Source organism: Hyperoodon ampullatus (assembly GCF_949752795.1).
Source record: "Hyperoodon ampullatus genome assembly, chromosome: 17".
In the NCBI taxonomy this organism is placed as follows: domain Eukaryota; kingdom Metazoa; phylum Chordata; class Mammalia; order Artiodactyla; family Ziphiidae; genus Hyperoodon; species Hyperoodon ampullatus.
In genome coordinates, this window is record NC_136930.1 from 62198175 (window position 1) to 62342353 (window position 144179).

At 44.3% G+C, this 144179-nt stretch overlaps 3 protein-coding genes across 5 annotated transcripts in view; 2 read left to right on the forward strand and 1 right to left on the reverse strand.

Annotated features, from left to right (window-relative positions):
• Window positions 1-8039: 8039 nt before the first annotated feature.
• TBC1D31 (TBC1 domain family member 31) lies at window positions 8040-70212 on the forward strand (the record flags this gene model as incomplete). 2 transcript variants are annotated; one of them, XM_079722648.1, is made up of 23 exons in its annotated part: window positions 8040-8116; window positions 12261-12407; window positions 16203-16318; window positions 19804-19982; window positions 27174-27325; window positions 30115-30274; window positions 32981-33181; window positions 37971-38147; window positions 43029-43108; window positions 43187-43333; window positions 43674-43807; window positions 47766-47899; window positions 48213-48392; window positions 49375-49607; window positions 49868-50020; window positions 51037-51172; window positions 55863-55955; window positions 57993-58055; window positions 58577-58717; window positions 59801-59995; window positions 60831-60954; window positions 68028-68120; window positions 69867-70212. In XM_079722648.1, the coding sequence occupies 23 exons, from the start codon at window positions 8040-8042 to the stop codon at window positions 69998-70000; spliced, it is 3249 nt and encodes a 1082-aa protein (XP_079578774.1). In that variant the 3' UTR covers window positions 70001-70212. The 2 variants fall into 2 exon arrangements, with proteins under 2 accessions (XP_079578774.1, XP_079578775.1); XM_079722649.1 differs by lacking the exon at window positions 57993-58055.
• A 33211-nt stretch (window positions 70213-103423) lies between these two features.
• FAM83A (family with sequence similarity 83 member A) lies at window positions 103424-123508 on the forward strand (the record flags this gene model as incomplete). Of its 2 annotated transcripts, XM_079722589.1 has the most annotated exons (4): window positions 103424-103903; window positions 112243-112410; window positions 114018-114142; window positions 122907-123508. In XM_079722589.1, the coding sequence occupies 4 exons, from the start codon at window positions 103424-103426 to the stop codon at window positions 123439-123441; spliced, it is 1308 nt and encodes a 435-aa protein (XP_079578715.1). In that variant the 3' UTR covers window positions 123442-123508. The 2 variants fall into 2 exon arrangements, with proteins under 2 accessions (XP_079578715.1, XP_079578716.1); XM_079722590.1 differs by lacking the exon at window positions 112243-112410.
• Window positions 123509-137751: 14243 nt separating this feature from the next.
• Window positions 137752-144179, reverse strand: part of LOC307065508 (uncharacterized protein C8orf76-like) — a gene marked incomplete at its 5' end in the record, with an annotated part of 24113 nt that continues 17685 nt past the window's right edge. Inside the window, 2 exons of the mRNA XM_079722346.1 lie at window positions 137752-138064; window positions 142217-142349. Coding sequence (XP_079578472.1) covers window positions 137867-138064; window positions 142217-142349 — 331 coding nt within the window. The 3' untranslated portion in view covers window positions 137752-137866. The remainder of the gene's footprint in view (window positions 138065-142216; window positions 142350-144179) is intronic.

The following is a 144179-nucleotide window of genomic DNA, read 5'->3' on the forward strand; positions in this document are numbered from 1 at the left end:
AAAAGATATATTAATGTCCTAACCTTCAGTACCTGTGACCATGTCCTTATTTGACAATAGAGTCTTTGCAGATGTAATTAAGTTAAAATGAGGTTACACTGGGTTAGGGCGAGCTAAACTACTGGTTTAGCAATGACTTGGTGTCCTTATAAAAAGAGAAAACAGACACACACACACACAGGGGAGAAGGCCATGTGAAGACAAGGGCAGAGATTGGAGTAATGCATCTACAAGGCGAGGGACACCAAGGATTGCCAGCCACCCCCAGGAGCTAGGAGAGAGGCAGGGAACAGATGCTCCAGAGAGCCTCCAGAAGGAACCAAGCCTGCCAGTACCTTGATTGCAGACCTCTGGCCTCTGGAGACATAAGAGGATACATCTGGGTTGTTTTAAGCCACCCAATTTGTGATACTTGGTGACAGCAGCCCTAGGAACCAAATACTAAGCTCCCACACAGTGCAATGAGTACACAGTGGGGAACCTGTCATTGTGTCTCCCTCCTGCTCAGCGTCCAGTTCCCTGCTCAGACAGCATCCCTCAACAGTGCCTTCCCTAAACCCCTTAATCAAAGTATCACCCCACCCCCATTGTTCTCGTCCCTTTACCCTGCTTAAAATTTTCTTCACTTTTCATTACCTAACATGATATCATTTATTTATTCCCTTAGTTGTTGTCTGTCTCCCCAACTAGAACGGCAAGCTCCATGCAAAGGCAGCTGTGTCTCATTGCCTGCTGCACCCCAGCACCCAGGACAGCCCTGGCCAGCAATACGCGTTCCATTGACATTTACTGAACTAATGAGTGAGGATTCCTTTGCGCAGATAGGGCAAATGTAACCTTGGCATGATGAGGAATAGGACAGACTAGCTTCCCTGGAGAAGTGAGCAAAGAGAGGTATCAAGAGCTTCTGAGAGCCGGAAGACTTGGGGGAAAAGTCATTGGAGATATTTTCCTGGAAGTTGGAGGTGTGACCTCTTTCAGTCACGGAATTTTGCAGACGTGATGTGCAAACATGCATATGCTTGCCTGGCAAGGCACTGGATCCAGAAAGGCTACATCTGTCACATTTGTTTGAAGCCAATCCAAGTAGGCTAAACATGCATTTGGAGAGCTGTGAAAGAATTTTATATCTTGCACGTGCTGTCAGAGGCAGTAGGGAAAACGTGTTGGGAAGATAGAGCACATACTAAACAGCCAAATTCATGCTGTGGGGTTACACACAGGGTTTCGTAGCCTCGGCACTGTTGACACTTTGGGTTAGACAGTTATTTGTCGGTGAGGGGCTTCCCTGTGCAAAGGGTGATTGGCAGCAAATGACAACCTCATCAGTTATGACAACCAAGAACGTCTGCAGATGTGGCCAACTGTCCTCTGGGGTTCTGGGGGCAAACTCACCCCGGTTGAGAACCACTGAGTTATATGTGGTGCTTGTCCACTCCCCCTCTTCCATTTTCAACTCCCCATACATCCTACACATACGCACACACATGCGCGCACGCGCACACACCCCACACATGTATGGTAGGACAACACTCTCAACTCCCCTCAAAGGAAGCTTTATTCCTATGTGTACTCCCTCTGAACGTGCCCTGGGATTTCCTGATGTCATCCGTGGTCAACCATTATATTAGTAGCCTCTGACAAAATACACCTCTCGGGATTCCTGCACATATGTAATTCCCATCTACATTGAGTCTAGACTTGACCATGTGACCTCCTTTAGCCAATGGGACATTAGCGAGCATGGTGATACAAACAGGCTTGTTAAACACTGACACATTCAGGCTTGTCCTATTGGAACATTCCTTTCTTGGGAGCCAGTACCATGTAAAGAAGATCAGGCTAGACTCCTGAAGGCCCAGAGGCCACATGGAGAGAAGCACTGGTAGATGAGAAGCCATCCTGGATGTTCCAGTTCAAGATGAACTTGGGCTGAATGCAACCGTGAGTGAACTTGGCTACACCATGTGGAACAGAAGAACTGTGCAGCTGGGCCCAGTCAACTCACAGGACTGGAAAACAGGAAGTCAGTTTTGTTTTAAGCCAATAAGTTTTGAGGTACTGTGTTACATAGCAAGTCAACTGAAACATTAGCAAATGTCTAAGTTGATGAAAGTAAGAAACAGTGCAGAGCTGGAGCAGGCTCATGTTAGCTCACAAGAGCAAACTGTTAAATTTTCAGGAATTTTCTGAGTCAATTATTAAATATTAAATTATATTAACTTAGGTAGAAATAAATTATATTTTTTAAAAGGTAATACTCAAAACATATCATTTTTTAAATTATTTTAATCCATTTTACCATTATCCATGCTCTTGGGGTTGTGTCTGTTGTATCTGTATGGCGACCATACTATATAATAGTGTGCTACTGCTCATCTCTCTCCAATTCTGCATTCAATGACATCACATTCACAGCTTGAAACTGGCCATAGTAGGAGTATTTATACCACAGAAATTGCCAAATTCTACAAGCCAGAGTTTTTTGTCCAGACAGCCAGTTGTTAAATGTATCTGCATATCACTGGCACTTTCCCTAGAAGGGCTTAAATAATAATAACGAGGAGACGACTTCTATGTGTCAGCTGCTGTTCTAAATTCTTCACAACTCTATGGGGTTGGCACTATTATTATCCTGATTTTACAGATGAAGAAATCAAGGCACAGAGAAGTTAAATACTTTGCCCAAGGTTATAGTACTAGTAAGCTTTAGAGCCAATGTACTTAGGCATTGTGGGTAGCATGCCTTTACACATAGGCTGCCCACATTTTCCAAACCACTAGTCGGGGTACAAGATCTAATAAGTGTAATGTACTTGGGGGGAGTACAGGGCAGAATATTTGAAATTAGGACTCTATGTTCACAGTACTTATGACTTAGAGGTTTTAATTTTATGCGAAATTTTAATTTTATGCAAACTTCAAATAGGAGCTTCTATAGGATTAAACAATAAAAGCAAGCAAGACCAAAGAAGAAACTGTGTAATAACGAAGTGAAAAGTGGTTCCCTATGCCAACCTGCACCTGTCCACATCTGCTTCCTCACATAGAATTCTCTGAAGGGTCAAGCAGATGGAACCAGCTTCCAGGCCACTACTTCACTAACAAAGACAAGACCCTTCTAAGGTCTGTAGGTGAAAGAGCCCGCCCCACTGTGCATCTCTATCTCATCTTTCTCTTTCCTCCCGTGGATAGCTGCTTGCAGTAGTTTTCAAAGCCATCTATATAATGAAAGTAACAAAAATACTTAGGGAGACGGAAGGGATGAGTTGGTGGAGCACATAGGATTTTTAGGGCAATGAAGATGTTACCAAATCAGGTCGGGCTGCTCGCTGCTTGAAAAAAAGCAATACTCGCAGAATTTGGTAGAAAGGAGAGTTGCCTGTAATCAGAATGCTGGCAATCTGGGGAGACGGTGGACTTGGTGTCCCCCAAAAACCATCTCCAAAGATATTGCTCTGCCATGAAAGTGGTCATCCTCACTCGGCTCTGTGGCCTCTCTCCACACACTGCCCAGGGCGGGCAGGAAGGATGCCACGCTGCCCTAGAATACTTTAGTGGACAATAAATGCTTAGCCCAATCAGTTTGCCTTCCACCCTTACAGCACTTAGAGGCATTTTACTCATGGTTTACTGGCATCCTGTCACACACCTGTCCTCTGAGACCGCAAATGTTATCAGGAACCTGTGAATCAAGAATAGCTATCCAGTCCTATGGGAGATATTCCCAGCAATCTCTGACTCCACAGCCCTCTGCCCAGGGAGGCCTTTGGAATAGGCCACTACCTGCAGAGCATAATTTGGAAGGTTTAAGCTTCCCTATAGAAGCTTCCTGAGCTGGCTTATACCAGTGCCTACAATTGCACACTTAGATATTAATTTCTCTGGCATAATGTTTGCATATAATTTTTTAAAACCCAACTGCAAAAATAGGGGAATTATTAAATTATGTTGCATCCATAAGATGGGATAGTATGCAGTTGCAGCTAAGGCAGAGGTGGCTCTAGGCTGTCCTTGCTTCTTAGGACAGCTTTGGATGAGATAGAGATCAAGAATTCTAAGTCCTCCTCCTCTCCTGGCCACGCGTAAGGGCTGTAAAGATGAGAAACTTGCAACCACTGCCCACTCTGCCATGGAAGAGGGAGCTTTGCCCTCTGGTCTCCTCCTTCCTTTAGTCTGGAGGAGGCCTTTTAGAAACCCTAGTTTATGTGAGTTGTTTCTCACTGTATGTGGGACTGATCTTGCTGCCTGTCAAGATCAACATCACACTTTCCCCTCTGCTTTGATACTGTACCATTTCAACTGTAGGTGCCAAATCCTTTTTTGACTCCACATGAAATACTACCCTTGGTTGCTTTCATGTATGTTTTATGAGAACCCCTAGGCATGAATATTTATTTAAGCACCTTGGAGCACAACCCTTTGATTTTCCTTTTCCGTTCTGATTCATGTTTAAAGGGTGGGGGACGTGCACTATGCCATAGTTCACCTGTAATGGCTTTGGCCTCCTCACCCCTTTCCTTACAGGGCCAAATAGTTGTCTAGGAAACGGAAAACATTGCCTGGGTTCGTGTCAGTTAGCAGCATGACACACGTTTCTGTTTTACTGATGAAGCAGAACTCTTTCCTGTGCAATGTCAGCTTTCCTACACAATATGTCAACGGACCCTTGTCATCCAACTGTTGCCTGTTTGGTTTCCTTCCACAGTGACTGACTTGGTCAACCCTTCATCCATATTAATAGCTTCTATGCATTCAAAGACATGGTCAAGAGAATGAAAAAGCAAGACAAAGACTAGGAGAAAATATTTGCAGAACATAAACATGATAAAAGGCCTATATCCAGAACATATACAGAATCCTCAAAACTCAATAATAAGAAAACAACCCAATTATAAATCAGGCAAAAGATCTGAGCAGATATATGCAGAAGGCAAAAAGTCCCATGAAAAGATACTGAACATCATTTGTCATTCCAGAAATGGAAATTAAAATCACCATGAAAGGGACTTCCCTGGTGGTCCAGTGGTTAAGACTCCGAGCTTCCACTGCAGGGGGTGTGGGTTCGATCCCTGGTCGGGGAACTAGGATCCCACACAACATAAACTCACCATGAAGTACCACAACACTCCTAGAATGGCTATAATGACAAAGACTCATCATAGATATGGAGTATCTGAAACTATCCTACACTATCCAGTATCGGTGGGTATGTAAAATGACAACTACTTTGAAAATGACTGATACTGTCTTAAAAAGTTAAACCTACACTTATCATATGGCCCAGCCATTCCACATCTAGGAATTTACTCATCAGAAATGAAAACATATATTTATACAAAGACTTGAACAGGAATGTCCATAACAGCTTTCTTTGTAATAGCCAAACACTGGAAAAAATCCCAATGTTCATCAACAGCTGAATACACCACTAATTGTGGTATATCAATACCATGGAATACTACTCAGCAATAAAAACATATGCACCACTGATATACCCAACAACATAGTTGACTCTCAAAATAATTATGCTGAATGAAAGAAACCGGATCAAAAAAAAAAGAGTACCTAGTTTAACACCCATTTGTATACATTTCTAGAAAATATTAACTAATGTAAGAGACAGAAAGCAGATCAGTGGTTGCCCATGGACAAGGTGGGGTAGGGATAAAAAGAGATTGCAAAAAGGCAGAAGGAAAATTTTGGAGGTGATGGATATATTCATTATCTTGATTATGGTCATGGTTTCACAGGAATATATTTATGTCAAAACTTATTAAATTATACACTTTAAATATGTACAGTTTATTAAATGCAAATTATATCTCAATAAAGCTGAAAAATATCTATGTATAGTATGCATCAGTTATTGACTACATAATGATTCAAGAAGGAACTAGAAAATGGTCTACCAACTTGGGTTACTAAATTGGGAGATTAGGGACTTCCCTGGTGGTCCAGGGGTTAAGACTCTGCGCTTCAAATGCAGGGGGTGCAGATTCGATCCCTGATTGGGGAACTAAGATCCCACATGTCACATGGTGCGGCCAAAAAAAAAAAGAAAAGAGAAAAAATTGGGAGGTTGGCAGCCATGGGTGCACATCTCTTCAGTTGCCAGCCTGACCTTCAGATCTGGCCCAACTAAATCCAAAGATAAGTGAAAAGTGGGTGTCCAGAAGATCTGTAATATGGAAACCTCTTTACCAATGTATCTGAAATTGAATAGGATGGTCACATAGGCTGTGACCACCCATACAAGCTGAGCTGCAGGCAGGTTAAACCAGAGTAGTTAAGGAAATCATTCAGCAGATTTGTCTCTGCTACTGATAAAAAGTTACCTGTGTGAGACACAGATGTGGGAAATAACCTGTTTCAAGTTAGGTGCCCTTAAGCTTAACACCTTAAATTTCCTGAATAATAATGCAAACATTCATACATACAGTTTATTACCATCTCAAATCCAATAAATAAAAATAAAATAAAAATATAAAAAATAAAAATAAATTAAAAAATAAAAATCTCCTCTGCAAAGGGTTACTAAGAGTTGTCTCTCAGGGCCACCCCTTGATAACAATATAAAAAGTTTTAAAATCCACACTGCTAAATTTTTGTGAGCATTTTGTATTTCTGCTAGAGTTTGAGCTTTTTAAATATCACGGTCATATAATTTTGTAAAATGCCATTTTTCTACCTGTAGTGGGTTGAATGGTGGACCCCGGAAATATATACCCAGGGAGTAATGCCCAGAACGTGTGAATGTTATCTTATTTGGAAAATGGGTCTTCACAGGTGTAAGTAAGTTAAGGATCTTAAAATGAGGAGATTATCCTAAATTATCCAGGTGGGCCCTAAATCCAAGGACAGGTGTTCTTATAAGAGAAAAGCAAAGGGAGATTTGAGACAGAGATTAGAGGAAAAGACAAGGCTTGGTGAAGATGCAGGCAGAGAATGGAGTGATGTGGTCCCATGCCAAGGAAGCCAGCAACCACCAGAAGGTGGGAGAGGCAAAGTAATCTTCCCTAGGGCCTCTGGAGGGAGTGACCTGCCAACACTTTGATTCAGACTCTGGCCTCCAGAACTATGAGAGAATAAATTTCTGTTGTTTTAGCCACCAAGTTTGTGGCACAAAGCCTCAGCAAACCAATACACTACCTCATAAAGCACTAAAGATGAAGATGACAGTATTACCAATGTTGTAGGTTTGTTATGAGGATTAAAAAACTTAAATGAGTTAATAGTCCTAAAGCACTTAGAAGAGTGTTTGATACCTAGTAAGCACTATACAAGTTTGAAGTAAATATTTACCAAAAAGAATTTCTCTGGCGTCAACGCAACAGGTTGTTGATGACGTTACTTTACTGGTGCATGACTGGGGGATCCGACGCCATAATACTGGAGCCTCTTGTTAGACTACGGAATTAAAACAACATTCATGACGATGATGAAAAGGTAAAAAAAAAGAAAAAAGAAAAAAGAAAATGTCAAGAAGAGTGGACTCCATCAAGGTTCTTTTTTGAACCCGAATGTTCTATAAAAGGAACCCTTCAATTCTCAATGCATTTGGGTCCTTGCTTCTCTATTAGTTGTCTGTAAAACTCCTCAATCCCTAAACGCAACGTGAAACGGGATCTGGGGGCCCTGGGGGAAAATCACTTTTATTGCTTCCGTTGAAAGCCTAAAACCCAGCGAGGGCCCCAGAAAGCAGAATTCCCAAGCCGATTCCGCGCGCCAGGTTACACCTGCAGAAAACTACGATTCCCAGAAGGTTTTGGGCGGTGGGGTGGGGAGAAGGGACGCGAAAGGGGGCGGAGTCTAAGGGAGACGGTCGTAGGCTGATTCCATTGTCCAGAGCGGGAGGGGTCGCCTGGGCGGGGTTTAGCGCCGTCCGATCGGCGGCCTGCGCGCGCTTGGTGCGGTCGGCGGGGATCCGGCAGCCGCAGCCGGCGCTCAAGTTTCCCGGGCAGGAAGCGCGGGGCGTGCCGGAAAGGCGCCGGGACCGTTGTCCGCTGGACTGGCGGCGGTCGCGCGTGGACTGCGACATGCAGAGCATAAACCTGGGCAACAAGGAGAGCGGCAAGATATGGCACCGCAAACCATCCCCGGCCACTCGGGACGGGTAAAGGCCGCGGCGGGAGGCGCGCGCTGTGGAGGGGGATGGCCGCCGGCGAGGGGCGGGTCCGCGGCTTTGGCGAGGCGTTGGAGGGGCTGTTGGGGAGGACCTCTGGAAGGGGTGAGGGAGGCTGGATGGAGGTTCGGGTCCTGGCTCTGATCCTGCCCCGGATACCTGGGTTGGGTGACCTCCAGAAACCCAGGTGCCCTGAGTTTCATGATCCTTAGAGACCCCCGGCCCAGTCCTGGGGACGGGGTCTCATTAGGATCAACGTGGAGCGGGAGGTCCTGATTTATGCCAGGGAATTTGAGTTTCTGATGAGTACCAGGACTGCCTGCCTTAATTAACACAGAATCCCTGTAGTATTCCTGCCACGCAGTAGATGCTCAGTAAATATTCGTTAGTTATTCCAGCTGGGAAAGAACTCAGGAGGAGGAACTGATGCGGGAGGAGGAGAACAATGCACTGCTCCCCCTTCCAAATGCCGCAGTTTATCCATCCTTGAATCATTGTTTGTATTCAGGCAAGCATTCGCTCATCGACTATTTGATGAGCACTTACCATGTGCCAAGCTTCTAAGCGCTGAGGGACAGCTGTGGACCAAAACAAACTTCTGGGTCTCTTGGAGTTTACGTATTAACGTGTATGGTGGTGATAGTGGTGGAGGAAGGGGTTACGGTTTACAAGGTAGGACACTCTTTTTAGTAAGGGTAGCCGTTGCTGCTGCTTTTTTTTTTTTTTTTTTTGATAAACTTTATTTCTTTAGGACAGTTTTTTAGGTTCACAGCAAAATTGAGAGGAAGGTACAGAGATTTCCCTTATACCCCCTGCTCCCGCACATGCCTAGCCTGCCCCTTATTAATATTCTCCACCAGATATTTGTTGCAATTGATGAACCTGCATGAAGACATCATTATTACCCAAATTCCACAGTTAACATTAGGATTCAGTCTCGGTGTTCTACATTCTGTAGGTTTGGACAAATGTATAATGACTCATCCACCATTACGGTCTCATACAAAGTATTTTCACTGCCCTAAAAATTGCTGTTGCCCTGCGCATTCATCCCTCCCTCCCCAACTCTTCTTTTCATTCAGTTCCCAGGTATCTGTCCTGTTTGAGGCTCCTGGGTGACTTTAATGGAAGCCTTTGTCCCAAAATGGTGCCATCTTGGTTCCAGTTGCTGCACACAGATTAATCTTATTGCTTCTAATTCCTTAGGATTCCGTGGACCTTGCTGCCTCACTTGCACTCATATTGCAGTGTGTTTCTTGTTCTCGTAATTTTTCTGTTGATCCTTTGCTTGCTCCTCAACAAATCAGTAGACTTCGAGTGCCAACTACACATGCCCAAAGCACACTGCTGCACATTGTACCATTAGTTTCTTTGGTTTCTGGTTGCTATCGGTCCCCTAACAATACTGCTGTCCATCAACTCCATTGAATAAACATGTTATCTAGAATAGGGGTACTTCAGTAGAGATTTTCATTTCCAAATTTGGAGTTTATGTAAATAGCACCCTTCTCATGTTCTCTAAATGTTGTAAAAGTTATGCCAACCCACAATAATTCTCTTTCTTGCTGTTATAAAATATCTAGATACACATGCAAGATTCAAAAAATGAAAGAAACAAGTTTGTGTGCAAATATCCTCATTTGTTTCTTCCACTAAAACATAGCTTTCTTTCTGTTCAGTAAAACCCGTTGTTACGGTGTTGAGAGAAGCATGGAGCCCTGACTGTGGAGTCAGAGGGACTTTAGTTGAAGTAAATGTCCACTCACTAGCTCTGTGACCTTGGGCAAGTTAATCTCTTAGGCTGTAAGTGAAGATAATCATACTTAACAGCAAGATTGTCTTAGGGAATTAGTGTCTCATGCATCTTGGTGTTCTGTAAATATTTGATGTTTTTACTATGTTTAAAGACTGAGGAACTCTGTCAGGCGAATTGTGAGCAATTGAAAAGCCGGGTTTTGTTTTGTTTTGTTTTGCGGTACGCAGGCCTCTCACTGTTGTGGCCTCTCCCTTTGCGGAGCACAGACTCCGGACGCGCAGGCTCAGTGGCCATGGCTCCGCGGCATGTAGGATCTTACCAGACTGGGGCACGAACCCATGTCCCCTGCATCGGCAGGCGGACTCTCAACCACTGCGCCACCAGGGAAGCCCCGAAAAGCCGTTTTAAAATAAATATTTGCATGTGTGATTTATATGAAAAATCAGAAGGACAGAATTTTACTATTAAATGTGATTATATCATGATGGTAGGGTTATAATCAAATTATTAGTGTTTTTCTGTATTTTCCGTATTTTGAACAGTGATCGTGTAATCCAGACACATGATAAATGTTACAGAAAAAAGACTGGAGGAAAAAGTCGTTTGCTTGGTCTGAGCTTAATTGCCCGGGAACATTTCGATGTTGTTACTTACTATTTCAATACATTTATTCCCCCCATCCCCCTTTGGGAATGTCAGACACAAACCAGAGCTGGGGGCTTCCCTGGTGGCACAGTGGTTGAGAGTCCGCCTGCCGATGCAGGGGACACGGGTTCGTGCCCCGGTCCGGGAAGATCCCACATGCCGCGGAGCGGCTGGGCCTGTGAGCCATGGCCGCGGAGCCTGCGCGTCCGGAGCCTGTGCTCCGCAACCGGAGAGGCCACAACAGTGAGAGGCCCGCATACCGCAAAAAAAAAAAAAAAAAAAAAACCAGAGCTGGACAGTAGTTAAAGTAAAAACAGACTGTATTCAGGACTGTTGCGATAGAGGAAACAAGACCTCAGGGTAGAACTGGGCTCAGTCCTGAATACAGCCTGGGCGAGTGGGAAGCTATAGCCAAGGAGAAGGGTGGGGGTCGGTGGATGGAAAATCACTAAGAGAAAACATCTGGGGTTAAGGGAGCTCTGGCTAAATCTACCTCACAGGATTCCTGCTGAAGACAGGCCAAGGTGATCAGACATCACTTGGGAGATGGTGGAGGATGAGGAACCCATCGGATGTCAAGGACAGTAGTATTGAGGGTAGGGGGTTCTGATTAAACTGACTAAGCAGCATTCTTGCTAAAAGTAGATTTTATAAGGGAGCGCACAGAAGGGCCTAGGAGAAGGTTTGCGAGCCTGACTAGAGTTTGGTCAAGCCAAGAATCTTTGTCAGGGACTAGATAAAAATAATTTTACTGTTTTACCCAATGAGTCTGAAAGCCTTACTTTTAGATAAACTATAGAAAATGTTTGATGTACTTAATTCAATGTAGTGTTTTTTTAAATGAAGTGATAATGAGGCAGATGTTTCTAATATTAAAATTCAAATTTGTAGAAAGTCAATTAAGATAAAAAATTTCGTGATTTGGAAACTTGTTGCAGGAGAAAATGGGACTCTTCTGGTCTTCGTGACCCAAATGTAAACATACATTATTTTAAAGAGTTAGTTAATTTGTGCTACAAGTTTTATAACAGTTTTCTTTTCAGCAGATACATGGTACATGATCTTCCTCTCAAAAAATAATAGCTTTAGACAAATATACCTGAAAATAAAACTCATGTACACTTGGAACGTTCTGTAATCACAAAAACAAAATCTCATTAGGATATCTTAAAATTAGGATATTGAATTGAAATTTTTCTCACATGTGGTAGCTTGTGATTTATATAAAACTACTTTTCCCTTATTACTACATTGTTTTTATCATGGGTCTGTTGCTTGATGTAACAATTCAACTACTCAAATCAGAAATACATTTTCTTATCATATCCTGTTGTCTATGACTTAATCACAGTTTATAAATCTCTTCATGTGTGTGTTTATGTTTTTTAGTGTCTGTCTTTACTACTAAACTGAAAGCTTCCTGAGGGCAGGGCCCCTGTCTATCAACTACTCTTAGCTCCTGGCTTGTTCAGTGTCTGACACCCTGGGTTTTCAGGTATTTGATAAATAAACGAACGGTAGCTACTTTGACAATAACTTCCGGGACAGTTTTCAGAAATCCTTGTAGGGTTGCTTCTAGGAGAGACAGAGGAGCTGCAGCAGTAGGAGAAGGAAGGACGGGGTAGGCAGAAAACTTCAGAATTAGTGAGGCATACTACAAAATCCATAGTTTTCATGACAACAAGTAACGCTTGACATAGAATTTAATGGTTTTTGTTTTTGTTTTCTTGACAGAATTATAGTGAACATCATTCACAACACTTCTGACTACCTGCCCAAAGTTTTACGATTTTTGAATGTGGCTTTTGATAGCTCAGGTGATTCTTTAATTGCTGGGGACCATCAAGGAAATATCTATGTTTTTGACTTGTATGGAAACAGGTGAGCAGATACTTTGGATGTTTACCAAGTAATTAATTCCTTGACTATTTTAGCACCTGCTATTAATTATTCATTCAGAAAGATTTATTCAGTTCTTACTGTATTTCAGGCACTTTGTAAAACTGTCATAAGTGTTGGTGGAATAACGTGAGAAAGAATAGAAAGATAAAATGGTTGGATTTTTTTTTCAGAGAATTAAAGTTCTGGTTTTAACAGCATCTCTAGTAGCTTTTTTTCCCTTAAATTTAAAATTGTATTATTGCTAATTTATCAGTTAATGTCTGTTAATTGTTTAGAAAGAACACAGTTTCCTTTATACATTATTGTCAGTATACTAGATCTGGAGTTTTAGAGAATTGATCCTTACTCTTCCTCGTCTTCTCTTCCTTTGCCGAACAATTAGTGAAAAAGCAATTAGGTGGGATTGATTAAGGCAGGCATCTGTGCAGTGAGGGTGGGTGGATGGGAGGGAAAACTGTGTTAGCCCAGCCAGAGAGTCAGAACGTGTCTGCCTGGGGGCAGGGCAGTCACGGGAAAGAGGGGAGGTTTGGTCAAATGAGTAAATAGACTGAGGATGATGGGGTCCAGATTCCTCACTATTGGAAAGGGGAGTTACAAACATGGAAAGGGAGGAAACGCGACTGAACCCTGTGGAACTGGATTGTAATTGGGTATATCTGTGTGAACTCCTGGTTTTGAGCATATATAGACAGACATAGAAATGAACAGAGGTGTGTGTATGAGAAAGTGAATGAATTATATATGTACATATATTTCCTAGCTTTGTCCATGCATAGGACCTGGGAGCAATAACACCGCAGTAGTAATGAATATACCTAGTGCCCAGTTCTTTTCTAAATATCACTCTCTGGTACAAGAAATCAGGGATCCTTTCAGAAATAGCCAGTTTCAGGATGGAGGCAGGGAGAGAACAAGATGAGCCTGGAACACTTTGTAGCCAAAAGAAGGACTTGTTCAGAGAGTGATGGGGATGTGTCAAAAAGACATAAACGTCAGCTTGAAGGAGCTCTCTCTGGGCAGATTGGAGACAATTTGCATTTCAAAATAATTGATAGTGATGGGTCATAATCCACTGAGTAAAATAGAAATTCGTGAATTCATGCTGTAATCAACAAACATAGTTTAATGAGAATGGATATTTGCATAGTCGCAAAGTACCTCCCCACAAAATATTTATTAATTAAAGAGGAAAAAAAGAGTAATTTTACAGTGAAGAAACCTGGCAAACACCACCTTATCAAATGATTAAAATTAAATTAACCAGTAGTGGGACAAATCAAAGTTTGTGTGCAGTGATGAGAACACAGTGTTGCTTCTCTGATAGTCCTATCTACCAAAGACAGGAAACCTGAGTCTAATCAGTAGAATCAGCAGGCAAAGCTGAATTAAGGGCATTGTAGAACAAGACTGGCCTGTGATCTTCGTAAGGGTCAAGGTCATGAAAGTTGTGGAAAGACTGAAGACCGTTCCAGACAGAGGGAGCCTAGACACATGGCAAGTCAAGGCTTGGACCTGGACTGGTCCCTTTGCTGTAAAGGACATTATTAGGACGATGGGCAAAACTGGGGTCTGGGGATTAGATGGTAGTAATACATAAATGTAATTTTCTAATTGTGATGGTTATATTATGATTAAATAGGAGAATTTCCTTGTCTGTGGGAAACGTGATCTCAGTAACTTATTCTCAAATAGTTCAGGGAAAGAAGAGGTCATATATGATTTATCTATCTGTGATTTACTAGGTAGACATCTGTTAATCATTGTTTCTACTCCTTACCAAAAACGTAATAGTCACAGTTTTCCCACCCTTTATTCTTGCTAACCTACCCAGCCAGTTCCCAATCTTTTTTTTTTTTTTTTTTTTTTTTTTTTGCGGTACACGGGCCTCTCACTGTTGTGGCCTCTCCCGCTGCGGAGCACAGGTTCCGGATGCACAGGCTCAGCGGCCATGGCTCACGGGCCCTGCCGCTCCGCTGCATGTGGGATCTTCCCGGACCGGGGCACGAACCCGTGCCCCCTGCATCGGCAGGCGGACTCTCAACCACTGCGCCACCAGGGAAGCCCTAGTTCCCAATCTTAAATCAATACACCTGTCTCTTCTTTGCTCCCACTAAAGAAAATAACAGACCAAACAAAATAAAAATAATTGTTGATTGACTCCATTGCAGAGTAATGAACTTCAGCATCGGTGATGCTAGTACTTCATTTGCTTGTATCTATTGTCATTTACTTTTCCCATTCTTCTCTGAATATTCCAAACTTTTACCAATTTCCGTGATTCCCTATGTTCAGACTCTACTCTTATTCTGACTGCCTAGCCTCCTAATTCATGAGGAAATAGACGCCCTCAAGCTTCCCTTTCTTCTCAAGGGAACCTCAACTATATCTGTAAGTTCAACCATCCATAACTCTTTGCCACCTCCTTTGTAGAAACAGGTGATCCTAATTTCTTCCAGCACTAAACTTTATCTTCTATGGCCGCCCTCGGGACTTTGCACCATGAGTAGTCCTCTCTTTTATTCTGTCCACTGTCCCTTTTCTCTCTGTAAATGTTCACATCTGGGCAGAGGTGTAAGTGGCGTAGCTGTGACTTGAAACCAGGCCTGTCTGATTCTGAAGCCCACTGCAATGGGCTGCCTCTTGCTAATCGCCTAACCCAGTGGTCGCTTTTCATTTCTATTTGGGCATCTGTCCCTGGCCTGCTTCCTTCCATGTTCTAGGTATTCTCAGACCTGCTTCTGCCACCCACTGAGGAGCTTCTAGGTTGGACTAATGCGGTGGGTACTAACTTGTATGGAGCTCTTTAGCCCTTGAGAGGCGGCTGGTCCAAATTGAGATGGGTTTTGAAGACTTACTATGAAAAAAAAATGTAAAATATCTCTAACAGTTTTTTATTACTGAAATGTTAAAACGGTAATATTAAAAAAAATTTTTAAAAAGGTAATATTTTAGATACACAATGAATTAAGTTAAATATGTTAAGATTAATTTCATATGTTTCTTTTTACTTTTTTTATGTGGCTCCTAGAAATTTTTAAATTATGCATGTGGCCTGCCTTCCATTTCTTTTGGGCAGCACGGCTCTAAATGCTTTTCAAGGCCCTTAAACTCTACATGTTTAAAACCAGAATGGTTGTTTCCTACCCCCACGTGGGTTCCTTTTTTGCCTAAGCTTGAAACCTTCATTTTTTTGGTAAATGAAACTCTGGCTAGGTGCCAAGTACTCTGCTAAGTACTTAACATACATTATTTCATTTAATCATCAGATATTATTTCATTTAACTGTCACGACAACCTTATGAGACATCTTTTCTTATCTTCATTTCACGTGTGAGGAATTCCTGATTCCTCCTTCTTCACCCCATGTTCCATGCGTCACCAGGCCTTTCTCCACTTGACTTCTGACACCTCTCCTATTCGTCATTTCCATTTTATACCCGTAACGCTGGTTGAGAGTCTCTGTAGTAGCTTTCTTAATAATCTCTTCTTGTCCCCCTGTCCATTTGCCATCTCTGCCAGAATCCTCTTCCTGAAAGACATGCCTGACTTTGATTCTGCTGTGCTCAAAAATTCTTGATGGCTTCCCATTCTGTGTAAGTAAAATCCAAACTCCTTTACATAACAGGTAGCACTCTTCGTAATCTGTTTTTGTTCTGCCAAAATGGGAGCTCATTTTTCTGGGTTTCATTTTCTTCATCTCTAAGGACTCCTCCAATGTGAAATTTTACAATTATTGGAAGAATTTCTGATACTAACGCAGTAATCTCTTCATAGGTTTAATCTTGTTCAGCGAACATCGCAAGCTTGCACAGCTCTGGCCTTTAATCTTCATAGGAAGTCTGAATTCCTTGTGGCGTTAGCTGATTATTCTATTAAATGTTTCGATACAGGTAAGAAGTCCTATTTCTCTTCTGAAGCAGAGTGAAATGCAGACAGAGATACTGCAGGGAGTTGGCTGATTTGTATAGTCTGAGGGATCAGACGCCACCCGATGACCCTCACTTCAGACACTAGCCACAGGTTTGGGGGTCCCAAGGCCATCCTCACATCCAATCAACAGACTACAAACTCAGGGTTCCCCACAACTACCCTCAGGTTTGGGAGTTCACTAGAATGACTCACAGAATTCAGGGAAGCACTATGCTTATGGTTATAGTTTTGATGTAGCAGAAGGATACAAATTAAAACTAGCCAAAGGAAGAGACGCATAGGGTGGAATCTGGGAGGCTCACAAAATAGAAGCTTCCATTGTCCCCAGGGACACATAACCCTCCCGGCATCCATGTGTGGCCATCCGCACCGAGTATTCCCACACCGGGAAATTCACACAGGCTCTGACTTCCAGAGTTTTTATTGAGGCTCCATAACATAGGCATGATTGGATTATTGCCCACTTGATTTTAAACTCCGTGTCCAGCCCTCCTCTTCTCTGGAGGTTGGGCTGACATCATGTGGCCGAAAGCCCCAACCTTCCAGTCACTTGCATGGTTGGTCTTTCTGGTGTGGCCAGTCCCCACTCTGAGGTTCTCTCCTTAGCATAAACCATCTGCTGTTGTGCAGGGACCTACCACAAATAACAAAGACACTCCTACCACTGGAGTAATTCCAAGGGTTTAGAGGTTGCCTCCTTGGAGCCTGGACAAAGGCCATACCTCTCTTTGAAGGCCAAATTCCTTACTATACAGGTACAAGAATAAACACTTTTTAAATATAACCTATGTATTTTGTACCACATTATATTTTTTTTGTTCGTTTGTTTGTTTTGTTTTTTTTGTGGTACGCGGGCCTCTCACTGCTGTGGCCTCTCCCGTCGCGGAGCACAGGCTCCGGACGTGCAGGCTCAGCGGCCATGGCTCACGGGCGCAGCCGCTCCACAGCATGTGGGATCTTCCCAGACCAGGGCACGAACCTGTGTCCCCTGCATCAGCAGGCGGACTCTCAACCACTGCGCCACCAGGGAAGCCCCCACATTATATTTTTTAACAGAGAACTTAGAGTTCTGTAAACTGAACTTATTATTAAGAAAAAAAAATCTCAACTGCATTGTTTTTTCTTGTTATTAATGTAAGCTATGTATTATAATATTTAGAAAAATTATAAACAATAATAAGAATGGTAGTAATAGCGATAGCTAACACTTATATAGTGTTTACTCCTTGCCAGGTACTGTTCTATGATTTTATACATATTAATTAATTTTACTTATAATAACCCACAGAGATGGATACTCTTGTTATGCCCATTTTGCAGATGAGGAAATTGAGGCACAGAAGTAACTTGACTAAGTTCCCACAGCTTGGTAAGCGGTGGAGCCAGGATTCCTAATCTGGGAGTCAAGCTTCAGGGTCCCTGTTCTTAATCACTAGTACCCTCTCACCGCACATGCAGGAAGAAAAGGCAGTCATCCTGCAGTAATGCCCAGAGACACAGTCAGTGTTTTTATAACAGGGACTGATCTTTCCAATCTGTGTTCTATGCATATACCTTTTTTATACTTGAACAAATGTATGATCATCCTATTTATATTGTTTGGTGGAATCACTCCCTTACCTCATGAAAATTTTATATATTTAAGATCAGTACTTAGTATTCATACTCTATAAATGTTTGCAATACCATAATTATTTAGCCTATTACCTATTGATGGACTTTAAACTGTTTCCAATTTTTGATATTACAAACACTGCTGTCACTGAAGTTCTGAAAAACTAAGTCTTTAAACTCCTGTGTGATTGCTTTCCTTAGATTTTATCCATTCTCTCCTCCTCTCATCTTAGTTTTATCTTTTTATAGTGTCTTCTGTCTTATGGAAACCCCTCTTAACCAAGCCCCTTCCTCAGGTACCGTCTCTACTTCCCCAACTACCTCCCTTTCTTTGCTGCCAAATCCTGCTTCTTCACAGCATCCATCGATGGATTCTGACTCTTAGGCCCCCCATCCAGGCTTCCAAGACTCCTATCTCCAAGGTCTTTAGTAACCTCTGATTGTGTAAATCCTCTTTATCCTTTTCATTTTGTTTCTCCATAGCTTTTAACACTTTGGGTTACTTCAAGAGTCTTAGTTTTCTACTGTTACCTCTCTTGGTTCTACTTTTCCGACTCTTTCTTTTCTGGGTTCTTTTAGTGGTTCCTAGACTTCTGGGTATTTGACCCAATTAAAAAGAAAAAGTAGAGGAACCAACATAGGTTGTCAACTTTTAATTTTGCTGATTGACATTGGAAAAAAACAATGTAACTTCATTTCATAAAACAAGGGATTTTTTTTAAAACATAAAACTTAGAAGGATACAACAGATTAAAAGGTATTACTTTAAATTTAGCTTTATGAAAAACTCATTACGTTATCCTTTTCTCATTTCACTGAAGGCCAATGAAAAATTGAGCATTAAGTAATGCCAGACTTCAGACTGGTGTTTCGAAACCACTCCTCCCTTCCCAAGGGTTTATCTGTTCCTCTATCTTCAGTTTTGACCTACTTTGTGTCTTAATGCTTCCCAGATTTACATCTTGCTTTCTGACTGTTCTCCCCACTTCCATCTTTCTGGAGGAAAAAAATCTGACCATAAAAGTATACCATGCCTATTACAGAAAACTTGGGAGACACAGAAAAACGTAAAGAGAAAGTAAAAATCACTGTAATTTTATTACTCATTGATAATTATTATGAAGAGCTTTTGGTGTTTTCTCTACCAGACTGTTTTCTCTGCTTGTGTGTCACACACACATGTACACACACCAAATCAATGTAAAAAATCAAATTTCTTACCTCTTCTCACACTGCTAAGTCTGTCCCTCCTTGTGTATTTATGTCAGGTAGTAGAATCACCACCTGCTTATGTAACTAAACCAGAGCCACTGGAGTCTCAACTCCTCTTTTGTCTCAACACATCCATTTAATCACTGAGTCCTTTGATATTTCTTTTGTAGCTCTTGAGTTTGTTCCTTTCTCCACTGCCACATTCTTAGTATAGACCCTCCTTATCTCCTGCCTGGGTTATTACAGCAACAGATAAACTAGTCATTTTGTAATCTCTTCCTCCTTTCTAGTATATCCACCATATCTTCAAAGTGCTTTCTGAAGCAGACCAGATATGGTATTCTTCTGCATAAAACTATTTCAAGAGAAAGCCCAGACTCCATCACGTCACGTTCAAGCTGTTCTTAAACCCTCTTTCGGCCTCCTCTCCTCCAACCTCGGTGTTACACATGTTACTAACATGTCCTACGGTGCACTTCATCAACCAACCACCGGCTTCCATTCTTTTTAGATGTTAATGGAGGTGGAGGGACCTCATTAATCCCTAGCCATCAACTGAATCAGTTCTCAGATGAAATATAGGGTTTGACCTGTATAACTGTTTTCCTTTTTCCCACAGTCACCAAAGAGCTAGTTAGCTGGATGAGAGGACATGAATCATCGGTGTTCTCGATCTCTGTGCATGCATCCGGGAGATACGCCATCACTACTTCTTCTGATACAGCACAGCTATGGGACTTGGATACCTTTCAAAGAAAAAGAAAGCTGAATATTCTTCAGTCTGTGGGTATACAGAAGGTCAGTGAAGGGGGCCACATCTTGGTCTGTTGTGCTTCTCAGGCTAGTTTCTTGATCAGCAGAATATAGATATTATAAGTAATGGTTGACTTTGTCCCACTTAGCTATGCCTTCATAACTCAGCAACAAGCGAACCTTTTTTTTTTTTAATTATTATTATAGTGTGTAACTTCAACTTTAGTTAGGTGTTAGTTTTTACTTAGCTGGTTGATTTCGTTTTGTTTCTTAACCCAATTATGAAATATTTCAAATATATAGCAGATTTGTAAGAATTTCACAGTGAACACATGTACACCCATGGTCTAGATCCTACTATACTATACTTTACTGTACTTACATGTTAGTAAACTGTATTATGGATCTATCCATCTTTCTGTCCCTCTGTTTATTAACTCATCTTTTTTTTTTGCATTTTAAAGTAAATTGCAGACATCAGTGCTTGCCCATCAATGCTTTAAGCCTGCATTTAATTAACTACATTTAATTGGGTTCAGTATTTGTTGATGTAAAATTTGTGTATAATGCACAAATCTTTAAGTATTCATCTATTACGTTTTGGCAAATACATACACTTTTGTAACATGTGCAGACCTATTATTACCATCATCCCAGAAAGTTACATTATATCCCTTGCCAGGTAAGCACTCCTCTGATGTTTTCCCACCATAGGTTAGTTGTATCTGTTCTAAAATTTCACATAAGTAGAGCTGGTCAGTAATGGTATGTGTAAAAGCTTTTCTCATTCAGCATCATGGGTTTTTGTTTTGTTTGTTTTTTTGCGGTATGCGGGCCTCTCACTGCTGTGGCCTCTCCCGTTGCGGAGCACAGCCTACGGACTCGCAGGCTCAGCGGCCGTGGCTCACGGGCCCAGCCGCTCCGCGGCATGTGGGATCTTCCCAGACCGGGGCACAAACCCGTGTCCCCTGCATCGGCAGGCGGACTCAACCACTACGCCACCAGGGAAGCCCCCAGCATCATGTTTTTGAGATTCATCCATGCTGTTGTATGTATCAGTAGTTTGTTCCTTTTTATTGCTGATCAGTATTCCATTGTACACATATATCACTTTTTAAAAAATCCATTTCTTTTGCTTTTTAAGGTTTTTTTTTTTCTTCTATTTGATTAGCTAAATGCTATTTTCAGGATTGTCTGCATCTCCCATTTAATTATTTTGCTTCAGGTTATATTATACATGCAGTATTGCTTTTAATTTCTTGGTTATTAACATGAACAGCTAGCAGTGCATGTCAACCAAAAATTTATTTTGTAGTCTCTATGAAATCTCAGAGATCTTAATAATTTAAAAAAGATGAAAGCTATAGCCAGCTTACTCATCAGGTATTTAGGCCAAATGCCTTGGTAGGTCTTTTATTCTTTAACTGCTTTAATACTTAAATTGAATTTTAAATTCTAAGGTATAGAATATTGAAAGTTGAACCCACAGTGGAAACAGTCATGAAACAATGACACAAAAACCATCTGTTCTTTTCACCATGAAATTAGAATTAGTATACATGGAATAGTTGCCAGTTTTAGCCTTGCCTTGGTCATTCAGACATTTTAGTTTAAAAAATAGGATTCCAAATGGTTGTGATAAGAGAATAAAATTAAATGTAGTAAATGTGAATACAGTATGCAGTATACATTTAAGTATATTCTAAAATAATAGAACATCATAGTCTATAAGTTACCAGCAAACTTTTCCTCAAAACACCAAATAGTAAACATTTTTGGTTTTGCTGGCCAGGAGCAAAATTGAGGATATTATGTGTGTACTTACATAACCATCTGAAATGAAATAATTTTAAAATGTAAAAGCCATTCTCTCCTGGACCATACAAGGACTGGAGATGAATCAGGTGGTTGTCCCTCCTGGCTTATTCTGTTGAAAATAGGAAATAGTTATAAACTAATCTTAAAGTAAAAGTTTTATTCTTATCAAGTTTTTATTACACTTATATTTTTATTGCAGTTTCTGCTTTTATACTTTATTTTTTTATATAAATTTATTTATTTTATTTATTTATTTTTGTCTGTCCTCAGTCGTTGTTGCTGTGAGGGGGGGCTACTCTTTCATTGCGGTGCACAGGCTTCTCATTGTGATGGCTTCTCTTGTTGCGGAGCACGGGCTCGAGGCAAGCAGGCTTCAATAGTTGTGGCACGCAGGCTCAGTAGTTGTGGCACACGGGCTTAGTTGCTCCGTGGCATGTGAGATCTTCCTGGACTAGGGATCGAACCCATGTCCCCTGCATTGGCAGGTGGATTCTTAACCACTGTGCCACCAGGGAAGTCCCTGGTTTTATATTTTAAATAAAAGTTTTGTGATTTTTTTTCCCTTGATGACACCTGGTGACACATGATTCTGTGGGTTTCATTTTATGATGGCTCTTTTAATCTAAAACGGTCTCCTACCTTTCTCTTTTTTTCCCATAACATGAATTTTTCTTTTTTTTTTTTTGAGAGACTAGGCCAGTTAGTTGTGTTGGAAAATGCCCCACATTCTGGATTTGTCTTGCTGTTTCCTCATTATGTCATTTAACTTGTTCTCTCACCTGTATTTCTTGTAAACTTGAATTTAGGTCTAAAGTCTTGAGTAGATTCACGTTAAACATTTTTGACAAGCTGTTTACCTTGTGTGTAAGATGAAAATTGTAGTAGTGCTTACCTCAGGGTTACTTTCAGGACTGAATGTGATAATCTATGCAAAGCACTTAGCACGATGCTTGTTTATAGTAAGTGCTTAGTACAAGTTAGCTGCAGCTGCTATTTCTATATTGTCGTTAATGTTATTATTTATTATTGTTATCTATTATCTAGCTTTATTATGGGATTATCTCAGTGCAATTACATATCTTAAAAAGCTATAAGGGAACTGAATTCTTTTTCTTTTGAACTATATTAAATAGATGCACAATCCCTTATTAGCAACTCAAAAACCCAGATGTTTTTTAATAACTCATTTTCTGGCAAAATCTGATTGGAATTCATCTAGCAGCAAAATCTGAACTAAATTGACATGAGGCTGAAATATTAATATGTTTGAATATGGAATGTTGCTCCAGGTCACTGGGGGTTCTACATAATATTACAGAATATGCATTGTATTACCTTTCTCAAATTGGAAGTAATTCTGAATTCTGGAACACATCTGTCCCTAAAGGTTTCAGATAAGGAGCTACAGACCTTTGATTTCAAAATGTTTTTAGAGAACTTACCACTCCGTCCTTTTTCCACTGATTTTTGTACCTAGCAATAGCGGTAATTAACACTAATGGTAATAGATACCAATTGTTGAGTCCTTACTATGTACTTAACACTTTGTTTTGTTATTTTTAAGCTTAAATAATCCTAAAAGGTAGATACTATTATTCTCATTTTACAATTGGGGAAACCGCACTTCAGAAAGTGTCACATAGTTTATGAAAGAGTTGCAGTTCTGAACGGAAGCTTGTTTCACTCTGAAGTCATTCCGTTACGCCATACTGCCTCTCAGGTAGACCAATTACATTTCTCCAAATTAGGAAATTTTGATTCTTTTTTTGATACTTGGAGGTAAGATACTTAGCTCCTTAGTTAAAGATTTTAGAACAAATCCTGAGATTTCTAATTACTGTCGTTCAGTATGTATCAGAAAAGGTTTTGTGATGGGTGTCAGAAAACATTGAATAGTGTGTTACCGAACTTACTCAGTCTCTGTATACAATGGGCGCTCACTAAATTTTTGCTGAATTGTACATTTGACCTTAACTTTCTCTTATTACTATCGTCAACTCTTTCAACTTTGGAAAGAACTCACATACCTCTCAAAAGTGAATTGGGAAGGCTAGGATTTTCATATTTTGTAAGGAAAAACTTCAGCCAGCCCTCCAAAGAGTATATTTTATTAGTGCTTTTGAAGTTTTTTCTAAGCATTTTATGTTTGTCAGGAGATGACACTATATAAATAATGACATGATTCATTAGGAACAATTTTATAATCATTAAAATCTGGCAGTTAAAATCACAAATCTAGTAATGAATAATCATGTTGGCAACAATCTATATCACAGCTGTGCCTCAAAATAGCAGCTGATGTTCATTAACTTTTAAGCTTTTGCTTCTCCCAGTAGGAATAAACTTTATTACTTTTCTAGAAAAATATTGCTAATTATAATAAAAATTTCAAGTCACTTTTTTTTTTTTTTTTTTTTTTTTTTTTTTGCGGTACGCGGGCCTCTCACTGTTGTGGCCTCTCCTGTTGCGGAGCACAGGCTCCGGACGCGCAGGCTCAGCGGCCATGGCTCACAGGCTGAGCCGCTCCGTGGCATGTAGGATCCTCCTGGACCGGGGCACGAACCCGTGTCCCCTGCATCGGCAGGCGGACCCTCAACCACTGCGCCACCAGGGGAGCTCCCTCAAGTCACTTTTTTTGACCTCAGATTTGAAACAGTGTTTTAGGGCATTCATTATAGATTATAATGTATTCACTGCAAATTCTTTCTGTAAGACCTTCATATTACAAATCTTCTTAACATAATGAAACTGGCAAAAGACCTACCAGACTGTGTTTGACAGAGTGAGCTCAGGACAAAAGTGAGGAGGAGTTGGATCAGTCAAGGGCATCAGCACCTGATGTAGTTGAGTTACCATTTTTTATTGTCTTATTAGCTTTAGTCCTTAGTAGATTGTTCTAATTAACCAGTATGTTCCATAGTATATTTTATATGTGTGTATGTATGTTTTTTTAGCACTATTATCAAAAAACAGATACTGGTATATATGTGTAATATATATGTAAATATATATATATTTACAATTCCCTAAAATTCTTATAGTAATGTTGTTACCTATTAGAATCATTTCCTAATTATATGTATGAAATAGGATGGGTGACAATAACACAAATTCGTTGCAAGGCTATGGTATTTCATGTAGATGCCTTATTGACCCGTTATTTTTGTAACACTGGGGAAAGCCATGGTAGATGCAGTGTTGATGCTGCTTTTCCCCAGGACAGCTCTCTGTCATTACTGTGATGACGGTTATATCCAGATTCTGAATATTCAGAGACACTCCAATCCAGTGCTATAGACACTGAACACTTCATCCCCAAGGAATGTAGCACTCCCTCTGACGCCAGTAAAATTGTGAAGGTGTGTGATAGGTCAGGGGTCGGAATAAAAGGTAACAAATCCTTAAAGGTGCCCTGCCTCCTCTGTGAGTCCCTGCCCCGCTCTCTCGCCAACACAGAAAGTCACATATTTTAAAAATAATAAAGCTGGGGCTTCCCTGGTGGCGCAGTGGTTGAGAGTCCGCCTGCCGATGCAGGGGACACAGGTTCGTGCCCCAGTCTGGGAAGATCCCACATGCCACAGAGCGGCTGGGCCCGTGAGCCATGGCCGCTGAGCCTGCGCGTCCGGAGCCTGTGCTCCGCAACAGGAGAGGCCACAACAGTAAGAGGCCCGCGTACCGCAAAAAAAAATATAATAATAATAATAATAATAAAGCTTGTAAAGACACACCAGTAGAAGCAACAAGATACATTCAAATGTAAAGTGTTACAATAAGCTATAATGCAGTTAAGAAGGCTGGTCTGGATGGGAAAGAATAAATACCTGGAACTCAGCATTAACTGTTAAAGATGGACATACATATACTGTACAACTCAGGAAAAGGTTCATTCATTCATTTATTCAACAAATACTGTTGAGCACCTTTACTACATTCTTGTCATTGTGCTCAGCACTGACTACACAAAAATAAACAAGATAGACAAGACCTCTGCCCTCTCAGAAACCAACCAAGGGTCTTCATCCCAAGGCAGCTGTGAAGGATGACACCTCTCACTCAATTTTGTCCACAGTGTTTGGGGTCCCATGCATAGAGTCTCTGGGTCGATCTCCTGTGGGCAGACATATGTATAAAGAAATCATAATTATTCTGTAATTCAAAAGAGGAGTGAAATGTAAGACCAAAGCTATATTGAGGAAAAAATAAGGGAAAAAAAGAATAAATAGCTAGAGCTGTAACTAATGATCAAACCGTGTGAAATGTCGCAAGCTCTTTCTGGGGTTTTATTGGGTTGGCCAGAAAGTTCGTTTGGTTAATGCATATGTTGTTCAACAAAGTTCTTGGTGAAAATGAAAAATGTGTCTTTTATTTTTACTTAAAACCGAACGAACTTTTTGGCCAACCCAGTATTTTGCGAGGATAGGTAGGAATATTTGTCCTTAGGACACTGAATTTTTTTCATTTTCTTTTTTTCTTTGCTTCCTTTCCTACCCCACTTTGTGTGTTTTACACAAAGGACACGCAAAATTATATTTGAGGCCATTGAAACTCTTATGAGAGAATATTGGTCAACTTTAATAAAAATTTTATATTATCGAAAGTAAGCATTGCTTACTGCTTATACAATAGAAAAATAGAAATTAGGAGAATAAAATGGTATTTTCAACTTGACTACCAATTTCAGTCTCATCTGTCCATTAAATAAATTGAATCTAATAAAATATCATGTATTTGTTTTCAACTTTTTACTTTTACAAATAATGCTTAGCAAACATTTATACACATTTATCTTAAAGCATCTTGCTGATTTTTTCCCCAAAGGATTAACTCTTAGAAGCAGATTGACTAGTTCAGAAGAGAGAGATTTTTAAGGTTGTTGAGCTGTTAGACAGTATCTTTAACCAGTTTTTACTATCAGCAGCAGTGTATGACAGTGCCTTTATCTATACTTTCACCAACATTTAATATTTTTAACACTTATCTATAGTTAGTACTCAATATAGTATTTATATTAGTAAATAGCTTATAAATATAATACGTATGTTAGTATATGTATAGTTTGTGTATATGTATATGTGTGTGCATTATTTTAAAATAAATTTGATACACATAAAATGGTATCTTATTTTCATTTGAATCTTTTATAAGGTTAAATATTTTAAATTGTTACCTAGTATTTTATGAATGGCCTAGTCATTATAGTCACCTGTTTTTTGTTTAAAGGAGTTTACCTTTTCTTTTTAGTTTATAATAGTATGTAAAAATATCAGTTTTCTCCCCTGTCATATGTTGTAAATGTATTTTTCTCCAGTTTAAGAAAAAATAATTTTAAGACAGAAAAATTAACTACTTGTAAATTTTAAATTTAAAGAGGATTATATGATCCTTATATGAACAATAACTTTTTTTCTTCCTCTTTAGGTTTTCTTTCTACCATTAAGTAATACCATCCTCAGTTGTTTTAAAGACAATTCCATCTTCGCCTGGGAATGTGATACTCTTGTTTGCAAATATCAATTGCCAGCTCCACCTGAAAGCTCTAGCATATTATACAAAGTGTTTGCTGTGACCAGGTAATGTCCTCTTTAAGACACTAAGGATTTTTATGAAATTTAACTTCCAGGGAAATTTTATAAATTTTCATTCAGTATTTTATTGTCCTATGAGCAAAAGTTTCCTTCAAACTTAGATATGATCTAAGATATGGTAATAAGTTTTTTACTTATTGTGGAAAATGTACACAAAAATATAAAAGTACATGAAATCTCAAGGCTAGTACTCTCATTAGCCATAATAAGCATTAACTAATAGCCACTCCTATTTTGTCTATTACTCTACCTACCATTTCTCTACTGCACTGTCATAAAGCAAAGCCCAAGTGTATCATTTCATGCATAAGTATTTCAGCATGTATCTCTAAAGGATAGGACCCTTTTTGAAACATAACCATGGTACTATCATCAGACTTTTAAAAATTCATAATATAATATCATATATCTAGTTATTCATATTTCCCTGATTTGTCTAATAATTATTTTTTATGGTTGGTTTGTTCAAGTCAGGAACAAAATAAGGTTCACACATTGCCTCGGTTGGTATATCTCTTTATATTTTCCTTGCAGTTTATTTGTTAAAGAACTGGTCATTTGTCCTGTGGTTTTCTACATTCTGGATTGTGCTCTTTGCATCCCTGTGATGCTGTTTAATATGATCTTCTCTCATCTATATTTACTATAAACTTGTTACACCTATATTTCCTATAAATTGGAGGCTTGATCTTGATCTGGTTTGATTTGGGGGCAAGAAGACATTGTAGGCGGTTTGTGTACCTTCATCAAGAGGAACACAGAACTCTTTCTCTTATGATATTAGTGGCCACTGATGATCATTACCTAGATATCGTGTGTTGCATTAGAGGTTAGCAAATGGTGCTATTCTAATTCTGTCTTTCCTTCTCCCTTACTAACCAAAACCTTCTATAGAAAGAAACTTCATCTCATCAACTATACTCCAATAAAAATTTAAAAAAAAAAAAAAAAAGGAAGAAACTGCCTCTCAACTCTTTGGTTACTTTACTGTACAGTTTGTAAAGGAAAGGCAGGATAAATGCTGGATTTCTTCCTATTTTTTAAAAAAAATTTTTTTCACCAAAATAATGGATTGGTTTATTGGCATCTTCAAAGGTGGCCGATGAAGTTTTTTGTCTTTAATCTTTGTAAGCTCGTGGACTTAAACACAGTTGACATGATTTGACCCATTAAAGTTATTATTCTTAGTGATGCTCCAGTACTCTCAACTTTGACCAGTGGGATCCTCTTCAGGTCGGCTTTGAATGAACCCTTTTGATACAACCCCGGTTGTCTGTGATAGTTCTCATTCTTTTTGGTCCAACAAGATGTTCCAGTCTTATCTTGTATATTTCCTGTCCCAAACCTGGAATCAGCCATTTCTCTAAAGGGCGTGGGTTTATTTTTGTGGGAAATGATATATTGACACTTAATCTGGATGCTAGGTTCTCGCTGTGGGTGGGCTGGTCATTGTTTCCAGATATTAATGGATGTTATTTCCTCTCTTTCTCTCACCCTCTTCTTCTGAGTTATCAGTAAATCCCATCAACTCTACCAAACTGTATCTTGAATTGGTCTACTTTCCTTTGTCCATTGCTACAGCTATTACCCAGTCCCAGCTATCATAGTCTTTTTCAGGCTACTGTAATAGCTCCCTTATTTGGTCTACCTGTTTTCAGTCTCATTTCCTAAAGTCAGTGTCTAAAAAGCAGATAGAGTGGTCTTCTCAAATCATTACGTCAGATCATGTCATTTCCCTAGTGAACTCCCGTAAAAGGCTTTCCACTGCTCTTAGAAAATCCAGCTCCCTGCCATGTCCCTGAGATCTTTTATCCTCTGGTCTAGGCCTCCCTCCCTTTTTTCATCTTATTTCCCCTTAGTGAGTTCCAGCCACACTTGAGTGTGGCTTCTCTTTGTTATTTACACCTATCTCAACATTTTTGTTCTGGCCAGTCAGGAATACTGACCAGCATGGAATTCTTTCTCCAAGTCACCCTATGACTGGCCCATTCGCATCATTCATGTAGTAGATCTTCCTCCTTTCCCAGCTCTGTAACATTACCTCGTTTTAGAGTTCTTTAAAGAACTTAACAGCTGATATCAAGTTCATTTATTTGTTTCTTTACCTTCCTCTAGACTGAAAATCCCCTGAGAGCAGGGATCTTACCTGTCTTCTTGTTCACCACTGTGTCCCTGGCACCTGGAGTGAAACCTAGCTTATAGTAGACACTTTATAATCCTTTGTGAATGAATGAGCAACAACCTTGCAAATCAATACAGCTTATTCTTTTTGTACCTTTTAAACATAAAGTAGCTTTCTGTGGCAGGAAAAAAGTTTGGGCTTTTTGGTTTTTCATATAGCAATGCTATTATCAGTTCAGTACAGTCGTATGTGAAATACAGAAAGTTGGTTAGTAGTAAGTGACTTTGAGATTATGCTATAAAATATAAATGTTACTCAGAAACTCCCAGTCAAGTCATCAAACAGATATTTGTTAAGCTGGTATCTTAGCACAATAGGTTAAAAAAAAAATCTACTGTAAACCTGAGTTTTCCTATATGGTAGCCACTGGATACCTGGGACTATTTAAATTAATAAAAATTAAATAAAATCAAGAATTAATTTCCTCAGAAGCGCTAGCCACATTTTAGTTCTCAATAATCACATGTGGCTAGTAGTGACTACATTGGACAGCATAGATACAGAACATTTCTATCATCTTATGGGATCAGATTGGACAGTGCTGCTATAAATAATTCATCTAGTCTTACTTTCTCACCTTTTTAAAATATAGAGATGGCCAAATCCTGGCTGCTGGGGGCAAATCGAATCATCTTCATTTGTGGTGCTTGGAAGCCAAACAGCTATTTAGAATTATCCAGATGCCCACCAAAGTTCGAGCCATTCGCCATCTAGAGTTTCTTCCTGATAGTTTTGATGCTGGTTCTAATCAGGTTAGTAATATAAATGTTAGTAAAGTTGTACTTTTTTGGAAAGATCGTTATCAATTTCCGCACTATGTTAGTTCTGTTATTTAACTTGTAGCCTGATTGTTACAAGGTTTTGCAATTGCTGATAACTTGTAAAGAGTCTAAAACTGAAAAAATGGAAAAATCTTAGGTTCTGTATATTACTGATAACTTGCCCTTTTTCTAAAATCAGTATACTTTATGTCATACTTTATGGTTTACAGGGTGATTAAGCATGCTGTTTTTTATTTGATCCTTAAAGAATTCATTGAGTGTAGGCAGGGAAGGTATTCGCACCATTATACAGATTGTGACGCTGAAGCTTAGAAACACAAAGTGACCTGTCAACACTCCTTTAATTATAAAGATTAAAGGTAGGACTAGAACTGAAATGTTCTCACTTTGTTACGCTGTGTTCTATCTACCATAGCTGGCTGCCTCAATCCTATGAGACGTCTTTTCTTTCTATCTTGCCTTCGTTTACAAAGCGCTTCCCCCGCCACACGCCTTTTTTCTCTTTAATAGTCGAGTAGTTGAACCTTTCTTATTTTAAATTATCTTGGGTCTTGCACATTAACAAATTGTGTGTGTGTATGTGTGTGTTTTGTGTATTTATGTATAATATATGTGTGTATCATATCTATTTTAAGTTTTTTGAGTAGATAATCCTTTCACGTGGTTGAAAACATAAAAAAATATACAAAGGCATAAAGTGAAGTCTTACTCTTTTCTCCCATTTGCCCAGTTATTTACTCTCCGTAACCCACTGCTGTTATATAATCTTATGTTTTTCCCATTTTTTTTACCTTGTTTCCCTAACTTAGTTTACCTTGACGATTTTCCTATGTCAGTACAGAACTTCATTCTTTTTCACAGGTGTATAGGTTTTTATAACCAGTCCTTTATTATTGGGCACTTAGCCTGTTTTCAGTCCTTTTCTGTTACAAATGATGCTGCACTGAATAGCATTTTTGTTTGCTTGTTTGTTTTTGGTTTTTTTAATTTATTTATTGGCCGAGCCATGCAGCATGTGGGTTCTTAGTTCCCCAACCAGGGATCGAACCCATGCCCCCTGCAGTGGAAGCACTGGAAGCACGGAGTTTTAACCACTAGACCGCCAGGGATGTCCCTTTTTTTTAATATACATAACTTTTGCACATGTCATTTTACACATCCTGTCTGTAGGATAAAATCCCAGAGTTAAAATAGTGGTACCAGGGTTAGGTGCATCTGTAATTTTGATAGATCTTGCCAAATTGCCTTCCAGAGAGGTTGCGTCAACTGTGAATAAGAGGGTTTCCTACCATCTGACCCAGAGAAGAACCTGCTGTTTATTTATTTATTTTTTATTTTTCTTAATAAATTTGTTTATTTATGGCTGTGTTGGTTCTTCGTTGCTGCACGTGGGCTTTCTCTAGTTGTAGTGAACAGGGGCTACTCTTTGTTGTGGTGCACGGGTTTCTCATTGCGGTGGCTTCTCTTGTTGAGGAGCACAGGCTGTAGCTACGCGGGCTTCAGTAGTTGTGACACACGGGCTTAGTAGTTGTGGCTCGCGGACTCTAGAGCACAGGCTCAGTAGTTGTGGTGCACGGGCTCAGTAGTTGTGGCTCGCAGGCTCTAGAGTGCAGGCTCAGTAGTTGTGGCTCACGGGCCTAGTTGCTCCGTGGCATGTGGGATCCTGGACTGGGTCTTGAACCTGTGTCCCCTGCATTGGCAGGCGGATTCTTAACCACTGCACCACCAGGGAAGCCCCAGAACATGCTTTCTAGGTTGTCACATTCAAACTGCCTCCAACCACCTCTAGACTATAGTCTTTCATGTAACAGGGGACATAGGCGTTTCACGAGATCACGTGGTGGCCCTGGGGAAAAGAACCTGTATGTGGACAAGGCAGCAGAGGGGTTTATTGTTTCATGTGTTGAAGCTTTTTTAGTACGTGTTTTTAAGTTCTAAGTTGTATGAGTTACAGCTGATTTTTTTTTCCCCTTGAAAGACTAGCTTCCCTCCGACCCGCAGCCCGACTGCCCTTGCAGCTCGCAGACCTTCCCTCTCCACAGCCCAAATGCTAGTTACAACCGCGGGAGTCACAGGTTTGTGTGGGGCAGCAGGACAGGTGTTAGCTCTGGTCAGGCTGGGGATGGAGAAGAGAAACAAGCCCTCCACCTTCCTTGCTTCTGGCGGCCAGTGTGGAGTCAAGGTGAAGGCCTGCCATCGTCTGTACTCCCTCTGGAGGGATTGGTGGAGATGCGCCTGCCTGTGGGGAGGGCTGATTCTTAGGTGACCTTTCTGTAGTCTCCCAGGATGGGCTCCTTACTGGTTCTGGGTAGAGCCAGGCTTCTCTGGACCTGAACAGGGCGAACCTACATGAGCCTTAATTAGGGATTTTAAAATACGTGACGGCTCTCTGCGAGTATAATCGCCTCTGACTGTCCTTCCTCCCCCACCAAAGAAAAGAAAACATATGTAAATATACACGTGTGTATGTGTGTAGTTTGACTTGCAGACATTTGACTTTTTTAAATTGAGGTATAATTGACATAGAACATTATATTAGTTTCAGGTGTACAGCATGCTGATTCAGTATTTGTATACATTGCGAAATGATCAGCATAATAAAAGTCCAGTTAGCATCTGAGACTTGACTCTTAAATGTGTTTTAGGAACTCATATGTTGTTTCTCTCTACTCTTAGGTTCTTGGAGTGCTGTGTCAGGACGGCATTATGAGATTTGTTAATATACAGACGTGTAAACTTCTCTTTGAAATTGGGAGCCTTGACGAAGGAATTAGTTCATCAGCAATTAGCCCCCATGGACGGTACATTGCATCTATTATGGAAAATGGAAGTCTGAACATATATTCAGTTCAGACTTTAACAAAAGAAATAAATAAGGTATGTTATCAAGTAAACCGTATCTTTTTTCTTTTAAGATTTAAATGCTGTATCATCAAAAATAAAAACTCTGTGTTCCAAGCTTCTAACCTCCTTGCACCTTATCCATTTTTCTGGATATGGTTTCTGCTCTTACCCCCAAAGCCACATCTCCAGATTTTTCTCACCCATGCTCCATCCCTAAATTGCTGTCTTCACAAAAGGCATGTTTGGAGTCCTTGTCCCATTCAAGGTGCCCCTCTGATCTGCTTCCCAAAAGAGGTCTTCAGTTCCAGTCTCGTCATTTCTGTCTCTTTCTTCCCATTGTTGTAGGCTAGACACCTTGGAGCACTGTGACTGTTTCTATTCCTGTATTTCCCAAATCTGGTCAATACTAAGTCCTGTAGTCCTTGAATCTGAGACGTCTGTGTGTGTGCCGCCTGTTCTGTCTCCACATTGGCCATGCTTGTACTGGTGCTCAGTTGCTGCTCCCGAATAACAGTGATTTAAACAAATATACCAAAACCCAGAGCCCTCAGTGCCATCTCCTGCCCATCAATCATCTTTTATGGGTTTTTTAAATTCTTTTTTTTATTCTTTTGCTTTTCTCAATCATCTTTTATATAACATTTTTCTTTTTTTTAAATTAATTTATTTATTTTTGGCTGTATCGGGTCTTTGTTGCTGTGCACAGGCTTTCTCTAGTTGTGGCTAGAGCTAGTAGTAGCTGAGGCTGCTCTTCGTTGCGGGGCGCGGGCTTCTCATTGCGGTGGCTTCTCTTTGTTGTGGAGCACGGGCTCTAGGTGCGTGGACTTCAATAGTTGTGGCACACGGGTTCAGTAGTTGTAGCTCACGGGCTCTAGAGCGCAGGCTCGGTAGTTGTGGTGCGTGGGCTTAGTTGCTCCACGGCATGTGGGATCTTCCCGGACCAGGGCTCGAACCCATGTCCCCCTGCATTGGCAGACAGATTCTTAACCACTGCGCCACCAGGGAAGTCCCAATATAACAGTTTTCTAAAATAGTACTTTCATCATCGTTTCTAAAATAATGCTGTCTTAGAGGCTTCCTTCCTTTTGCCTGTTGCATTGAGTCCACGCTCTTCTGCCCAGCTCTCAGAGTCCTCTCTGATCTTGTCGTCTCTCCCTAACGTTTTTCCCCATACTTTCAGCTTCCCTCATTGTCCCCCATAGACACCATGCTCATTTCTACATCTGTTATTACACTACGCACCTCATCTAAAATACACTCCCACTTCTCTTATGGTTATCTAATAAAACTCCCCCAGCTTGTTGTCGAGTCCAGTTGTTCTGTGGGAGCCTTTCCCGGTCTGGAATTGTATCACAGTAGCCCTGAGAGGGACTTCGGTGATCACCTAGTCTAACCATTTCGTTTTATAGGGGGAGCAGCACATGCCCCAACCTAATGACACAGCTAGTCCTTAGCAGGCCCAAGTGTTCTGTTCTTAATACGATAATCTTATTGCTATGTGCCCACTCCTTTTTACCTGTTCTTTTCCAATTAGACAGATAAGAAGTTCTTATTACAGAGAAAAATCAAGATACAGATAAGCAAATAGATCAGCAAGTCTCACCATTCTTAGATGATTTTGAAATGTATGCCTACTCAGTCTTTTGTTCTGTGTGTGTAAATGTATACAGTCTACATGATTCTATAGTTGTGAGTTTGTCTGTTGGTGAAAATTTATCAGCAACTCTACAGTTAGTCCTCACCGCATATTTACAGACATTTGCATGTGCAGAGCAGCAAGAAATTGGAGTTGCCTTCATGCAGGTTCCCCCTGAGGTCAGAAAAAGCAGCACGCGGCCTTCTTATTTCAGCTCTCCATGGGAACAGGTGTCCTTCTCGTGGTCTGTTTAGTGCCACATTTTTCACATTGTTGTGATTTTTGTTGGTGATTTTGCTGTTTAAAATGTCCCCCAACCACAGTGCTGACATGCTGTCTGGTGTCCTAAGCACAAGAGGGCTGGGAGGTGTCTCAGGGAGAACGTATGTGTGTTAGGTAAGCTTCATTCAGGAATGAGCTACAGTGCTGTTGGCATGAGTTCAATGCTAATGAATCAACACTGTACAGTCAATGAGCATCTTTATTTTTATTTATTTATTTTTGGCAGCATTGGGTCTTTGTTGCTGCACGTGGGCTTTCTCTAGTTGCGGTGAGCTGGGGCTACTCTTCGTTGTGGTGCGCGGGCTTCTCATTGCGGTGGCTTCTCTTGGTGCAGAGCACGGGCTCTAGGTGCGCGGGCTTCAGTAGTTGTGGCTCACGGGCTCTAGAGCGCAGACTCAGGAGTTGTGGCGCATGGGCTTAGTTGCTCTGCGGCATGTGGGATCTTCCCCGACCAGGGCTCGAACCTGTGTCCCCTGCATTGGCAGGTGGATTCTTAACCACTGCACCACCAGGGAAGCCCACATTATTCATTCTTTTTTTTTTTTTTTTTTTTTTTTTGCGGTACGCGGGCCTCTCACCGCTGTGGCCTCTCCCGTTGCGGAGCACAGGCTCCGGACGCGCAGGCTCAGCAGCCACGGCTCACGGGCCCAGCCACTCCGTGGCATGTGGGATCTTCCCGGACCGGGGCACGAACCCGTGTCCCCTGCATCAGCAGTCGGACTCTCAACCACTGCACCACCAGGGAAGCCCCACATTATTCATTCTTAATGACAGTTGTTAGCCTAGCTGAATTTTATAAGAGCTAGATAAATGTTATTAATAGAAACAAAGATCTGAGAAAAACCAAGGTAAGCATGAGTCATTGGCTTCCTCTCTGTTATTTGTTAAGCAAATTGAGGTCATATTGACCAGAAAAGCTAGCTTGTAACAGAAGAAAGATAATTTTTTTTTTTTTGGACACATTACCAGCACCACCAGTGCTATTCCAGGCCTACAAAATGCCCAGGTTTATGCAAAACTTATTACCTGTGTCTCATTCCTTCAAGTCCTATTTTCTTGCCATTGGAGAATTTCTGGTATTGTGCTAATAATAAGTAAGCTAATTCCTATTTCTGTGTTGAAGTTTTAACACTCCTAAGGTGTGGCAATTCAGGTCATATCTCAGGCTCCAACTTCTGGGAGATTCCTTCATGAAAGAATCATGAAAAATGTGGCACTAGAATAAATATTACAATAAAGATATAGAAGAATGGACTGAGGTTAGAAGATAGTTCAGGGATATTAAAGATGGGCAATATTCAGAAATCAGACCACTATTAATTACATTTCATAGGTAAAGAATTAAATCATAGAGTAAGTGGTCATTGTACTTTATTTTGGTCAGAGTTACTATATTTTGTATTATCCTGAACTCTTTCTAGATGTGAATAAATACCAATGTATCCTAGAAAAACACTATTAAAAAACCCTTACAGATGCAGTTAAAACTTCAAACACTTTTCAAAATAATTTTAAAACAAATAAAAATGCAATATCAATGCCATGTATATTACCCGCTCTATACATTTTACAGTGTTGTGTCGTACATACTGCAGTTGACAATAGGGAATATTTTCTTGGTCTCCTATAATAGGCTGCAGGTTTCAAAAGCAGAAGTCCTGAACTTTTGAAGGCAACGTGAGAAAAATCTCTGTTTGAAACCTCAAAGTAGTCTTTTTATAGTCTGTTATTTAAAAAGAGTCAAGATGTTTGCTTTGTTCTGTTTATTTCTTTTGGGGACGAAGGGGGAAGGAGGTCAGAAAAGTTTGGTTTCTGCTTCAAAGAGCTTTCCGGAAGAGTGGTGATTCGTTTCCATTGTACATCATCATGGAAGCACACGGTTCTGGCTTCCATGACAGCTTGAATTCAGGGTGATGTGTGTAATATTTGTTTTTCTGAGATCGAATATGTTCATTTGGACATTTGGGGTATATTGTGTTCGTATTCTCATATGCAAGGAATTGGCACTTTGGCTTCAAGAAAAATTATTTAAAAATCACAAATCCACCTTGTCTTTGATCTGGATCTGGGCTAATCACTAAGGGAACATTCAGCAATAATGGTCTCAAACATTTAAAACACCCTGTGAAAGTCATTGTGCTTGAATCATATTTAGAACTCAGAAAGCCGGAGCTACTTTATCTGTTTATTTTCTTTGAATAATGAAGATCTTTTTATTTCAAAGAGAGTGTTATTCACAGAGAAAATGTCTTAGTGAATCATTTTACCTTAAGTAAATTGAAGTTGTTGGGGGCTTATTTTCCTGTTTGATGAGCCCCATAAAAATGAGGGTTTGGCATCTAAGTCGTGCCTTCTGCCGTGCCTCTGAAGCTGTTGATGCAGTCAGGGACTGACAGCCATCTCCATGTAGATGAGAAAATGTAACCAAGGACAAGGCAGGGGTCCTGTGCTTGCAGAGGAAAGTCATGTGACAGTTTCCCTCAAAGAAATTTCACTTGAGCCCGAAGAATATTAGGGTGCTTCTCTCAGCATTCTAGAGGGCCCTGTGTGTAACTGGGCCTTCTCTGCAGCAGATTACCGCCTTACTATTCACTTTATCTTACAGGTGTAAAACATGGATTGATACTCTATGATTAAGGCCAGCTTTCAAGGAATAACTAAATTCTGTTTATTGTTGTTAATCGTGGTCTTTATTACGTTCCTCAAAGGAATTCGGCAGAAATTTGCTTTGATTCGTTAGTCAACAAGGAAACATTCTTGGACATTTTATTTACACTTTTGCCTGAAGGATAATTATATCTATTAAGGCATATTACTAAATTGAGCAAAATACATTTTGTAAATTATATGTTAACAGGTCTATTTTCCAAGGATAACCACTGGATTTCCACCCCCCACTTTTAGCCACCTCCTCCTTTAGTGAAAGTGATTGAAGATGTGCCTAAGAGGAAGGTGAATTCTGGTGATCTTAAGATGAAAATAACATCAGGAAGAGTACAGCGACCAGCAAAGTCAAGGGAAAACAAAATACAAGCTAGAATATTAAAACAAGACCTGACTGGTAATTTTGAAAATAAAGAGGTAAGACTGTATTAAACTTTTGTTTGTCATGGCTCTGCTGTAGACAAGTCTTGTGATTTCTAGACCATCATGATTCTTCCTTCTCTTAGGAATTAAAGGAAAATTATAGAAAAGAAGCAAGTTGTAACTGAAATTATAACATGCTTTTAAAACTTTTTAATATAAAATTAATACATGTTTCTGGGTTTTTTTTAAAAGTCAAAACAGTATAGGATTGCACTGTCCAATATGCTAGCCACTAGTCACATGTGGCTAATCTGATTTGAGATGTGGTATATGTGTGAAATACACATCAGATACTGAGATTTTATTATGAACAAAAGAATGTAAAATATCTTTTTTAAAATTGAAGTGTAGTTGATTTACAGTATTATATTAGTACAAAATAGTGATTCAGTATTTTTATAGATTACACTCCACTTACAGTTATTATAAAATGTTGGCTATATCCCTGGTGCCGTATATCCTTTAGCTTCTTTATTTTATACATAGTAGTTTGCACCCCTTAATCTCCTACCCCTAAAGAATGTACAGTATCATATTAATTAATAATTTTATGCTAATTATATGTTGAAATGATAATATTTTTATTACATTGGGTTAAGTACATGTATTAAATTTGATTTTTACCTGCTGCTTTTGACTTTTTTGAACATGAAACTTAAATTATATTTTTTAAGAAAACTTAAATTACATTTGGCTCTTGCTTATCTGTTAGACAATGCTAGTGTAGAGGTTGTAAAGGGAAAAGAACAAAAGCATACTTTTCTTCCTCCCTGTGCCCTAGCCCACTCTTCATTGCACTCCCCAGAGGTGACCATTGTTAATAGTTGTTGATGGGACTTCCCTGGTGGCACAGTGGTTAAGAATCCACCTGCCAATGCAGGGGACGGGGGTTCGAGCCCTGGTCCGGGAGTATCCCACATGCCGCAGAGCAACTAAGCCCGTGCGCCACAACTGCTGAGCTCACGTGCCACAACTACTGAAGCCCGTGCACCTAAAACCCGTGCTCCATGACAAGAGAAGCCACCACAACAAGAAGCCTGCGCACCGCAATGAAGAGTAGCCCCTGCTCGCCGCAGCTAGAGAAAGCCCATGCACAGCAACAAAGACCCAACACAGCCAAAATATAAAACATATCTGTGTCTGTTACCCTTTTTTTTTTTTTTTGCGTTACACGGGCCTCTCACTGTTGTGGCCTCTCCCGTTGCGGAGCACAGGCTCCAGACGCGCAGGCTCAGCAGCCATGGCTCACGGGCCTAGCCGCTCCGCAGCATGTGGGATCTTCCCAGACCAGGGCACGAACCCGTGTCCCCTGCATCGGCAGGCGGACTCTCAACCACTGCACCACCAGGGAAGCCCCTGTCTGTTACCTTTTTAAATTTTTTTTACATAAATGGAATCATACTATAGCACTGTTTTTGGGGGTTTTTTTTGCGGTACGTGGGCCTCTCATTGTTATGGCCTCTCCAGTTGTGGAGCACAGGCTCCGGACGCGCAGGCTCAGTGGCCACGGCTCACGGGCCCAGCTGCTCTGCGGCATGTGGGATCTTCCCAGACTAGGGCACGAACCTGTGTCCCCTGCATCGGCAGGCAGACTCTCAACCACTACGCCACCAGGGAAGCCCTATAGCACTGTTCTATAACTTGCTCTTATCACTTAACAGATTGAATATCTGCTTATATTAGTGCATGTAGTGCTACAACATTTTTAAAATATTTGCATAGTATTGCATTTATGGATATACCTTAATTTATCTCACTAGGACTCTGCTGACTGGCATTTAGGTTGTATCGTCAGTCTTCTGTTAATACAATCTGATGCAGTGGATATTCCTAGAACATTTGAACAAACGTATCTGTAGAAGTAGAATTTTTAAGTCAGAGCATGTGCATAAAAATTTTGATAGTAGTAGAATTACCTATTTCAGTCAGTTTTATTCTCTTCTTTAAATGTATTTTTTGTATTTTCTTAATTTTCTATGAAGAGCATATATTGCTTTGGAATTGAACGAAAATATCCACATTAATAAACAATCTCTAACACTTTCAAGGACTTTCAAAACTTTTTATTGACAGGTAATCATATGCATAAAAATGCACAGCTCAGTAAATTTTTACAGACTGAATACACCTGTGTTATCAGCACCCAGATCAAAAAATGGACCATTCTCAGCACCCTAGAAGCCCCTCTGTTGCTCCCTTCCATACACTTTCCCCCTTACCCCAAGCATAACTACTCTTCTCCCCTTTTTTTCTTTTTTTTTTGTGGTACACGGGCCTCTCACTGCTGTGGCCTCTCCCGTTGCGGAGCACAGGCTCTGGACGTGCAGGCTCAGCAGCCATGGCTCATGGGCCCAGCCGCTCCACGGCATGTGGGATCTTCCCGGACCGGGGCACGAACCCGTGTCCCCTGCATCGGCAGGCGGACTCTCAACCACTGCGCCACCAGGGAAGCCCTCTCCTCCCTTTAACACCGTAGATTAGTTCTGCCTTTTTTGTACTTATGTTCGTTGGATCATTCAATTGGTACTCTTTTGTTTCTGGCTTCTTTCATTTAACGGTATGTTGGAGAGATCCATGTGGTCGTAAACCATTCACTCACAGCTGTGTAGAACTCTGTTGAGTGAATAAACCATGCTTTATCCATTCTGCTATCGGTAGGCATTTGGGTAGTTTTCTAGTTTTTTTGCTATTAGAAACGGTGCTGCTCTGAACATTCTAAGGCATCTTTGATGAACATAAGGACATGTTTCTGTTTGGTGTAAACCTAGGAGTGGAATTACTGGCATATGGGCTATGCATATGTTCAGCTTTAGTAAATAGTGTCAGGTGGTTTCCCAGGTGGTTGATTTAAACAATCCATATTCCCACCAAGAGGTATTTGAGGGTTCCAGTTGCTTCATATTCTTACCAACTGTTGGTATTTTTCACATTAATTTTAACAACCTCTTTTCTTCTATAAGCAGTTTTAAAACGTGAAACTTCCCTCAAAAGAAGAATGTGTGAAGTGTTGTCTACCAGGGAAGTTCATTAGAAACTCAGTGCCTAGGGTTTTTACTGGAGGCTGGTTTTGCACCCTTGCAAAATTCCAGACTCCACAAGGAAAGCAGGTGCTCAGCATAAACCACAGTGTACAGTTTAGGCACAGTGATCCGCTCCCGTTCGTCTGGAGATAGTGGGAACTTCCTCGAAATCCAGATATCTGGACACCAGACACGGGCCAACCTTCAAGTGGGCCTTTCTAAGGGTAGCAGTCACAGACCTGCCATGTTAACTCTTTTCTTGGACATATTCATACCCACATTAAGAAACAGTATTACCAGTAGCTCTGAAGTCCCCTGTGTGCTTGTCCCCAATCGCATTTCTCTCCCTGTCCCATAGATGTAACCATTGTCCTCACTTTTGCATTATGTCCTTGGCTTTCCTTATAGTTTTATCGCCTCTACAATGTAACCCTAAACAAAATACTGTTTAGTTTTAAAAAACTAAGTAGCAGGCACAAACCTAGCTGTGTAAAGATTGGGCAGTATTGACCCTATTAGTTGAATGTGTTTCCGAGACATGGTCTGGCTTCAGCTTTCCTGAGCGTTCACAGGAGCCTTTTCTGAGAAAACTAGTAGGCATGGTGATGATTGACTTCTGGGAAGTAAAAGTGACACCATGGTCAGGGCATCTGGCAGCCCTTGGTCTGGATCAAAGTTGGAAGCCCTGCAGAAGTATGTCTGGGAGTGGGCGGCTTCTAAAAACCCACAGCCAGTTCTAAGGAGTAGGTCAATGTAGAGCACGTCTGTGGGTGAAATGCCTGTCCTCACCTGATCGCGGCATCAGGACATGGAAAGGGAAGTAGGAGCTTCAGCAGCTCATGGTGAAGACAAAAGCAGATGAAACTCACAGGTCAATCCACCTGGGCATTCTGACCTTTGTTTAAAGAGGCTTCAATGGCAGCGGGTGTCTTGGTGACTACAGCAGTGAACGTGTCTCTTTTATGGATCACATTGCTCCAGTCTGGGCTAGTTGCCCTTAATGTCTGGTACATGGCTCTCAAACGGGGATCTTCATTCACCATCATCTTGGGCTGTCCCTCACCTCCCTCTTACACTTGGATTACCTGTTTCTTATGTGGTGAAGAGAGCACTGAACTAAGTCAGAAAATGTGGCTTTGAGTCTTGAGCCAAGACTCAGCAGACTTGTGATCTTGAGCAAGTTGCTGAACTTCTCTGACCTTCCCATTTTCTCAAAGAAAGGAAGACAACACGTCTCATCTGTTTCATATAGTTGTTAGGCTTAAATGAGATAATCTATGTAAATGGCTTTATGATCCTAAAATCTATAAAATGTTTTTCCATTAAGATAAAAATTGACTTAAAAGGTAAAAGTGCAAAAAAAAATAAAAGAGGTGGAAGGAGCAAAAGAGGAAGAAAATAACCAAATGCATTGCTCTTGCTACAGGCATTGACATGACAGCCCATGGGGCCAATCTGGCTACTCAAGCTAAGGATGATTTTTATATTTTTAAATGATTGCATTTTAAATGGTTATATAAGTACCTGCATAATATGCTTGATTCTGCCTCTTGACCCACAAAGCCTAAAATATTTACTCTGAACTTTGACAGCAAAAGTTTGTCAAACCCTGTTACAGGGTAAATAAATATGTCATAAACTTTATCTGCTGTGTATGTGCATACTCAAGAGAGAGAAAGATATTGTGTGTGTGTGTGTGTGTGTGTGTGTGTGTGTGTGTGTGTGGAGAGTCCCATGATGTAAAATATTTTTTTACTGTGTATTGTGTTCCAAAGTTGGAAAGCCACTGTGGACTAGATTACCTTTTCAGTTTTAAGATTATGTCACTTATTGAGACTGTTTTTTTTCTTTACAGAATGAGTTTTCAGATGGATTAAACAAAAAGCGTTTACAAATCTTATTAAAAGGTTATGGTGAATATCCAACGAAATACAGGTAAAATTTAAACTCTTGCATGTTAAATCAGTCTTATTCCCCTAATTTTTCTTGGTTAAAATTATGTTTTAATTTCAGAATGTTCATTTGGCGCTCTCTGCTACAGCTGCCTGAAAATCATACTGCATTTAGTAACCTTGTAGATAAAGGTATTCATGTGGCATTTCTCAACCTTCAGAAGAAATACCCCATAAAAAGTAGGAAACTACTCAGAGTATTACAGAGGTATGTATGTTCAGTATTTTGCAGCAATGTATATCTCCCCCAAGATATTTATTAATTAAAAATGGGAAAATAGTGATTTCATAGTAGAGAAACTTAGCAGACACCTCCTTAACCAAGTAATCAAATTTAAAATCACCGGTAATAAATCCTATCAGTGTGTTGCACATCACTTTTGTGGTATTCTTGCCAAAAACTTATAACCTCAATCTAGTCATGGGAAAACAGACGCACCCAAATTTCACCACATTTACCTTCTGTATCATTTGTCATCATGTGAATGTATTATTTATTCAAATAAATTTTAACAAGCTTTTCTGGTCTTTCCTTATTTTATTCACAGAACCCTCTCCGCATTAGCTCACTGGTCCGCCATCTTTAGTGACACACCATATCTTCCACTTCTGGCATTTCCATTTATAAAATTATTCCAGAACAACCAGCTCATCTGTTTTGAAGTTGTTGCTACTCTTATAAGTAAGTAAATAAGTAAATAATGAAACCAAGAGTAGATACTTATACATTTTCCTGATACCTTTGCAACATTTAACAATTCTAGTGTGAGACAGTCAGACATAGAGCATAAAATGGAGAGTTTGGACATTTATACATAAATAAACCTTTTTACTTACAATGAAGTTTGGATGGTTGCATTTTAGAAGATACTGTTACAGGCTAGATTTTGTTAGTAAGAAGGAAGCAGATGTTTCACTTACTGAAAGTCAGTTATTCATAAGACTGCAGTAAATATGTAAAGCATTTAGCACACGATGCCTGATGTGGCAGGTGTTGGCAGTTACCCCCATTCTCATCATCCATAGCTAGCATTTAATGAGAACTTCCTGTGTACCAGGTACCATTCTAAGTGTTTTGCCTTTATTAACTCATTTAACCTTACAGCAGTCCTGTGAGGTAGGTGTTATATATTATTATTCCCTTTTTATAGTTGAGGAAACTGAGGCACAGAGAGCTTAAGTTCCATGATTAGGTTAATGACAGAATAAGGATTTGAACCCAGGCACTCAGAACCTATAGCTGTACTCCCATTGTGTTACTGCTTCATCATTATCATCTACCCTAAAAAGTAAGTCTTTTTTTTCATATTAGTAAAATCAGCTAAATGGTTAATAAACTGGATCCAAATTAAACCAACACTGGTTTAACAAAAATAACATTTTTGTATTTTTCTTGTACAAAGGAGATAAGCACTTAACTATAACGATAAAATTCTGAAAAGTAGAAATAAAAAGATCCCAGCGTACATACTGTGAATATTTTAGTTTACTTCTCTTTACAGATTTTTGTTCATTTTATCATGTTGTATTTGCTTTAGTAAGTTTTTACCAATCATTGGAGGAAATATAGGAAAATATATAAAAGAAAAGAAAATTCATGAATATTCCTCTTCCTCAGAAACAATCTTGATAATATATTAATGAATTTCTTTTAAGAGCATTTCCCTAAATCATTAAATATCTTAAAAAAATAATTTATTGCCTATATAATATTTCACCTTATAGTTATACCATAATGTATCCCCCAACTGTTAGACTTTTAGGGTTTTTTATTTTTATAATTATACTACTTTTATTTCATATGATATATACATTTCTCTTATTTGTATACACTTTGTAAACATTTTATTGTTTATTGTAATATTCTATAATGTACATGGTCTAGTTTAATGTTTTATTGTCGGACATTTAGGTTGTTCCTAATTTTTATGTATTAAAAGTAACAGTGTTGTGACTAGCTTCACATTCATAAATTCATAATAATTTCTTTTGCTTAGAGTCCCAGAATTGGTATCATTAGGTCATAAAATGTGAATATTCTAATTGATTCCACTAAAGGGTTGTACTAATTTACCCTGTCAATAACACTAAGAGTTTTAAAAGGAAAAGAAACAAGAACAAAAGATGAACAATCCAATTAAAAAATGGGCAAGAGCTTGAATGGATGTTTCTCCAAAGAAGATGTACAAATGAGCTACTGAGCCCATGAAAAGATGCTCAGGACCATTAGTCATTAGGGAAATGCAGATCAAAACCACAGTGAGACACCACTTCATACCTACTAGGATGGCTGTAATTTAAAAGAAAATAAGTGTTGGCAAGGATGTGGAAAAATTGTAACCTTTGTACATTGCTGATAGAAATGTAAAATGGTGCAGTCACTGTGGAAAACAGTTTGGTGGTTCTTCAAAAAGTTAAACGTAGAATTACCATATAACCCCACAGTTGTACTCCTAGGGCTATCCCCCAAAAAATTGAAAACAGAGACTCAAATAGATACTTGTATACAAATATGTTTGCGGAGCATTATTCCCAATAGCCAAAAGATGGAAACAACCCAAATATCCATTAACAGATGAATGGAGAAACCATATCTGTATATATACAGTGGAATATTATTCAGCCATAAAAAGCAATGACATTCTGACGCCTGCTACAACATGGATGAACCTTGGAAACATGTTTAGTGAAAAAAGCTAGACACAGAAGGACAGATTTATGTGAAATTTCTCAAATAGGCACAGAAAGTAGATTAGAGGTTACCAGGGCTGGGGAAGTAGAAATGGGAAGTTAACGCTGAGTAGGTACAGAGTTTCTGTTTGGGAAAGGATTTTGGAAATAGTGATGGTTGCACAACATTGTGAATAGAATTAATGTCACTGAATGGTACACTTAAAAATGGTTAAAATGGCAAATTATATTTTACCACAAGAAAGAAAAAAAGCAGATTATATCTAATTAGAGTAAGCATGCACAACTGTATCTTTTACTTCCAGTAAAGTCTTGTTACATAGCTACGTATGATTATATATTGGAAATTGATTTTTCTTTTCTGAAACTGAAATCTAAATCTGAAAGATCCAGGACAGTCAGCATGAGTAGCTATGGATTTTGATCAAGGGTCTCAAACTAGTTTTATTCAATAAACTGAGCTTCAACTAAATGTTAGCCCTGCTTTGGGATAAGCCATTGTTTTGGCTTTCAGCTTACAGTCTAGTTGGGGCCAAGAAGAAATTGTGAAGGAATATAGTTACTTCTGTGTATAATTTGGAATACGTTTATAAAAGTCATTTTTAAGCACATTCTAGAGTTCCTCTTATAACCAGGAGGAAATTCTTCAGGTTTAGTGAAGGACCTCCACACGATGACCATTTCTCTTTATTCTCCTCTCAGTCAATTCTGTCTCTAGGTCCTCTACCCATACTTCTGTGTGGTGGCACCTAGCAGAATACAAGAGACGTTTACTGTATAAAACTGGGTTTCCCTCTTGCTTAATTGAAAACAGTTGTTCTATTGATGAAGATTAAATATAAGAGGGCTTTGTGTATGTGTGTGGTGTTTTAAAATTCCCAAAACTAGCAGTGTCTGGGACATCATAGGTACTTACTTAGGAGAGGTTGGATTTTTCTGTTAAAGTTAACTTATTAAGAGCAGCAGTTAAAGAAGCTGAAATGTTTCTTTTAAAGCTTAGTTTTGCAAGATTTTATGACTTAATTATTAAATCTAAATACTTAACTAATAAGTGAAATAATGGAATAAACCGTATGTAATCCAATATTCTGATCAGACCATTTGCTAATTTGAGAAAGATCTTATCATCAAAACATGAAACCCCGGCTCAGTATTTAAAATAAAAAACCTGAATTTAATAATTATGGAAAGTTGTGGTGGTTAGACATAGGTTCATTGAGCAATGAAACTGATCATCTTCCTAGGGTTTTTGGAAAAGAACGTTTTGGGGGTTGTGCTGGTTACTAAGTGAGAATGAGTTAAAGTCAGCCTTAGAGGCCTCTTCAGTGGAATGGATTCTGCTTTCTATTGGCTGACTTTCAGAGGACACTGCTGCAGCTGTCACTGATTGGTTGGTTTTCAAAGTCAAGTTTACTGAAACAAGTTGTCATTGATCAGTTAGATTTAAAACCAGTCCTGGTGACTGCCAGTTACCATAGCTATAGAACACTCTCTTCCTAGAAATGGGACTCTTTCATTAGGTATGAATTTTAGTAGATTTGAGGAGGTTGCCATTTAACATTGATCACATTTTATTGAAGACTTAAATAGGGACCTTTTTTAGGAGGGTCATTTTGTGAACCAGGAGAAATCTAAATACATGCAGCATACAAGCCAGCAGGAAACAGAGAGCCTTATAGCTACCATCAGGAATACTTTGGGAAGGTTCGTTTGTTTTAGTTGACACTTTCTCATTGACTGCTCTGAAGAAACGGGAATATTCTATAAACCTAAAATACTGAGGTAACATGATGGAGTTTTAAAATCTATTGTTCTAGAATTTAAAGAGTTATGTTTTCCTTATTAATGGGCCTGTTGAGGATATAAAGAGTGGATACATTTAAGAACTGCAAAGCTCTTTGATGATATAGAAAGGTGTAAAGGTAAATTTTCAATTTTTTTCTTCATAGTCAATTGGTGTCAACACTGGTTTGAATATTTTCCTAATCCTCCCATCAATATTCTTAGTATGATAGAAAATGTTTTGGCATTTCATGACAAGGAACTCCTGCAACACTTCATAAATCATGATATAACTTCCCAGGTAAGAAATGTAAGGTTTTTAGAATAACAACTTATTTTGGAAGCTAACATTGGTTCTGGCATAAATAAGACAGTATTTTCTTGAAAGAATATAATAAACATACTACTGTTATGCTTTTAATAGTATTCCATTTTTTTTCTTCATTAAACTGCTTTCGTGAAAGTCTGTAAAGAAGAGCCCGAATTAGAGTAGTTCTTTTCATAATTATGTTCTTAATATAATGCTTTTAGTATCTAAACCAAACGAGCATATTAGCAATGGCTGTTATGACTTTTCCCTCAAGAACTAATACATATTTTCTTATTTCTTTTAGCTGTATGCATGGCCTCTCCTTGAAACTGTGTTCTCGGAAGTACTGACAAGAGAGGAGTGGCTAAAATTATTCGATAATGTCTTTTCCAACCGTCCGTCATTCCTCCTGATGACTGTTGTGGCCTATAACATATGTTCTAGAGCTCCTTTGCTCAACTGTAATCTTAAAGATGATTTTGAGGTACATATCCTTGTTCTTAAGTAGTGGTTCTCAAATTTCATTTATTTCAATTAAAAATCCACGTATTTATTGAGTACCTACTATATGTCAGGTACTGGTGCCAGGTGGTAAGAATATAGCAGAGAATAAGTTATCAGTGCATCTTGGCCCTTACATAGCTGTAGTCAGTCATAGCTTGACTACTAGTCCTAAAATCATAGCTTCGGAGAAGAATCATGATAATATTGGAGTTTTGTGCTTTTTGCCTATTTAAAGGATGTTTAACAATTGGGTAGTTGTTTATTTTGTGCATGATCTTATCAGTGACCCAACTGGTCTGTGATAATCTGGATGCTTATTACACATGCAGAATGGTAACTATGAGAATTTTGAGGACAGTGGCTGAAAGAAAGCATTAGAGGTAGTTTTTAAAGGGAGAGGTTCTTTTGGTAACAGGATGAATGAAGTTGGTTTTGTTTGTTACTTATTTTGTGGTTCCTATCAAATTAAACTTTATTTTTACTTCATGATCACAAGATGTGTACATATATGTATGTATGTGTGTACATATATTAGAATTTGGATCTGCCAGCAGAACAAGATAATGTGGAAACACGTCAGATATTTTTTAAAAATCAAGGTTATTTTCAAAGGCTAATTTAGTTTTGAATTTACTTATTTTGGACTTTGAAGAAAAAAATTCCAGTAGAAGAATTTATTTCGTTGCTGAAACAGTCTTCCGTTATAAAGGAAGCCTTCATTTTGACTTAAAATTTTAAAAGTTTTATTTCAAAATTTCATAATATAGTTGTATAAATTTATTTTTTAAAATATGAAACTGGATCTTCATTTTAAAACGGGTTATGAAACGCTTCAGTGAATTTGCAAAAACAAAAAATCCTCTTAAAGATAAATTCACATTTACATGTTTTAAACTCGTTTTAGTTCTACCTTAATTGCTCTACTAGGTAAATCTCAATTTAAACACAAAGTTTTCTTACAGTATTTTTTTCACCATCGGAATAACCTGGATATAAGTGCTGTAATTAGAGAAGTTTATCGTCTCATGGATACCACGCCCACTGATATTCATCCAGACAGCATTCTTGATGTTTTTGTGGCACTGACAAAAGGGCAATACCCAGTATTTAATCAATATCCAAAGTTTATTGTGGACTATCAGACACAGGAACGAGAAAGAATAAGGAATGATGAATTGGATTACTTAAGAGAGAGGTAATCATGGAGTGGTTGTTCTTTGATAAAAACAAAATCTATTATAAACAGAATTTTTATGAAAAAGACATGTAAATTATTAAGTTGTATAAAATCAGAGTTTGAAGGAAGGAAATATCTTTAAAGGTATTCTTGAATATGGAAGTAAAACAGTTACATGTTAATCAGGTGTACATTTTGTGTTTTGTTCATTCTCGGACTTAAATTACTCAGTTTTCTTATTTGCGTCTTGTTATAATAATAAATATTGTCTACTCTAGGCAGGCAGTTGAAGACATGCAAGCTGAAGTAGACCAGCAAAGAGTTGAAGATGAAGCTTGGTACCAAAAACAGGAACTGCTTCGTAAAGCTGAAGAAACAAGGAGAGAAATGCTCTTACAAGAGGAGGAGATGATGATACAGCAAAGACAAAAGTATGTTTAACACTCTGAAAAAAGCTGGACATCTGAGTTATTTTAATAATTTTTATTTCTTTCACTATTATGAAATTATATATAATTATATACAGTTTCACTTTGTATAGTATTACCCAGCTCTGCTATTTCCATTAAGCAAATGTTTAAGCTAATAAAAAGAAATTATAATACATTTTTCAAAAAATTGGCATATAGTAAAATGTAATTCTAAAGCTATACTGAGTATAATATAACTTGCTGTGATTATTCAGAAGTAATACAAGATCTAAGATACCTTTTACAGTGGGCAGAAATGCAACACAATGCTGGGTAAATCATCTTTAGTGGAGTATAATTTTTTAAATTGTGTTTTAAACATATTTGTGTGACCTGAAAATGAAACATAAAATGATTGTCTCATTATACATTTCATACTTTGGAGGACAGGGAAAGAAGTATTAAATGCTTATTCAATAATATGTTAATAAGGCAAAATGTTTAAATTAGTTAAGATCATAGGATAAGCATTGAGATTAAGGCTAATTGTTGGGAAAATCACTTCTGTAAGTGTTTGTTGATTCTTATTTTTGTATAGGACTTTATGAAACAGATTTCTGGTGTGAGTTAAAAAAAATTACTGAACTGAGCCATTAGCCTTCTAAAATTCTAAAAGAATAAGCATACATAATCTTTGGTAACATCAGAGTATTTTGGGGCCTTCTTTTCTCAGATAAAGGATATTAATTATATTGAGGTGATCTGAGTAGTAGACCTGTTAAAGAGAATTTTTGAGTATGAAGAAATAGCCAATTGCATGTGGACTTGTCATTTTCATGAATGCAGGCTTGTTTTGTAATTGAGCGTTTTCATTTATATATTATAAAAACCCATGTTATGATGGCACCAGTTGAATTGGGAAAGCAGACCAAAATAGGTGGCAGGCCTTTCATTGTTGTGAAACATAGTATTTTTCCATTTAAATATATATTGGGAAATGATTTTATTTATTCCTCTTGATGTATTTTGTGTTTAAGACTAGATGCTGTGAAAAGAGAGTTGAAAGTAAAGGAAGTGCACTTACAAGATGCTGCAAGAAGGCGTCTTCTGCAGCTTCAGCAAGATCAGCGTGAAATGGAGCTAAGAAGACTGGGTGATGAAATTGAGAGAAAGGTTTATTATTCTTAGTTCTCATACATTATCTCCATTAACTCTCATTTAAATGTAACGAACACCTTCAAGTTAAATATTATTCCTAGAGTTCACAAGGGATACGAAATAGCCCCTTTAGTTTTATGTAATTCCGCCCCACCCCCAGCTATTCTTAGTCTCTTTTATATTTCATTAATGGTTAAATGTTTTAGAAATGCCAGGAAAATGGGTCAAGTTGACGAGTGTCCTTGATGACGGTTTCTTTTAGAGAAGTATCAATTAACCATGAAGTTAATTGTGAAGTAAGGGAAATGCTCCTTTTTAATATAAAAATTTACACATCGCCAGTCTAAAAAGATTTCCATTATAAAATATATGGAGTTAAAATGGACCTTCTCCACTCATCTCTCATTTCATCCCCAGCGATAAATTATTTTTAAATGGTTATATATCTTTCTCTTTTTTATGGTTGCATAGTATTCCATTATATGGACATGTCATAGTTTACTTAACTAATCTTTTGCTGTTGGACATTTAGGTTGTTTGCAGTATTCTGCTGTACGAAACACTGCTAGATTGTGCATTCTCGGTACAAATCTTTGAGTAGTTGCACACATATTTTTGTTGAATAAATTCCAAGGTATGCCAAATTGTCCTCCAAAAATGAATGCACTTAGGTATTTTAAGAATATAAGGGTACCGATACCCTAGTCAATTTGGAGTGCATCATTCTTAATATTTGCCAGTCTGATAGGTGATAGTTGAAAAATGGTTTTGTTTTTTGGGTTTTTTTGTTTTTTTTGCTAGTGATGTTAACTGTCTATTTATCTATCTATCTATCTATCTATTTATTTATTTATTTATTATTTGAGGTACGTGGGCCTCTCACTGTTGTGGCCTCTCCCGTTGCGGAGCACAGGCTCTGGACGCGCATGCTCAGAGGCCATGGCTCACAGGCCTAGCTGCTCCGCGACATGTGGGATCTTCCCAGACCAGGGCACAAACCTGTGTACCCTGTATCGGCAGGCGGACTCTCAACCACTGCACCACCAGGGAAGCCCAGTCTCTTCATTTATTTATCTTCATTTGTAGAACTAAAAATTGCATATCTAAATCGTTTCTCCATTTTTCTACCAAGTTACTCTTTTTCTTACCAATTTACACAGGCCCTTTTATCATTTGGGGCAGCAGTGTCCAATAGAAGTGTGATGTGAGCCACATGGGTAATTTTAAGTTTTCTAATGGCCACATTAAAAAGTAAGAAGAAACAGGTGAAATTAATTTTAATAATATTTAACTCAGTATATTTGAAATTATCTTTGCAGTATGTAATTAGTATACATTGTCATTGAGATGTTTTACCTTTTGTTTGTACTAAGTCTTCGAAATCTAATAGTCAGTTTATACTTGTAGCACACCTCAATTAGGACTGATCACATTTTTTTTTTTTTTTTTTTTTTTTTTTTTTTTTTGTGGTATGCGGGCCTCTCACCGCTGTGGCCTCTCCCGCTGCGGAGCACAGGCTCCGGACGCGCAGGCCCAGCAGCCATGGCCCACGGGCCCAGCCGCTCCGCGGCATATGGGATCCCCCCAGACCGGGGCACGAACCCGCATCCCCTGCATCGGCAGGCGGACTCTCAACCACTGCGCCACCAGGGAGGCCCAGGACTGATCACATTTTAAGTGACTTAACAGTTATATGTGGCTATAGTGCTTGCCTCACAGCATAGGGTCAGGGCATTAATCCTTTTGTCTGTTGAGAATGTTTTGCTCGGTCTGTGTTTCTTGACTCTAAGAATGTTTGCAGTGTCTTTTTTTCATCATGTAAAATTTAATTTTTGGATAACCAACTTCATTAGTTTTTTATGACTTCTAGGTTTTCTGTCATGTTTATTAACCTTCCCATTTAAGGTTAGTGTACCACTTATGCCTATTTTCTTCTAGTTCTGTAGCTTTCTGTTGTTTTTTTAAATCTTTGATTATCTTATCTTATTTTATTTATTTATTTATTTATTTATTTATGGCTGCATTGGGTCTTTGTTGCTGCGCGCGGGCTTTCCCTAGTTGTGGCGAGCAGGGGCTACTCTTCATTGCGGTTCGCAGGCTTCTCACTGCGGTGGCTTTTTTTTGTTGTGGAGCATAGGCTCTAGGCGTGCAGACTTCAGTAGTTGTGGCATGCAAGCTCAGTAGTTGTGGCTCACGGGCTCTAGAGCGTGGGCTCAGTAGTTGTGGCACACAGGCTTAGTTGCTCCGTGGCATGTGGGATCTTCCCGGACCAGGGCTCGAACCCGTGTCCCCTGCATTGGCAGGCGGATTCTTAACCACTGCGCCACAGGGAAGTCCCTAAGAGTCAGCAGATTATTGTGTGCCAGCAAATCTGACCCACCACCTGTTTTTAAGACTCGTGAGTTACAATGGTTTTAACATTTTCAGTGGTTAAAAAAAGTCGGAATCAAAGAATAATAATTCATAACATGAAAATTATATTAATTTTTTAAAAACATGAAATTCAAATTTCAGTGACCATAAATACAGTTTTATTGGAAAACGATCACACTTATTTGTTTACATATTTCTTTGGCTGCTTTCGCACTACAACAGCAGAGGTGAATAGCTGACACAAACTATGTCCCACAAAGCCTAAAGTATTTAACTCTGAGACCCTTTACAGGAAGAGTTTGCCAGCCCCTGATGTGTCTGAAAATTGAATGTAAGGAATGAGTTAGGAACCAAGCTTACTTCTTTCCAAAGGCAAGTCAATTTTCCCAGCAGCATTTGTTAAATATTAGCAAAGTCATTTTGCCAGCTGATGGTTATTAAATGTTCAGTTCCCCTATAAACTTGATCTCCTCCTTTGCTGTCTATTCCTAAGCCAGTTAACACCTGTGTAATGTTTTACTAATTAGTAGGCCTAATTACCACAATTAGTGTGCCTTTTAAAGAGTTTTCTAAAGTATTCTCAAATGTTTATCATTTCAAATAGACTATGAAAATTTTATCTCTCCCTCTCTCTCTCTCTGAATCCCCCCATCCTATTGGAATTTTTATTAGGATTGCACTGAATTTGTAAACTAATTAAGGAGTTTCAAACTTGCTTTTGATAAAGTAGTAAATATTTAAATTTTTCTTAAGATTTTCATTCATCTATATTAATAATCTATTATCTCTTTTTATAGCATGAGATAATACTTTGTTTTGTTTAAAGCCAATTAATTTAAGTTGTGTTTTAAAATCCATGATTTCTTTTAACTATCTTATCTAGTAAATGAGGTTGATAATTCATTATTCTAGAAAATCTATGTTCTTCTCCAAAAGTAATACAGGCTTAGAACTCTGATCTCTTTATTCCAAACCCCTTTGAGATAGTGGAAGGCAGTTTTTTGGTGGAAGAATCCTGTCAGGTCCTTTCAGTGGCACGATCTGGCCTCTGCCTCCCATTCCAGCCTCCTGCCCTTCCATCTCCCTGGGCTGACAGTGAGCTCTGACCCTGCTAAATAGCAGAAGCTTCTCTACTCACCGTTCGGGCACCAGCAGGAAAGGCTGCTTGAGTCCAAAGTGACACGTACAAGTGACACAGACATCTGTTAGTAGCAAGGAAAGTTGATCTGTTTTGCTCTGGTACATAGCTGTTTGTGTCTCTGAAAATTCATGAGCAAAAGAGCTTCTGTAATTGAAATTCCTAAAAAGCATTATTTGCTACGCCAAACGTCTCCTCCACCTCTTAGCATTATAACTACTCTTGCTTCATCAACTCAAGTATCCCCACCTTTGAGCTAACTGCTTTCTCAGGAACCTCTTTAAGTTGAACTGGTTTTCAGTCTGTGGTTATTTTACTCCTTGGATACATGTCCTTGCACATCCCACTATACTCTCATTTTTACTGTTTGTTTCTCTGATTATATGTATTTGATAGTTTGTCTACAATAGCTAACACTTTGCCTTATGCGTGTAAGTAGTAATGCAATCATTAACCGTTTACTGGTTGGATGAAATGATTAGGTTAGATGCCTCATGGGTTATAGTTTGTTTTGTTTTGTTCTGAAACACATGTCATGTTATTCTCACTCCTAAAGAATGAGCATTTTAGGCAGCCAAGTATTTAAGACAGTTCCCAGGAGTCTCTATCTAAAGAGTTCCTGATCCAAATCCTCTAGGGTATAGGACTGAAAAGCTCCCAAGTAATCAAATTTTGAGAAAGGTGAACTTTAAATTGGCTAAGTCCAAGCAGGGCACATACAGGTTGAACAGTCCACAGTAAACTTTAACTTGAAATTACTAGTTGCCAAACCGAATTTAGAAAAGTATAGAAGTTTAATCAAAAAGAACATTAAATAAATGTTATATCGAATAAGATTAAACATTTTATATTTTTATCCACTGTGAATTTAAATTGCTCAAGTTTTTCTAACTCATAATATGGCTAATGTAATATGGAAAGCACTGCCATCTGTTCTCCCAGTCTGGGCAGATGAGCATATGGTAATTGTGTTTTCTTTTTTAGAAAATTATGCTTAACTTTAACTCAGACATTATTTCTAGATTCCACAGTGAATGTTAATAGATTGGCAATTATTCTGGTTTCAAAAACCCAATACCTATTATTTTAAATGCATTTAGCGGGTTGTTCATATTACAAGATTACTAAATCTATTAAATAAAAAATATTTTTGTAAATTATTTTTGTTATTCACAGTTCGTTATTTGGCCGTAGGTACATATGAGAGATCGAGAAATTGCTGCCACAGCCAAAGACCTAGAAACGAGACATCTGGAACTCGAATCACAAAAAAGACTTTATGAGAAGGTATAAATCAACAATTTCCAATATAAGAAAAGCAGAGTTTGCACGAACTCTTTTTAGACAGTTTATTCAAGGTTTTTTAATGTTCATTTTATTTGTTTTTTTTTTTCAAGAAGAGTGTAGTGTTATCCAGGATTGTAAGGTAGCCAGAATGTCTGATGCACAGTTTGTTGTAATTCTTTAATTCATGTTTCTCTTAACAACTTAGTCTAGTGTCTGAAGCACCAGATGTAAGCCCCAGATTTTGCCTCAGGATCTTTTACTAACTTACTAAGTTTTCTTATATCTGTGTAATAGTGACTGCAAAATTAACCCAGTACTTCACAAAGATCCTACAAGGTAAGTCAGATAAGAGCTGTAAGGCACTCTAAATTTGAATCTTCTGGAATCCAATCAGTAAGTACCTACTTTAGCACGTATAATTCAGTTTCCAAGACCCTGGAAAAGGAAACTTTGTTACTGCTGTAGATATTTTTTGTTGGGGAAAAGCATTATGTTACTCATTTATTTAATGTTGAAACCAAGTTTTCACTTTCCTCTTAAAGTCAGACTGAGTTTGAAATTAGCGATAACTACAAATACGTAACAGGTAACATGCATATGATTGTTTGTTGCTCACATTAAATAAGATTTAAAACATAGCATCCATTCATAACTACAACACTTTAAGTTTCTACACTGAACTTTTTCTAAATCTGAGCCCCAGGAATTTACACTAAGTCTCCTATGATTTTGAATTAGAATTCATTCATTTGAACTAAGCTTGAGGTTATTTTTTTACTATCTTTTCTGCGGGGGAGGTGGAGTGGTGGCACCGGGGGCATGATTTCAGAATTAACAGAAATTTTGCAAGAAAATACTAAAAATTTCAAAGTGTTTTTCTCTCAGATTCTCAAATATTAACATTTTTCTAAATTTGCATTATCCTTCTCTTTCTGTCTGTACACACATTTTTTTTTCCTGAGCTGTTTGAGTAAGTTACAGACATGATGCTCTTTTACCCCTGAATACTTCATTGTATATTTTCTACAAGGAATCCTTATTACATAATCACAGTACAATTATCAGAATCAGCACATTAACATATTATTATGTTGTATAAACCGTATTCACATTTTATCAGTTGTCCTAAAAATGTCTTTTATAGCAAAAGAAAATCTAAGCTAATCCATTTGTTTCAGTTGTCATGTCCCTGTATTCTCCTTTAAGTTGGAACCATTCCTGAGTCTTGTCTTTATATTTTATGACATTTATACTTTTGAAGCATATAGGCCAGATATATTGTAGAATGTTCCTCAATTAGCATTTGTTGTTTACCTGATGACTAATATCAAGCACCTTTTCATATATTCATTGTCCGTTTTTATATCTTCTTTGGAGATCATGTGGTTAATGTCTGTTTAAAGCATGTAGGGCCATACTTTCTTGGTTTTTATTATATCGTGTAATTTTTTGTTGAAAACTAGCTATTTTAAGTAAGAGGACATTTCTGGAAATCACATTCTTTTCTCTCCCAAGGGTTTCTTGTTGTTTCTTTGCTTAGTGACTTTTCTGAATTATTCTGTAAAGTATTCTTTGTCATGTCATAGCCACTGAAGTCTCTACTCAGGTAGCCTGGTGACTAGACAGAGATTTCCTTAAATCCCTTGAACCAGTAAGCCTCTAGTCTTTGCCGAGAGGCACCATGTGCATCATTTTCGGGCACACTTTCAACACTCAGTTAGATAGTTTACAACTCTCTTAGATTTCACTTCCTGATTTTGCAAAACCTCAGTTCACCAGAGCTGAGCGCTTAGGACCTTCTCGGGTCTGAGCATTCACACAGCCCTTGGCACGTGCACATTTTTTACACATGCACATGGCCTTCTAAAGTCCCAGGAATCAAAAAAAAATAAAATTAAATAAATAAATACATAAATAAAGTCACAGGAATCTATTGGAGCATTTCAAAGCCCCCTATAGGTATCTGATTCCCCAGCTTTTCCTACAAAGCTTTTTGATTGGCCCGTTGTTTGCTCTGTGATCCACTGCCTTGGACAGTCACGATGTTCCACAGTTTCCCCTGATTGTTTTCAGCAGACATCCCCAGGGAAAAGGCTACAGGTGAGTTATGGGTCAGGTCAAATAAAAACAGCCTTGAAAGTGGGGTCTTCCAAGTCAGATGATGACAGTTCTCTGGGAATGGGAGTTAGAAGGACCTCAACTCCATTTTGTCCCCTCCATTAGCTGCCAGGCTAATGATTTTCAAAGCTAATGGCAGAGCTTAGGGGTGGCATGGAATAGGAATAATGCAAGTTTAAAATGCCATAAAGTTCGTCCTTCATACTAAGGTTCAGCCATTTTTATGAATAAATGCTCCCCAGATTGCTGTAAGCCTTCAGTTAATTTCCAGAGTTCTGAAAAAGTTTGTTTTGCCAGTGATCTCAGTGCTTTTATAGATGAATTTTCAGAGGTCCTTACTCTTATTTCCACTGATGTCACCACTGTTTGGTTTTTACTTTGAAAATTAGATGATTACAGTTTTGGTATTCTGAAAAAGAGCAAAGACGTTTTTGTGTTCCAGCATCATTATTATATGGATTGGTGATTTTTTTTTTTTTTTTTACAAATGATTTCTTTAACAGAATCTCACTAGAAATCAAGAAGCTATTGCAAAAGAAATGAGAGAAGATGTAGACGCCCATAAACGAAAAGTGGATCTTGAAAAACACATGTTTCACAGACCGAAAGGAACAGATCAAACTCAGAACCAAAAAACTCAGAAGGTAAAAATATGATAAATTTAGTGTATCTATAGAAGGAGGAATTACCATCTGCCATTCTTTTAAAAGAAGGAATTTAATATTGAACTCTGTAAAGTTAATTTGTTTCTTTGCTTCAGTTATCACAGTTCCTAGAAACTCACATTATTTTATTTAGAGGTTACTTACTTCACTGACAGCCATATACATGTGTCTTTTATACTCTGAGAATTTCAAGACTTGGAAGAAAATACATAGGGAATAACTTTATAAATTTTAGTGCCCTACATTTTTAAGCCTCCGAAATTATCCCTGAGTGGATTAGTTGCAAAACATCAGGTCTCTGCCTGGTATAATATAAGCCAGCATTTCCAAAGTGTATTCTGTAGAATATCAATAACTAGTATTAAATAAAATGGGGATGACAAGTATTGAAAATGCTGTCTTAAAGTTAGGTTTTTCCATTCCAGGTTTGAGGATATGGCACATTGTGAATCTTTAAGAAATTTTCTTAAACTTATTTTATAGAATTTCTTGTGGAGTATCCTTTCAGAAATGCTGGCTTAAATGAATGGAAATAGAATTTGAGGGCTTCAGGATAGAACTTTGTCTATTATCCCTTTAACGAAATGTTAAATGGGTCTGTGGCAGGGCCTGGCCCTGTTCCAAAAGCCAGGAATAGTGTAAGATTTCCCTACCTTCTGTTCTGTCCCTTGGCTTCCCCCCCAGAATATCCCCTCCCCCCTTTTTTTTCCTTATAGGCTTTTGTCCAGTCTGTAAAAATAGGTTCTTCTGACTCCTTTTCAAAGGACTGAAACATAGGAATTGTTTAATTCCACCCATCCCTTAGCCTAGAAGTTCTCAACCTTGGCTATACATTAGAACCACTTGAAGAGCTTTCTAGAAATACCAATATCCAGCTGATAAAGAGATTGATTTAGTTGGTTCGTGGTGGAGCCTGGACATCAGTTTGTTTTAAACACTGAGGTGATTCTAATATGCAACCAGGGTTGTGAACATCTATCCTGGACACTTGGGTACGTTGAATGGACATACCGTATTTTATGTAGTCTAATCTTGCTTCTGAAATTTACGAATTTTTCTTAGTTAGTTGAAGAAAATTTGGCAGAAGCTGAACGAGGATGTCTAAATACTGACTGGCGAATTCAAGCTTTACATAAACAAAGATGCGATGATCTATACCGAAATGAACATTACCAGGACGTAGCCAAACTGCTTCGGAAAAACAGAAAGAAAGAAATGGAAGTATTAAATGCAGTGATGGAGGGGGAAGCTAAAAAGGTAAGAATGGTGTTATAAACTTCTTTTTATTAATCATTTAAATCTTGAAATAGTACATAATCAAATGGCAATAGCATCAAACCACATAATTTGTGTTTGAAAAGATCTTAAAGATGATCTAATTTTAATAGGTAGTGCTCAGAGAAGTCCAATGTTGATGCCACCTAAGAATGACTAAGTGTCTTTCTCAGTTACGTTAGTGTCTCAACTTCCTAACCTCGTGGATTTGTTCTAGCTGATTGTATAGTATTACTACTTTAATTTACCTAATTTTTTATACTAGCAACGTAAACGACTTTGAACAGTTAGGAATTATGTGTAGCTACTAGTAACAAAAACCAAAATAACAGTAACTATAAGCAAGATAGAAGTATTTTTCTTTTTCACATGAAAAGTCTGGAGGTGAGCAGTCCACAGTTGGTATCCTGGCTCCAAGGTCATCAGAAAAACTGCCCCCTTCAACCTTTCTGCACTATTTCCTGGAGTATGTCTTTCATTCTCAAGGATACCTTTCCATCCATTAATTTTAAAAACTCAGTCCCATAAGGTTTGAGATCTGAAATGTATTGAAATGAATTGTTATTTCAGTGACAGTTGGGACCTGTATGGCACTCTGAGGAACTGAATAGTAGGGACATCAGAAGTGCCTCTGCTTTCAAGGTTCTTCAACAGCCTTGAGCCAAGACAGGCACCCAAATTCCCTAATGCCAAATAAATCCTACGTGCCTGCGTGCCTTGGAAATATAAAGTAGAGGAAACAAAAGGGGCTACTTCACTATAGGAACTTGCATTAGCACAATTTTTATGTGATTTTTTTTCATTTATTTGTATTTAGTGGGAGGAAGCTGAAGAACAAGACTTTGATTTGAAATCAGAAAAGAAAGCTGCTGCTCTTTCAGATGCCTCTAGAAGGTGGTTCCTAGAGAATGAGATACATGCTCAACATTCGTATCATAAAGGTGAGCATCGTGAATGCTTCTCTCTCCCTTCATGGTGTTACACCTTCATTCATTTACTGTGGTCTCTTATCATGGATACATCCTTGAGATGTATTTTGGCACTTTTAGTCAAATTATTGCTCAGCTAAAAGGTAATCACTAGTGACCACTTTTTGGTCCGGAAGGGTGGGATGAGGAGGTGGGGCTGTTTAAAAAAAAAAAAAAAAGCTCCAATTAAGAAAAATTTCTCAACCATCCTGTAGAATTGTTTTATTCCACAGTCCTTGGCATCCCCTTAATGTACTAGACTATGATTTGTTCCCAAAGTGCTATTTCTAGTTAATTTTAGTAAAAATGTGTACTTTGCCAATAGCTGGTCCTCAGAACAACGGTTTATTAAAGTAACACAAGGAAACTTATTATAGGATCTAATCAAACATTAGGTTTTGGTGCAAGGCTTACAGTGGCATTCAATGAAAAATCAAAATTTTAATTTAAAATTCTTGGAAATTCCCTGGCAGTCCAGTGGTTAGGACTCAGTGCTTTCACTGCCGTGGCCCAGGTTCAATCCCTGGTTGGGGAACTAAGATCCCACAAGCCCCATGGCACGGCCAAAATAATAATAATAATAATTTAAAATTCTAAAATAGAGTACAGATACAGGGAACTTCTGTTTTACTGTAGCTTGTATTGTTTCAGTCTTTTATAAAATGTATTATTACTTTTTAAAATAACAGCCTTACTGATATGTAATTCACATGCCATACCATTCACCTATTAAAAATATACAATTCAACAGTATTGTATTGCCATATATTAAAAAATATATTCAGAGTTGTGCAGCCATCACCACGATCGAGTTTAGAACATTTTCACAGCCCCAAATAAACCCCATGTCCATTTGCAGTCATTCCTCATTTCCTGCCACTCCCCCCAGCCCTTGGCAACCACTAATCTACCCGTTTCTGTAGATTTGCCTATTCAGGAAATTTCGTATAAATGGAATCATATGCTACATGGTCCTTTGTGTCTGACTTCTTTCACCAGCATAATGTTTTGAGGTTCAGCCATGTTGTAGCATATATCAGTACTTCACTCCTTTTTAATGCAGAATAATATTCCATTGTATGAGTATTCCACATTTTATTTATCCATTCATCAATTGATAGACATTGGGGTTGTGTCCACTTTTGGGCTTTTATGACTAATGCTGCTCTCTGTGCATTACCTTTGTAATTACTTTTGTAGTGCACAAATTGAAAAGCAAAAATAGAGGTTAGATGCTATCATCATTTATTTAGGCTGCTTTTGAAACCCCTCATTACCTCTCACGCTTTTGGGTTTAGGTCCCAAATAGCGCCCGGAGCCCTTGGGGGAAGTGGGGAGCAGAATGTCACAAATTAAAAGACACAAACCACTGGAGCCGCCACTTCTCCCTAACCCTGTCACACTTACCCCAACATTAGAAAGAAAAGAAATTTGAGACTTTTGGAGAAGCTACGAATTTAGAACTTGAAAAGGAAAGAAACTGCAAAAAGCTCCCTGCGTCCGTAGTCTTCCTACATGTTGGCCCTTCCGCCTCCATGGTGTCTTTCTCCCATGCCACCTACGTTTTTTCAACGTTCCTAAATTTCACCAATGAGGGATAGTTTGGTTAATAACCATTCATTTTTCAAAAGGCAAATGTGTAAGGATTTGATCATTGCCTTAATCAGGGTGTATAGATTAAATCCGTGTCGCTTAATCCTAAAACTGGAGGATAATCAGCTATAATTAGGAAAATGGCATACTGATTGGAAGTGCTCAGCATTGGTTTGTCACTCAGAGCCTGGAAGCGAGGCACCAGGAAGTAGGAAGCAGATGAATGTGCCAACGACAGGTCGTTTATTTAACTTTGTGCCTAGTGTCCATCTTTATTAGCACTGGGGAGGAATTCTTATTGTTTCCCAGAAAATAGAACCTTCTGGACAATGTGAATGACCCTCACTGCTCCTAAAACCCCAGGCCCATAAACTTAAACTGAAGCTGAATAGTGAATGATGTCTTATAACATATTAGTCCAGATTTTTAATGGGCAAAGGATTTGAACAGACAGTTCTCCAGAGAAGATATATAATGACCAACACACATATGAAAAGATGTTCAGCTTAAATTAGTCATTAGGGAAATACAAATCAAAACGACATGAGAAAACTTTAAAATTAAAAATATATATACAGTGAGATACAACTTCATGATCTGTAGCATGGATGTAATCCACTAACAAGTGTGGGCGAGGATCAGAGGAATTGGAACAGTGCTGGTGGGAACGTGACATGGTGCAGCCACTCTGGGAAACAGTCTGGCAGTTCCTCAAAAGGTTAAATGTAGAGAGACTGTATGACCCAGCAGTTCCACTCGTAGGTATATACCCAAGAGAACTGAAAACATATCCCTACAAAAACTTGTACATTGAATGCTCACAGCATCATTATTCATAATAGCCAAAAAGTAGAAACAACCCAGATATCCATCAAATGCGGAATGGATAAACAAAATATGGTATATCCATACAATGGAATCTTATTTAGCGATAAAAAGGAATTAACTACTGATTCATGCTACAAAATGGATGAACCTTGAAAACCTTATGCTAAGTTAAAGAAGCTAGACCAAAAGGCCACATGTTATATGACTCTATTCATGAAATGTCCAGAATAGGCAAACCTGTAGAGGCAGAAGGGGGTTAGTGGTCTGTGGGTGGGAGGGGTCGGGGAGTGGGCCACTAGTGGGTAAGACGTTCATTTGGGGATGATGAAAATGTTCTAGAATGAGTGGTGATGATTATACAACTCTAAGTGTACTAAAAACACTGAACTGTACCCTTTAAAGGGGTGAATTCTGTGGTATGTGAATTACCTCAGTGAAACTTATTTTTTTAATGACATTCGTAAATGCTGGTTGCCAGGTAGGGCCACTGGACCAGGTTTTAAAGTGACTGGGCCTTGAAGAAAGGGAAGAACTTAGAGCAATTGGAGGACGTTTCAGGGAGGGAGGATTTCATGGTGGTGCAGGATCCCAGGCTGGATGTCGGGAACACCGGGTTCTAGTCCCAGCCTCATGGTAAACGAAGACAGAGTTTAAATAATCTTAGCCAGAGTCAATAAGCTGTGTACCTCTGGTTAGTTTATTTACCCACTTGTGTTTCATTTGTGCCTATTAAGAAATGTTTACTGGTCTTCAGTTTCCTCATTTGTAAAATGAGAAGATTATAGACTAGGCGCTTTTTAATTTTGTTACAGTTCTAACATTATATTACACCATTTTCTAACCACTTACAGTCTGTGGGTCTCTCTGAGGATCTCTCCCAGAAACATGCACATACACGTACACACACACACACACACACTCAGCACTTTCCCATAATCATTTTTGTGGATTCCCCAACCAAACGCCTCCATGAACTTCTTGCATGAGACAGAACTTGTTAAAAGTAATTAATCAGTGGCAGAGACTTGCCTGTCGTGGTGATGCAGGTTAGGCCAGCTGGAGCAGAGAGCTTCTGTACAAGGATGGTTAAAGGTATCATTGAAGAAGGCAGGTGATGAGGACCTCCAGTGCCAGGCTGAGCCGTGGGCTTCATCCTGTTTCCCAGCCTGGCTGCAGAGCAGAATGGCCTGCGGAAGACAGAGCACAGGGCTTGTCTCCTGGGCAAGGAACGTGGTTAGGGAAAGGAAGGAAATTTAGTTGTACCTTTTTGTTCCTTTTGAATTTTGTGAGGTACAGGTAATACCACTTCAGTAAATAAATACTAATTTTAAATAATAAGAATCACTTTTGGGGCTTTAAAATAAATACATTAAATGAAGGAAAACAAGTTGTAGTGCAAAGAAGTATAGAAAAAAGAACTTTCACTTTTTACTGTACTATTTATATGTTCAAATATGTTACAGTTAGCCAGTGACTGGCAATTTTTTGATATATTACAAATTTTTTTAAAAATGCATAGTCAGGACCTCACACTTAATTCTGTAGATTTAAAAAAAATGGAAAGGGCTTCCCTGGTGGCACAGTGGTTAAGAATCCGCCTGCCAATGCAGGGGACACGGGTTTGAGCCCTGGTCCAGGAAGATCCCACGTGCCACAGAGCAGCTAAGCCCGTGCGCCACAACTACTGAAGCCTGCGCGCCTAGAGCCCGTGCTCCACAATAAGAGAAGCCACCGCAATAAGCCCATGCACTGCAACCAAGAGTAGCCCCCGCTCGCCACAGCTAGAGAAAGCCCACGTGCAGCAACGAAGACCCAATGCAGCCAAAATTACATAAATAATTTTTTAAAAAACTGGAAAGCTAGATTTCTGTTTTAAAGTTTCACACGTGAATCTGCTCAGCAGTGTTTGAAACGTTGCTATAAGCAAAGGGGGGGAAACCATTGGCTGTGTGATATTTACAAGACGGCATTTAATTCATCCTCCCTAATAGCCGTGGGCAGGATGGATTTAGGAGGACAGATGAGAGACAAGGTACTGTGAGATCTCAGATTTGGAAGGATCTGATACGTGAATCATCTCTGCAACATTGCAATAGTGGTTATCCAGCCCATGCCAGAACACTAATAGAGCTGGTGAGCTCGTTACCTCATTCCATTTTCTGCCAGTATTTTATTTTAAAGTTGCTCCTTATGTAAAGCTGAACCTGCTTTTCTTTTTGTAAACCCTCTCATTAAAAACTGTTCTCTGGTCAGAATGGCCATCAGAAAGGTCTACAAATAAATGCTGGAGGTGTAGAGAAAAGGGAACCTTCCTACACTGTTGGTGGGAATGTAGATTGGTGCGGCCACTATGGAGAACAGTATGGAGGCTCCTTAAAAAACTAAAAAGAGAATTACCATATGGCCCAGCAATTCCATTCCTGGGCATGTATCCAGAAAAGACGAAAACTCTAATTCAAAAAAATACATGCACCCTAATGTTCATTACAGCACTATTCACAATAGCCAAGACATGAAAGCAACCTAAATGTCCATCAACTAATGAATGGATAAAGAAGATGTAATACATATATACAATGGAATACTACTCAGCCTTAAAAAAGAATGAAATAATGCCATTTGCAACATGGATGGACCTAGAGATTATAATACTAAGTGAAGTAAGCCAGAGAAAGATGAATCATATGATATCACTTATATGTGGAATCTTAAAAAATGATACAAATGAACTTGTTTATGAAACAAACAGACTCACAGACATAGAAGACAAACTTGTGGTTACCAAAGGGGAAAAGGGGGAGAGGGATAAATTAGGGGTATGGGATTAACAGATACACACTACTGTATGTAAAATAGATCAACAACAGGGACTTACTGTATAGCACAGAGAACTATATTCAGTATCTTGTAATAAGCTAGAATACAAAAGAATCTGAAAAAGAATACATAAGTGAATCACTTTGCCATACACCTGAAACTAACACAACATTGTAAATCAACTACAATTAAAAAAAAAAAAAACTATTCTCTGGAGCAATGCAGATTACACTTTCTACCATGATAGCCCTTCAGATATTTTAAGGTGCCTCTTATATTCCATTCCCTGACACCAGTTCAAAATTAATCATTTGGTAATTAGTCACATTATCTTAATGATTCATTGAGCTAAAACGATGAGTTAAAACCATTAGCTGAACACATATCTATGGAATCTAAAAAAAAATGGTTCTGAAAAACCTAGGGGCAGGATAGGAATAAAGATGCAGATGTAGAGAATGGACTTGAGGACATGGGAAGGGGGAAGGGTAAGCTGGGACGAAGTGAGAGAGTGGCATGGACATATATACACTACCAAACGTAAAATAGATAGCTAGTGGGAAGCAGCTGCATAGCACAGGGAGATGAGCTCGGTGCTTTGTGACCACCTAGAGGGGTGGGATAGGGAGGGTGGAAGGGAGACGCAAGAGGGAGGAGATGTGGGGATATATGTATATGAATAGCTGATTCATTTTGTTATAAAGCAGAAAGTAACACAGCATTGTAAAGCAATTATACTCCGATAAAGATGTTAAAAAATTAATAAATTTTTTAAAACACAAATAAAACACACACACACACACACACACACACACACAGCCCATTAGCTGAAGCTCTTGAGCCCAGGTGAAAGGCAGGCATCATCTTCATGAGTCAGTGTGACCCGAGCAGTCTGGGCCTGACTCATGGAGGCTTGGATCCTGGTGATGGGAGTAGAAAGGAAGGGACATCCTGAGTGACATTAGGATGAAAAAATCAAAAAGACTCTGATGTCTTATTGGATGTAAAGCTGTAGGAGTTAGGAAACAGTAAAAACACAGCTGAAGGGTGAGTATAAATTTTGAAGTGAGGGGAGTGATGTTAAAAAAAAAAAATAGGAGGTGGCACCGGTTAGGTGTGGAACACTGCCATGCTTCCTACTCTCATAAGTCCAGGTAAAACTTGCCTATCGCTTGGGACGTCCCTGGTAGTCCAGTGGGTGAGACTCCATGCTCCCAATGCAGGGTTTCATCCCTGGTCAGGAACTAGATCCCGCATGCTGCAACTAAGACTCTGCAGGCCGCAACTAAAGATCCCACATGCCGCAACTAAAGATGCCACGTGCCGCAGCTAAGACCCAGCCCAGCCAAAATAAATAATAAAAATAAAAATATTTTAAAAAAAACAAAACAAAACGTGCCTATCGCTGCTTCTGGTCTGCTGTGTATTGTGATCATGCCTTGCCTGGTTAAGGCTGGTAGTGATCAGCTCGCAGTTGTTCCCAAGGAAGGTTTGCTAATCACATTTAATAGTCTCTCCCAACAAATGTTTGGGATCTCTGTACTAACACCTGTATTTTTCAGTTGTTTGTTGGCTTTTTGTTTTAGCTAAAGGTTTAAAGTACTTTACCAAAACTTCAGCTCAGCTGTTAATTCTCACTAACTGTACTTCCCTTGCCTATTGAATGGTGACAGCATTCTTCCCAGAAGAGAAAACTAAGGGGCTTTTTATCCTTGGCAATTTTAATTCACTAGGGACCGTCTGGAATTAATCATGGCTTTCTATCCATTCCCAAACATTCTCTCTGTTTTTTCACTTTTATAACATAGTGCCCAGGTGCCAAGATGAATGGGTCGCCTCAAGCTGTTTGCCTAGAACCTCACAGTTAAAAGACGTTTCTGAAATGGAGTCCTTGACACAGAGTAAGTCAACAAACAAGAAAGATGTCTTCTGTCATGTTCGATTTAGCAATATTTAAGCAAGATTGTGGCTTAAGTTATATTTGTAGCATGTTGAGACCATTTTCCCAGGGCATTGATCATGGAAATCCTAAAGTGGAGTCAGCAAGATTCTCAAGTTTCCAGCTGGGGAGAAAAACTGGGTCAGTTCGAACCCCAAGTAGAGAAAGCTTGCCAAGTATCATTAGTGTGACTATTTCTCTAGCACCAGCACTGCTGCCCAAAACACAGTTGGAGGCTCCAATAGAAGTCCGTCACTAACTAAATTAATGATATTCATGACTATTTTTTTACATCCTCGTGAAAAGAAAATCTCAGGATTAGTTTTCAAAGCTATTACATATTTGAATTTTCTCAGCTCTTATTCTGGGCTGAGTTCCCTCCAACAACCATTGGAAACATGTGTCTGCTCTGGGCCCTGAGATGTACTGCAGGGCCAGCTTGCTCAGAACTGCTGAGGGCAAGTGGCTCCATGTTTATTAGTTGCCTTTTGATCCCTTGACTTGATTAACTGGAGGTTTTTGTTTATTTCTGGAAGGGATGGGATGGAAACATCTTACAGAAATGCAGTCACAGCATTAAGCCCATAAAGGAGCTAACAGTTTCCCCAGTAAAGTACTTGATTTGTGTTTAAAAGGAGGGGAGGGGACTGGAAACTCTGTTAGACTTTATTTCAACCAACTTTTTCAGTAAAACTGTCATATAAGTGAGGCAGAATTTAACAATGTGTTTTGAGTTCTTTTAGAAGAACAGATTTGTATATAATGTCCCCAAAAGACCAGCTTTATAAGAAATATACCCAATAACAAGTCATGAGTTCCAGTGTTGTGTAAAATATCCTTGCTAACTCATACTCTTATGTGCATCTCTAAATTCTGTGTCAGGGTGTGAATTAAACCAAAAGTCATGTGTAAGTCAAATGAAAGGACAGGAGATTCTCAACTGTTCTCTATTCTGACACGTCAGAACTTTTTAACTAGATAGTTCTAAATTTCAAAATCCAGTTGAGGACATTTGGCAAGTTTCTCATTTGGCAGCAAAATAAGAAAAGCATAAATGTTTTATTCCTTGGGGGAAAAACAGTTTTCAGAAATTGAAGCTATTTGAATATGTAACTAAGTTTCAGAGAAGTATATTTTTAAGATGCTTCTTTTTTGAATTCCAGTATTTACTAGCCCCTCTAAATCAATATGAAATGACTGTTACACTTGGACACATTGTAATGCTCTAATCTTGATCCTGGACTCTCCCTGCCGTTGGCCACTATAAAAAGCACTTGATTTATTTATTCAAGCATTAGGAGAAGTGGTCATGGTGTACATTTCACAATATTAATTTTGGCACCTTGGAATTTTCTCATTACAATAAGCACCATAGTGGAGAAACTTACTATTGCAAAGAACACAAATTCTCTCTTAAACAAGCTTTCTTTCTCATTTAAAAGGTCATCTGTATTCCCAAATCAAAAAAAAAAAAAAAAAAAAGCTAGCCAAAAGCAGATAAGTTCTCTAATAGCATTCATTCAATTCAACGAATAAATATTTGACTTGTAAATGGAACCACATGGGCAGGTAATGTGTTAGGCTTTTTGTTTAAGAAGTTTTGTTTTTAGAATATTCATTTCATTATTGATTTTTTGCAAGTATTTACCTTTAAACACTATACCATTGCTAAAATTAACTGTTGTTAATTTTAAATTTTGTTTTCAAGTTTCATTAAACCAAAGAAAAACATGTTGGGACACCATGCAATGGGATGTTATGGAGAGAGTGAGAAATCTCCGCCAGAGACTCGCCACCCAGGCTCGAAACAGATGTCAAACGCCTCATCTTTTGGCTACTTAGGAGGCTGGTCACCTTGAGAGAGTCAAAGAGCGAGATACCTATTTTGCAATCAGTGACACTGATTTTCAGATTATTTATTTTAAATTCCTACAAAGATCAACCTTTTGTATGAAAAATATGTGTGTATAAAAATTATGTGTTCTCCTTAATCTGGTGCTTTGGGACTTGTAAATGGCTTATTGTACTTTTCACAATAAAAAAAAAATTGAAGCTTTTAAAGCTTTGTATGAGGCCCTTTCAGGTTGCAAGGACCAGCATAAACCTCTTTATGGAACTTTAGTGGATGAGGTTTTATTTTAAAGGTGAACGGAGTAATAAAGAACAGGACACCACCTCAACAGCTGTGCAACCAGGACTGAGCCTGAACTCAGCAGCAGCGCCAGAGCGCGAGCAGTGAGGAGAGGCCCACCTGCCAGCCCCTCTGCCCCCAGCAGCTGGTCCTCCCCTCGCCTGCGATCCACCGTTCCAGCAGCACCCGAGCCACTGTCTCCTCTTCTCCTGACGGCACCGGCTGAGCGCCACAACAGGGCTGCTCCCGGCTTCGTCATCTTGGCAAATTACTTCCCTGAACCCATTTCTAACGGGAGAGTAGAAACAGCACGTGGTCTTTGATGTAAAGATTAAATAAGATCATGTATATAAAGTTCCTGATACTGCTTGCCCTGGTATGGTGCTTAACACACAGCACACAGTACATACGAGTGTTTTTTGTTTTGGGCACAAAGCATAACCTTATGGTAAGCCAAATGCTCTCTTTTGTCCGAAGTCCTAAAAGAATACCCCATTACAGGACTTCCCTGGTGGTGCAGTGATTAGGAATCCGCCTGCCAATGCAGGGGACACGGGTTTGAGCCCTGGCCCGGGAAGATCCCACATGCCGCGGAGCAGCTAAGCCCGTGCGCCACAACTGCTGAGCCTGTGCTCTAGAGCCCGCGTGCCACAACTACTGAGCCCACGCGCCTAGAGCTCGTGCTCCGCAATGAAGAGTAGTCCCCGCTCGCTGCAACTAGAGAAAGCCCGCGCACAGCAACAAAGACCCAACGCAGCCAAAAAAAAAAAAACACCTCAGATTACATCAGGAAAAACAATTAAAAAAAAAAAAACCCATCATTAGGCAAGGCATTGGTTTCCCAAGAGCACTTTCGTCAGCCTCATTTTCTTTGTCCGTTTGTTAGAAGCATACCTTCATGGGCCAGGCTGGTGTGTGTATGTGGCAACAGAAAGTCACAGGATATAAAATATTTCTGGTGTGATGGCAACTTCGATGAGCTAGAAATTGCTCACCTAAAAGGATTTGAATTCTAGGGACTCCCCTGGTGGTCCACTGGGTAAGACACTGCCCTCCCAATGCTCGGGGCCCAGGTTCAATCCCTGGTCAGCGAACTAGATCCCACACACATGCCGCAACTAAGAAGCCCACGTGCCAGAACTAAAGATCCCATGTGCCGCAACAAAGGATCCCATGTGCTGCAACGAAGATCCCGCTCAGCCTAAATAAATAAATTTTTTTTAAAAAAAAGAAGCATTTGAATTCTAAAATATTGTGATTCTTCCAGCCAGGATCAACTGTATATCGCCCGTTTTTGACCTCTACTTCAGGACCTCTTTTACTTGAATTTACATCCATTCAGATTGGTTTTGCGAACCATGTGTGCGTGCACACACACACTCTTTTGTAGTCTTAAAATATTTTAAACTTTTTAAAAAAGTTTCTATCCATCCAGTGAAAGTGGGTTATACATACTTTCAACCACATGAAGTTCTTTTTTATTACATTCTTGCCTCCAGTTTTCCCTGAGCCTGCAGTTCTCCCAACAGTAATCTTGATAAAGTCACTGGCTTAGCAGAGAGGTAGTTGGCTGAGTCTCATAAGTCACGTGGGATTGCTTGGCATTTCAGAGGTTATCACATTTAATGAAATCTACAAAATACATTTCTGATTATCTCCTCCTGCTTCTTGGCAGTATATCCTCAACCTGACCCCAATTTCTTTTTTTTTTTTTTTTTTTTTTTTAATATTTGTTCATTTGGCTGCACCGGGTCTTAGTTGCAGCATGTGGGATCTAGTTTCCTAACCAGGGATCGAACCCGGGCCCCCTGCATTGGGAGCGCAGAGTCTTAGCCACTGGACCACCAAAGAAGTCCCCCAATTTCTTTATAATATAAATTCTCTGGGAATTGAATGAAGGTTGAGCTTGGCTAAAATTCTTCCCACACTGACTACAGTCAACAGAGCTTTTCTCCAATGCTCCCCTGAGTTAGCTGGAGAAGAGCAGTTCCTAAATGCCTTTTCATATTTATCATATTCATAAGGTTTCTTTCCGGTTGGATAAGTGTGGAGCTTCAGCTAAATCCCTCTCCACATTGACTCCACTTAAAGAGTCTTCAGTATTAATTCAATGGTGTTGAATAAGTTACTAACTTGGTTAAAGGCCGCCTCACACATTCACAAGGTTTTTCTCTGGTATGAATTCTCTGATGTTGAGCAAGATTTGAATATTTGCTGAAGGCCTTCCCACTGTGACTCCACTTTGACCATCAGAGCAGTAATGATGACTACGAGGACTGCCAAAGTGTTAATCTTTTAATGTGGGTGCACTTAACACAGATTCTTTTTTTTTTTTTTGCGGTACGCAGGCCTCTCACTGTTGTGGCCTCTCCCGTTGCGGAGCACAGGCTCCGGACGCGCAGGCTCAGCGGCCATGGCTCACGGGCCCAGCCGCTCCGCGGCATGTGGGATCTTCCCGGACCGGGGCACGAGCCCGTGTCCCCTGCATCGGCAGGCGGACTCTCAACCACTGCGCCACCAGGGAAGCCCTAACACAGATTCTTAATGTTTAATCTCGGATCAATCTGGAGATAAACCAGGTAATTTGAACAAGAGAAGTTTAATGTAAAGAGTTAGTAAACTATGATAGGGCAGTAAGTATAAAAATGCTGAAGGGTGCCTAGGGCTGAGGGAGAGGACCCAAGGAAGGACAAACTCGGAAGGAGGTCCCTCCCTCCTCAAGCCTCAGGTTCAGAGCGCACTGGCCAGCAGAGGGGTTGCTGGACTGCCCAGGCCAGAGCTGGCCCACCTGCACAGGCAGCAGGAAGGAAGTGGCCAGGGTGCAGGCGATCCAAGGCTGCCAAGTGAAAGTTCGTAGGAAGCCGGGATTCCGAGTGTTACCATAGCCATGTGTGGCCTGGTTGGGCCATGTTGGGAAGGGGAGGGTCACGGTGAGACAGGCTGGGACCTGGGACCCTTCGCTGCAGTGCTTGCACCTAGGCAAATGTCTCCTTGATCGACCAAATACAAAGAAACTATAAGGGACTAAAAATAACTGTGCATGGGCAGCTGGGGCATATTATAGACAAGATACAAAAGGACCAAAAAACCCAACTTCCACTTCTAAAGAGCCAGAAGCAAAAGCAGGGTGTCAGGAGCAAAAAGCAGCAGAGTGAGCATGCCCCCTGCACTCAACACGACCAGAGAGGTGGGCAGACACCTAAGCCACCCCTCTGGTCTGGCCCCTGGACCCACCCCTACCTTCACCCCAGATAAGGAACCAGCTCCCCCCCAGCTTGGGGAGTGAGCAAGGGGACGTGTTACTTGTTTTCACTCCCACCTGCTGCAGCAGGGACCCCAATAAAGCCTTGCCTGAATTTTTTGTCTGGCCTCTTATCCATTTCTATTAAGGAAGGCCAAGAACCCTTGTCGGTAACAACGGGGAACCACCCTCCGGGATACAGGCAAACCAAGGCCAGAAGCCAGGCGCTCAGAGCGTGTCGGGGCTGCTGCTGGCATTAGAAGTGAACATGCCATGTCCACGTTGGGAGGACCACAGTGAAGTGGTCCTCAGGCTGGGCTGTGAAGTCACTAAGAGGTTGTGTGCTCTGGGCACACGGCTGGCACAGAGCACCACTGGGTGTCCCCACACACTCCGACCACCGAGGGACCACGAAGCAGGAACTATCAGTAGAATAAAGAAAACAGCACATCTGAGCTAGAAAGAGAAGCCCCATTCCTCCTGCAGTGTCCTCCCGCGCCCTCTGCTGACAGCCTAACACCGTGCACACCGTAAGAAGAAAGGCTTGAAGGGTCTCATCTGTTTTTGCAGAGCAGGCACTGAAGAGTGAATTTGGAGCTCAGAGGCCATAAATTGATCACAGGCACTCCTGTGCAATTGAAAGTGGTTCTAAAAGTTTACTTGGTTGGTTGGCAGAAACGTGGACTCAATGTTGGCCTCTTTAATTACACAGAGATGCCAGGATATCCCTGATGTGATGTGGATGAAGGCATAGGAAGGCTTGGGAAGGTATGAACGCAGGAGTGGATTTATCACCTATGAACTTCTCACTTTCTTTCCAGCTACATGCTCAGCCCCAAAGACACTCCCTTCTTAAGGCAATGAGTGAAGGGAATATCTGCAAATTTGAAAAACTCTGTGGTGAGAGACGCCCGTCAATATGCTTCCTGATTTCAATGGGGATGATGGGATTTCATGCAGCAGAGGCCAAGTGTTAGTGGTTTAACTACCAAAGACAACCATTTACAGCTTCGGGCAGCAGAGAAGAAGTATTAAGGGATTCTTGGCTATCAGTAATTGATTCTGTTTTCCCTAAGAATGAAATAGGTAGGCAGCCTACTAAAATGTTGCTTGATATATGTAACAGGAAATCTTAAGATCTGGTGGCCCCAAACCTGACTTGAGTCACTGTCACTGAACCAAACTTGGGTCCACTCGCCTGCATGCAGTTAAGCCAATCTACCAACACGGGGTCGGGGTGAAGGCAAGTGCAGCATTTAGTGCAGGGCACCAAGCAAGGAGTCCAGGCAGCTAATGCTCTAAAGGCCCAAACTTGCCAGTAGCTTTCAGGGAAAGGTTTTCTAAAGACACAGTGAGGGAGAGGGGTTGTGGGGTGTGTGATCAGCTCATGGACATTCTTCTGATTGGTTGGTGGTGAGGTAATCGGGAGCAAAATCAACCTTCTGGTTCCAACCCCTCTGGGGTCTATGTGCTTGTGGGCAGCATGCAGTTAACTCTTCCACCTGGTGGGGGTTTCAGTATCTGTTAAACAGCTCCAAAGATTTGACTCAGATTTTTATCTATAGCCCTCGAGGAGGAGCTAAAAGTCCCTGACTTTGTTTAATGGCTAAACTATTGTTATTTGTCTTGCTTGACTGTTTTCCTTTGTTTCTGCGTTTTCTCACTTCTCCAATTAAATTTACCTTTGGAACTTGGGGAAGGCCTAGGAAGCTAAAGTTTTTCTACAAACAAGAGGCAAGTGGAGGACATGGGGAGGTCTGTCCCAGGAGGGCCCCATAGGGTCCTGCTCAATGACATCACCATAATGGAGAGCTATGTCTGTCACCCACTTTCCAGACCTAAACTCATCCCCAGATTCAAAGCCTTTTTTTTTTAATTGAAGTATAGTCATGTTAGTTTCAGGTGTACAGCACAGCGATTCAGTTATACATATATAGTCTTCAGATTCTCTTCCCTTATAGGTTATTATGAAATACTGAGTATAGTTCCCTGTGCTAAAACACAGTAGGTCCTTGTTGGTTGTCTATTTTATATTCAATGTCTCTTGATTGAAGGGAAGACCAGGTCCCTATGGTGAAGGATTCTGCAGCTGTGAATGACACATATATATGCTATAAATAATCCCTCAGTCCTTTCCAAAGAGATCTGTTGGCACTTACCTGAAAGACTGGGTAGCAGGAAAAAGAAGACACCCAGCCCTTTCAGGGATTACTAGACATTGGCTGTAAAATGACACTAATTACTTGGGCCCACCAAAGTCAGAGCTAACAGTGGTCGGGTGAAAAAGGAGCCTTGGGCCAGTTTGAATTACAGTGGATGCAATAAGGCCATGAAACCAACTGTGGTGATTTTGGGTACCTGAATGTATAATTGGAATAAACATATTTGACAAAGGGCAGAATCTCTACACTGGTGCTATGACCCACTGAGTAAGGGTCGTTAGATTAGGAAGAGCCAAGTGAAGGCCTCTGAAAGTCCTCCCTACCACGATGTTAACCCAAAAGTATTATCACATCCTCAGTGGAGAATTGCAGAGACCAGTGTGCTATCAAAGACTTGAAAGATGAAGGGGTGGTTATAGCTATCACTGTTGCTGAGTCCAAGCTCCTGCTGCTTGCTGCAGGGCAGGCCAATAAATGGAGAGAGGAGTTGCTGGGGCAAGGAACAGTGACTTTATTCACAAAGCCAGCAGACCAAGAAGACGGTGGACTCATGTCCCAAAGAACCATCTTGCTTTGACAGGACAGTTATTTCAGGCTTCTTTTATGCTAAAAGGGGAGGGAGTAAAGCCAAAACACTTCCTGGTTCTGGTCAGCCTCCAGAGGGTATATGTTAATTTCTTCCTTCTTGTAGTCATTCACAGGTGGGCCTGGTCAGGATGTTTCCTATGAGCTAAACAAAGGTATTTCAGCTTAAGCTCATTACCTGGGAGGCAGGGTTCCCAGAGATGGACCATTATGTAAAATTTAAGCTTATAGGCAACATCCCTTTAGTGATTAACTTGTATTAATAATCGAATACAAAGGTTATTCCCTATTACAATTCCCTACTGTCAATGTCCGTTCCACAATCTTGTGGCAAAAGGGATGAAGATCGCTCTGGCTACTTACTGCTGAACAGAGGCAATGACTATTCTTTAGAATCTTTAGTCAGTCCTTTTTTATCTACAATTATTTGAACCTGATGAAACTCCTTAGCACTTTGTTGTCTAATTTGTAATTGAACTTGGGGTTTTGGTTCTGGTTCCCAGTACATATACTAAATTCCTGTTCTATTTATTTGGACAAAATTAAACAAATTGGTTGAAGCTTCTCCAGCTATAATGAAATTACCATCTATTTCAGTTGGATAGGCAGGCCTGTTGGAGGTCAAGTCATGAACAGAGGTTAGTATAATGCCCAAAGTTTTAACGTAGTTGGCAGCTGCTAGGTATTTTAAAGCATTTATAGATTCTCCTGCCCAGGCAGGCACCTCGAATGGCCTACCATACAGTATTTCAAAGGGGCTTAATTTAAGACTGTTTCTGGGAGCCACTGATCCATAGCAGGGTAACTGGCAAGGCCTTATCCCAAGTTAAATAAGTCTTCTGACATATTTTAATGATGTTCCTTTTTAATGTATGATTCATTTTCTTGTTTTTTCCTGATGACCGTGGTCTCTAGGATGAAAGCAATGCTGTAATCCAAATCAGGGGATAATTTCCCTAAGGAGGGCTTTAACCACTTCAGAGCCTTTCTGTCCCAGGTGGTATGCTTCCACCCATCCTGAAAAAGTGTCCACACACACTAGTATGTTATCTGAAACTTCCTGCAGCTCAAGGCATTTGAGTAAAGTCCATTTTCCAGTCCTCGGTGGGGCAGATTCCTCTATGTTGAGTCCCCGTCTGGGGAGGTCTGACAGCAGTATTTGGATTATTTTTAGCACAAGTCATGCAATTCTGTGTGACTTGCTGGATGGTCTTTTGTTAGGCCCCATTATATATATATTTGAACGCTTTGTAAGGTGGCGTCTTTCCTATAATGGGCACTATTATGAATGTGCTGCAGCATAAGAGTGCCTCAGGAAACAAAAAGCTGTGCACTCCATGTCCAGCCAGGTGTGACCCAAGTGAAACCCTGCTCTTTGGCCCTCTCTTTGTCCTTTTCTGAATACACTGGCTGGTATTTTGACTGGTCCATCTGTGACAGACGTGATCCTCTTGCCTCAGAGGATAGATTAGGTGTCCCAGCGTCCCTTTTTAATAGGATTCATATTGGTCATGTGCTTTTGGCCTTCCCTGGGGTGCCATTAGCACACACTTCTGGTCTTACCTTTTCGTAGACCTGTGGTGGGTTGGGGAGAGCTCTGTCGCTTTTTCCGGGGTTCTCAGGAGCCCCATCTGTAGGCTTAAGTGTGTCCTGGTGGGACTCTGAGGTCAAGCTGTTCTGGTGAAAGACTTCAGAGTAAAATCTATCAGAAAGTTAATCGGCTCATTCCCCACTGTCAAATTTATCCGGAGCTCCTGTGGGGAATTAGGTGCCTCAAGCCCAAGGGAGCCCCTGGGCCTCTTCATTCATCACTGTTCCTGTCTTTCTACCCTGTTAGAGACTCTCATCTTTTGTTTTTCTTATGTTTTAGCCTTGGGCAGTCGTTCCTCCTTACAGTAAGTGCATTGTTTCTCCCCCATAGTGATGGGTTACTCGCCTTCTGGGAATCCAACACTGCTGTCAAAAAATGGCGTTTCATTTTGCATTTCTTTTCTCTGTTGTTCCCTGTTGAACACTTTAAAAGCAGCATCTACCAATTGAGAACGGTTCATTCCAAATGCACCACCTAGTTTTTGCAACTTTCTCCTGATATCTGAAGCACTTTGCCCCCTCCTTCCCCTCCAAAAAAGGTCAAATTTATCATTCTAATATTTTCAGGCACCTTGGGATCTGCATTAGGATGACGTCTACAGGCTTAATAAATCCTTTCCAAAAATTCAGAGAGGTCTTCATTTGTTTTGCTGGATACCTTTAATTTTATTCAAACTCTTTTGCTCTGGTTCCCCTTTTCAAAGCCCTGCCAAGATATACTAATTAGTAGTGCTCTAATAAGGGCATTCCTCCCTCATTGTGGTCCTAATTTGGTTCAGCTGTGGATCCTGCCAAGTGGGCTTCAGGTGTAGAGGATCCTCCCTATAAAGGAGGGTTGTGGTCCTTCCAGTTAAAGAAGGATGAGAAACCCAGCTGGCTGGTTGTTTGCCTTTAGCCCCCTATATGAGATAACAGCAATGGAAAGCTCCCCGCCCTGGGAGTGGCTTCTGGCCCAAATTGGATACACTGTTGGGTCTTAGATGGTGATCATCGGACCAAGTCCTTGCACCCCAGAAGCTAACACAGGATTTTGTAATTGATCCCTAGAAGGAGGGGCAGTCCTGAGCCCCAGTCTCAGGAATTGGGGCTAGACAGGCATGGAAGGTGGTGGAAAGGGTGGATATACTGGCATAATGGCCAGAGTAGATGGGACGGCGAGCTGAGCCGGAGGAGCTAAGGTCTGAAGCAACATATCCTCACTCTTATTCCCTTCCCTTCTTATTTTCCATGATGTAATAACACAAATGCTTGCACATGAAGGACTTCATCATTCTTCCCTGCTTCCTCACAAAATAGCTATAGAGGTATTCAAAAGCCACTGTAAAACCATAGATAGCAATTGATCATCTCTAACCATTGAAAGGATGCCTTTTTGCTTTGGCAAAAGGCAAACTGGGATTACAGTGCAATTGAAAAGAAACTTGGTTACTGCTGTGACACACAACAATTTAAGATAATTACTAAAATTATGACCAATATCATTTACTAGGATATACCAGAATTGTAGGAGTTCCATATAGTTTCTAGAATGTGTGTATTAATAATGTTTACCCATAAGATAAAACTTCTTAGATTGTATCACCACTTATTTGACAATGCTTCCCATGTAATTTAACATACCAAATAAGCCTAGTTAGTTTAATATTCCTCTCTCTGAAATGGAGAGAAACAAATAATTTGAGGTGTTCCAGGGACCCCATGGAAAACCTCAAAGTTAGCTAGAGGTCAAATAAACTTCATGTAGAATTTGATCTTTGGGAAGTCTGTCAAAAATGTCAAAAAGCTTTAAAACACTTGGTCAAACAGAATCACAGGTCACTGTGAAACAATACTCATTCACTTAACCAGTGATAATAAAAGATCTCAATGGCAAATACAGATCATTTAAAGAAACTCACAATCTATTACAAAAAGCAGTTCAAGGGGGCAGACAGCAGAAGCAAGATGAACTACAATCCTGCAGCCTGTGGAACAAAAACCACATTCACAAAAAGAGAGACAAGATGAAAAGGCAGAGGGCTATGTACCAGATGAAGGAACAAGATAAAACCCCAGAAAAACAACTAGATGAAGTGGAGATAGGCAACCTCCAGAGAAAGAATTCAGAATAATGATAGTGAAGATGACCCAGGAGGGGAAAAAACGTAAAAAACACAAACACATGGAGGCTAAACAATACTTTACTAAATAACCAAGAGATCTCTGAAGAAATCATAGAGGAAATCAAAAAATACCTAGAGACAAATGACAATGAAAACACGACGATCCAAAACCTATGGGATGCAGCAAAAGCAGTTCTAAGAGGGAAGTTTATAGCTATACAAGCCTACCTCAAGAAACAAGAAAAATCTCAAATAAACAATCTAAACTTACACCTAAAGGAACTAGAGAAAGAAGAACAAACAAAACCCAAAGTTAGCAGAAGGAAAGAAATCATAAAGATCAGAGTAGAAATAAATGAAATAGAAACAAAGAAAACAATAGCAAAGATCAATAAAACTAAAAGCTGGTTCTCCATAAACAAGACGAAAAGACAACCCTCAGAATGGGAGAAAATATTTGCAAAAGAATCAACGGACAAAGGATTAATCTCCAAAATATATAAACAGCTCATGAAGCTCAATATTAAAGAAACAAACAACCCAATCCAAAAATGGGCAGAAGACCTAAATAGACATTTCTCCAAAGAAGACATACAGACGGCCAAGAAGCACATGAAAGAATGCTCAACATCACTAATTATTAGAGAAATGCAAATCAAAACTTCAATGAGGTATCACCTCACACCAGTTAGAATGGGCATCATCAGAAAATCTACCCACAACAAATGCTGAAGAGGGTGTGGAGAAAAGGGAACCCTCTTGCACTGTTGGTGGGAAGGTAAATTGATACAGCCACTATGGAGAACAGTATGGAGGTTCCTTAAAAAACTAAAAATAGAATTACCATATGACCCAGCAATCCCACTACTGGGCATATACCCAGAGAAAACAATAATTCAAAAAGACACATGCACCCCAATGTTCATTGCAGCACTATTTACAATAGCCAGGTCATGGAAGCAACCTACATGCCCACTGACAGATGAATGGATAAAGAAGATGTGGTACATACATACAATGGAATATTACTGAGTCATAAAAAGGAACGAAATTGCGTCATTTGTTGAGACGTGGATGGATCTAGAAACTGTCATACAGAGTGAAGTAAGTCAGAAAGAGAAAAACAAATATCGCATGTTAACACATGTATGTGGAACCTAGAAAAATGGTACAGTTGAACTGGTTTGCAGGGCAGAAGTTGAGACACAGATGTAGAGAACAAACATATGGACACCAAGGGGGGAAAGTGGGTGGGGGTGGGATGAATTGGGAGACTGGGATTGACATGTATACACTGATGTGTATAAAATGGATAACTAATAAGAACTTGCTGTATAAAAAATAAATTAAATAAAATTCAAAAATTAAAAAAAAAAGCAGTTCAATATTTTAAGAAAACTTTGTCCTCTTAGAGAACCAAATTCAGGTTTTGTACCACCTTACCTTTAAGATTCATTTTCTTAATTAGGTTCAATCTTATGTTAGCCAGTCCTGACTATGCACAAAATTCTTTCAGTGTTCCTCCTCCACAAACCTTCCACAACTTTCTGTATCCATTTTAATCTGTTCCTCATTTTCTTTTCCATTCAGAAACAACCAGCTCTAGGACAAAACCACCCTTTTCCCTTTAACAAAATGCATTTTCATTCCTCATACCTTCTTTGCTGAAAACACACATCCCATATCTTTGCATACTGAAGTGTTTCCTTCACAATTCTTAACCTTAAAACCTTAATCTTTAGTGAAAACCAAAAAGCAAGTAATTGTAAACTCTTTGTCATACCAGAATTTCCTGATTGACAAACTTTTGCTTTAGTCTTCCTCTCCTAAGAGGGTGAAAGTAGGTACATTTAGACCTGCCCAGAAATTAATGTTCTAATGTTTTATCCTATTTGAAACAACCCAGTCAATGAATTCTCTTCATTTAACTTAGTTTAGTTTCAAGTTTTGAAAATCTGTAGAGACTATTTTAGATAGACATTCCCAAAACATAATTATTCCTATAGAGTCTACCTTAAAGTCTTACCTCATTTACCTCTATTTTATTTACTTAAAATCTTTGTCATATTATTTTTTTCTTGCTGACAAACTTTGTAACAGGAATAATAAGGTCTTACTTTATTTCTACTAAACCTAAGTACAATAAAAGTATTATACTTAATGTTGATGACTCTAAAGACAGGTATGTATTAATCAAACCAACAAGATCAAGCTAATTAATACCAGATATTAATTCAATACTGAATATTTCCTAGATCATGTGAACCCGAAATTCATTCTGGCCAGTTTCTTTTATTTTTGAGTATTTATAAAAAGTGTTGAATTTCCTTTAAGCCAATTAAATAGAGCTCTTTTAAAAATTAATTTTGGCAATGCCACACATCTATAACACATGTACAAGTACACAAACACAGAGACCTCATGGTTACCATTCTGAAATTTCAGCCATGAATCAGGTCCAACAGTGTAAAACCCAACAGTTACAGAAGAGGTTAGATTCAGATTGGGTTTCTGGCAAATGGGACAAATCAAGGTCACCTGTCTAGATGGCTAAACCCTTTTTACTAATAGTAATGGAAAAGACACTTCTATTTGTAGCTCTTGGTGATGTTAGGAACCAAGTAGAACCTTTCTCTTCTTCCTGTGAACGTCCCTCTCTTGGACAAGAACAGACAGGTTTTGGTTTTGTCTTTTTCTGTTCCTTTCCTCCATTTGACATCAGCAAAAGTTTTAAGTATCACAGAACTGATTTGGCTGTAAATGGAGAAATAGTACCAAACAAATGAAACGGAAAACGCAAAGGACAAACAGAAAATCCTAAGTAAACCCTCAAGTTTGGTCTTGAGGTTTTACATATACCAACGACACCGGAGACCGTAAGGGGATCATAAATGAAGTAATTAACACAGCAAGGGTAGCAGTACATGGTGCACAGGGTCCCGAGATAACCCTGCCTAAACCCCGTGCGGAGATCCTAACAGGTACTGTGGCCACACGTTGTTACAATAAAATGTCATCTTCCTCTCACCCATGGGTTCATAGCTGTAATCAGATCACTTATCCAAAATGCTCCTCGGAGGACTTTCTTTAGGAATAGTTGAAACATTACCCTTTTTATTTTTATTTTTTTGCAGTACACGCGCTCTCACCGCTGCGGCCCCTCCCGTTGCGGAACACAAGCTCCGGACGCGAAGGTTCAGCGGCCGTGGCTCACGGGCCCAGCCGCTCCGCGGCATGTGGGATCCTTTCAGACCGGGGCACGAACCCCTGTCCCCTGCATCGGCAGGCGAACTCTCAACCCCTGTGCCACCAGGGAAACTCACACGTCCCATTTTTAAAGACAGAATTTCAAGACGAGCAAAACACAAACGCTAGCATCCAAAGAAACAAATGAACAAGTTCACATATCAGGTAGAAGTCCAACAACTCTTTCCTCTCTCCAACAGGGTACCCCACTGAAATACAAATTGGCTTATTCCGGAGCAAACTCCCCAAACCCCAAATGGAGAGGAAGTAAAGCTCCTGGCTGTACACAGCCGGAGTGACTTACCCCCCTGTATGGAGCCTGTCCTCTCCCAAATGTTGATTCCTTCCTTGCTCCAACGGCCAAGCGCTGGGGCAGTCAGTGCAGCTTCGGGCAGTTCCGAAGGGAAGATCCTCAGGACAAGCGGTTGCAGCAGCTGCTGGGCCTTACCCCCAAATTCCCCAACTGCCAGCTAGCCGGGAGCAGCAAGGCAGGACAGGCCAATAAATGGAGAGAGGACTTGCTGGGACAAGGAAGAGCGCCTGTATTCAGAAAGCCAGCAGACCAAGAAGACGGTGGACTCGTATCGCAAAGAACCACCTTATCGGAGCTAGAATTCAGGCTTCTTTTATACTAAAAGTGTGTGTTTGGGGTGGGAAGTAAAGTCAAACACTTCCTGGTTCCCATCAGCCTCCGGAGGGGATGTGTTAATTTCTTCCTCGCCGCAGTCGTGCACAGGTGGACCTGGTCAGGATGTTTCCTGTGAGCTAAACAAAGGTATTTCAGCTTAATGCTCATTACCTGGGAAGCAGGGTTCCCAGAGATGGGCCATTATGTATAATTTAAGCTTATAGGCAACATCCATTTAGTGATTAACTTGTAACAGAATACGAAGGTTCTTCCCTTTTACATCACATCTCAATTTAATTTGCTATTTGACCTGTTCAGACTGACTGAATTATCAGAAATTTCACGGGTGATCATTGCAATGCAGCAGCTGTTTCAGATGCAGTGTCAGCACAGCCCCTGTCACGTTAGGCCGGGCTGCTGCCTGCATGACCTCCCTAACACCCCCATCCCCGAGACCGATCTTCTCCCGCCACTTCAAAGCTCTGCAGCCCGAACTCCTCCCCAAGGTGTTCAGCGCGGTGCACTGTCCGGCCTCTCATCACGGTGCCGCCCACTTCCCCACAGTTGCCTAGACCCACCCTTCCCTGGGGCCAGGTGTTGATAATCAGGACCCTCCCCAGGAGACTGCGTTCCAGGCACTGCCCTGGGGCCTCCATTAGGTGGCTTTGCAGCCAGCGGCGCCCTCAGCGTCCTCCTGGACCTCGAGCACCCCGGGCTCCCGTCATCCAGGGCTCTGCACGTTCCCGCCACCAACAGGGCTCAAGGGCCAGGGCAGGACACCTGGTGGAGGGTGGGACGGCAGCGTGAGTGCACCTCCTGGGTACCCGGGCCGCAACCCTGGTGGTGAGAGTGGGGATCTTCCCGAGGGGCTCACCCGGGCCCCAGCCCGCCGCGCGCTAGTCTTCCTCACGTGCCCACACGCCATACCCCAACCCCTGCCGCCCCGTCTTCAGGCGCCGGTCTCCCTTCCAGTACTCCCACCCGGGCCCAGAACGCCGCAGCCGGCAGGGCGGCGGAGAGAAAAGCAGTATCTTCCATCAGCGAAACTGCCCCGCTTCGGTACTTCGGGTTGGCTATCCAACAGGCTGGTGACCCCAGGGCGGTAAAGCGCGCACGCCCAGGGTCTACAGATCCTCTCAAAAGCAACTAAAAGCTATCCTTTTAGGACGAGTAAAGGAGCTGGAAGGAACAAAAGTATTGTGCCCCGTGTGAGGATCGAACTCACGACCTTCAGATTATGAGACTGACGCGCTACCTACTGCGCTAACGAGGCACCTACCGAGCCTTTCCCGGAGTAGGATAATGAGGCGGATCAGCGGCCCAGTACGCATGCTCAGAAAACCACGCTTTCATTTTCTCCGCTGAGTCCCTGTCCCCGACACAGGAGTTGCCAACCCCAGTGCCGGCCCTGGCTGAACCGGCCACGCCGCTCCGGTCTTCCTCCGCCTGCCGGTCTATTTATCAATCAACAAGCACTGCGGCTTGTCGGACCCCATGTGCCGAGTACTGGGGATCCGGGGCCGTGGGATTCTTCCTGCTGTTGTAAACTCTTATTTTTGTAGACTGTTTACAAAGCGTTTGCACATGCTTGATCTCGTGAAACACTTCTTGTGCACCTACCGTGTCCCCGGCCTTGTGCTGGGTGCTGCGTTCACAGAGACACTCTCAGCCTCAAACAACTGGAGTCGGGGCGCACATGCATAATGATTTGAAAACACACACGCGCGCACACCATGCACACTACTCCGGCCCCACCGCAGATCCCCAGATCCAGTCGGGTGCCCAGCCCCTTATGACGCCCCAAGTTTCCACCTCTGCCCGGAGCTCGGCGGCTGAGCCCACTCTTCTTAGAAGCGTCCGCAGCTCTGGAAACGACGCCTCGGGTCGCAGCCTCAGCATCTTGGAAATCCTCTCCCCTCCCTTACCCCCAGCCCTTTAATATCAGCTCATTTAAATACATTCATTGTTAAAGGAAACTTTGTCACTATTATAAGTGGAAAACAGGTGTTTACTTTTCTCCTAATACACGTTAAAACAAATATTAAAATAAAAAGCACTCTTCCATGTACCATCTAAAATCGACCAGAGGAAGGCACACTTAAAATCTGTATATTTCGCTGTGTGTAAATTTTACCTTAAAAAATGTAAACTAAGACTGAACTCCAACCAACGACAGGCTAACAGAAGGGCTTTGGACGATTGCAAGTTTGAAGTGTTTCAAAGGGTAAGACGGTTTGATAGCCTGACGGACCTAAGGACAGAGAGGTGGAGAGAGATTCGGGAGACTGCGAGAGTAGCGAGACGTTAACGTAGGTCTAGGAGGTGGGTGTACGAATATTCACTGTACTGTACAGTTGTTTCAACGTTTCTGTTTATCTGAAAATGTTTCATTATGAAGTGTTGGGGAGTGTTTTTTAAATCAACCAGAATTGGGGGATGTTAAGGGGGAAACTCGCAACATCAGCGTAAGAAGGTGAAAAATAATATATCTTAAGAGCAGGCACCAGAATTCCTGGTTGTTGGTGTAGAGAACATTGGGCGGGGGAGCGCGGATCATTTGGAGAGAGACCCCTGGGAGTGAGGTCGGTGCAGACAAGGGGTGGGCGCCTTACGGCGTCCTCCCGTCTCGTTAGGAGGGGTCGCGGACGGCGTAGGTTGCCTGGACCCCGGGCCTCGCAGATTGGATGGAACTTACCCAACCCTGGGGGAGCTCTCCCTCCCACGCTCCGCTGCGGGAACCCGGCCGAGGGAGTGTGCTCCGGGCTAAGGTCGCTGGGGCCCCAGGACCGCCCCGCAGGTGCGGGAGAACAGAGGCCCAGGCAGAGGGATCCCGCCCCCAGCACACACACACGGAGGGATCCGGGCACCCCGAGAACGGCAAACCGGGAGTGTCGCGGCAGTTTCACCCAGGTCTCCAGGCCCGGGGAGCGTTGACACTTCCTTACTGCCTCAAGGGAGCCCAAGCTGCGGCAGAATCTGGGCACATACAGAAGCCCCACTGCGCACCTCCTGGATGCGCTGGAGGGACCCGACGGCTGGCTGCGCCCTGAGTCCTAAATAAAGGGCTCAGTGGTCGGTGTTACGTGCGCAGAGGCTCCTGCAGGCGGCGACCCCCAGGCTCGTCTAGTGATGGGTGACCGTGGCGGGGTGGAGGCAGGTTGTCCCTTCCCGCCGGGGACTGGGGGCAGGGGCTCCTGGAGCAAGCAGTTCCCACCTCCAGGCCTTCGCGAGGGCTGTTCCCTCCGCCTGACACGGTTTTTCCCGTCTCAGGCCCCTTTTCTGTGCCGGGATCTCCTCCTTGCCCTTCTTCAGCCAGGTCAAAGGTCACCTGCTCTGAGCAATCGGATCCCCTTTACCTTCCAGGATTGCTTCTCCCTTCCCCACCTCCCCCCCTCGCTTGGCTGAATGGAGGCTAAACGCTTACACGGCGGCGGCTCATTTACTGCCGGGTAAACCACCCGGAGGGCGTCGGTGTTACCGCTGCACTACACATACGGATGCGCAAACGCAAACTCACAGACGCTGGGCGACCTGCCCAAGTTCGAGCGGCTCGTAGCTACGCGAGGCGGGGCTCCGTCCCGAGCCGGACCACGGCGCCGGGCTCTCACCAGCTCATCCCTCACCCCCAGCAGCAGTTTCCGCAAGTGTTTCCTCACGTGCACCTCCTACAGTAATCTTGAGAAGCGTCTACACACCTCCTCGATGAATGCTAAATTTGTATCTAAACGTTCTCGTTGTAAATTCAAAGGATGTAATTTCCAGTAGATTGTATATGCTGATTTTCTAAAAACAAAACGGCATGTATGATTTTATTTTTAACCAGGCATCCAATGAAATCGAAATACCGTATGGATTCCATACAAACCATAATCTATTTTAAATACACACGAATAAGCTTCTCTAACATTTGTTAAGTTTACATTTATTTTCACCCCAGAACTCATATTTCCATTATACTCCCACCCCCAGAATTTTATCTTCATATACTAGTTTATGTTTGAATGTCTGTTATTGAGCACCCTAACTTGCCTCTCAGCAGCAAGAATATGTACATAAATTGAAATTTTTGTTTCCTGTGACCTATGTCATATTTTTCTTCTAAGTTGACATATCACTATTTTTGTTAGTGCACAATCAAAAATCATAAATATATTTATGATTTTGAAGAATAATTATTAAATGGAAAATCTGAAACAAATATCCATGAGATGGATGCAACTTTTTAATCCCACTTAATTCATGTCTGCATGGCTAGCTATTCCCTTTTTCTAGAATGAGATGGGATTCAGCATTACTTCTGTTCCTATTTTCCATATTTATAGATGTAAATGTTGAGACACTCTGTTCACATGAAGACATAAAAAAGGATGGAGAGAGCTTTGTGTCGACACTAAAACTCAATTCCTTTAACAATTTTGAGCTATATTCTAAACAATCATCTCTTACCCATCGCCTTGGTTATGTATGTCCTCTTTCAGTTTTGAATTAGAAGCCACAACAATTAGTCATTAGCGTCTTTCACGTTCTCAACTTCTAAACCACTGTTTTGAACTGAACATTCCCTTTATTTGCAGCACTGGAGGTTTTCTCATCTTCCATAAAATCCTGAAGGTGGAGGAAGAACAGATGTGAAGGAGAGACAGGAAGGGAGCGGAGGCCCGACCGCCTACAGCAGCTTTTTCTCCAGCTGATCAATTTTGGGACATCATTACGTCGTACCCCGAGGTGCATGTCCAGGTGACATTTGAGGGGCTTAGATTTGTTCTGATGGGCAGCAGAGGCTGTCGTAAGCCTTCTTTACAGATGAAAAGTGTGTGTGTGTGTGTGTATGTGTGTGTGTGTGTGTGTGTGTGTTGAGAGGCAGGCTCAGGGCTGGCTGAGCAGCGTAACGTACTGGAAACAGGTTGCAAATTATTCTTCCCCCATGGCCTGGATAGACCCTGGCAGGGAGACCACCTGGGAAGCCAGGAAACAATCCAGGCCTAGGGAGATGAAAACATGCTCTGGGAGATGCTGCAGAGCCCAGTGGAGACACGGTCTACAGGAACGGCCAGGACTTGGGTCTGGGTTACTGTCAAGAATAAAGAGAGAAGCAAAGTGTCACTCCAAATTTAGGGGAGCAATGTCCATAAATGCCCTGGTGCCACCACCGGGCAGGAAAACAGAAAAGGGGGGCCTGTTCGGAGGGAACCCGATAAATTCTGATTTTGCATATTTTTATTACACAAATAGTATGTGCTCATTATAAAACACATGCATACATACTGTATCAGTCAGCTAGTGCTGCACAAGCGTTGCTTAACAAATCACCCAAAACTTAATGGCTTAAACAATGTGGGTTTCTTTTTGAGTAGCTTTATTGAAATATAGTTCTCCTGCCATACAATTTACTTGTTTAAAGTGTATATAATTTAGGGATTTCCCTGGTGGTCCAGTGGTAAAGAATCTGCCTTTTAATTCAGGGGACATGGGTTCAATCCCTGGTGAGGGAATTACGATCCCACATGCTGCAAGGCCACCACACCACAACTAAAGAGAATCCTGCATGCCTCAGCAAAGACTCTGTGTGCCACAACTAAGACCCAACACAGTGTAAGGAAAATAAGTAAATAAAATAAATGAATATTTTAAAAAGTAAGGTGTACAATTCAATGTATTTTTGGTATATTACATTATTATTTTTTTAAATTGTGGTATGAGATATACATAACACAAAATTTACCACTTTAACCATTTTAAGTGTCCAATTCAGTGGCATTAAGTACATTTGTGAAGTTGTGCAACTATCATAACATCTGTTTTCAAAACCTTTTCATCCCCCCAAGCAGAAACTCTGTGCCCATTAAGTAATAACCCCTCTTTCCCCTCTCTCCCCTCATTCTTCTCCCTTGGTAGCTTCTAATCTACTCTCTGTCTGTGAATTTGCCTTTTCTAGATATTTCATATACGTGGGATCATACGATATTCGTCCTTTTGTGTCTGGCTTACTTGACTCAGCATAATGTTTTCCAGGTAAGCATGTATTTTTCTTGCTCACAGGTGTGTTGTCGGCTGGGCTAGCGCCAGGCTGTGGTTGGGTTCAGCGCTGCTTGTCATGTCTTCATGGTCTCCATTGGTCAGTCTTAAAGACTGTGGTCTTCATGGTCAGCCATTTCCTGGGGTGCCTTCTTCTCACTGAGGGTCACAGAAGCCTGAGAGACCAAACTATACCAAGCAAGCACATTTAAGGCCTCTGCTCTGGGTACCTCCATCCAAATTCTATTGGCCAAACCAAGTCATCTGGCCAAGTTCAACATCCATGGGCCAGGGAAATATACCCAGCCCACAGGGGAGAAGCTGCGAAGCCAGGGCAAGGTGGGGAGTGAAGAATTGAGAACAATAATCCAATCTCTGCACAGACTTACACATATAAATGTCTCCCTCACCCCACCCTTACCCCAATCCTGTTACCTCTCCAGAGGGAACCACTGATATCAGTATCATATTGTCCAGTGACTTACTTTTTCCACTTAACAATAAGCTGGGAACTCTTTCCCTGTCAATACATATAGATCTTCCTTGTTCTTTGTAACTGCAGTGAAACTGTCTCTGAGAACAGGAGATTAGGATGCAGACCTGCCCGGGGGGAAATCAGATGAAGACTCAGAAGGAAGGTGGCCGTCTGCCAGCCAAGGAGGGAGGCCTTAGAAGAAACGAACCCTTCCAACGCCTTGATCTTGGCCTTCCTGCCTTCAGAACTGCGAGAGAACAAATTACCGTGGTTTAAGCCCCACCCCACCCCTGACCCCTCCACCCCCGGCCTGTGGTACTTTGTCCTCGCAGCCCAAGCCGCTCTAAGGTCTTCTAATTCTAGAACATCGAATTCTTCCCAATTAGTAACAATTACTGTAGCGAACATTCTTGTACACCTTTAACAATGGACGTCTGAGGAGCTTGTGGGCAGCTGAAAAATCTGTTCTGTCCTGGATTCAGGTGGGTTTGCTGTTTCACCCCGCAGGGAGCACATGAGGAATTTTCCATTTATCCGAGGGTGAAGACCAGAGGTTCTGGGCGTTTGCCTGTGCTGGGGCAGTTGCCGCTGTTAAGAGCTTTTCTTTTCACCCCGACCTCTCCCTGCACTTCCATCCTCCCCCACGGGTCATGGTCTCCATCTGCTTGGCAGGGGTCACAGCCAGATTGTGGGTGGCACCCGACCTGACCACAGCCCATGGTCTTTGCACAGTCCCCTGCAGTCACTGGTCCAGTGGGAGGGAAGTCGGGGTGAGTGGGCTTCAGAATCAGGCTCACTGTGACTCTCAGCTCCTTTCCAGTTCCCTCTGCTTACAAAAGTCAATAAATAAAAATGGAAAATATAGAGGGAGTCAAGAGGCTAAGTGAGGAGAAAGCTTACTGGGGAAGGAAGGAGGCTGGAGAGAAGGGACCGGTTTGGGGCGTGGACTCTCCCATGGTGCTTTGGGAGGGGCCAGAGGTTTCCCAGACCTGACCCCTTCCCAGCCAGGACTCGGTAACGTGGCAGGGCTTGGCCGCGGGCCCACAGGTCCCATCTGGTTATTCTGGCTGTGACAAGACAGAAGCCAGGGCGCAGCCAGCTGGGCAAGTCCAGGGAGGCTGCGGAGGCCGCGCGTGGGGCGGGAGGGGGTTTTCCTCAGACACGCCCTGCAGGGAGCAGCCGGCATGTCTCTGCCTTCTGTCCCGGGCAGTGCCAGGCCATGACCCTTCCAGTTCCGTCTTTGACTGGGTGAGCGGCCGCCACCGCGTGAGTCAGCCTGTTGCTGGAAGCTTCTGAGAGTCACTGCTCTGAGCCGTGCTGACAGCGCACCCAGGAGGAAGAGGGCCCCGCCCCTGACTGCCAGGATGTTCCCTGCGGGGCTGTGTTCTTGCCACACTGAGGCCAGAGGCAGCCGTCACAGAAAACACTTGTCTGGCCTCCTCTCCGTCCGCGTGACAGATTCTGTAGCTCCCACACCCATGAGATAAAGACCCAAGTCCTCTTGCCGTGCCCCCTCCCACCAGGGTCTGACCTCTGGGGCTCACCTCTTCCCACTCCTGTGTCCCCCCAGCACACACCCAACCCCTGCACCCCTGGGGCACCCATTCCCTCCCACCTCCCCCAGCTAATGCGTCCAACCTGTCGGGACCTCAAACAGGCCTCCTGACCCCAGGCTCGGTCAGCCTCCCGCTCTGTACACTCCAGGCTCTGGCTTCTCTGACCTTAACACTCATCCCAGTTCAATGTCATGACTTTTCATTTGCCGTCTTTCCCACTGGACTGTAGGCACGGCCACAGCGGGGGTCATGCTATAGGCTGTGCAGAGCCCATGGTGGGTCCTTGAGCATTTGATGATGACAGAAAAGGCTTCTCGCATTCTACTGTATTTGCTTGTCTTTCCTTGAGGGCAGACGCTGCAGTGGGTTCATTTCTAGATCCCCAAACTTGAGCCTGATCAAAGACCTCGTGCCTAGTTCCAAAGATGGGCAGGCTCTGATTTCAATAACCAAGCAGGCCTTTCCATGAACTGGCCAGAAACACATTCAGGTCCATCTCCCATGCTCCACATACAGCGAGGTCCCCTCGCCAGAGGAGAGGAAAGGGTTACAGCACTCACCTCTCAGGGCCCTTCCCCTCCACCCCCTCTGACAGGTGACAGGTGGTGGTAGGTGGGTCCCAGCAGCCCTGGGGCCACAAGGAACTGCGCTTGCCCCTTCCAGGTTCAGACCTGGAACAGGGCAGTGGTTTTGCCCGCAGTTCCAGCAGATGTAATGGCAATGGCAGAGGTCACGGTATATGTCCTGGCAGTGCTGGGATGCAGAGCCATGAGGCCACCTTCATCCCAGAGTTCATGGGTGTCACGGCTCCGGCCTGAAGTCGGCAGGCATCCAGGGGCTGGGCTGCTTGCACAGTAATCCTTTCAAATCCTGTCACTAACATCTATTCCTGCACCTGTATTTCAAACGTAGGGTTTGTGCCTGAAATTGCACAACCCCATGGGAAAGTTGCATTATCAGGCTCATAATTTAAAGCTTAGAGACTTCAACTAATTTAGGTGACAGTCTGATGGCCAAAAGGAGGAAGTCTGATTACAAAGGGGCATTTATTGGGAGGTCTGGGTCCCTTCCAGCACCTTGCACATACATGCCTAGGAGGCGCTTGGTACGTGTTTGTGGAATGAATGGATGGTATAATGTTTGCCCTCCTGAGTCTGGGGGTCTTATTCTATTCAGAAATCTGTCCCCAGCTATCACACACAGACACGTATACTCACCACAGAGCAGGACTTTGCTCACTGAAGGGAACCAGGGAGCCGGCCACAGTGAGCGGATTCATCCTTATAGCCTTTTTAAGTCACTAGCGACAAAGAGGGGGGCAAGCGTGAATCTTCTACAACATTGCTTTTCTCTGCAAAAAGAGGCAATCAGCAAGTGTTGGTGGCAGTGGGGAGCAGTTGTACACATAGAGGGAATACAGCCCACTTGGTCCACAGAAATGGTGAGGCTAGAGTTTCTGCTCTCTCTTGGGGTAGGGGGTGCTGGAAGGTGACCAATTATTTCACCCAACAGATATCTACCAAGTGCTGGTGTGGGATAGCCACTGGGATCAAAGTGGTGAACAAGACAGAATTGGTTCCTCCTCATTAAAAGACACTACGTAGGTAAACAAATATATAGACAAGGCAATTCCATATTCTGGTAAGTGCTATGAAGGAGACAATAAAAGTTAAGCTGAGACCAAAAGGTTGAGTTATTCATTGCAGACAACAGAATCCACTCTAACTGGGTAAGTAGAAAGGGGTTTGTTGCAGAGTCTTAGTTCACTACAAAGTTCCCAGGAGGCCTAGGGAACCACACTTGGATGCTACAGAAAACAACCCAGCCAGGAAGATGCCCAGCCCCACCATGGACTGTTCCAGTGGAAGCCTTCTGCTGCCACCACTCTCCACCTCTGACGCCTTGGACTAGCAGCAGTGTTCCTGTCTGCTTAAGCTGCTGCCACAGAAAAACCTTCCAAGTCATGTGAGGATGCTGCTGCCTGTCAGAGCTTGGGTTCCATGCAGAGCTCTGCTTTTGGGAGGCCTGGGAAAAAGAGTTTTGAGCTTCCCAGATGCCATGGGAAAGCACATGAGAGGGAGATTGCAGTGGGTTCTGCAGGATCTAATCTACATTGTTGCCACAACACACAAGAAAATGTTAAAAATTCCAATGCAGTGGCTAAGAATCCACCTGCCAATGCAGGGGTCACGGGTTCAAGCCCTGGTCTGGGAATATCCCACATGCTGCGGAGCAACTAAGCCCGTGCACCACAACTACTGAGCCTGTGCTCCAGAGCCCGTGAGCCACAACTACTGAGCCCACGTGCCACAACTACTGAAGCCTGCGTACCTAGAGCCCATGCTCCGCAACAAGAGAAGCCACCGCAATGAGGAGCCCGTGCACCACAACAAAGAGTAGCCCCTGCTCACCGCAACTAGAGAAAGCCCATGCACGCAGCAACGAAGACCCAACGAAGCCAAAATTAAATAAATAAATAAATTTATATTAAAAATATTACAATGTCTAATGGTGTGGCTATGGAAGATGTTTGATTTTTTTCTTTCATTTTAATGCATTTTATTTATTTTTGCTTGTTTTCCCCAAATTTTTATAATGAACCCATAATATTCACAAAACAAAAGCAAAAGCCAATAGATTTATTTTCAGAAGAAAAAAAACAGAGGAAGAGTTTCCCAGCCCAGCTCGGAGGGAGAGCCCTGATTCACCTGGCAGCCCAACGGCCACCTTGGGCAGGTTCTGACCATTTGGCCACCTGCAGCATTTCCACTTTCCGATAAGAACAAAATACACATGCATGTATAAATGAAATATAGACCATGTAATTTCAGTGATTCTACATACAAGTTAAAAGCGCTCATATTTGCATTTATAATGGCTTTGCAAATGGGAATTCTCTGGTGGTCCAGTGGTTATGAGTCAGTGCTTTCACTGCCATAGGCCTGGGTTTGATCCTTGGTCAGGGAACTAAGATCCTACAAGCTGCGGCCAAAAAAAAAAGAAAGAAAAAAAGTCTTTTAAAAAAATGGCATTGCACAATATAAAAATAAATGGTAAATGGCAAAGTTCATGCTAATAATTTTTAATTTTAGTTTTTCTTTACTTAAAACATTAAATAGCAAATTTTAAAAAATACCATGAGAAGATGAGAGAAAGACTACAGAAGAAAGGAAAAAACTTTCTATTTTAATACCATCAATGGCACTTTTTCCTTTTGTTTGAAACAAGGGGCCTCACATTTTCATTTTGAATTGGGCCACGTAAGTTATGTAGCTGGCCCTGCTGTCACCAGCACTGGATGTCATCATTTTGTAAAGTCTGTGCAGTAACAAAGATATGGAGCTACCAGAAGTCTCCTACATGGATGGTGGGCACGTAAAATGGTACAGGATCTTAGAAAACAGTTTGGCAGTTTCTTATAAAGTTATCTATACACCTATACACCTATCTATAGACCCAGCAATCTTGCTCCTAGGTATTTATCTAAGTGAAATGAAGACTTATGTTCATACGAAAACCTCTATATGAGCATTTACAGTGGCTTTATTCATAAATGCCCCAAACTAGAAACGACCAAATGTCCTTCAACTGGGAAAGGGATAAACAAAACGTGGTACATGCATGCAATGAAACATGACTCAGCCATAAAAAGTAGCTAAGCAGGGACACACACCACAATATGAATGTATCCCAAGTGCATTATGCTAAGACAAAGAAGCCAGATTCAAAAGGCTCACACTATATGATTCCATTTATAGGACATTCTGGAATAGGCAAAACTTTTTTTTTTAATATTGGAGTTTTTGTTGTTGTTTGTTTTTTAAACTTCTCTATTTTATTATTATTTTTGGCCACACCACATGAGATCTTTAGTTCCCCAACCAGGGATTGAACCCATGCCCCCTGCAGTGGAAGGGCAGAGTCTTAACCACTGGACCACCAGGGAAGTCCCTAGGTAAAACTTTTGGGAGAGATAACTGATCAGTAGTTGCCAGGGGCTGGGGGTGGGGGAAGCAGTTGACTAAAGAAGGGATTGGGATTTTTTTGTGTGGTGATGGAAGGATTCTAGATCTTAATCATGCTGGTGGTTATGTTACTGAACCATACTTGGGTCCACTCACCCACACCCAGTAAAGCCAATCCAGTGACACTGGGTTGTGGTGAAGGAAAGGGCAGTGTTTATTGCAGGGTGCCAAGCAAGGAGTCCAGGCAGCTAGTGCTTGCTTATAAGACCTGATCTCCCCAATGGCTTTCAGGGAAAGGCTTTTAAAGACAGGATGAGGGGGCTTCCCTGGTGGCGCAGTGGTTGGGAGTCCGCCTGCCGATGCAGGGGACATGGGTTTGTGCCCCGGTCTGGGAAGATCCCACATGCCATGGAGCGGCTGGGTCCGTGAGCCATGGACGCTGAGCCTGCACGTCCGGAGGCTGTGCTCTGCAGCGGGAGAGGCCACAACAGTGAGAGGCCCGCGTACTGCAAAAATAATAATAATAATAATAATAAAAAGATAAATAAATAAAGATAGGATGAGGGAGAGGGGTTGCAGGGTATGTGGTCAGCTCGTGGACATTTTTCTGATTGGTTGGTGGTGAGGTAATCAGGAGTCAACCTTCTGGTTCCAACTGGTCTGGGGTCTATGTGCTTGTGGGCAGCATACATTTAACCCTTCCACCTGATGGGGGTTTCAGTATCTGCTAAATGGCTCAAAGGACATGGCTCAGAATATTATCTATAGTCCTTGAGGAGGAGTTAGATGTCCTTGACTTTAGCCATTAAACAATGGTGAAACTATTATTTTGTCTTGTTTGACTGTTTTCCTTTGCTTTTGCCTTTTACCACTTCTCTGATTAAATTTATTCTGTGGAACTCAGGGAAGGCCTAGGAAGCTAAAGTTTTTCTACAAACAAGAGGCAGGTTGAGGACATGGGGAGGTCTATCCCAGGAAGACCCTGTAGGGTCCTGCTCGGTTACAGTTATACAACTGTACACATTCCTCAAAACTCATAAAGCTGTACAGTAACAAGGGTAAATTTTACTGCATCTAAGTTATACTTTAATTTTTTAAAAAGCATCTGCAAATTTATTAGCCAAAAAAAGGGAGCTCTTGTGGTTTTTATGCATGTCAGAAACCTTGAGCAATGGACCGGGAACTCAAAAGTAGGAAACTTGAGGGGGCAAAGGGACTTTGCAGCTGTGGCTTCCTGGGAGTTAAGCTGTGGCTTTGCTGGGTGCCGAAGATGGACTTGCCAGGAGGCTGCTCCCATGAAAAGCAGTTGTAGAAGGACCTGGGGGTGGGTTGGGTTTAGGGTACCTGGCTGGACACCCTGTCCCATTTCTGCTCCCACCCTAGGCCCTGGCCTGCCAGCAGAAGCAGCAGCTGCTTGAGCTCTGGCCTGCCTGCACTGAGCTGATTATATGCAGAATGGATTGATTGGTGTTGACAGGGAGCTATTTACCCATCTAATTAATTATGCCAACTAATTCTCAACTTAATTGCACTTCTTGGGTCGCTGGGTAATGAAAGTATACAATTTTCCTGCTGCTGCAGGCCTTGATGGGGATGTGGCAGGGAGAGGCTGGCAGGTGTTCCGTGAGGTCAAACAGGCACCCTGTTCCTCCAGGTTCCTGGGCCCACAGCCCAAGCTTTCAGCCTCCGGCTGCCCCACAGACAAGCTCTGGAATCCTATTTGAGTACCTTCTGCCTGTGTAAGCAGGCCTCTGCCCCAGGAGCTCTGAGCCGTTTATTCACCTAACAAACATTGATTGAATGCCTACCATGTGCAGCCCCAAAGTGGGAGAGGCGCTGGGGAAGCTAAGTCATGCCTAACCTGTCCCATCCCCCGCCTCAAATCGCTCACAGTCTAAAGGAGGAGATTTTCACTTACACCAGCAATTACAGAATTTGGGTGCAGATAGGAGCCAGGTCTTTGGAGACAAACCCAATCCAGGCTCTGCAGTTGGGCCCTTGAGGAATTTACTTAACCTCCCTGTGCCTCGGTTTTACAAAAACATTGCAGGGCTGTGACAGGTGCAGTGTATCACATAATATCGACAATATTCTGGAAGATATATTGGTGCTGTATTAGGCTGAAGATCAGAGCAGAAACTGGGCAAGTTTGGACCACTCATCACGCAGGCCTTCTCCCTTAGATCTCACACCCTTTGAGGCTCATCCCGTGAAGGAGGCAGAAGCCACCGTGGTTACCAGAGGAACCAGACCACCCGTCTGCGGCTCCTGGAGCAGCCACTTCCCGGCCAGTGAACTTGGTAGTCAGGTAACCTCTGTGTTTCAGTTTCCTTCATCCATGAAACAGAACTGGTCATAATAGCACTTACTCACAGGGCTGCTGTGAGGATTGAATGAGTTTACACACGTAGAGCACGTAGAATAGCACCTGGTACTTAGGACGTGTTCCGAAAGTGCTCTGTGGTTCTATGGACAGAAAAGTGAAGTTCAGGGGGGTCCTCTAAGTTACCTGCCCAAGGTCACGTATTATCACAGGCACCATCTGAACACAGTTGTGCCTGATTCCAAAGACATGGAACCTTTTTGACTTTGCTCCACTCAAGGAATTAAATGCAGTGGGAGGTGGGGAAGTGCACCCATCACTAGTACAAGACTGACTGAGACAAGTTCTAGAAGCACCTTGGAGGCTCAGAGGAGAAGCAGTTAAGCCTGCTTAGGAATAGTCAGGAAAGGCTCCCTCCCATAGATGGGAATCGGGAGAGACCTCGAATGCAGAGAAGGATTTGAATAAATTGTGTTGGGGGAAGCAAGGACTTCCAGCTGAGGGGGCGGGCTGAGCAAAGGCAGGGGACGGGACCTCCTACATGGGCGAGGCCCAGTCATTCCACTAGTCATGCCCCGGGCCCTAGGCCAGGGTTCCTCAGTCTTAGCACTATTGACATTTGGGGCCAGAGAGTTCTTTATGGTGGGGGCTGTCCTGTGCATTGCAGGGTGCAGCAGCATCCCTGGCTTATGCCCACTTGATGCCAGTGGCTTCATCACCCCTCCAAGCTGTGACAACCAACAATGTCTCCAGACACTGCCATCCCCCCCTAGATGGGCAAAATCGCCCCCTGTTGAGAACCATGGCCCTAGATAAATGGAATTCTCAGGAAGCCCCAAACACCACTCATTTGCTAACAGGAGACTGGCTTCTCATTCTTTACCTCATTGTCAGTGTCCTCATGAGTCAGAGAGACTCTACACTTCAGGTCACAGGATGGAGGAAGGGAAGTAAGTTGTCCATAATCCACAGTGCCTGGAATCAAAGGCGCTTTGATAAGGGTTTCCCAGCGTATGACAATGTGACTCAACAGCTGGCCAGACTTCCTGGTCCAGAAGCACAATCCCAGGGGAGAAATTTGTTATTTCAGCCAACAGACCCAGCAGGAATGATGACATTTCACGTGGCTGGGGCTGCAGAGGGGAGGGCCAACGCTGATGACAATCACCGGCCAGCTGTGTGACTTTGAGGACAGTCACTTTCCCTTTCTGGGCAACAGTTTTCTCATCAGTACATCTTGGATGTACTGCAAGCCCTTGGAGGGCTTGCAGTACATCCAAGATTCCTTCTAGGTGAGAACTTCTCTTTGAGCCCCATAGAGAGCAGTGAGGGGATGGTTCCCAGCTCATAGGGAAGAAGTTCTATGATCAACTAGTAACGCCTGCCAGGAGTGCAGGAACGGGGACAAAGATGGGACAGCACACATAGAGTGCATTTGCTGTCTGTTCTAAAGGATATGATGGAGTCCCTGGGGTCTGCGTAAGGGCAGGGAGCTGGGGACAGGAGAAGCAGGGCTCTTCTTCCTCCAGCAGCTTGAGGGGAAAGTTCCACTCAAAGTCTTTAAAAAAAAAAAAAGATAGCTACTGTGCAAGTAGACTAGTGAAAATGGCCCCCACAGGCCACGGAGACCTGCCTCTGTCTCAGAGGAACCTCCCATCATTTATTCATCTACCAAAGAGAATCAGGCCCAGGTGAAAGATGAACCCCAGAACATCTACCCACTTCTGTCCTTCTCCCATACACACTTTCTGGAACCGATAAGAGGATCTGGATTGTTCTGAGAGTGGAAAGGGACGGGGGGAAGGAAGGGAGAGTGAAGCCTGGCACAGTGGAAAGTGCAGTGGCTTTGGAGGGACTGTGTCGGGCTCTGCCACTTACTAGCTGGGCAAGTTACTCAAGTTCTCTGAAACTTGCTTACCTCATCTGTGAAATGAAGCCTGATCCTCCACGTGTCCCTTAGCTCAGAGAGACAGCATGCAGGGAGGACTCGATGACGGCCAAGTGAAGGAGAGGTCAGGCTGCAATGTTCATACAGATCACAGACACGCAGGGCCCCAAAGGCTAGGCTCAAGACTTGGTACTCAACGTGCCAGGCAACTGAGGGTCATCGACAGCTTCTGAGCCTTGGAGTGAACCAGCACAAATCCATGGATTATTATCCCCTCACCAGACTGGGGACTGGATTGGATGACACAGATTGGAGAGTGGGCTGAGGACCCAGAGGAGATGGAGAGGAGGGAAGGTCCAAGGAGAACGTGGGCAAGAAGTGAAGTCAGGGCTTCCCTGGTGGCGCAGTGGTTGAGAGTCCGCCTGCCGATGCAGGGGACACGGGTTCGTGCCCCGGTCTGGGAGGATCCCACATGCCGCGGAGCGGCTTGGCCCATGAGCCATGGCCATTGAGCCTGCGTGTCCGGAGCCTGTGCTCCGCAACGGGAGAGGCCACAACAGTGAGAGGCCCACATACCGCAAAAAAAAAAAAAAAAAAAAAAAAAAAAAAAAAAAAAAAAAAAAAAAGAAGTGAAGTCAATCTGCACAAGCAGGGAGCTGGCAGAAGGGATGGGGCGCGGAGCCAGGGGCACCGAAGACAGAGAGGGTATTAGCTTTGTCCCCATCAAGGCTCCAGGCCCTGTGGAAGGACATAAAGTGGAATAAGGGGAGGAGTGCCCGAGGTCTTGAATTAGATTCCTTCTATATCCTTCAAAAGAGAAGAAATCCCTTTTAAATCCCCTTTCTCTTTCTTGGACTGTGCGTTTAAAAACACCGCTCTACTTCCAGACAGCCTCCCTCCACTGCCTTCGTGGGGTTACAGATGCTTATATATAGCACTGTCCTCCAAAGCGTAGATAGATGTGCCGCAGAGAGGCATCTGGCTCTTACCACGTGCCAGCTGTTTGAAGACCACTCAATCCTAGCTTCCTGCCATAATTCTCATAGCGGATATGGTCAGGGCCCCGCTCTTACCTCGTTAGCTTGTCCTATGTGCCTGCGACCTCTGCCTGCAGGCTTTCTCGGGCTCCAGGGCCGTGCTTGGAGAGCCCACAGAACCGGCCAGTAGGGCTGGGGAACTAATGCAGCCCCAGAAGCAGCCCTGGACCAACGATCAGTGGGGGCTGGTAGATAGATTCTGCAGTTTTCTCAGCCTTGGGGTAGGAAAAAAACTGAGATGTATTCTATACCATCTCCTGGAGGTCCCCGGCAGGACCGGAGCCCAGACGTTCCCACAGAGGTTCATAAATCCCAGACGCCCACAATGGTGACACGCTCCTGAACACACCCTGCCCCGAGCAGCTTCCTCCCCTTCCTGTCTCACTCGTCTGCTCCCCTACCAGAGCACCTTGAGATCACCTCCCAGTTAGCTACTTGTACTCCTAGTCTCAGAGTCTGTTTCTGGAAGAACCCAATCAAAGGCAGTCAGTGTAAGCAGCTTTTGGCAGGAAAGAGCTCTCTGCAGGAGGCCCCTTTGTCTTGTCACTAACCTCAAACCAGGCGCCCCATGCTCCACTCACCTCCGGCCCTAGCACACCTTTCAAATCTTTTGATCACACAACACCTTGTCTAATCTGTTGGTTCTTTCCATAGATCAAATCAGAAACGAAGGGCTTCCCTGGTGGTGCAGTGGTTAAGAATCTGCCTGCCAATGCAGGGGACACAGGTTCGAGCCCTGGTCCGGGAGGATCCCACATGCCACGGAGCAAATAAGCCCGTGTGTCACGACTACTGAAGCCGGCACACCTAGAGCCCGTGCTCCGCAACAAGAGAAGCCATTGCAATGAGAAGTCTGTGCACCGCAACGAAGAGTAGCCTCCACTCGCCGCAACTGGAGAAAGCCCACGCGCAGCAACAAAGACCCAACGCAGCCAAAAATAAAAAAAAATAAAATAAATTTATAAAAAAAAAAAAAGAAGAAATGAAGAATAAGTAATCAGCAGATGACCAGATCTCTTCCCTAGCTTTTCTTTCAGCAATCTCACGAACAAACTGTGTGAACAAGATAGCACCTAAAGAAGAATCACCAGAAGCCGACAAGCCTGCACACAAGCCTGCACACAGTGAGGGATGGTGGCGACTCTGACCCCCTATCTCAATGATTAACTGAGATTACTTCCCTTTTTCCCTTTACAAACTTCATGGCTGAGCAGAATTTTGGGAGGTGGGTTTTGGGGAACATTGGGTCCACCATTTCCCCAGATTGCCAGCATTCTGATTAAAGGCAGCTTTCCTTTTCACCAACTTTTGTCTCTCTCTGGAATATTGTTTTTTGAGCGTCAAGCAGTCAGACCTGATTCAGTAACATCAAGACTCTCGGTTTTGCGTTCCATTGACATGGAATTGACCATGCCCTGATCTGGAAAGAAAATGTGGCTTCTCCCTTAGCAGTTCATCTACTTCAAACACGCCTGCCGCCACCTGCCCCACCAGCACCGAGACAGACTGATCCCGTCGGTCCGTGGGCCCGGACACAGCCGAAGATTCTTCCCCAGATAGTATTCCAAGCAGCCGCCGCTTCCAACAGATCAGCGCTGGCCCCAGAAATGGAACCTCTCTGGGGGTTCTGTTCAAGCTTGACCACTGCAAACACAATAAGGGAAGAGAGGTGGGAAAGAAGGCTTTTCCAGAGAACGGGGAGGGCTGGGAACTTGGCGTGTTACCAAGGGAAAGGAGCAGTGCCCGGTGGACAGCTCTGCCTGGCGGGCATCCAGCTTCCCTCCTCACATGGGGACAGGACGGATGGCAGATCTCAGGGGCCCATCAGGGAAACTGTCTTTGAACCAATTGGCATCTGAAATGAGGAGCACAGGAGGGGACCTGAGGCACAGCCCAGCGGTGACGGTGCTGGGAGAGGCTGCTTGCTTTGTAAATGGGGCCTGAGGGTCTCGGGAGGATTGCACAACAAGCTGGAAAGCCGGCTCACCTCGGCTGCTGGGAGGAGAAGAAGTCTCCCAGGGCTTGAGTGTGCCCAGGCGTGATAGAGCCAGCCCTCCTGGCCCGCGGGCAGGGCGGGTGTCACTCAGAGATAAACCAACCCCTGGCAGTGGGTGATGATCGCTGTGAAGCATTGCTCAGGAGAGGAGGATTACCTTGGAGCAGGTAATCCTGGATGCTGGCTGCACAGCAGCGCTAGGAGTGGGTGCTTTCCAGACGTGCTGTGAGCCCCGCTCCTCCTGGGTGGTGTGGCCCGCTTGCCCCTGACATCAGGAAGAGCTCAGGTGCCAGCTGCCTCCCCCACGACCGAGGGACAGGGCAGCATGAGCTGGGCAAGGCACATGGGCAAGATCCAGAAACGCCTGGAAGATGTCAAGAGCCAGTGGGTCCGGCCAGCCAGGGCTGACTTCAGTGACAATGAGAGTGCCCGGCTGGCCACAGATGCCCTCTTAGATGGGGGTCCCGAGGCCTACCGGCGGGTGCTCAGCCAGGAAGGCGAGGTGGACTTCTTGTCCTCGGTGGAGGCCCAGTACATCCAGGCCCAGGCCAAGGAGCCCCACTCTGCCCCGGAGCCCCCAGGAGGGGCCGCGGCAGGTTCCAAGGGACTCGATTCCTGCTCCGTGGCCTCAAGTACCTACTTCCCTGTGGCCTCAGAGGGCAGCGAGCCGGCCTTGCTGCACACCTGGGCCTCAGCCGAGAAGCCCTACCTGAAGGAAAAGTCCAGCGTCACCGTGTACTTCCAGACGGACAAGCACAACAACATCAGGGGCCTCATCCACCGCTGCATCGCCCGGACCAGCCAGGTAGCGATGGCGGAGTCTGCGTCTCCTTGGCCGTGGGGTGGGGGGACTGGGGGAGGAGAGGAGAGGCGGGTGCGTCCTGCTCTAAGGGATGGAGTCCCGGCGACTGGAGCTTAGGATGGAACCAGGGATGTTACTCTCTGCCTTGCCCTAGATCACTGACTTCCTGATCCCATTTGTCACAGTCTGGGTCCCGGCCACCAACACCCATCACTGGAACTCTGGCAGTAGCTTCCCATCTGACCCTCCTGTTCCATCTTGATCCCGACCACGTGGTCTCCAAGCTGCTGTAGACACTTTTTCTATACTTCAAATTTAACTTGGTCCCTTCGCTGCTTAGAGCCTTCAGTGGCTCCCCGTTGCCCCCAGTGGGACCAGCCGACTCCGTAGCATGGCTCACGGCCCCTCCAGCTCCCCTTCCACCTCCTGGCCCTCAATCCTGAGTGACCTGCAGATTCTCAGACACATCAGGTTCTGTCTTGAGGCCTCTGCACATGCTGTTCCCTCTGCCTGGAGCCCCCTCACCTTCCCTGCTTTTCCCTTAACACCTACTCCTTCTTAGGACCCAGCTCTGAAGCCCCGTTCTCAGGAAGCCTTTCCTGAGTTCCCCAGGCTAGGCGAGGTGCCTCACTTCTGTGTTTCTGAATCAAGGGGCCGCTCCACTGGGACACAAACTTGCCCCGTTTCCTCTCAGGCTCGGCTTAGACCTGTCTGCCCACAAATTCAGTGCAGCGCTTGAATCCAACCTGTGGTCAGGCAGAGGACAGAGGAGACAGCAGAGGTTTCTCCCTCCCCAGAGTGTTTACGTTTTAATAAGTGACTTTAGAAGAAGAAAAATCCTTCAAGGCCAGAGCTTAGCTGGCAGAATTTCAGGCACCAGGACCGGCATTTGGCCGGGAGTTCTCCCAATGCTCCTGGAACTGCAGGTCCACAGGGGCTGCCTGCTCCCCTGGGGAATGGGGGCGGGGGGAGACTCCAGATCATTCTACCCAGGTGCACAAAATGACTATTCAGCACAGGGGTATGGGTGCTCCTCCACTCTCCTGAAGCTGCAGGGGCAGGGGTGAGAGTGGACTCCAAGAAAAGGACTTTGTCATCTGTAAAGAGTCTCTCTCATCACTAAAATTATTTATTTTGTTACATTTAAAAGAATTCAGGGGCTTCCCTGGTGGCGCGGTGGTTGAGAGTCCGCCTGCCGATGCAGGGGATGCGGGTTCGCGCCCCGGTCCGGGAAGATCCCACATGCCGCAGAGCGGCTGGGCCCCTGAGCCATGGCCACTGAGCCTGCGCGTCCGGAGCCTGTGCTCCGCAACGGGAGAGGCCACAGCAGTGAGAGGCCCGCGTACCGCAAAAAAAAAATAATAATAATAATATTAATAATTCAAACATGAACAAACTGATATTTAAGCTCATTTTCTGCTGAGATCCCACTCTCATGAAAGAATCCCCTCCCATGTCTAATAGTGTGTGTAATCTCATGGCTCCAGAAGAAGCCACCAGGAGGGGGGAAGCTGTGCTCAAACGGGGACGGAGGGAGTGGAGCTCTGGAGAATAAAATAGAAGGTGACAAGGGGTGGAGTACTGGCTTTTCACGCTGCTGGGCTACTTTAGAGCAGCATTTCATGCTTCCTTGGCAAGGCAGCCTCAGGAACTGACAGGTGGGCTCAGGCAGGCAGCCAGGAGCGCCCGCACTGCCTGGGGCAGGCTGCACAAAGCAGGGCAAGTCCCTTGACCTCCCCAGGCCCCAGATCCCACACTGGACTAAGGGGTCCCTTCCAGCTCCCAGGGCTTGTTCCTAAGTGTGCTACCTCTGGTCTCTGCTGGAGTTCAGTGCTTGCCTGAGGGGGGTGACCAATGGAGTTGGCGAAATTCTCAACCACAGCTGCGGCTCAAAGGGTGAGTGAGACTCCCTGGAGAGAAGCCAGGTTGAGGCTTGTGAAACATCATCCCCTGGCTGAGTGCTTCCCCTTCCCCCTACCCCACCTAGAGAGGCTTCTCTCTGTTCACCTCTGTGGCCTTGAGGCCTGCTGCTGCCCTTTGCTTTATCAACACAGTATGTTACAAATTTAGGACAACACTTAAAGATCAGAAGATTTCACCTGAAAGTAAGAATTTCCAGCTCCTCTTAGCAAGTCGGAAGACCTGGCTCTGTTGGCGCTGAGTTGAGGTGACCTCTTTGGGTGGATCACCTTTGCCGCAGTCCCCACCACTCCCTCTTGTCCCAGGCCATGATGAACTTCACCCATCTCGTTACCTGTCAGACTCCTGTAGGCAGTTTGCAATACCGCTCCCATACACAACACACACACACACACACACACACACACACAGAGGGCTCAGGAGTGACCAGTGACCTGTTCCCACAGAGATGCCAGAGGGGGCTGGATCCCCAGCCACAGGCTGTAGATGGAAGTAGGCTGTGTCCACACAGAGGGAGGAGGACAGGGGGTTTGTTTCTCCCTCTCCTGTGGCTTCAGCCCCCTCGAGAAGAGAAGAGAGGGGCACAAACGGAGCCAGCCTGCTGGGTGTTTCCCGAAGCAGCTTCTGCTCCCTGAGGAGCAGGCGTTCTCCCTCTTTCCCTTCACGCTCTCATTCCTTGACTCCACAAAGCCGAAGTCATTGGTCAGGCCCAGGATGGCAGAGCAGAACAAGAGGCCTCCCTCCCTCCAGCCACCTGCCCTTGGGGGAGAGGTGGGAAGAGAGGGGACACTGGTGGATGGCAGTGCTGGGCTTGAGCAACGCTTCGTGCCGGGAAGCAGAGGGGAGGGTGACTAAGGCAGGCGTCACAGAAGCGGTGGCCTCTGAGGTGAGTCTCAACAGCTGAGTAAGAGTTTGCTGGGCAGAGAGGGGAGGTAAAGGAATTCCAGGTCTAGGGTGTGTCAGATGCAGACGTCAAGAGGAGCGAGAGGTCTGGATGACCTGGAGGTAGAGAGACGTGGAAAGGACTGTCAGTGAGGAAGAGGTTTTCACTCACAGTGTCCTAGAAGCAGGAGGCACCACACACCGTGCAGGGCCACACGGGGAGCACCAGGGTCCATCAGGAGGCAGGAGCCAGGGGAACACACAGGCACGAGCCTTTACTGTGGTTTTGCAGGAAAGGCAAGGCAGGGCCAGGTGAACAGTTTAGGATTGGCTAGTTTGAATAATTCTAGCAGGCTCTGGGCCACATATGGTCCCTGGTTGTCCCATAGCTGGCACTGGGGTGATTTAGGATGGGCAGGGAAATACTGTCTGGATGCTGGAGAGTCCGATAAAGGAGGCTTGGGACATGGCTCTGGATTGCTCGGTTAGCATATCAGAGGCTGCGCCTAGTCGAAGTGCTTGTTTTCTCTAGTAATCAGTTGGCGCTGGGATGTCAAAGTGTCATAAAATACAGAAAACAAAAAACATGAATTATCCATCCTCCAAGTCTGGTCCAGGATCTCTGAGAGTTCCAAAACCCTTCCAATGGGTCTGGGAGGTCCTGCCCTTTCTAAGCACTTATCTGTGTGAGGCCGGATTATCTTTATACATCTCCTTCCCAACAACACATCACAACACGCTGCTACAGAAGCCGATGTGAGAACCAGCTGTCTCCTGGTAAGCCAGATACCACAGAGAGTTGCAAAACTGTAAAATAATGCCATTCTGCTCACTCCATTTTGCTGTTGTTTTGGAAAGTATAGTTATTTTTGCTTTAACATTGTTATTTATGTTAACATGGAATGGGCTTAATATTGTTTCAAGTAAGGAATATTAGTTATTTTAAAATAACTAATCAACATTAAGAATTTTCTCAGTTTGTCTCTAATTTGACAAGTCTCGGTAGTTATAATCCACATAAACCAAAGCTCTTTGGAATCCTCAGGAAGTTTTAAGAGTGTAAAGGGGTCCCAGGACCAGAACGTTGGAGAACGTGAGCTGGCAAGGCCCCTGGCCCTGCTCGACCCTCTCTCCGTCTCCCTTCCACTGCAGAGAGAAGAATCTATTCAGTTCTCTGGGGGGGTGGGGGGAGAGTGGGGCGAGCATGCAGAGGACCAAGGGGGCCGCTGCGAGAAGGCCCCAAAGAGGCTCCCCCACCCCTAGGCGTCAAGGACCACCTTTTCAGGCCGAGCCCCTGCCCTGGGAGCAGCTGAACAAGGGACAAGGGTGGAGGGACGCGACACAGCAAGAAATCTGAGCAGGAGCTGCACAATCCCGCCCCCACCCCTACTGCGCCCCCAGGGAGCTGATGTGCAGGTCTGCCCCATGCCTGACAACTGGGACTCCAGGGCCTCGAACACCACCAGGGTCCCCAGGACGAGGTCTCCGGCTGTTCCCCCAACAAGGGCCGCCGAGGGACGGGCAGACCTGGGAGAGAGCGGTCCAGCCTGCCAGGCCCGTGGGGCCTCTGGGCAACGGGGTGCCTCTACCCAGCCCAGGTCCCGTCTAGGTCCCGCCAGAGTAGGGTGGGACGGCCCCCAAGGGCCAGCAGAGGCGCTCCCTGCCCCCCCACCCCGGCCTCCTCCTGGGATCTGTGATTGGCCTGTCTCCCTTCCCACGGGAGTTCCCTAGAGGAAGCCCCCTCCCGCTCTGGGAGCCGCGGCTCAGCGCTGGCATATTGTCACTGCTCCAGATTGGCGGTGAGGGAGGGGACCACCAGGCACGCCCAGAGGCGACACAAACAGGTGGGAACAGGTGGTTGCAGGGGGATGGTCCTCTCACTGCTGCCTTTTTGAGGGCTGTTGGCCCCCTCGCACTGGGGTCAGCAGATAGGTGATGGGGGAGGGTCCACCTGGGCCCCCTTCTCTTCTGTCCACATTCTCTTTGAGTTCTGCTCTGGGGTCCCCCAACCCTCCCAGGGCTCGACTCTCCCTCCTTGGCCCATCCTGACCCACGAGCAAAGGAGAGACAGGCTGTATCTGATGTAAGCAGAGCTCACAGCCCTTCTCTTAGGCCTGCGGTAGGCTGCAGTTGGGAGCATGGCTCTGGGTTGGGGTCTGGGGCATCTCCTCGCATTCCAGCTTTTGGAAAGTGACTTAACATCTCTGCACTCCTGGCTCTTCACCCGGGAAGCCAGGGTAACGGTGTTGTGAAGGTTACAGGGGACGGACGAACGGCTGAGAGTAGGTGCTCAAGAAAGAGTTGCTGCTGTTATTACTCATCCACCAAAAGCAAGCTCAAAAAGAGAGCATCAGGGCTTCCTTGGTGGCGCAGTGGTTGGGAGTCCGCCTGCCGATGCAGGGGACACGGGTTCGTGCCCCGGTCCGGGAAGATCCCACATGCTGCGGAGCGGCTGGGCCCGTGAGCCATTTCCGCTGAGCCTGCGCATCCGGAGCCTGTGCTCTGCAACGGGAGAGGCCACAACAGTGAGAGGCCCGCGTACCGCAAAAAAAAAAAAGGGAGGATCAGCACATAGGAGAGAAAGAGGGAAGAGTAGCAATCGAAGCACAAACTGGGCCATGGGGTGCTAAGTCCCCCCAACAACTGGCCCCAACATGCTTGGTGGTCCCACCGGGACCCAAATCCTCTTTCCCCTCCTGCCCCCTGCCCTTCCCAAAGCAGCAGGATTTCCAGCCCATGAGGAACTCACATCTGCCGGGCAGGTAGTGAGGGATTCTCAGCCAGGATTTGAGGTCTCCGCAGGATGACCCCTGTCTGTGGGTATCACCCTAGTGGACCAGCAGCCCCATGGCTGGGCCCCGCCATCTCACTGAAACTCCAGATTCTCAGAGCCCGCCGGCCAGGCAGCGCTCCCAGGCCAACTTCCTTCCTTAGCACGGGAAGTACCTCCTTCCCGTTCTCAGCCAACCCCACACCTCGGGGCTGGGCCGTCTGATTGGCCCTAACAAGAACCCTACTCTGTTTCTTTTTTATGCCCATAGTGGTGTGGGCACTAATTTTAACCCTCTCCCGTAACCTGACTTAAAACAACATTCTCTCATGGTGTTATTCTAACATTATCCACACTTGCTCAAGAATAATGCATATAAAAATCACAATCATATTTTAACGACACACTTTACTTTTGCATATGCTTCCGTTTATACTACCTGGGCTTACAGTTAGACCCAACTTACATGACAGTTAATGCTCTTCTATCGTGCAGTGTTTTTTTTTTTTTTTTTTTTTGCGGTACGCGGGCCTCTCACTGTTGTGGCCTCTCCCGTTGTGGAGCACAGGCTCCGGACGCGCAGGCCCAGCGGCCATGGCTCATGGGCCCAGCCGCTCTGCAGCATGTGGGATCTTCCCGGACCGGGGCATGAACCCGTGTCCCCTGCATCGGCAGGTGGATTCTTAACCACTGCACCAGCAGGGAAGTCCTATAGTTTCTATGTGACCATTATAATAATCATTTTTACTGGCTGCCTAATAATCCACTTCTCAACACACCACAATTTAGGTACTAAGAAGGACTTTTGACTGAGTGACAAAGAGTTCTAGGTCTGTTCCATTTCACTGTGTGGGAGCCTTTCCCACAGCACCAAGCAATTCTTGGACATCAGCTGGGTGTCCTACAACTCAATTCACGCCAATCGCAAGCAAGCAATCGATTGTCACCTGTGCTTCTGACCAACTAGCGACAGATTAGAGATTCCAACGACCCCTCCTTGGGTTTGATCAATTTGCTAGAGTGGCTGAGAGCAGAGAAACATTTTCCTTAATAGAGTACCGGCTTATTATAAAAGGATATAACTCAGGAACAGCCAGAGGGAAGAGATGCATAGTGCATCTCTCAGTGCACCAATCTCCCTAAACCCTCACGTGTCCAACAACGAGATGCTTTCTGAACCCTCTCCTTTTGGGTGTTTATGGAGCTTCATTACATAGGCATGATTGATCAAATCATTGGCCATTGGTGACTGATTAACCTCCAGCTCCTCCCTTCTCCACCAGGGGCTGTGGGGTTAGACTAAAAGTTCCAACCCACTGATCACAAGGTTGGTCCTCCTGGCAAAGAGCTCCTGCATCCTTAAGTGCCAATGCCCTTAGGTCTGAAAGTCGCCTCATTAACATAACAAAAGACCCCTTTATTGCTCTCAGCTCTCATCACGTTGGAAATTCCCAGGGTATTAGGAGCTCTGTGCCAGAAACTGATATGAAGACCAAATATACATTTCTTATTATAAGTCACAACATCACAGACAGTAACCCCAAAAGCTTAAGAAGAGGACCATGCGTTGACATCCTCAGTGGACAAGTCAAGCATAGGATTGGCTTCAGGGGTACCTGAAATCAGATGTTGAAAGGATGCTGCTGAGCATCTGTCTCCACCTCTTAGCCCTGGTTTCTCCAGATCTGGCTTTGCTTTCAGGCAGGCTGTCCCCACATGGGGCAAGATGGCTGCCAGCAGCTGTAGTTTATAATCTACTAGCTAAGCAATCCCAGTAGAAGGAATGCCTCCTTTCCCCAGGAGTCCCAGCAAAAGTCCTGGGCTGACTCCCATGAGGATAACATGTCATGTGACCACCCTTGGGCCAATTCCTGTGGCCAGTGGTCTGGCTTCAGTGTGCCTCCCCCGCACCCAATCCAGGGCACGGCAGTAAGCCCACCCAAAGCACATGGATGGTGGAGCAGAGGTAATTCCTTCAAGTGAGCTTGGGGGAGTTCCCTGGCGGTCCGGTGGTTAGAACTGGGCGCCTCCGCTGCAGGGGGCCTGGGGTCTATCCCTGGCTGGGGAACTAAGATCCCACAAGTCGCACGGTGTGGCCAAAAATAAAATAAAGTGAGCTCGGGGTGCTGTTGGCAGGAAGGAGGGGTGCCTGGTAGGCAGGAACACATACGTCTCTCCCCGTTGTTGGCTACCTAGGGCCCCCCACCCCCCAAGTTTCTGCTAAGATGGAGGATGCAGTACCTGCTGGCTGAGCAGGACTCCCTTCTCCATCCCACTGGGGCAGCTCACTCTAGTCTAGTTTATATCCCCTGGGGTCTCCACAGGGATTTTGTTTGAGGCGAGGATTCCACGGCTTAAAAACATTTGAAAGCCAGTGGCCCTAGAGTGCCTTAAAGCTCCAAATGGCTGAGAACCTGTGACTTTAAATCTGTCCCTCTCCTGTGACCCTGCCAGGCCGCCTCCCCTTGGCCTCATCTCCCCCCACCCCGCCTCCTCTTTTTGCTCATCTCCCCTTCCTCCTCGGCACTCTCCACGCCAGCAGTGGGTGGAGAGGCCAGAGGACCTGTGGTGGGGCTGGAGAGGTGACGTCAGGCCCCGCACGGCAGCTCTGCGCCCCTCCTTGAGTCCTGCCCTGTCAGACCCTCCCCGCTCCAGCGCAGCAGCAAAGGGAACAGCTCTCCCAGGCCAGCTGGGGCTGAGGGGGTTTGGCTGCAAGAAGTCAGCACCTGGCCCTGACTCTCTGGGGTCCGACCCCTCTGCCCTGGCCCAGGTCCTGGCCATCCTGATGGATGTGTTCACGGACGTGGAGATCTTCTGTGACATCCTAGAGGCGGCCAACAAGCGCGGGGTGTTCGTCTGTGTGCTCCTGGACCAGGGAGGCGTGAAGCTCTTCCGGGAGATGTGTGACAAAGCCCAGATCTCTGACAGTCACCTCAAGGTAGGGTCCCGTGACAGTGTAAAAGGTATTTTGTGTTGGGATAGAATAGGCTACGCATGCCCCCATCTCAATGGCTTAACATAACACACGTTCCTTTCTTGCTCAAGGTCCCGTCCAGACGGCCCTCCCTCACCTTGTAGCTGCACCATAAGGAATACACGGCCCCCGAGACATGGTGACAGGGAGAGAGAGGGAGGGAGGATTCCGAGGGATGTTTTTAGGACCTGGCCTGGAAGAGATTTCCATCATTCCCACTCATAGCCCTTTGACCTCACACAGCTCCACTGGGGCCTGGGAAGGATAAAGGGGCCCGACCTCTGCCTTTTCTCCTCTCAGCTGAGGAGACCCAGTGGATGCACTTCCGGGGCAGGGAGACATCCAGGACCCGTGTGATGCATCTTTAGGACTCCATGGCCCCAACAGGATGCTGACCCTCTTGGACTTAACCAAACTCCTCACTTCCTTCTTCCCGCAAGGAGAAGGGAAACCCAGAGATGAGGGTTCATTTAGTCACGGCAAATTTGCGGCAGCTAATTCAAGCTCTAACATGAAACCGCCCACAGCTTTCACAAGCAGACCCAGCTCAACAGCTGACAGGTGGTTTCCTTGGTGACTGCCCCCCAGCTCAGGCAGGTCAGCCTCAGGAGACCCCAACCTGCCCGCCTTCCTCCTTCCCTTCCCCTCCACACTGACCGGGATGCAGCCGAGTCCAGGCACCTCCGGTCGCCACAGGCCTCAGGTCCCCCGACTGCTGGGTCTGCTTGACGTAACGTGGATCACACGGCCTCAGCATGAGGCCATCGAAACAGGTCCAGAGAGTCAGTGCAGGCCTTGTCCTCATGGCCCACACCCGCTGCACCAAGGGACAGTGGGACATGGCCCTGCTCCCGCCACCCCCAGAGCTTGTGGAGAGGCTGGAAGGAGTGGTTGGAGGCGCTGGGCATCCCCTTCCCAGAGCCCGCCCAGCTACCAGCGGGCATTCCCGGCAACAGGAGCGTCCCGCCGGCCTCTGACAGCCCCCTGCCTCACCTGCCTTGCATTTCTTCAGCTTCCAGGGGTGCCGGCTTGAGGGCTGGAGCAGCGGGTGCCACTGGGGAGGAAAGGGACAAACAGGGCCACAAGTTGGGCTGTGGCCACACCTTTTCTTACAGCAATCTAGGGTCCATTGAGGTCTCCACAAAGCCGCCCCTCTGATTGCACTGGGCCTTCCCTCTGACCAGCCTGGAGTCAGGGACTCATGTCACTAAAGCCACTTACAGGGTGAGGCTGGGCTTGCCAGACCTCTGTGGGTGACGGGAGCCCGGACTGAGGGCTCTGTGGACACCAGGCCCTCATCTTCCTTCTATTTTCTGCTTTGTTTGAGTTCTACCATCTCCCCTTTCTTTTCCTTTCTTCTTCTTTTTTCCCCCCCCCTTACTCAAATAATGTCAGGACATTGAAGAAAATTTAGAAAATGCAGCCAAGGAAAACATAACAATGGCCCACAATCTCAGCAACTAGCAATAACCTGTTTACTCTTGGCGAGCATCCTTCCAGATGTTTTCTTAGGCAAGTGCGTATCTCTGGGTACGCAATTAGCGCGGACACCTTGACTTCCCTTGCCACAGAACGTTGCCATCCAGAGCGTGGAAGGAGAGGTGTACTGCGCCAAATCAGGCAGGAAGTTCGCTGGCCAAATCCAGGACAAGTTCATCATCTCCGACTGGAGATACGTCCTGTGCGGATCGTACAGGTGAGCGCTGCGCTTCACCTTCTGTCGGGGCTTTGCGGAGGCCGAGGCCCACACGCCCACCAGCAACCCCCTGGGGGAGCTGGGGACTCATCATATACACGAGGCTGGAGGCAGGACCAGCCTGGGCGAAAGGGGAAAATCTGGGCCCTTCCTGGGAGGACTTCGGGGTAGGGAGACACTTCCGAGTGCCTTGGTTTCCCTTTACGTGGCAATAGGACATAAAATCCTGTCTCCCTCCTCAGATCTCTCAGGTGTGATTCTAAAGCCATGCGATTTGTTTGGTTGTGTATGGGGGCCCCATTTTATTTTTAAAATGTTTGGTTATTTTAATATAGTGAATGTATTGAGATGTAATTCACATGTCAGATACTTCACCCATTTAAAGTGTGCAATTCTTTTTAGCATCACTTTTCTCATCCGTAAAATGGGGATAACAATACTTCCCCTTGCAGACTATTGTTAAGACTCAATGAGATAAAATTTGCAAAGTGTAGTGTAGCTCCCAGCACACAGTAGGTGCTCAATAAGTGGTTGCTATCAGCCAGCCAAAGCCCCAAGGGAAGGGACATGGAATAGGCAAGACTTGAAAGGGTGTGGGCTGAGAAGACGCTGGTCGAGAAGGGCTGCCCAGCAGAGCAGGCCTGGGCGACGCCACATTGGCTGGGGGAGAGGGTGTGTGGGCCCTGAGAAGACTGGAGAGCACCGAGACGGCCCTCCACTCACTTCAGAATTGCCAGGGCTTGCTGAGCTGTCACCATGTCCTAGGTAAGATGACAAGCGTCACCCTCTGTGGCCCCTGACCACCAGCTTCCTGGCCCCTCCTCCTCTTCCCTGTCAGAAGTGTCTCCAAATTTCATGGGACCTCAGGCTGGCGCTAGGGACCGGAAGTGGCAGCAGCCCAGCCTAGAAGCCAGATAAGCTGAGTTCAGTTCCCAGCTCTGCAGCTTCCTGGCTGTGTGACCTCAGGCAAGTCACTGCACCTCTCTGTTCCTTCATTCACTTACCAGCTATGTAGAGACCTAGTAGATACAGACCAGGCCTGCTGCAGGCATGGAACAGGATGGGGCTCCCTCCTGCAGCTCCGCTCAAACTAGGCGGGTAACCGATAACAAACCCAGGGGAGGGAAGGGGGCCCGGGACGGCGCCAGGGTGCCCCTCTCTGGCTCCCCATCTCCACCTCTTCCTGAGCCTGTCCTCCTCAGCTGTGCGAAGGGCCTGTGGCCTCCACCTCACAGGCTGCAGTAGAGGAAACTGGGAGGCACTGGCCCTCTGCGAGGGGAAGAGCTGAGGTTTTACAGCTAGTGTGCAGGGAGGGGGCCCGGGGACGAGGCAGCCCGGAGGGGACACCTCCAGTGTCCTGGGGTCACTGAGTCCACGTCTGTTTCCACCCACAGCCTCTCCCCTCATCCTCTGCCCCATCCGGGGGCCCCTGTGGAAAACGGAGCCCCCCTGCTTCTGATTCTCAGGCCCTGTCTCCAGCCCTTGGTTGTTTGTAAGAGGCTGAGGTGGGGCTTAGCTCCCCTCCCCAAGCGGCCAAAGCCACCTTATCAGCCTTTGGTTCTGTCCCTAGAGAGGGACAAAGGCCTCTGGGCAGCAAGCAAATAAAGCTCAGGGCGGGAGCTCAGCCTAAAACCCTACATCAGGCCTCCGACCTTGACCTCTGACCTTGACCAAGCACCACTAGACCGAGTTCACCACCTGGAGGGGAAGGGTGAGGTCTGGGCCTGGGCAGTTGTCCCAGACCCAGGAGCCAAGCCTGGAGGGAGGGGGTCAATCAAAGCAGAGGAATTCTCGCACTCTTTTTTATTAGGTGAAATTCACGTTAACATAAATTAACCATTTAAAATGTACAATTCAGGGCTTCCCTGGTGGCGCGGTGGTTGAGAGTCCGCCTGCCGATGCAGGGGACACGGGTTTGTGCCCCGGTCCGGGAAGATCCCACATGCTGCACAGCGGCTGGGCCCATGAGCCATGGCCGCTGAGCCTGCGCGTCCGGAGCCTGTGCTCCACAACGGGAGAGGCCACAACAGTGAGAGGCCCACATACCACAAAAAGAAAAAAAAAAAAACAACAAAAAATAAAATGTACAATTCAGAGGCATGTAGTACATTCACAGTGTGTGCAACCATCACCACTATCTAGTTCCAAAACACTTTCATTGCCCCCCAAAGAAACAATGCACCCATTGTACGGGGAGGAAGAACTCTTTTCTTTTTCGGCTACACAGCTTCTGGGACCTTAGTTCCCTGACCAGGGATCGAACCCGTGCTCCCTGAAGTGGAAGTGCAGTGGTCCCGTGCCACCACTGGACCACCAGGGAAGTCCCAGGAAACACTTTTTTCTAATACCTTTCTCAGTTCTCTGGCTGGGCCCCTGTAAAATGGACTGGCGAGAGACAGATTAACAGGAGAAAAGCAAACAAATCTATTTAGTCCAAGTTTTACGTGACACAGGAGCCTTCAAAAGGAAATGAAGACCCAAAGAAATGGTTAAACCTGAGTGTTGTTTTTTTTTTCTGCGGTACGCGGGCCTCTCACTGCTGTGGCCTCTCCCATTGTGGAGCACAGGCTCCGGACGCACAGGCTCAGCGGCCATGGCTCACGGGCCCAGCCGCTCCGCGGCATGTGGGACCTTCCCGGACCGGGGCACGAACCCGTGTCCCCTGCATCGGCAGGTGGACTCTCAACCACTGCGCCACCAGGGAAGCCCCAACCTGAGTGTTTTTATATGAGGTTGGATGAAGAACGGACAGTCACGGAAAAACGTGATAGGACGAAAGGAAAGAGCTAAGGGTAGTTACTGGGGGAAACAGAGCAAGGGCGGTCCATTCGGATCCCTCTGAGTCTCCCTGCCCTTGGAGAATAAGGATGCTCCTTTCCTCTGGGTACAGGGAGGGCATCTCTCACATGAGGGCCTTGTGACTGGCTTCAGGGAGAAGAGGGAGGTCAGAGAGTCCTTCCTGCACCTGCTTCTCAAATTCCTTCAGCTCAAAAGAACGTCTTTTGTCAGAGCGGCATACACAGACGTGGGGATGACACATCCACAGCCCCTCCACCACGAAGCGGTCACTTCCCCTTCCCCATCTTTGAGCAGCCAGTTGTGTGACTGGCAAGTGGCTTATCTAGCCATTAAAAAGATTTCCATACATTTGAAAGGGACAGAGAAAGAAATTCTGAACGGAGGTGAAGCGGGGGGAGAAGCTTCTCCTCTTATTTTCAATAAGGAGAATGAACTCTCTCAGTTTTCATCTGTATTTGCCCTTTGAGCTCACCATGCAGGGGTGGCCTTGCCCTTGGAAGGGGAGAAGGAAGCATAACCACCTTGCTGAGCTTTGTGCCAGGCCCTGGGCCAGGTGCCATCAGACCTGTAGTAAGGATTTAATCTTCGTGACTTTTTTTTTTTTTTTTTTTTTTTTTTTTTTTTTTTTGCCTTGCCGCACGGCATGGGGGATCTTAGCTCCCCAACTGGGGAGCAAACCCATGCCCCCTGCAGTGGAAGTGCAGAGTCCTAACCACTGGACCGCCAGGGAAGTCCCTTAATCCTCGTGACATTTGGAGGGAGGCATTGTTCTTCTAACTGACAGACGGCAACCGAGGCACAGAGAGGGTAGGTGACTGGGTCGGGGTCACAGCTTCCTTGACTAGGATCTCCAGCTCATTAGCGCCTGCTGAGGCCAGGTCGGGCTTGATACGGGAGGTGCCAGGAGGAAGGTGGCAGTGGGCTTGAAGACATGCCGGGCCATTCCTGGGAACTGTGGAGAATCCAGCTTCTGGAGGGAGGGCAGGACGACTATAATGTTTTTGCTCTCAACATTCAAAGGTCATCTGTTTGCCAGCCTTTCAGAGGATCCTTTTCCCTGGGACCCTTAGAGCTGTTTCCAGTAAAAACAAAAAATCCATCAGAAAAGCCTTCACCCCATCCTTTCAGTCCACCTGTCCCTGGGCCCCCCCTCTGGTTGCACACAGTTCTCCCAAACTGAAGGGCTCTGTCCGCTTCTCCGGCTGAGCTGCGGGGGTGGGAGTGGGGCGGGTGTGCGTTCCAACATCTCAGCTCTTGTTGAGGGTCTCACCCAGCGCAGGTGCTGTGCCACGTGCTGGGGACACAGAGCTCCTCTCTCTCGTCAAGAAATGTAGATGAATGACCACAGGGCGTGGTATGGTGTGTGCTCTAAGATCAGCATGAGCTGAGAAAGTGCTCTGGGGTCAGCCAGGAGGGAGCTCCCACTTCAGCTGGCAGGTCCAGGAGGTTGGATTGAGGCTTGGAGGACGAAGAAGATTGGGGCGGGGGTGAGGTGCAGAATCAGGCAGCTGCAACAGCATGAGTGACAGCATGGTATCAGCATGGCCTTCCAACCGGCTCCTGAGTCCACTCCTGCCCTGACCCCTGCTGCCACCCTGGGCTTTACCAGGAACAGAAAGATTTTTAAACACAAACAAGATCAAATCACTTCCATCCTTAAAATCCTTCCATGCATGTCATTGCTCCTGGAGGGGAAAAAAAATCCACCTTCTTACCGCGGCCTCTGTCTTAGCAGGAATCTTCTTCCCCTCCTCTGTGCTGCAGCCACACTGGCCTCCTCCCAGGCTTTTCATGCCTCAGGGTCTTTACGCTCCCATTTATTCCCTTTGCTGGACAGCTCAATCCTGTTGTCTTTACCTTGCTAACTCATCTTGCCGGAGGCAGCTTCCAGGTCATTCCCTAGAGACCTTTTCTGTGAACCTGTTTAGCCAAGATTTAAGAAAGATGATGTCGGGGCCTGGGCTGGGTCTGTTTTCTTTTCTATTGCTTCCTGGCAGGAAGTTCAGTTAATACAGTGCTGGTATGTTTATTCATGACCATAAATATTTGTTGAATGAATGGATGTTCATGTTAGGTCCTGGCCATCCAGTATGGCTAGAGGAATACAGCTTTTGAAACTGTGCATCCCTGTCTATGAAACTGATTTAGTGGATGATCCCCAGAATTCTTCAAAAATGAAATAGGATAGAACAAAAATAATCAGAGCACACTGAGGTAAAGGATGTTCTGGAGATTGTTGTGAGGTTATGTACGTCTCTGTGTATGTGAGTAGGTTACAGTGTATCAGTAAAATGTATTTCTCCAAGAATAGCCAAGATGAGTCTGAAGAAAAACAGGCAGAGCGGACTTGCCCTTCCAGATGGAGCTGTAGTAACCAAGACAATGTGGCACTGGGCGAAGGACACACACACAGTGACAAATGGAACAGAACAGAAAGCCCAGACACAGACTCCCACATGACAGGGCATGTCAGAGCAGTGGGGAAAGGTGAAACCGGAAAAAAAAATTCTCCATGTGAAAAGTTGGATCCTACTTCACACATACACACGCACACATGCGGTGCACACACACAAAATCACCTCCTAATAGATTAAAAGAACTTAAATGTCAAAAACAAATTTTAAGACTCTTAGTAGGAAATATAGACGAATGTCTTTTAAACCTTAGGATAAGGATTCGGTGTCTTAACAGAGCCCCCCCTCTGTGTTAAACAGAACACAAAAAAGCATTCACTATAAAAGATTGCTAAATCTGACTGTATTACAGTTAAGAACCCCCTGGTTCCCTCAAGGACAGCTCAAAGGATGTGAAAAGTCAAACTACAAAAACCGGGAGCAGGTTTGCATGATGCCCTGACAAGATTAGAGTCAAGAATCACAATGAACTCCCACAAACCACAAGAGAAACAGCACAATGGAAGTGTGGGCGGCGGGGGTGGTGGTGGTGTGAGGGCAGGCTTTTCACGGGGAGGAAACACACGAAAAGATGTTCAGCATGCTCAGTGATCAGGAAAATGCAAATCAAGGCTAGAATGAGGTAACCATTTTATACCTATTCAGCAAAAAAAAATTGGGTTGGCCAAAAAGTTCATTTAGGTTTTTCCATAGCATCTTACAGAAAAACCTGAACAAACTTTTTGGCCAGCCAGTGAGAAGCCTGACAGTACAAATAGTGCATTTACAAATTTCTACACTGCTGATGGGATTGCAAATCCGTACAGTGACTTTGGAAAGAGTATGGCATTTTCTCTAAAACAACATTCACCTAGCTTTATCCAGCAATTCCACTCCTAGGTGTACTTCCAAGAGAAACGGGTCCACAGGACAGTAGAAGACAGGTATAAGAGTGTTCACAGCAGCACTGGTCACAACAGAAGAACCATGGAAACAACCCAAATGCCTATCAATGAGAGAATGTATGAATAAACCATGATATAGCCCCCAGTGGAATATCATACAACAGTCAAAGACAAGAGAAGTACAGCAACAAGAGATAACATAGATAAACTGCGATGTTTAAGTGAAAAAAAATCCCCAAAGATTAATCCCCAAAGATATATGTTAAAAACAACTAAAACAGAAATATTTACAGTTGTTCCTCCGCATCTGTGGGGGATTGGTTCTAGTATCCCCACAGATACCAAAATCTGAGGATGCTCAAGTGCCTTATATAAAATGGTGTAGTATTTGCATATAACTTACCCATATCCTCCTGAATACTTTAAATCATCTCTAGATTACTTATAATACCTAATACGATGTAAATACTATGTAAATAGTTGCCAATGGGGCAAATTCAAGTCTTGCCTTTTGAAACTTTCTGGAAAAATTTTTTCTGAGTATTTTCCGTCTGTGGTTGGTTGAATCGTCAGATGCAGAACTCGAGTACATGGAGGGCTGACGGTACTTTCAAGAGTATAGAAAACTTTTACTATGGAAAAAGGAAAGTATGGGAACCATGGCACAGGATTCTGGGTGATGATTTCCTCTATTTGGGGGAAACTGGATGGGTTCCTAGGAGGGACCATGTGATTAGATGCTGGTTATTGTCAAAATGCTTTTTATTTTAGGTGATGGGTTCATAGGTGCTTATTAGATTATTTAAAATAACTAAGTAAAGGGATTTCCCTGGCGGTCCAGTGGTTAGGACTCGGCACTTTCACTGCCAAGAGCCCAGGTTCAATCCCTGGCCGGGGAACTAAGATCCCACAAGCCGCTTGGCGTGGCCCAAAAATAAAATAAAGCTGCAGAAATGTAAATGAGCCATTAATAGATCAATGATGAGAGTGGTTCTTGAGCCAAAAATTATGATTAAATCAACTATCTGTACTTAAGGGCTAAAAAAACCAATAAAAATAAAATGTAATTCTTACCATGGGTGGTGATAAAAGAAAGTGTAAAAGCTAGAGCACAGGATGAATGGTCATGTGGGGTGTAGAGGAGGGAAACCCATGAGCAGTGAGCAGGGTCAGGGGATGGCACTCAGGTGGTGCAGGGATACACAAGGGGCACAGGGGCACAGAGGGTGCATGGGGGCCTGAAACGCTGCCAGGGCACCTTTGGACCTGCCTTTTTTTTTGGGGGGGGGGCCATGTGGTGGGAGGGATCCTAGTTTCCTGACCAAGGATCGAACCCGTGACCCTTGGAGTGGAAGTGCAGAGTGTCTCAACCACTGGACCGCCAGGGAAGTCCCCTAGACCTGCTTTGTTAAGAAAGCATGCAGTTGCTTGTTCTAATCTAGCTTGATTCCAAAGAACACAGGGTGATTGATTTCTTCGTGTAGCCAAGAGTCTGGCTGTCCCAGAGTTTGCTGCCTTCCCCGTCACCTGGTTGGCCAGAGGCACGGCATCAGCTGCTCACCTCTCTGGGTGCGTGGGTGGCTCCTGGGCAGGAGGTGAGGTTTAAACAAAGCCTCGCTGTTCTTCCCAGGATTGCTCTGGCCTTGCGTGGGCCCTGCCCTGCCTCACAGAGCAGGGGACTCCAGAAGCTGGGCCCGCCTTTTGGTGGCAAGACATGCGGGCTGGGGGCTGGGGACTGGGGGCTGGAGGCTGAGACTCTTGGTTGGGTCCTTTCTGTCCCCCACAGTGACCCTGTCCCCCTCTGACCATGCTGTCCCCATTGCTCCCCACGCCTAGGTCCACAGTATTAGGGACCCAGGAATCTCTCAAATGATGTTCTTGGTGGGTCTTCTGTGCTGCCACCAGGCTTTTTTGCAGGGAGTGGAGTGATGAGGGGAGTTTCCCATCAGAGATAGAAAGGAATCTGTTTAAATTAGGGAATCATAAAAGGTAACACACAAATACCTTGAACATTTTGTTTCCATTTAAAATGTGTAAATGGAGGGAAGGCCAAGGCCTCTGCTTGAGGGCGGCCTCCCGTGGGTGTCTGGGCAAGCGCACTGATGCGGCTTCTTTCCCATCCTGTGGGCTCACCCCTGTGCTCTCCTTTCCATCCCCCAAAGAGCACAGGATTCTCCCTCCCACTCGCACCCCTTTCGGCCCATTTGCCTGAAAACTGGGCTACACCCTTCAGCTTTTCATGGAAATACAGCACTTCCTTCCAAGGAGCAGCCCCAGACTGCTAACCTATTTGGTTAGAAGAGGCAGGTGTCACACCTGTCACAGGTGGAGCCGCTAAGGCCCCAGCAGCTGGTGACTCACATCAGCACAGAACTGGGGACACTGGCACTCGGCCCCTTTGTGCCTCCACAGGGATCTTCTAAGGGGCCATAACCTGAGCACCAGGAGGGAACACTGACCGGAGGCCCGGATTCACTCTGCATCTTAACTACTCCCCTGCGAACATTTGCTGGTCTCTGAGCTTCAGTCCTCCCGTCTGTGGGAGGGGATAACCAGGGTTTGGGCCTGGGTGGAAGGAGCGGTGGGCACGCGTCAGTGACCGTCCGGGAGCAGGGTGCCCGAGGCCTCCCCGTCCCCGCCCCTCACTCTCTCTCCTCTCGCCTCCAGCTTCACCTGGCTCTGTGGGCACGTGCACAGGAACATCCTCTCCAAGTTCACGGGCCAGGCGGTGGAGCTGTTCGACGAGGAGTTCCGCCACCTCTACGCCTCCTCCAAGCCCGTGATGGGCCTCAGGTCGCCCAGGCCGGCCGCACCCCTCCAGCCCAGAGCAGCCCCCGGGCCCCGAGCCGGCCGCCGCAGCGGCAGTAGCTGCTCCACCAGCGACCACGCGTCCTCCAACCCCTTCAGCAGCCAGTCGACAGGCAGCAACCCCCAGAACCGGAGTCTGTCCATGTCCTCGGGGCCCGGCAGCCCCCTGGCCCCAAACCCACCTCTGGCCCCCAGGTTCCAGCCCTATCATGGCCCTTGGGGGGCCCTGACCTTACAGGCCCGCTTCTCCCCGAGGCCCCACGATGGCCTGTCTGCTCTCTACAGCAACCTCAACGGCTACAGACCTATGCGGCTGCAGGTCGAGCAGCTTGGCCTGGTGCCCAGGGTGGCCCACACCCGGAGGCCCTTTCTACAGGCCTCCCCGAATTTCTGAAGGGTCCCTTCCTCCAGCTGACCTCCCCAGGGCCAAAGCTGGGCATTCTTGGATTTTCTGGCTCAAGGACCCCACTTTAACCAGTGGCCCTTTGAACTAAAGGCACTTGGACGAAACCGTGACCTGTGTTTGAATGTTCCCAGGCCTCAGACCGTTCGCTTGCTGACCCCCACACTTCCCTGGGTTCCCCTCTCTAGTACGGCCTATGCAGCACATTCCAGAAGTTTCCAGGGAGGTGGGGGGCAGGGAGCTAGAGGACAAAATCATGAAAATAGAGCCCCTTTCTCCAAAGAGCAGCCAGTGCTTTCGTATTAACATTTTCCGAATCTCTGTAATGTGAGGCGGGGCTGATGCAGCCCAAGTTTTACATATGGGTAAACTGAGGCGCTGAGAGGCAGGGGGTGGGTGTGACCCAGGTACTCCTGTGCCCCAGTGCCCAGGGGTGGTCTGCTCCCCAGAGATTCTGGAGAGACAGATTCAGGAGAAAGTATGGGGACATTCTAGATGTTTCTGGGAGGGGAGGGAAACTCCTCCTCCCTGGAAGAGCATAACACTAGAGTATCCCTGGCCCGATGAATTAGGGATGAGGCCCCAGAACCTGCCACTGTAAGTTGTGTGTGGCTGGTTGAAAGTGTGGCCACCAAGGGTGGAGCAAACCAAGGCATCCAGGGGATGGAGATGGACAAGGCAGTTTGGCAGCTCAGGTTTTTGCTCTGAAGAGCCTTGGGCTGGCCTGGAGGTCCCTGGAGTCTGGGCTGGATCCCAGGGGTTTGAGTCGTCAGATCTGGGAGTGGCCCTGCAGCGGTGCTTCAGGAAGCCTTGAGCAACCAGTGAGGACCCCGCATTGACCTTGCAGCTCCCAGGCGTCGTCAGCTACCTCCAGATCCAGGCCCCTCTACCTGGCGTGTGGACATCCTGCAGCAGGAAGGCTGGGCCCTCACCAGTCCCGTCATTCTTTCCTTCTCAGAGTCACAGCACGTCCTGCTTGTTCCTGGGGTGGTAACAGATCCTAAGGCCACAGCCTTGCTGAGGTAGAAAGAACACAGGATGCTGAGGGAGCACAAAGGAGGGCCGGCCAGCCCAGCTTGGGGAGGCCAGGGAACACTTCCCAGAGGAGTGACAGGTAACCCAAGACCTGAGGAACAAGGCTGTATGGCTGGGGGGAGGGATGCGACCCGGGCTGTTTCAGTCCAAGAGAAGCAGGGGCAAAAGCCCCACACACGTCTTTCGGTTTGTGTCCTCCCCCGCCACCAAGTCGTCTCAGCAAATGCCTTCCTGTTGCCCTTCTCCGGCTCAGAAGCTTTGCCTTTGCTGCGGAGGCTGGAGGGACAATCCTTCCTCCTGGTGGCCTCTGAATCCTGACGCACATGGCATCCTGAGTCGCGCTCTGCAGAGGGCATCTCCCTGCAGCCTAGCCCCATTTGTATTTGACCAGCACTCCTGACAGAGGCGGAGGCAGAGGCATCTTTGCTTTTGTTTTAAACTGTTTCTGTCCTCACGTCACCTTCTTCTTCCTTAGTTCCTGAAAATCCAACAATAACAACAAAAGCCCTTTGGTTGCTGAAGGTTTTTGTTTTTTTTTTAAATAAATCTATTTATTTATTTATTTATGGCTGCGTTGGGTCTTCGTTGCCGCACGTGGGCTTTCTCTAGTTGCAGCGAGCGGGGGCTACTCTTTGTTGCAGTGCGCAGGCTTCTCATGGCGGTGGCTTCTCTCGTGGCGGAGCACAGGCGCTAGGCGCGTGGGCTTCAGTAGTTGTGGCACGTTGGCTTCAGCAGTGGTGGCTCCCAGGCTTCAGAACACAGGCTCAGCAGTTGTGGCGCGCGGGCTTCGTTGCTCCGCGGCATGTGGGATCTTCCCGGACCAGGGCTTGAACCCGTGTCCCCTGCATTGGCAGTCGGATTTTTAACCACTGCGCCACCAGGGAAGCCCCTCTTGAAGGTTTTTTTAAACCCCGGTCCTGATGACTGCCATCACGAGGTTAGAATGACCAGGGCTGTGGAGTGTCCTAAGGTTGATTTCACAGCCTGACGAGAAAGCTTTGGGAAGGCAAAGCTTGCTGGGGTGACAAGAGCTCCACAGGTGGGCTCTGCCCCTGCGTCCGGCTCAGTCTGGGTGCAGAGGGGGTCTGCAGCCAGAACAAGCCCTCCTCTTCCACCGGCCAGTTTCCCCTCTGCAGTCGTCTTAGGGGTTTGCGAGTATCGTTTTTCCTCCTCTGAGCACCTTGTCACTTCCTCGTGATCCCAGCCAGCTGGGAAGTTAGGTGTGGTTTGCTTTGGCCAGTGGAATGCGAGCTGAAGTGTTGAGGACTGCTTCCAGGCTTTTAAGCACTTGGGTGCAGATGGCCTTACCTCAAGATGGAGCCCCTTTCGCCAGCCCAGGTTCCTAAGAGACTACAAAGAACAGGACACGCCTACCGCACTGACCTGCAGTGGCTAAGTGGTATGAGAAAGAAATAAACTTTTGCTGTTTAAGCCACTGAGAGTTGGGGCTGTTTCTTACTGCACCATGATCCAGCCTAGCCTGACTGAGAAAATCTCGGGACCCACTGATGTGAGGCTGGGCCGTTCCTTTGTGGGACTGGACTCTCCAGGGCCCCCAGCCTTGGGCTCTTGTCCCAAAACACCATTCCCACTAGGGGACTACGTGGCTTTTACACACCTGGCAAGGCAGTGCTTGAAAGCCAAAGCAAGTCCTTATCCAAGTTCCCAATCCTCCCAAACCCAGTTTTGCCCCAGCTTTAATTCTGCTCCACGCGGGACTCATACCTGCAACTGCCTTGGCAGGCCTGCTTGCTGGGGGCCATCCTGAGACGTACAGAGTCTCTCCTACAGTGTGAAATGCAATGACAGCAGTGGTGTGCCCACCGTGTGCCAAACAGATTTCAGCAACAGGCAAAGAGACCCAGCCTCACATCTGTCCTGGAGAATGCCAGAGTCTGCTGGGGGCGGCACCCACGAGAACCACCACCGTGAAAAACATGAGAGAATGGGAATTCCCTGGTGGGCCGGTGGTGAGGACTCCGCGCTCTCACTGCCGAGGGCCCGGGTTCGATCCCTGGTTGGGGAACTAAGATCCCACAAGCTGCGCGAGGCGCTGCCAAAAAAAAAAAGAACATGAGAGAATGAAAGAAATTGTATGATGGTCATGTTCAGTGGGGGACACGGTGGAAACACAGTCCCCAACCAGGGATCAGGGATCCTATTACCCACCTGTAGGGTTATCAGCCAGGACTGGGCTATTGATTGGAATGATCATCCCTTCCCCCCAGGCCTCCCTCTCCTAGAAATGACCTGTGGCGTTCACTTGCTCCTCACCAGGTCTCCCTATCTGTATTGTAAGAGGCCGAGGGCATCTTTGCAGGCCCCCAGTGGATGGTCCCGCACACAATGGATGCTAACTGGTCAAGGAGCTTTGCTCCTGAGGGGGTCAAACATTCAGACACCCCAGGATGACCTGTACTCCCCCTCACCTTGACCTGGGCTCCCTGCCTCTACTCTGCTGGCCCTGCTGGCCTGGCCTAGAAGTGCCAGAGCCGCATCTTCACGTGCTTCATTTTCTGGACTCGGTCCAAAAAGCTGTTGGACACAGAGAAACTGTCACTCATTTTCTCAGCTTCCTCCTGAAGAGCGTATTTGTGTCAGAAAAACTGTCATCAGAGAATGTCAATATTGCAGACACATGTACGAGTATAAACGACCTTTTTTCCTGGTTGCTCACTGCGTATCCACTGAGATAGACATGCTGCCTCCCAGGGGTTCCATACTTCACTCCTCTGCAGGGTGTGGTGAGTGAGGGTGAACACACGATGATGCGGCAGGCTGAGTGGACAGAGAGGCCCAGAGGAGGTGGCCGCAGCGTGAGGCTGCAGTGTGCACACAAGGCCAAACGTGAGAGGAGGCTGGAATGCAGCTCTCAGAAGTGTGCTTGCCAAGGCCGCCTTCCTCCACTGCCTGCTCACCGCACCAGGCAAGTTCACACAGACACCTTCTAGGCCGGTGGGCTGGGCTCTGAGAACAGAGTTTCTAGACCCACCCACTGAAATGGCTGCTAATGAGGAACCCCCAAGCTCTCTGAGCCTCATTTTCCCTGTGATCCTGAAGAGCACAAGCCAGGCCTCTCCCCTGACTTTTCAGGAATGGTGAGGACCTGTCCCTTTGGGCTGCTATAACAAAATACCGAAGACCGGGTGGCTTATAAACCACAGACATTTCTCAAAGTTCTGGAGGCTGGGACTCCAAGATCAGGGTGCCGGCATGGTTGGGTTCTGGGGAAGGCCTTCTTCCTGGTTTACAGGTGGTCACCTCTCACCATGTCCTCACATGGTAGAAGGGACAACCTAGCTCTCTGGGGCCTCTTTTCTAAGAGAACAAATCCTAATAACGAGGGCTCCATGCTCGTGACTTAATCGCCTCTCAAAGGCCCTGCCTCCTAACACCATCACCTTGGGGATTAGGTTTCAACATGTGAATTTTGGGAGGATACAAGCATGCAATCTATAGCAAAAGGTCATAAGCATAGAAGGTATCTGAGAGAAAAAGAAATGAGTAAGAAGTCCTCTCAAGGGATGGGAACATCCCTTGTTTGGAAGAGAGTGTATTTATCTGCCAGGGCTGCCGTAACAATATACCATGGACTCGGTGACTTAAACAGCAGACATTTATATTCTCACAGTTCTGGAGGCTGAAGTCCAAGATCAAGGTGTCAGCAGGATTGGTTTCTCCTGAGGCCTCTCTCCTTGGCTTGCAGATGGTCATCCTCTTGCTGTGTGCTTACGTAGTCTTTCCTCTGTCCATATGCATCCCTAGCGTCTTTTTTTGTGTGTCCAAATTTTTTTTTCCTTATAAGGACACCAGTCAAATTGGATTACGAATTTAAGGAGATGAAGTTGACAAAGTATGGACTTTTGATGGTTTATTTTATGTGTCAACTTGACTGGACCATGGGGCGCCCAAGTATTTGGCCGAACATTATTCTGGGTGTTTCTGTGCGGGTGTTTTTGGATGAGATAAACATTTAAAATGGTAGTGTACGTAAAGCAGATTGCCCTTGCGAACGTGGGTAGGCCTCCCCAGTCAGCTGAAGACCTGAATACAACAAAAAAGCCTGACTTGCCTCCAGGTAAGAGAGAATTCCTCCTGCCTGACTGCCTTCGAACTGGGACATAGGTTTTTTTTTTTTTTTTTTTTTTTTTTTTTTTGCGGTACGTGGGCCTCTCACTGTTGTGGCCTCTCCCGTTGTGGAGCACAGGCTCCGGACGCGCAGGCTCAGCAGCCATGGGTCACGGGCCCAGCCCCTCCGCGGCACGTGGGATCCTCCCGGACCGGGGCACGAACCCGCGTCCCCTGCACCGGCAGGCGGACCCTCAACCACTGCGCCACCAGGGAAGCCCGGGACATAGGTTTTTCCTGCCATCAGACTCAAACTGAAACACTGGCTCTTCCTGGGGCTTGAACCTGCTGGTCTTCGGAACTAGACCACTGGCTCTCCTGGGTCTCCAACTTGCCGACTCAACCTGTAGGTCTTGGAACTTGTCAGCTTCCATAACTGTGTGAGCCAATTCCTCATAATAAATCTCTCTGTACATAAGTAGCTATAGATATAGACAGATAATATAGACACAGAGATGCAGATACAGATACAGCTATAGATACACACATCCTATTGGTTCTGTTTCTCTGGAGAATCCTGACTAATACAGATTTTGGTGCCAGGAGCTTAAAGGTCTTATCTCCTAATACGGTCATATTCTGAGGTACTGGGTTAGGGCTTCAACGTATGCCTTTTAGGGGGACACAATGCAGGCATAAGAGGCAGGCCTCCCATGTCGGCCCACGTGGCCAGAGGAGCCCCGGCTCCGTACACCCACCTGCAGCTGCTCACCCTCCGCCCCCGCACACTCCCCGGCCCCGCTGCAGGCCAGCGGGCACCTGCGTCACCTCAGCTGGGCCTCCGGAGATGGCCCTTCTCGATACAAACTGCTCCTCTCTACCAGCAGAGCCAGTGCTTGCTTCTGGTGGCCGGCCACGCTTCGAGAACAGTGGCCCTAAAGTGGCGGCTCCCCGACTTTCCCCCTCAACGCCCACAGTTGTGCTGTCCTCCCAGCGCAGCTCCTGTGAGAGGCGCACCAGCACTGCTGCTCTGGGAGCCCTCCCTGTGGGCACGGTATGAAGCAGCATCCAGTTCAGAGTCCCCTGGCTGAATGATTCTATCCCCCGTCCTTGGAGGCCAGCCCTGGCTTCCATCCCCAAAGGGCCTGAATTCATGTATTTAACCACACACTTGCCCCCCACCCCCGTCCCCCAGTATGCCAGGGGCTGGGCAGCCCACGTGGGTGGAAACAGCGGCGTCCCAGCTCCCAGAGGGCTTATGTGATGGTGCCAAGAGCCTCCCTGCCTCCAGCGTTTGCAGTTCCCTGATCGGTGGTTTGCTGGGTCTAGAAGAGGATGAAGGCGGAAGGAGAGACGGAGCCGAGCCCTGAAAGTGAGGAGGACTCACCTGCGCACAAGGCAGGAGGGGCGGTGGGCAAAGCTGTCGAGAGTTCGGCCTTTTCTAGGTGGGAAAGCCCCTTAGGGTAACCAACTCTGCAACGGTGTGAATTCCCCAAAGCGTTGGGAGGTCTCAGTGACTTGAGTTCACCTCCACCCTCCACGTTAGTGCTCGTTATCTCCTAGACCCAGACAACACATACTGCACGAAGCTGAAAGGTTGTTTAACATGCAGAAAGTGAAACCAGATTTACCGGCTTAGAGCACAACCCTAAACCAGCCATTCCCGGGCTCAGAGACTTTTCATAGCTCAGTATACCCCACGCCAAGTCAAGTTCCCTACCAGGCACTCAACATCATCCATAATTTGACGCCGGTTTACCCGCCCAGCCTCATTACCCACCACACCCCTTCACACCCGCTAACCTGGATGACCAGCCTTCATGTCCTCCAGGCCGTGGCTGCTCTCATCCCTCGACTGAGAAACCTCGCCGGCCTGCCTTCCATTCTCTGCCGAGTCTGCTACAAACCGCCCCCTCACCAGGTCCAGCGCAGATGTTACCGCCTTCGTGAAAACCCCCTTCCTCTGCACTCCTGCGCTGTCAAGTCCTCCCTCCTGACCCTTGTTTGCCACTTATGTGGATGTCCTATTACGTCTACTAGAGATGGAAGCTCCTTGGAAATAGGTCTTGTCTAATATGTATAAAATGAATAAGTAATAAGAACCTGCTGTATAAAAAAATAAATAAAATTTAAAAATTAAAAAAAAAATGAGTTTCTCAAGCTTTTTCAGTCCATGATACCAAGCCAAGGCCCTTCCACAAACTTGGGCTCTATTAGACGACTTGCCAGAGACAGAATTATGAATTCCTGGTAATTACTAATGAAATCAGAAATGAAGTCCTTACCATTTGGTTCAAGTCAATTCCAATTCTGAAGACTAACACCAGTTATAAGAACAGATCAATGATATTCTGAAACTTTGTTTTTTTAAAAAAACAAAAACAAAAAACCTCAGTTACTAGGAGAAAACTGATCCCCTTTAGCCATGCAAAGCATGAGAAATGACCTTAAGTCCTTGGTTCTCTGTCAACTTTACTGTTCTCTAGCACACGCAGCAGTCTTTGTTCACAGCAAAGCTTAGACTCTACTTACAATCTCTCTCTCACCTGTGGATCACACCTGAGTAGGAAAGCTTTTGCACCTTTTGTTTAGGATAAAGCAATTCTGTGGTCTTTCTCCCTAGGGATTCCATTCAAAGTCTCATTTCCCTCCAGCTTCTATAGAGATTGCCTTACTGTCAGTAAAATCATTTAGCTTTTGCCCTGGGTTGATTATGTATCAAGGGCTATGTTTGATGATTCGGAAATAAAGGAGACATTGTCACTATTCTCATGTAGCTCACTGCCTAATGAAAAGGACAGAAAACTTAAACGTGTCACAGGTGGAATGTCACAGGTAAGCACAGGGTACTAAGGGGGCACATAGAAAGGGATCCAAACTGAGACTTAGAGAGACAGGAAGTATTCTGGAGAAAGGTGATGCCTAAAATAAATTCTAAAAAAAAGAAAAGAAAATAGGTGTTGTGTCTTATCTTTGATATCTCCTACAACGATGCTCTATCAAGGTTTTACAAAAGAATGTCATTTTAAAAAGAAATAGCCTTCTGAGACACAATGTCTTATTCTAAAACCAAGACTGAAAGGACCCAAGTGGTCCATACCAGGATTCTTTGGTTGCAAGTAGCAGAAACTGAAACTAGCTCAAGCAATCTTAATTTATGGGTAGGTTACTTTGTATATTGGTTTCCGATGGTGGCTATAACAAATGAGCACAAACATCATGGCATAAAATAACACAAATGTATCACCTTATAGTTTCTAGTTCAGAATTCCCACATTGGTTTCACTGGACTAAAATCAAGGTGTCAGCAGGGCTGTGTTCCCCCCTGGACACCCTAGGAGAGAATCTGTTTCCTTGCCTTTTCTAACTTCTACAGGCCGCCTGCACTCCTTGGCCCATGGCTTCTTCCTCCATCTTCAAAGCCAGGTGCATAGCATCTCTCTGACCCTGACCCACTCCTTCTGCCTCCGTGTGATGGTTAATTTTACGTCAACTTGACTGGCTAAGGGATTCCCAGATAACTGCTAAAACATTATTTTGGGTGTGTCTTGAGAGTGTTTCTGGAGGAGATTAGCATTTGAGCTGGTGAATTAAGTAAGATCACCCTCCCCAGTGCAGGTGGGAATCATTCATTTGTCAAAGGCTTGAATGGAACAAAAAGGCAGAGGGAGGATGGATTTGCACTCTCTGCTTGAGCTGGGACATCTACCTTCTGCCCTTGGACATCGGCACTCCTGGTTCTGGGGCTTTTGGACTCAGATCAAGACTTACACCATCAGCCCCCTGATTTTCAGGCCTTCAGACTTCAACTGAATGGTATCATTGGTTCTCCCCATTCTCCAGCTTGCAGAAGACAGTTGGTGGAACCTCTTGGCCTCCATAACCACTTGAGCTAATTCCTATACTAAATCTCCTCTCCCATGTATCTGTATCCGACCTATTGGGTCTGTTTCTCTGGCAAGTCCTAATACACTCCATCTTCCATTTGCGAAGATCTCAGTGACTACACTGGGCTCACCTGGGTAATACTCTCTGTTTTAAGGTCAGCTGATAAGCAACTTTAATTCCCCTTTGCATTGTAACCTAACAGATCCACAGGTTAGGACACCCTGGGGGACCAGGACATCTTCGGGAGCCACTGTTCCGCCTACCGCACTCCAGGTGTTTCGTGGAGGCCTCAGCCAGACTGTAGCTGGGCCTAGAGAACAGGAAGGGCCTGGAATCAGGAGACAGCAGAGCAGAGACTGTCCGTCTGCCCCTTTCTGGGCATCTCTTTCACCCTCTTTCTGCAGACCTGCTCTGTCTATCCCCCAGTCCATTTGGCAAACACAGCCACCCCCCAGTTTTGACCCAGTTTCAGACACGAGAAGACTCATTTCTACATCTCTAGGGGAGCTTCTGATTGGCTCAGCTTAGGTCAGGTTAAACCCTGCTTCCTCTCTCCCATCATTAGGGTCAAATATGGCTGCCAGGTCCCCAGAGATCCCAGAGATGGGGGGCAGGGTGGTCGTCAGCTCAAGGGCTGAGCAGACACAACATCAGAGTTTTAGATGACCAAGTCATTCTGTGCCGAGGAAGGAGGAAAGGATAAGGAACAGTAGGCCCCAAGCAGACAAATGCCTGTCCTATTTCTCTGACCTCATTAGCAAAGTCACCAGGTGCACACACTTCCATCACGAAGACAGGATTGGAGCAGCCCTAGGCTGCGCCTCATCAGGACCACTGTTTCTCGAGCTTTGGATTCTTTTGTATAATCCTCAGGGTTTTGTGTGTTTTCATGATTAAGACCTTGGAAAGTCGTGTATAAACTACTTTTATAGGTGAAATTTCAAAAGTACTAGAAAGCTGCTATTTAAAATAATCCGTTTTATAAACAGCGGCCTTGGATTCGTTTCATAGAGATTTCTACCCTAGGTTTTCCTAAAATGAAGCCCATCTTTGTTGAAATGTGGTACCTCACAGACAGGTGGGGGCACCTGTGGCGCTGGCAGTGGAGCTCTGTAGGGACTGGCTGCTGGCTCACCAGGCTTCAGGCTGTCTCTTCAAGTGCCTGGGGCTCCAGCAAAGCAGCACTGGGCAGAAGTCACGGCACGTCCAGGAAGCTGAGCTCCGCCATGAAGGGGCAAACCAGAGACACAGTCCTGGAGCTTATGATCTAGCGAGGAGGATTCATACAAAGAATATTCAATTACAATTCCATTAAGCACCTTGCGGGGGGAATAAAAAAGCAGGCGCTCTGACATTTAAAGGGGGGACCTGAGCAAGTCTGGACTCAGAGTCATCTTGTCTGAGAGTGACCTTTGAGCTGGGACCTGTAGGAAGGGCAAGTTTATGGCAGGGTTGAGGGACCACAGGGAGGAGTGTTCCAAGTAAAGGTAACTGGATGGCCATAGGGCTTGGGTGGGAGGACACTTGCCGAGTTCAAAGACATGAGAAGAAACCAGAGTGAGCTGGGGTGAAGTGGGCCAGGGCCAGACCACACGGGGCCTCCCAGGCCTCAGGGGAAATCACTGAAGGACTCTGAGAGCAATCTTTATCTGTATAAGATCTCTTTGGCTATAGTGTAAGATTGCAGGGGTGTAAAAATATGAGACAAAGGACTCTCACCAGCTCAAATTCTGGGCATGGCCACCCCGCCTTGGGAGAGAACACTGAAGACAGGCCTTTGGAGTCGCGAGAGGCAAGAACTGCCCTTGGGTCCCACCCCACCCACTGGAGGGCAGACAGACATCTCTGTGCTTCACATTTGCTCACCTTCTGAGTGACTCATTCATCAACAAGAGGGTGGGGTTAGGAGGCAGGCTCAAGACTTCTTTACCATAATCATTGCTCAGTTAATTACCTTCACCATCTGTGCTGGAAATGATCAAGATGACTTGTGTGTGATGACACCCAGAGATGCCCAGGCTTCCTGGGTTGCCCTTTCCTGCCCTGCGTTACAGCTGGGGTACCGGGGTACAGGAGGCTGGGTTCTCACGTGGGTGGACATGCTGCTGCCAGGGGAGTGAAGTGGGGCGGGAGTGAGGGTGTGAGCAGATGCACGGAGACCACTCGGCGGTGCAGGACAGCGTTGATAGTGGGTCTGGGAGGAAAGCCAAGGGGCTGCAAGCTAAATGTCTGGGCAAAGTTAGAAGGCGACTAGGATGAGACGGGAAACCTAGAGAAGTTACGAGGGAAAAGGGCATATCCAGGAGGCCTAGATGAACGGGAGGAAGGGCTTTCAGCTCCAGAAAGAGAAATGGGCAACGTTTCTGAACAGACTGCCTCAGCACTGTCAGACCTTTGGGGTATTAACCTTTTGTGCAAACAAAGATGCTGGCCGATTAATTCAGTGATTCTTTTCCACAAACATCTGGCGAGATGCCAGGTGTTCTGCCCCGCGGGACACAAATATGAACAAGACAGTCCTAGTCCCTGATTTTACAAAATTTAAAGCGTCTCATGGGAAAAAAACAGGCTATGACAAGACAGCATAACAAGGGCCAATACAGGGGTCAAAGAGCAGAGAAGGAGCACAGCGCGAAACCTTCCACCACTTGGGGATCAAGACTTCTGGAAGCTGAAACCAGGCGGAGACCTGTGAGCCGAATACGAATTAGCCACATGAGGGCAGTGGGTGGGCAGAGGTTCCAGGCTGAGTTGCCGGCCTGAAAGCTTAAAGGTGACAAATAGGGCACATTCAAAGGTTGGGAGCGGGGAAAGACGAGAAGCCCCTGGGAGCCAAAGGCTATGTCGTGAAGGGCTTGGCAACCACGGTCCCTTTGGGCTCTATCCTGCAGGCCACCCACAACTAGACCATAAACTCCACAGTAACCAGTGTCTCCATGGCAACCACACAATGCCTGTCCCCTAACAGGATCCAGTAAGTGATTATTAATGACTCAATGAAGGGATGGGGGGCAGTGGGGAGCGGTGAAGGGTTTCCATACTTTTTAATGGTTCCTAAAAATTGAAATGCCTGTTAAATATACAAAGTCTTTTGTTTCACATTAGAGATAAATGACTAAACCTGCAATTGCTAGACATGTTCTCACTCATACTAAAGGAGTCTCAAACTATAAACAAAACCAGACCTTCGTCTGTTTTGGGAAGGGGCCTGGGAAAGGAAGAAACGAGCTGGTGAAGTGGAGGATAAATCCTGATTACTTCACCTTTTTGCCCAGGGCTGGAATTTTCTTCCCTCTACTGAGAAAAAAAAGTTAAAAGCTGTGTGGGACTACTGGGTATATACCCTGAGAAAACCGTAATTCAAAGAGAGTCATGTACCACAATGTTCACTGCAGCTCTATTTACAATAGCCAGGACATGGAGGCAACCTAACTGTCCATCGACAGATGAGTGGATAAAGAAGATGTGGCACATATACACAATGGAATATTACTCAGCCATAAAAAGAAACGAAATTGAGTTATTTGTAGTGAGGTGGATGGACCTAGAGACTGTCATAGAGTGAAGTAAGTCAGAAAGAGAAAAATAAATACCATGTGCTAACACATATATACAGTATCCAAAAAAAAATGTTTCTGAAGAATGTAGGGGCAGGACAGGAATAAAGACGCAGACGTAGAGAATGGACTTGAGGACACGGGGAGGGGGAAGGGTAAGCTGGGACCAAGTGAGAGAGTGGCATGGACATATATACACTACCAAACGTAAGGTAGATAGCTAGTGGGAAGCAGCTGCATAGCACAGGGAGATCAGCTCGGTGCTTTGTGACCACCTAGAGGGGTGGGATAGGGAGGGTGGGAGGGAGACGCAAGAGGGAGGAGATATGGGGATATATGTATACGTATAGCTGATTCACTTTGTTATAAAGCAGAAACTAACACACCATTGTAAAGCAGTTATACTCCAATAAAGATGTTTAAAAAAAGAATATAACACCGAAATGTAATTATAATAATTTACAAAGGCATAAACATTTATTTATTTATTTATTTATTTATTTATTTAACTTATTTTTGGCTGCTTTTTGGTTCTTCGTTGCTGTGTGGCTTTCTCTAGTTGCGGCGAGCGGGGGCTACTCTTCATTGCAGTGTGCGGCTTTCTCGTTGCGGTGGCTTCTGTTGTTGTGGAGCACGGGCTCTAGGCGCGCGGGCCCCAGCAGCTGTGGCACGTGGGCTCAGTAGTTGTGGCTCACAGGCTCCAGAGCGCAGGCTCAGTAGTTGTGGCACATGGGCTTAGTTGCCCAGCAGCATGTGGGATCTTCCCAGGCCAGGGCTCGAACCCGTGTCCCCTGCACTGGCAGGCGGATTCTTATCCACTGTGCCACCAGGGAAGCCCATAAGCATTTTTAAAGAAAATAAACAAAATATTAGCCATGGGGAAAAAAAAAAAAGTTATGTGGGACAACACTTGATGAAGTTTTTGGTCTATTACTAAATTTCACTTCTCATAAGGGAGCTCTTCCACCCCGGATAATTCAAGTAAGCCTTTTGCATTTGAAGATGATGTTTTACTGATTATAATCTGTGTGGCTGAAAGGAGAGGATAATCACCTGAGACAGAGCTCCATGGGTCTCATGTTTCTGTACATCTTGTGAGCAAGGCACTTACAGCCCTCCATTCCAGACTATCTTCTCAACAATGCTTGCAAAGCAAACACCCTTAAAAAAGAGAGAGTGTTCTCCCCTGGAGCACAGGGCAGGCCTGCTTATTTGTTCGTTATAAAGGATCTGCGTCTCCTAAGCTCAGGGTTCCTCTCCTAAAATGCACCCCACTGCACGTACACTCTTTCGTTTGGGCTCACATGTGTCACCTGCCTTGGGACTTGGAGGCAAAGGAACTGATACAAATATGCGGAAGCTTATCCTGTTCCCTGGGCCACGCGTAATCAAGTCTCCTGCAGCATCCATGACACTGGCAGGTTAATGCGCGGGCTGACAGGTGTGGTAAAGTCTCAGAGCCTTCGCAGACCTCGACACACCCTTCCTGGAAATGGTTTACTATCACACTGCAGCATTCTTGGTCATGCCTGATGAATTTACCTAAACAACGTAGATACTTACATCACTGATTATAATACAATAACTGTTTTTAAAAGACAATAAAATCTGTCTCTTTTATACACTTTCCCAACAGATTATCTTCTAAAGGGGCAGTGGGCCTCACATAAGTGAATGACAAAAATCTAAAAAGAAAACAAAAAACCGAAAAACTGAACACAGTAGAAATAAGCTGGGAGAGAAGCCATTTTTATAAGACATAAATAATTGTTTTTAATTCAGTATATTCCATGATTAGCAGTGGACTCTGTCTGGAGTAAACCAGCACAATTAATACAAGATGTTTTGTTCTGTTTTTAAAGGAACCACTAAACCAACATCTGTATCTCTGTATGGAACTGATTTTCAAAGGGACAGAAGTGGTCTTTGATCTTTCTGAACCACTTGTCTTCAAATTCTTTCGAAGACGCGATCACCAAGGCAGTCAGGGCTGCAGGGCCAACACACTTCACCTCTGTGTGAACCTCATCTCTTATTTTTTCTGGGACGATATCTTCGCCCATAACCTGCAGTAGGAGGGAAAAAAAAAACCAACCCTGTCCCAATAACAGGGGAAGCAGACACGGAATGAAGACCATGCTATTTATCAAGTGTAAATGATTTCGTACAGAAGGATTTCTTTAGCAGCCAGGGGACAACTCTAACCATTCAATATATCGAAAAGATGTTTATTCAGAAGCAGTGATCCAAGACTGTATTTGTAAAACATCCCCTACTTCCAGTCTCATCTTCCCCTGAGTAAACAAATCACCAAAGCACTAGCATGGCAGCAGTACCATTCAGGCTACAGGCAGTGAGAGTCAACCTTCTTATACCATAGAGCATCTTCAGCTGACAAGAATGCACGGCGAGTGATCCTCCCTCCTCGTAAGTGACAGAAAAGCAGAGCTTGCACAGAATGTAACTGCTGCTGTGTAGAGAGCACAGATCCCTTCTCTTAGAAGTTCTCCAGAGAAGTCAAAGGCAGCAAACAGTGGAGCAGCAAGTAGCTGAGTCCACACTTCCACTTCCCTGATCCAGAGAGACTCCATCCTTCCAGAAAGGTTACCACAGCAACCTCAGGGACTTAAGAGCATGCCCCGCGCTCTAAAGGCACAATACTGCTCCCTACTGGTCAGACCCAGGTCCAGGTTCTGCGTTAGTTTCTCTTTGACAAGGCACCCACAAAGTTAAGTTTGTAAGAAGCTTGCATCTGAACTCGCTAAGTGATCAGCCCACCTTTGGTAAGGACAGTGAACTAAAATTAAGTCCCAAAACATTTCCCACGATTCAGCATGAAAAGTTAGGGGGCCATTTGGCAGGGATGTTGTAGAGGGAATTTGTCACTTGGATTTGGACTAGATGGTCCCTAGGTTTCCTACAAACCCTGAGGTCCTATGTGTCCATGAATACTCAAATTATAATGGATTAGAAACCCACTCAAAGAACGGGTTCCACTGGCTTTAAATCTTCAAAGACTACTTATTGTTTGAGGCGAGAGCTGACGGGATGAACAGCAAGCAACTGTCAGGATTTATTAAGGCATGTTATTTTCATCAATTCAAAGACAATTTTTGGTTTTGTATTTTAACATTTCTGAAATCAAGATGTATCTTATAGGTGTGTCACAGTGTAAAGAGCATCTTATTTTTCTTTTAGTGGCACATCAAATAATTATGTCTCAACAACTGATGACTGCTTGGACTCAATGAAATACAGTATTTTAAAATCTGGGGTATAACACCAAAAGTGTTTTTTTTTAATTAAAAAAAAAAGAGAGAGAGAGAATTGAATAATAGTAATACTCAAACAGTGCAATATTCCAAAAAGCGGGCTCGGCAGGTATATCATTCACAGGTGTCAAAAAATCTGCAGAAGTCTTTGGCCAAATAAAAATTTAAACTTCTATATATCAAAAGTATCATAAACTTCAGAAAATACTGCAACATATACAAGGTTAGTAAGCCTAGTGTAGAGAGAGCTCTTAAAATTAATAAGAAAAGCAGAAACATACAAATAACGAAGAAAAAGCATGACTAGGTAGTTCACAAAATATAAATGGCCAATGAATGTGTGAAAAAATTGTTCATTTAATTAGTAATCAAATAAACAGTAATATTAAAAAGCGCTATTTTTACCAATGAATGTACAGATTTTAAAAAGTAATAATATTAAGTTGTTCAATATAAAATTCTGGTTTTATGGTCAAAATGATTGAATACTGACAATTTCACATGGTTCAACCTAATACCTAGGTTTGGAGAAGGAAAATCAGTATTCTCATATGCTGCTGGAGGATATGTAAACGGAACCAACCTTTCTCCTCTCTCTTTTTTTTATTGGCCACACCGCGTGACTTACAGGATCTTAGTTCCCTGACCAGGGACAAACCCGAGCCCTCAGCAGTGAAAGCACAGAGTCCTAACCACTGGACTGCCAGGGAATTCCCAGAACCAATCTTTCTTAATAACAATTTGGAAACATGCTTTGAGGCTTTAAAATGTTCATATACTTTAACCCAGTGATTCTATTTCCAGTAATCTATTCTAAAACAAACACAAAAACTGATTATTTTTACAAAGACTTATTAAAATCGGTACTGAATATTTGTTAAATGTCCAATATAGGACTTAAGTAAATAAATGCTAGCTCAACAAAAGCTGTAACTGGACTACTATCCAGTCATTAAAAATTATGCACTCAAATAGTATTTAAGGATACAGTGTCATGATCATACCACAACGTTAGGTAAAAATATCAGCCTACAAAATAAAATGCAATTTGGCAGTTCCTCAAAAAGTTAGACACAGAATTACCAGACGACACAGCAACTCCATTCTCAGGTAGATGCCCAAAAGAATTGAAATCAGGAACTCAAACAGATACTTGTATGCCAATGTCCACAGCAGTATTATTCACAAAAGCCAAAAGGCAGAAAACAATGCAAGTGCCCATCAACAGATGATGAATGGACAAATAGGATGTGTGTGTGTGTGTGTGTGTGTGTGTGTGTGTACACATACACACAAACAATGGAATATTATTCAGCCATAAAAAGGAATGAAGTTCTGATACATATGGAAGAACCTTGAAAACATTATGCTAAGTGAAATAAGCCAGACATAAAAGGACAAATACTGTATGATTCCACTATTTGAAATATCTAGCACAGGCAAACTCACAGAAACAAAAAGCAGATTAGAGGTTACCAGAGGTTGGGGTAGGGGTGGGGTGGGGAAAGGGAATGGGAATTATTGCTTAATGGTTAAAGTGTTTCTATTTGGAGTGATGAAAACGTTTTGGAAATAGTGCTGGTGGTTGCACAACACTGCGAATGTAACTAATGCCACTGAATTGTACACTAAACAGCAATTAAGATGGAATTTTTTTTTTTTTTTTTTTTTTTTGCGGTACGCGGGCCTCTCACTGTTGTGGCCTCTCCCGTTGCGGAGCACAGGCTCCGGACGCGCAGGCTCAGCGGCCATGGCTCATGGGCCCAGCCGCTCCGCGGCATGTGGGATCTTCCCGGACCAGGACACAAACCCGTGTCCCCTGCATCGGCAGGCGGACTCTCAACCACTGCGCCACCAGGGAAGCCCAAGATGGCAAATTTTATGTTAGATATATTTTTTTATCACCAAAAAAAAAAAAAAAAAAAGAGGGGAAGGGGAACTGTTATAACATTAAAGAGATGTAAGAGACAAAAGAATCAAACACAGTATGTGGACCTTATATGGACTCTAATTCAAATAAAACAACTATAAAAAGAAAAAAGTATGTAATTAAGAAATATTTAAGGATACAGGGTCACGCTCATGTCACAATGTTAAGTAAGAGTAACAGAGCACAAAATGAAATGCGCATTATCATCCCAAAGAGGGCCCAGACATTTCTTTTTTAAAAAGCTATTTTAACTGCAGGTTACTTCCCATGCATTGTCCAGGCAGAGGACTACTATTCCAGTCACACATGGGGAAGAATATGAAGATGCTTAAGACACCTTGTAAGGATGTCTTACTTATAAGGAACTTAAAATCTAGCTAAAAGATAAGACATTTTTAAATTTTGGGGGGGCCCCACAGAGCTATCTATTCCAGCAACCACTGTATCTGAGTTCAGGGAGAAATTGCCACAGACCCATTTAAAAAAAAAAGTGACATCTGAATTTCTCTGCAACCATCAAAGTAGTAACAGGGTGGAGCAGAAGGAAAAGGGACTTGGAGCTGGATGGGCTGCAAACTAGCTCTTCCACTTAAAACCTGACCTTAGGCAAGTCACAGCCTCTGCAAGCCTCACTCCAGCTCCCCCCATCCCACAGGCTGCTCTGAGGATGAACAGGAGAAAACACAGACAAAAGAGCTGCCCAAACGTCAAGTCACTCATTCATTCATTTATTCAGCACTCACAAATCAATTACGGGGCATTTCTGATGTTCAAGCCGGCAGGTACTAACAAGCACTGACAAGTAAACGAAACACAGCCCCTGCCTCACAGCACGCTACTGCTCAGAGGATGACGGGGCTGCTTTCGGGGGTTAAGTGATCAAAAGGCACGTAAAGGAGGGAGACAGAAGTCCTTCAGAAGATGCGACCTGGCCCTGTTTTTTAAAAAATGGTCTCGGAGCCAGGAAAAACATCTATGACACTTTGTTTCACATAAACCCTAGAGGACACACTCACCTCTGCTATCAACAGCAAAGTGTCTTCTTTGAAGCTGAACCCTTTCATTTTAGCTTCAATTTCCTGCTGAGTCTTTAAGTTCCTCTCCAAAGCAAACGATGTTTGCTGAGATTGGGCGAGCTGAAGCAAAACCCTGAAAAACAGAAAGTCCCAATGTTTAATAGGCTCACAGAAAGGACAGCAGTGAGGACATGTTCATACACAGCACTGGAACTGGGCTGGATGTGAGTCCAACCTGGCTAAAGGGAAGGTCCTCACCTTCACCTGAATCCCTAAAGCTCCTTACTCTCAACAAATTGCCCAACTTTACACTGGAGAGTTATCTTTTCTAAAATTCATAGACCAAAACTTCTCAAAGGAATCTTTAGAGAGCAAGCCTCAAAAGAGCTTCCTGTAGAAGTCAAGTGATTGAAAGCACAAACAATGCAGAGTGAAAAGAACAAACCTCCCCATCAAAGGCTCCTCCCCAGAAGGGTCAGGATGAAGCTCTCTGAAGTCGGCGCTCTATGACCCTTCCGTCTCCCTGGGCCTCAAGGACTAACAGGATCTCTAGCACGCTTCCGTTACCCACGGCAGGGCCAACCCCTCCACGGCCCTCGGAGGGCCGCTCTGCAACAGGCTCACCCCGGTCTCCCCGTCACGGTCACGGCCTGGTCTCCTCTTGCTCTCCTCCTACACCTCCTGCTCTTCACTGTTTTTCTAAAATGCTGACTGCAGGGCTTCCCTGGTGGCGCAGTGGTTGAGAGTACGCCTGCCGATGCAGGGGACACGGGTTCGTGCCCTGGTCCGGGAAGATCCCACATGTCACGGAGCGGCTGGGCCCGTGAGCCATGGCCGCTGAGCCTGCGCGTCCGGAGCCTGTGCTCAGCAACGGGAGAGGCCACAACAGTGAGAGGCCCGCTTACCACAGAGAAAAAAATAAAATGCTGACTGCAGATTTTTCCAATTCCCCTCAGGCCTCACTGCTACGCCCAGAAGCACTCAGCTCTCCTGTTCACTCACCTCCTGTCTTGAGAAATGCCCCCCACACTACTCTAGGCATTGAGGGATGTTGGTGAGCACAACAGACAGGTTTCTGCCTCAAGGAACGGAAGGAGAGCAAAAGCACAAGCAAATAAGATCATCTCAGGCGGTGACGAAGGCCATGAAACAAAAACTCAAGACAGGGTGGACGAAGTGTCCACCTCAGGTGGGGCAGTGATGGAAGGCCTTTCTGAGCTACCACTCAAGCTAAGGCTCAAATGGTGAGGAGCCAGCCACAGGCACACGTCGGGGAAGAGGGCTTGGCCAGGGGAAGGGGGCCCTGCCAGAAGAACCAGCTTGACGAGTCTGAAAATCAGGAAGATCTCTGTGGCCGGAACACAGCCAAGAAGAAAACAAACTGTAATGAAAGAGGAGAAAAAGACAGGCCGGGCCAACTCACGTAAGCCCCTGCAGGCCACGGAAAGAAACGTGCAGTTTACAGAAGTGCAATGGGAAGCCGCTGGGGTTTTATCCAAGAACATGACCTCATCGGCCTTCACTCTGACTCTTCACATCACCCACCTGGCCTCTGGAGGCACTTACACGTGTGGCCTCTTTAGGTCCTTGCTTTCTCTCTCTTGCTCCTGAAGTTACTTGAAAATACAGCTTAGCCCAGCTGCCCCCATTTCATGTTCATTCACCCTCAGTCCTCTGCAGTCCGCCCTGTCACCGCGTCGCTACTGGAAGTGCCTCCTCAAAGGTCTCACAAAACCTCTCGCCTTCAAAGCCTCTTCTCACTCCATCTGATCGCTGGTCCTTCCTGGAGCTCCTCAACCTCTACCTCCCTTCTTCTGAGCTCAGCTCCCACTTCCAATGGAAACTCCAGCGGGACTCCCACCCTCGATCCGTTCTGCTCCCCAGCCCCGTCCTGTCTCAGTGGAGGCACCACCACCCACCCTCACCCGCAAGGCAGACTCTTCAGGGCGGCCTGACTCTTCCG